General features: G+C 35.7%; 10 protein-coding genes, 1 long non-coding RNA gene, 2 other non-coding genes and 1 pseudogene across 18 annotated transcripts; 5 read left to right on the top strand and 9 right to left on the bottom strand.

The window, feature by feature from the left end:
- Positions 1 to 14,562: 14,562 nt before the first annotated feature.
- Positions 14,563 to 15,918, bottom strand: LOC148933311 (uncharacterized). Its single transcript, XM_089059815.1, has 2 exons — positions 15,898 to 15,918; positions 14,563 to 15,502 (listed from the first exon to the last, which is right to left on the bottom strand). The coding sequence occupies exons 1-2, from the start codon at positions 15,916 to 15,918 to the stop codon at positions 14,858 to 14,860; spliced, it is 666 nt and encodes a 221-aa protein (XP_088915941.1). The 3' UTR covers positions 14,563 to 14,857.
- A 3,109-nt stretch (positions 15,919 to 19,027) lies between these two features.
- On the bottom strand, positions 19,028 to 19,134 carry LOC125198787 (small nucleolar RNA R71). The gene has a single exon (XR_007172473.1). It is a non-coding gene; the product is annotated as a small nucleolar RNA R71 (small nucleolar RNA).
- A 3,837-nt stretch (positions 19,135 to 22,971) lies between these two features.
- On the top strand, positions 22,972 to 23,078 carry LOC125198788 (small nucleolar RNA R71). The gene has a single exon (XR_007172474.1). It is a non-coding gene; the product is annotated as a small nucleolar RNA R71 (small nucleolar RNA).
- A 3,336-nt stretch (positions 23,079 to 26,414) lies between these two features.
- On the bottom strand, positions 26,415 to 29,038 carry LOC148933312 (uncharacterized). Its single transcript, XM_089059816.1, has 2 exons — positions 28,811 to 29,038; positions 26,415 to 27,354 (listed from the first exon to the last, which is right to left on the bottom strand). The coding sequence occupies exons 1-2, from the start codon at positions 29,036 to 29,038 to the stop codon at positions 26,710 to 26,712; spliced, it is 873 nt and encodes a 290-aa protein (XP_088915942.1). The 3' UTR covers positions 26,415 to 26,709.
- A 933-nt stretch (positions 29,039 to 29,971) lies between these two features.
- LOC125185140 (rop guanine nucleotide exchange factor 5-like) lies at positions 29,972 to 32,590 on the bottom strand. The gene is made up of 7 exons (XM_048081632.2): positions 32,114 to 32,590; positions 31,917 to 32,033; positions 31,640 to 31,794; positions 31,483 to 31,557; positions 31,098 to 31,391; positions 30,665 to 31,024; positions 29,972 to 30,597 (listed from the first exon to the last, which is right to left on the bottom strand). The coding sequence occupies exons 1-7, from the start codon at positions 32,349 to 32,351 to the stop codon at positions 30,115 to 30,117; spliced, it is 1,722 nt and encodes a 573-aa protein (XP_047937589.1). The 5' UTR covers positions 32,352 to 32,590; the 3' UTR covers positions 29,972 to 30,114.
- A 13,676-nt stretch (positions 32,591 to 46,266) lies between these two features.
- On the top strand, positions 46,267 to 48,072 carry UGT76B1 (UDP-Glycosyltransferase superfamily protein). Its single transcript, XM_048120871.2, has 2 exons — positions 46,267 to 46,778; positions 47,064 to 48,072. Exons 1-2 carry the CDS (start codon positions 46,304 to 46,306, stop codon positions 47,936 to 47,938), a joined length of 1,350 nt encoding a protein of 449 aa, XP_047976828.1. The 5' UTR covers positions 46,267 to 46,303; the 3' UTR covers positions 47,939 to 48,072.
- On the bottom strand, positions 48,042 to 50,062 carry LOC125219029 (7-deoxyloganetic acid glucosyl transferase-like). The gene is made up of 2 exons (XM_048120870.2): positions 49,512 to 50,062; positions 48,042 to 49,062 (listed from the first exon to the last, which is right to left on the bottom strand). The coding sequence occupies exons 1-2, from the start codon at positions 49,978 to 49,980 to the stop codon at positions 48,104 to 48,106; spliced, it is 1,428 nt and encodes a 475-aa protein (XP_047976827.1). The 5' UTR covers positions 49,981 to 50,062; the 3' UTR covers positions 48,042 to 48,103.
- Positions 50,063 to 52,304: 2,242 nt separating this feature from the next.
- Positions 52,305 to 54,192, bottom strand: LOC125219919 (7-deoxyloganetic acid glucosyltransferase-like; annotated as a pseudogene). The gene is made up of 2 exons (XR_016134473.1): positions 53,601 to 54,192; positions 52,305 to 53,421 (listed from the first exon to the last, which is right to left on the bottom strand). The product of XR_016134473.1 is annotated as a 7-deoxyloganetic acid glucosyltransferase-like (transcript).
- Positions 54,193 to 57,785: 3,593 nt separating this feature from the next.
- LOC125219451 (7-deoxyloganetic acid glucosyltransferase-like) lies at positions 57,786 to 60,115 on the bottom strand. 2 transcript variants are annotated; one of them, XM_048121425.2, is made up of 2 exons: positions 59,538 to 60,115; positions 57,786 to 58,851 (listed from the first exon to the last, which is right to left on the bottom strand). In XM_048121425.2, exons 1-2 carry the CDS (start codon positions 60,043 to 60,045, stop codon positions 57,932 to 57,934), a joined length of 1,428 nt encoding a protein of 475 aa, XP_047977382.1. In that variant the 5' UTR covers positions 60,046 to 60,115; the 3' UTR covers positions 57,786 to 57,931. The 2 variants fall into 2 exon arrangements, with proteins under 2 accessions (XP_047977382.1, XP_047977384.1); XM_048121427.2 differs by having other exon boundaries at positions 59,646 to 60,112.
- Positions 60,116 to 62,649: 2,534 nt separating this feature from the next.
- Positions 62,650 to 64,838, bottom strand: LOC125220028 (uncharacterized). Its single transcript, XM_048122140.2, has 3 exons — positions 64,506 to 64,838; positions 63,980 to 64,291; positions 62,650 to 63,606 (listed from the first exon to the last, which is right to left on the bottom strand). Exons 1-3 carry the CDS (start codon positions 64,773 to 64,775, stop codon positions 63,013 to 63,015), a joined length of 1,176 nt encoding a protein of 391 aa, XP_047978097.1. The 5' UTR covers positions 64,776 to 64,838; the 3' UTR covers positions 62,650 to 63,012.
- Positions 64,839 to 68,223: 3,385 nt separating this feature from the next.
- Positions 68,224 to 70,907, bottom strand: LOC125224372 (uncharacterized). Of its 2 annotated transcripts, none has more exons than XM_048127764.2 (2): positions 70,117 to 70,907; positions 68,224 to 68,691 (listed from the first exon to the last, which is right to left on the bottom strand). In XM_048127764.2, exons 1-2 carry the CDS (start codon positions 70,473 to 70,475, stop codon positions 68,472 to 68,474), a joined length of 579 nt encoding a protein of 192 aa, XP_047983721.1. In that variant the 5' UTR covers positions 70,476 to 70,907; the 3' UTR covers positions 68,224 to 68,471. The 2 variants fall into 2 exon arrangements, 1 of the variants encoding a protein (XP_047983721.1); XR_016129551.1 differs by lacking the exon at positions 70,117 to 70,907 and adding an exon at positions 69,257 to 70,100 and having other exon boundaries at positions 68,552 to 68,691.
- Positions 70,908 to 80,649: 9,742 nt separating this feature from the next.
- On the top strand, positions 80,650 to 83,849 carry LOC125218713 (putative disease resistance RPP8-like protein 2). Of its 3 annotated transcripts, none has more exons than XM_048120457.2 (3): positions 80,650 to 81,029; positions 81,219 to 81,587; positions 81,666 to 83,849. In XM_048120457.2, the coding sequence occupies exons 1-3, from the start codon at positions 80,828 to 80,830 to the stop codon at positions 81,707 to 81,709; spliced, it is 615 nt and encodes a 204-aa protein (XP_047976414.1). In that variant the 5' UTR covers positions 80,650 to 80,827; the 3' UTR covers positions 81,710 to 83,849. The 3 variants fall into 3 exon arrangements, with proteins under 3 accessions (XP_047976414.1, XP_047976413.1, XP_047976412.1); XM_048120456.2 differs by having other exon boundaries at positions 83,136 to 83,849; XM_048120455.2 differs by having other exon boundaries at positions 80,652 to 81,029; positions 81,219 to 83,849.
- A 45,847-nt stretch (positions 83,850 to 129,696) lies between these two features.
- Positions 129,697 to 132,878, top strand: LOC125185604 (uncharacterized). The gene is made up of 2 exons (XR_007170194.2): positions 129,697 to 130,070; positions 132,399 to 132,878. It is a non-coding gene; the product is annotated as an uncharacterized LOC125185604 (long non-coding RNA).
- A 4,493-nt stretch (positions 132,879 to 137,371) lies between these two features.
- LOC125218466 (proline transporter 2-like) lies at positions 137,372 to 140,255 on the top strand. The gene is made up of 7 exons (XM_048120136.2): positions 137,372 to 137,770; positions 138,183 to 138,407; positions 138,502 to 138,596; positions 138,806 to 138,995; positions 139,144 to 139,268; positions 139,418 to 139,633; positions 139,708 to 140,255. The coding sequence occupies exons 1-7, from the start codon at positions 137,587 to 137,589 to the stop codon at positions 140,083 to 140,085; spliced, it is 1,413 nt and encodes a 470-aa protein (XP_047976093.1). The 5' UTR covers positions 137,372 to 137,586; the 3' UTR covers positions 140,086 to 140,255.
- Positions 140,256 to 144,179: the final 3,924 nt, after the last annotated feature.

The raw sequence follows: 144,179 nt of genomic DNA on the forward strand, positions 1-144,179 counted from the left end.
ATTGAAGATGACCCACTTTCCTTTTTAGTTTGTCCCAACCAAGATAACCCATTACTTAAAATGGAAACACCTTTATCTCTACTTTATCCACTCTCTCTTACTTTACTCTCTCCTCTCTATACACAAAATAAAGTTGCATAAAATCTCGTGCCGCCCAAGGAAGGAGTCATCTTCCTTGGGACGGAGGGAGTACTCCCCCACAATTGTTAACACAACCTTTAGTCACTGAGTCCTTATCCACACTCTGTGTGGGCGCACAAGCGCGTGCACATCGTGTATTGTGTGTGTTTTGTGCAAAGTGTGTGCACAACGTGTGCGTGTGTGTATATGCATTGTGTAGTGTTTGTATTGTGTGAGTGTAAGCGTGCTATGTGTGTGCGTGCAACGTGCGTGTTGTGTGCGCGCGCTATTTGGTGTCAAATTTAAGAATTATTCGGAATGCCAAATATTTACTTTGAATATGAAATTCAAATCGCAGAGCTGAGAGAATTTGGATATTCAATCTAAATCAAAATTTTTTTATGGTACCAAATATTAAAGTTTAAATTAAATGCTCCAATTGCCGTTCTACTCGTTTAATTTTATTATGTTACATTGTTACCCAACGAAGCATCATATAATTATAAAACCGTTCAATTAGTACTATTACACGTGAATTATTTTTTTGAATAACTTTTTGTAAAGATATATTGGTACATTTCCAAATAAATAGCTAATCTAATTTTTTTTTTTTAAAATTTTTGTGACTGAACATATTACTCCCTCCTCCGTCCCACAAGAATATGCACTCTTTCCTTTTTAGTCTTTTCCACAAGAATATGTATTTTCTAATTTTAGAAAGTCTTTTCTTTCTAATGAGGTGAGACTCATTCTCCACTAATAATACTTTAATTACTTTTTCTATCTACATTTCTCTTATTTTACCAATTTTATATTAAAACTCGTGCCGAACCCAAAGTGTATATTCTTTGGAGACGGAGGGAGTATTTGCTATAGGTGATGGGCTATACAGTGTCAACCGTCTCTTAGTAGTTTATAAAGTATTTGATGACAAGAAAACCATTAGGTTTTCAAATTTCAAATGAATCTATAATCCTATACAAATAGGAATTGATGAGATATATGCGCAGCAGCGCATGTATGTTTTAGTTCCCTGAACATTTTAAACAACCTATTGTGTTTTTGCCTTTTTTAGTGGTAGTGCTGCATAATGATTTTGTGGTGTTGATGGATACCATATTTAATGTATAGGGTAATTTGGCCTAGTTGTTTGGTAGGACAATTCATATCTTAATTTGTTTCCTTCTTATTTGTTTTATTTGGCGGGGTATCATCACACATTCACACTGTATGTATAGCGGCAATAGCAAAACCATTTTGCCATAGTTTGTTCTCCCTCGTCCTATAATAGATGTCACACTTTTATTTTTAGTTTGTTTCATAATAGATGCCATATTCTCTTTTATGAAAAAAGCTTCTCACATTAATATAAATGTATTATTTTCTTTTTCCACCTACAATATCTTCTAAAATCTCGTACTATTATCCAAATATGCCATCTTTTATGGGACATAAGGAGTATGTATATGCATCAATTATTTTACCAATATATCTCTAATCATTGTTCTTACTTAAATTTTCATGTTTCTAATTAATGAAAATCAAAATACTAGTGCGTTACCAACCTTAAGTAGTAAGTACTCCTATTAAGTATTAGCTGAATATATAAATAGTAATTCATTATATTTCTTTTTTCGTCTTTTCCATAATTTCCATAAAAATATGTTACTATATTTATTTTTTGCAACATTTTTGTCAATTCTCTTTTACTTTATCATTTATGAGTCACACCATCCAATATATATTTAATTTCAACTACTCCCTCCGTCCCAAGTTATTTGAGTCATATTCTCTTTTGGGTTGTCCCAAGTTATTTGAATCATTTCTCTTTTTGGCTAAGAACAAAACATCTAATCTCACCTACTTTATTCTTTCATTTACTTTACTCTTTCCTCTTTCTTTTATTTTATTCTCTTCTCTACTTTATTTAACTCACTAACACAATTTTCTTAAATCTCATGCTGAAAAGAAACGCCTCAAGTAACGTGGGACGGAAGGAGTACTTTTTATTTATTTCTTACCAATTACACATTAAAACTCGTATCAACTCTAAATATCCTATTTTTATAGGACGAAGGAGTATAAATAAAATAAAATGAGATAATAAAAAGGTATAGCTAGCTTACCTAATTTCTTTGGTGGTAAGGCACTATGAGTCCAAAAGGTAGAGAAATTGTAATAATTTCAGAAAGAATAATCATATTTCACCACACTAACACAAATTAATATGATACGAGATCATCATCTTGTTTATTTTTAATGTTAAAGACTTATGGCCATAAAATCAACACAACAATATTATACCACTAATTTGACTATTTTAATTACCCACTATCGTTATTGGAAGTATAAGGCATCCAGTAGTAGATAAAAACCCGACCCAAAATTTGCCAATCCAATTTTTCTCATGTCATATAAGTATTTTAAATTACAAAATCCAATACGTGCAATAGTGCCATCCCAAAATCAGCTAAAACTTTTTTCACCATTCTTCACTCTTTTTAAAATATTTAAGTAAGTAAAAAAGATAAAATAGAAAAATAACATCAATTTTAAAACACGCTATCAAAACACATACTCAAATGCAGAAAAAAGTATAACAAGAAACAACTGCTTCATCCGTTCCTGAAAATTTATCACTTATTTCCATTTTCGATCATCCCTAGGAATTTGTCATCTTTGACTTTTACCATTTTTTATAGTGGACCTCACATTCCACTAAGAGTGAATTGCACCAAATAACTCTAACTTTTGCACTTTTTGACCAATGACCCCTAACAAAAAAAATAGCATCAGAGGGGCCTAACAAAATAAATAATCACAAATAAAGTTGTTTTGGACGATCACACCCTTAGGCCCTAAAGGACATTTTTGTCAAATTACCCACAATGATGACGTCGCCCTATATGCAACCTGACACAACAACATATGATTTGACTTAAAGTTGAGTGCTATCATTTTCTTACTTTTTTACATTTCTTTACTAAATGTATAGATTTACATTTCATAATAATAATTAGGGGTGAGAATACGGATATCGGGTAATGGGTTTACTCGTACTCGACTCAATACCCGCCGGTATTGGGTATCCAATATCCACTTTTATGGATTGAGTATTGAAATTTAAGATAATTCGGGTATTGGGTAACCCTAATGGATATCGGGAATTACCCGAATACCCAATTTATTATTTTAAGTATTTTTATAAATTAGGTTTAGTCATTTTGGGCTTCAAGAGCCGGGCTAATTTATTTACTAATTATAACTTTCTCTAAACTTTATAGTATAAATAAATTAATCTTTCTTACTCTAGGTCACTGCTTCTACATTTTAATTTAATGAGTAACTTTTACTGTTTTACTTACATAACCAATCCTCATATGTATAATCGTGTACTTTAAAATAAAAGTAGCCCATTTTTTTTATAGTTTTATACTACAAAATAAATGCAATATTAAAGATATTAGTCTATTTAAATATTTTCTATAGTTATATAAATACAATTATAATTTGAATTTTTTATAAGTTATTAACACATGTAAAGAGTCGGGTATTTGGTACCCGATTCGTCGGGTTTGGACACCCGGGGTGGGTATTGGATTACCCAAAAATATATCGGGTCGGGTATCGGATGAACATTTTAGATGATTTTCGGATTGAATACCCGATTTTTTCGGATAGGGTATCCACAGATATCCATATTTCTACCCCTAATAATAATGGAATGCAAACATGAAGAATTATTGATGTACTTGGATTACAACAGCAAATTTTAAACAAAAACTCAATATAATAGTACATAGTTATATAAAACTTTTCCTATTCATTTGTAATGATAGTAATTTTCATACCATGCAGTATATTTTATATGGTCGAATAATTCCCATAGTTGAAAACTTTTCTAATTTAAATACTCAAAGATATTTTAAAATTCAATCTGATAATAAGTAAAAATATTTATAAATTCATAATACTATCAAATATTATAGTATAGTACTAGTATATGTTTTCTTTTTTGTTTTACACTTTTTTAATTTTTTTTTAATATTTTTCTTTTATTTTCTAATAAACTTTTTTCATTAAATACTCAAAGCTAATTATTCTATTCTATAACTAATATTTGATGTCATAATTACAATTTATAAGTATATTAATTTACATAATTATTTGAAACTTATACTATTCTTTGAAAGTAAAAAAGATATACTAGCAAATTTGTAAGGAAATTGAACTTTTTAGTTAAAAATTTGCGATGTCGCGAACTACATTAGCTGTTTTTTAATCTTAGTTGAAAATTCATACAACCTAAAATAGTTATCTATGCATTTATTTAATACTCCCTCCATCTCGCTTAAGATGACATATTTTCCTTTTTAATTTGTCCCAACTAAGATGACACATTTCTTTTTTGTAACTTTCTCTCTCCAATTAATACATTCAACCACTTTTTCTCACTCCTATTAAAATATACATCTATCTTCATCTCTCTACTTTAATACCTACACCCACCTTCTCTCTCTCCAATTAAACACTTTAACCAACAACTCCTAAAATCTTGTGCCGGCTAAGCAATGTGTCATTTTAGCCGGGATGGAAGGAGTAATACGTAATTAAATCTATACAACGAGTAAAGAAATGTAAAAAGTAAGAAAATGATGGCCTACTTTTTCATATCATGCGTTGCATTCAGTTTGAGCTGCGTTTTAAACACAACACGTTTTAAACACAGCACCTCATGTTGTGTTTTGTGAAACTACACAGGATCCATCCCCCTTAGGTAAATCGGAGGTCTGTAAAGCTGCAGAGTAGGTGTGTCGGCTTCAAGATGATCAGACAAAAATGCCCTTCAAGCCATTTGGGCATTTTCGTCCGAAAAATGGCTAAAAAACATCATTTGTGATTATATATTTTGTTAGGCCCCTTTGATGCTATTTTTTTGTTAGGGTTCCCTAGTGCAAGAAGTGCAAAAGTTAGGGTTATTTGGTGCAGTTCACTCTAAAACTAATATAAAAAAGTAGGACTCACATGCCACTAACTTTTTCAACTCACTTTCTATTACATTCTTAAAACTCGTGCCGGGTCAAATGCTGACAAATTATAAGGGACGAAGGGAGTAGAAAAATAGGTAAAAAACAAACTTGAATGCTTACGGGTCCAAATTATAGCCTGTTGACGAATAAAATCTTGGAATTAGGGCAGTGCACTGTGATGTTGGGGCTTGTGAGCTAAACTGGAGCTAGGTCCAGTGATAAGGCTAATTTCATGCATCGGTTAAGTGGTGAAAAACGCTATATTTTACTGGGTCTAACACAGTTTTTAAGCCAGGTGTGTGACAGAATCGCTAGATCCATGAGAAGCCAGAGGAAACGGACTAGCGAAGGAAATGAAGGAAAATGAGCAGAGGTGAAGGAAAAGGAATGGCTAGAAGAAGGGAGTTAATAGCTGAGGGCAACAAAGACTATCTATACCTCGCTGGGCCCCAATTCAACGCCTATAAATAAGGAGCATGCAGCACACGCCCGAGAGACGAATTTTGCTCTTAGCTCACACACAGCACACACACTTGGGAAATGGGAGTTCTGGGGTAGTTAGGGTTCTAAGGGTCTTATCTTCCGAGAAAGTCAGTCGTAACACCGTCCGCGTGAGGGCGAAGAAACAATCTACTTTCATTCTGTTTTTTTGCACTTTATCTCGTTCGAACTTCGCGTTTTAGAAGTCGATTTGGTTGTTGTTGTTACAGATTATCTATGCATTCAGTTTGTTTTGTTATATTGGTGTTGTCTTGTGTTGATATGCGTTGATTCTGTCTTGTTGAAGTTTTATTTCGGCAGTTGCATGTTAATCTCTGTTTTGGTCAATTTTGTGCTTGATCTGGGGAATTTAGCTGTGGATCTGTGGTGTTGTTGTTGATCGGAGGTTGTTTGGTGATTTCGTAGTTATGGAATGTTTTTGGCCGGAGTTTGTGTCGGATGCTTGGATCCGGAGTGGATTTAGCATTCGAGATTGGATCTGAACAGGGGATTCAAGTTGTGCATGGATTTTGGAGTTTTCTAATTCCTTTCTGTTTTACTTCGTCTAGTAGTCGTAGATCTGTTTAGTTCTTAATTGTTCTTCGTTAAATTGCTAAAATCCAGTCTGACTGTTTTCCGATTACGCTTCGTACCTGTTTCTTCTGAGTTTTTGTGCAATTTGAATTGAAGAAGATGATGTCTCTGTTAGTTAGTACTTTAGTTAGTTGTTTTTCTAGCTTTTCGTCCGTACTCTGCTTTTTCAGCCATGGTCCCCACCGTTAGTTTATTTCCCAGGTCTAGGTAATTTAGAATAGTTTCTTAGATCTAGTGATTGTCTCGATTTCAGTTTACATGCATGATTTCTGTTCTGCCTAGATCTAGCTGTTAGCGTAGCAGATTTCAATTCCAAGTTTAGTCTAATTTCCCCAACCCAAAAAATGCGTGGCAGCAGCCAAACCAAAAATAATTTCCAAATCCTTGAGCATATTTAAATTACGCATCCGTCTCTGTGGGATCGATCCCTACTTCCCTGTGCTAAATTTTAGTATAAGTGGTTGAGGGTTTTTGAGGAAGTATTCTGTGTGTCCGACGACCGAGATTTTCCAACGACCAGTGAGCTCCTAGACCTTGTGATCTAGTGGATTTGTTGGACCTAGGAAACTTGTTATTCTTTTCTGTGCACACAGTCTAAACAGCGATCTTCATCCAGCGTTCTCATCGATTATCATTCCTTTATCTTCATTATCGACTATCATGTTATGCATGCGTACATGATACCATAAACGCGTCGGGCCTTTCACTATTACTCAGCGTGATTAAAGCACGCAAAATGTTCACTCGACATCCTTCCGTGCAGCGTCTTTCCTTTGAGCAAGTAAAACTCTCTTATCGTCAGTTGGAAAAGTAATCGACTTCACAAATACAACCCTCAGGTATATGCCAGTTGCCAAGTGGTACTCCGTATAATACCGTCGGCTGTTAGCTGTGAATTTGAAGGCTTGGGCTCTACCAGGATATTGTTCATTGAAAAGACACGAATGGTTACATCAAAGTCGTTGTTAGACCCAGCCACAGTGAAGTAAGCATGACATAACCAAAGCCGCCCTAAAATCCGCCACAACTCATTTTTACCCTGCCACGTCATCATTTCAAATTCTAGTCTTAGCATCTGCAGTAGCATCAACCCCGAAATCCGCCCCAACTTATTTTAAAGTTTATATCTTTTTTTGTTGAATTTTGTGTTATCAAATAAGTGAAAATTAGGCCTGTCAAATCGGGTATCCGCGGATACCCGATCCAAAAATTTCGGGTATCCGATCCCGAATTTCCCAAAATCTAATATCCGATACCCGATCCGAAAATAATTTCGGTACCCAAATACCCGACTCGGGTATCCAGTCCCGATAAATCGAGTATCCAATCCCGATTTTGTATTTTATTATTTTATTATTTTTTAAGAAAATTAAAAATTCATAAGTTATAACATCCATTATTCATCCATAATAAACATCACAATTCAAATATTAATCCTAAATTTGACTTAAAAGTGAAGGATTTTGAGAGTATATTTAATTATTTAATTTTTTTAAAATAAAAGAATGAATATTTAATTTATTAAATTAATTAAAAATTAAAAAAATCGGGTAATTTGGGTATACCCGATCGGATATCGCGTAACCCGATACCCGATAATCCAAAATTCTTATACCCGAACCCGATCCCGAAACCCAAAAAATCGGATATCGGATATCCAATTACCCGATATTTCGGGTTTGGATATCGGGTATCCAATATCCGATATCCATTTTGACACCCCTAAGTGAAATATCAAAATAACATAAACGCAATACCAAAATATACTTAATTTTAGTCAGAAGTTACAAAGGTGAAAAAACACATAGGGAATTAAGAAACAAAGTAGATCAATTGAATCCCAATTGTCTTATGACATACTTGGATTTTACATGGTTTTAGAGGGTGGTAATGTATGAATTTAATCATATTTCGTCCATTACTGGGCATGTTTATATCTACTTCTCTATTATGTTGGTATGTTGACCATTTTGTTAAGAATGTGTAGAAAAAGGTACAAAATATGTGGATGTACAACAGCCCTAATACATATCAATCTCTTCATCTTTGAAAGAGCTTCGCGTGAGTATTTTACACATCTCAATTGGAGTCCCGTAGAAGAAGTTATGGCCGTTTTACGAACACTGCGCTGTCCAGAAAATTTCACGCGGCCGGATGAATTAAGCACCCGGCCGGGTACGGTGTTTCTGCGCTGAAACAGTCAGGAACTGGTCGAAAATGACCACCCGGCCGGGTGAATTTTACTCTTTATAATTCCACCAAAGAATAGCGTATTCTTTTGCCAAAAACGCGATTTTTTATGGGAGATTAAAGGGTAAAACGCCTAGGGTTCACTTTATTCTACACTTACCGCTTCCAACACTCACACACACCTCCAAGAACACCTTTGGAAGAGGGAATTGAAGATTGAAGTTGTCATTCCATAGAGTCATTCTCACAGGAGTATCTCTACATTTTCTCCATGTATTTCATAGAATCTTTTGTTTCAAGCATAGTTTTTATGAAGAACATGAGTAGATAAACCCTTTTTGTAGAATTCTTGGTGATGATGCACTAATTTCGTAGTTTTTATCCAATTAATTTTGTTCTTATCTTGTTCTTGTAGTTATTTGATTATTCTTGGGTTTATTCCTTTCAATTGCTTGATCACCACTTGATTGTGTAGAATTAATTAGATTAATCAGAAGATAAAATAATTAATCTGGAAAGAAGAATAATTCACACCTTAATACAATAAAACTCGGGACTAGAGTTGAGGATTTGAGTGAGTTCTTTGACCTAATCGAGCTTTTGAGAGTTAGGGGTTTAGGATTAGAAGGGGACTTCAATCCTAGCTCCTAATCTACAAGTTTCTCACCTCGGAAGGAGGTTTAATCTATAATTGTGGTCGACTTAGTAACTCTAGAGACACCAAAAGGTAAGACAATTTGATTGGATAAGAGCTTGGAATTGTGCATCGGATCTTTGAGTTCTACAATTTTCTCCATATTATCTTCTCACTCTGTGTTTACTTGCTTTTACTTATTTATTCATTTATTATATGTTTTTAGTAGTGTTAGAAAAAAACCAAACCTTTCCCGATTCTCTAGATAGTAGTCAACGTTTGTTCATGGTAGTTAAGTTGATACAAATTTGTCTCTGTGGGATACGATACTATTGCTTGCTAATTGCTACACTAGCCCCCGTACACTTGCGGGTATCACTTGTGTTAAAATAAGTCGAGTCAAGTTTTTGGCGTCGTTGTCGGGGACAATTTTGTGTCGTTATAGCTTAATATCGTGATAATAATTGAGATTACTACTCTAGATTTTATTCGCTTTATTTTTAATTTAATTTTTGTGTTCTCTTATCTTTGAGTTCTAATTGGTGCTATGTCCATGTTTGCGAGGTACACACCTAGAGGCCGACCCCGGAGAAGATAGATCTATTGAAGGAGCAGTTGGTTCGAACTCTGGAAATCATGAGCCAACACAGTGGGATACAAGTTACTGAACCTGAAGATGTTTATGAATATATGAATTATGTGCATCCAAAGGACCAAGGCTAGAGCTACAATGATTACCACCCTAGTCAAGGGGGTTACAATTACTATACCGAAGGCCACTTGATAAGGCTAATTTCATGCATCGGTTATGTGGTGAAAAAACTTTATTTTACTGGGTCTAACGCAGTTTTTAAGCCAGATGTGTGAAGGAATCGCTAGATCCAGGAAGAGCCGGAGGCAATGGACTAGCGAAGGAAAGTGAGCAGAGTTGAAGAGAAAAATGGTTAGACGAAGGGAGTCAAAAGCTGAGGGCAACAAAGACTATTCATACCTCGTTGGACCCACTTCCACGCCTATATATAGAGGAGCATGCAGCACACGCCAGATACATGATTTTGCTCTCAGCTCACACACTTACACACACTTGGGAAAAATGGGAATTTTGGGGTAATTAAGGGTTTCTAGAGGTTTCATCTTCGGAGAGAGTTAGTGGTAACACCGTCCTCACGGAGGGCGAAGATACAATCAGTTTACATTCAGTTTTTTGCACTTTATTTCGTCGAACTTCAACGTTTTGGAAGTCAATTTGGTTGCTGGCTACTTACCGATTATCTATGCATTTAGTTTATGTCATGATGGTGTTTATGTTGTGTTGATTTATGTTGATTCTGAGTTTTTGTTTGAGGTTTTATTTCGGCAGTTGAATGTTATTCTCTATTTTGGATGTTTTTGTGCTTGATTTGGGAAATAGGTTGTGGATCTGTATTGTTGTTGTTGATCGGTGGTTGTTTGGCGAATCTGAAGCTATGGATATACTTTGGGTCGGAGTTTGTCTCAGATGCTTGGATCCGGAGTGGATTTAGCATCCGAAGTTGGATCTGAACAGGGGAATCAAGTTGTGCATGGATTTCGAACTTTCTGCTTTCTTTTAATTTTACTTCGTCTAGTGGCCGTAGATCCGCCGTAGTTTTAATTGTTCTTCGTTTAATTGCTTTAAATTCAGTCTGCTTCATTTCGATCTACGTTCCATCTCTGTTTCTACTGAAATTTTATGCAAATTGTTGGAGAAGATGATGTCGCTGTTAGTTAGTACTTTAGTTAGTTGTTTTCCAGCTTTTCATCCGTACTTTACCTTTTCAGCAAATGGTTCCCACCGTCAGTTTATTTCCCAGGTCTAGGTAATTTAGAGAATAGTTTTCTTAGATCTAGTAATTGTCCCGCTTGTTCCAGTTAAATGCATGATTTCTGTTTCTGCCTAGATCTAGTTGTTAGCGTAGCAGATTTCAACTCCAAGTTTAGTTTAATTTCCTCAACCCAAATTGCGTGGCAGCAGCCAACCCAAAAATAGTCTCGAATCCTTGAACATGTTTAATTGCGCATTCATCTCTGTGGGATCGATCCCTACTTCCCTGTATTAATTTTAGTATACGTGGTTGAGGGTTTTTGAAGAGGTATTCTGTGTGTCCGACGACCGAGATCTTCCAACGATCCGTGAGTTCCTAGACCCTGTGATCTAGTGGATTCGCTGGACCTAGGAAGCTTGTTATTCCTTTCTGTGCACACAGTCTAAACACAAAAGTTCGAGCTTCTCTACTCCCCTTCCATCTTCTTGGACGAGCCGTTAGATGGAAATAAGAAGCCAACCCTAGAAGAGGCTCTCGCCACCTTTATGGAGCAAACTGAAGCATGTATGCGAAAACCTGAAGCATATAAGGATCCATCGCCCCAACTATTCAGAAGTGAACCAATAATGGAACCACAAGGGAAGGTTGAGTATGTTAATTATATTCAGCAAATGGACCAAGACAGAGCTATTGACGGATACTACCTCAATCAAACGGGTAGTGATGATTATAGTCTAACCAAGTCCACTCATAACTCATCTTTGGATATTCAGACCATGCTCAGCAACCCTCACATGATTTCATTGATGAGCCTAAGAAGAATTCTTCGGAGGAGTTGTTGATTGCCTTCATGGAAAAAACTGAAGCTCACATAGAGAGCGAGAGCTCATCCCAAAGATTAGACAAGCTAGAGAAAATCATGGAGGAGTTGAGCTCACATATGAAAAATATGACGACTCATATAAGTCAAATTGCTCATGTTGTTACCATTCAACAACAACTAATTCAATTTTCGGAGGAGGTGATTGTGCACCCGAAAGAGTGCAATGCCATTGGTCTGAAGAGTGGTATCAGTCAAGAAATTCTATCTATACCCGAGAAGCAATCCAAAGTAAATCATGGCGAGGATGACAAAGGCATGGTTGATGAAGAAAAGAAAGAAACTGACTCATGCTAAACTTGCAATCAAAATGTCACCCACAAGTGTATGGGGGTATGTAGCACGTGGCAAGTTAAATTATCGATCCTCAAAGACTAAGTGCCGGTTTGAGTACTACGAAGCAATTTAGAACACTATCTAGAAAATCCGGAGAGTTGGTTTTGATTTTGAGAAACAAATAAACATAAACAAGCTAAGAGCGCGCAACCAAGAAAAGTTCCAAATAAGAGAACACGGTAGAGCCTTGGATCCAACTACAACGAACACGATGCGAACAAATCAACAACTTCGATTACCCAATTAAAGTCTCTAGGATTACTAGGAAAGCCGCTAGTCTAGACTAAGCCCTCTCTCGAGTGCACTTAATCAGTTGATTAATCATTAATATTGAAGTCTCCTTCTAATACTCAACAATTAACTCCTTAAAACAAAAGGCTAAAGCCCTCACTCTAGAATTCCTTCTCTCGAATGCAAATTATCTAGGTGTTGTTCATTCTTTTATCAATCCTAATTAGGTATCTCTCGATTACTAAAAACTAGGTCAACAAACCCAATTGGTAGCTAAGCAATTGAATTGAAAAGGTACAAGAACGAAACAAAGAAATCACAAGAGCAAAGGTAATCAAAAGTCCTTGAATTAATCAAAAGCGTTCATTGTAGTCTTCACCAAAACTCTACGAAAGATTTAGCTACTCATATGCAATACAAATCCACAAGAAGAATCCATAGAAAGAGAATTGAACATAGTAAACTAATAAAAGTACTCCCAAGGGTGAATTGAATGGCAAATCGTCTTCGTCTTCAAACTTGTTGATGAATCGGACTCTTTGTCTCTTCAATCTGCTCTCAAAGGTGGAAAAACTGTTTCTGGGCGTGGGGAAAAGTTAGGGTTCTAAATTGAGTTAGAACCCCTTTTATACTCGGAGTGAAAATCAGGGCAATTAGCAAAACACCCGGTCGGGTGATTTGTAGGTAACAAAACACCCGACCGGGGTTTTCTTCCCGAAGCCCGCTGTTTTGCAAAACACCCGACCGGGTTTTCCGCGAGATGGAAAACACCCGGTCGGGTTTTCCTCCTGGAGTCCACAAGGCCACTTCAAAACACCCGACCGGGTGTTCCGAGAGATGGAAAACACCCGGTCGGGTTTTCCTTCTGGAGAACTCCTCGAATTTCAGCTTCGGCTCGTTTCAACTTGTTTTCATCACAAAACTACGATAAACCCATCAACTCACCTAATTAGTGTATATAAGGTGAAAAACTTGTATTTAACATCTTAAATCAATAAAAGCACTCTTTAATCACCCATAAAACAAGGCTAAAATATGAGTTTGTCAACTCCCCCAAACTTAAACACTTGTTTGTCCCTAAACAAGAAGAAGAAAATAAGAAGACAAACTCATGTAAGGATGTTGGAGTGTCATCATTGCCTCAGTAGAAATAAAGTTTTCAACAAGTATCAATGGCCTCATATACAAGTATAACGTTATAAAGTATTGCTTCAAGCTACTATCATGTACTCAACCTTGCCAATTCACCCTCACAAGGAGAAAATGCAATGTGCATTTTAGAAGTTTCACTCACTCTCAAGGTGTATAGGCTCATGACATAACTCTCAAATCATCAATTCATGCATAGTTTACCATATGCTTGCTCGAAATCTACACTCTCCTCTACTACGGTGTGATTAAAGATCTAAGGTCCGAAAGGTCTTTTCTATAGGTTGTAATGTAGGCTCTTTGGATAGGTGAGGTAATTTTTGGCTAAAGTGACTTTAATCCCCAAGACATGACCTATTCAACTTCACCAACTTTCTTCCCCAATCTTAGCTAGTACTAGGCTTTGCCTAGATTCTTCCCAACTACCAACATTCCACTTTTGTTCAATACCTCTTTTTCAACATTCAAGGCACACCTTTTTCACCAAATGTCAATTGCTCACCATTTTTCGCTTTCAACTTTTTTTTTTTCTTTTCTTTTTCTCTTTCTCTTCTTTTTTTTTTTTTCTCCATGCTTTGCATGGTATCATCACTATTTTTTTTTTTCTTTTTCTTTTTCTTTTCTATCTCAACAAACTTGTTTTTCATTTGCCAACACCACTTCCACATTTCTCTTTGATTTTTCAAAAGTACCACATGGCAATTCCAACCCCTCGGTTTGTCAATGAAAAGGTTTATAGGCTCAAAGTGGGCTAACAAGGATTATTAACATAGCGGGTGAAACTAGGATTTGGCTAATAAAAATGGCCTAACATCCTCCCTTATCTCTCTAGCCACTATGTAGACTCAAGGAGATCGCGAGCAAGTTCTAGAAACATATGACATGCTTGAGATAAAACACACATTTAGTGATAGTATAGGCTTAATTCTCACAAGGTCATTTTGGCAAAAGACAAGGCACCATGCGATTCACTTTAGGCAATTTGAAATGAAGATTACATGTTACTTAGCCATATCAACAAGATTTTCAAAAATTTTGGCACAAAATCATCATTGGCAACTCCTCCAACAAATCCTCACACTCGTTCAAACATCACTTTCTCTCACCCTACTATCATTCTACCCAAGGGAGATTATTAACACACTAAGAAAACAAGAAAAACATTCCTAAAAAGAAACAAAAACACAAAAACAATTGGAACAAAGAAACAAGGAAACACTCCCCAAAATCCACAATCAAGAATATCATGAATTAAGATTACATGCCCACATATCATCATCAAATAGCATCAAAAGAATAGGGGTACAGACGGGGTATCATCAAATAGAGAGAGATAGAGATAGAAGAGGGAATCCACTAGACACCCCCCCAAACTTATTCCACGCAAAGCTAGGATAAGTTTGAAAGAGAGTGGATCTCCCATGGACCTTCACTGTGGAGGCGGAGGTGGATACTGCCAAGGGCCGCGAAAGTCATCGAACCGAGCATTGAGGTTGGCCCATTGGGCGGTGTTGAACTCGGTAAATTGACTCCAGTTCTCCTCATACCGGTTCCATCGCGCATCATTCTGAGCTTCGAACTGGTTCCACCTCGCCTCATACTGGTTCAGCCGTGCATCGTTCCGGGCCCACTGTTCCTCATGCCGAAGCTCCATACGTGCCAACCTCTCGTTGATCGAGTAGTAGTCCTCTTCTTCTCTCTCTTGGCGGCTTCTTGTCCTCTGAGTGCTTGTCCCGGCTCCTTCATCACCATATGGCGGCATCTCTTCATCGGGTTCCTCGCGAACCTCATCTTCATCTTCACTTGCCTGCCCTATCCTCAAGTGCTCGGGGACCTCGGGAGCCTCAGGAAACGCCGCATGTTCAAATTCTTCATACTCATCAGGATCAACCTCTTCAAATCTTATGTTCGGGAATCGGGCTGCGATGGTTTGGTGGATTGGAGAATTCATTTTCCAATTTCTCCTCTCCACGGGCCCATTGATGTACGTGTTGATGGGATCCGGAAGAGGGAAGTGATCCTTCAACCTTTGCAAGAAAAAGGCCTGGCCTCCATCTACTCCAAGATCATGTGACTAATCATTTAAAACACAAAAGTAGGCATCACCTCCTAATAATTGCTTACATATCAACAAGCAAAGCATATAACAAAAGAAACTAAGCACAAAATCACAATTGAAGCTCAAGAGATGCACCAATTTATCCTATCCTTGTTCTAACATGTAAAGCTCAAAGATTTTACTTCATCATATCACAAAAACCATCACCAATCCTCATGCTTGTAGCCAAATTCTCCCCCAAGACCAATCAATCACAATTGTTAACAATTCAAACCTAAATTACTCACAACTACACCATCCTTTGATAGTATTATCATTCAACAACCCAACTCTTCATCAACATTAAACAAATGAACGACAATGTTCAACAAGGCAACATATCAACACATTCAACTTCACATTGTGCAAACAAGTTCTAAATTTTCACCCATTCTAGCAATTCTACAACAAATCCATTCTTAATCCTCAAAAACCCACAATTATGCACCAAAATCATCATAATCTTCCATAAATCACTCAATATTCAACAATGATACATGGGTAGAGAAGAATAGAGGGAGAAATCCATACCTTTAGGGCTTAATTAGAAGTAGAACTTGAAAATTAGCTCTTGCCTTGTTCTCACAAATTCCACCAATTAAGTGGTTTAAAATGTGTAAAAGAGAGAGTAGAAGAGTTAATAGAGTGTAGAAGTGAGATTGGAAGGGAGAAATTGAGAGGAAATCACCGAAATTTGAGAATTGGGGAGCTAGGGTTCGAGAATTGCGTCGAGTGTTTATGCCGGGTGATTCTGCGACGGCAGAATTATTTACGCGACAAAACACCCGACCGGGTGATTCGGAAATTCGAAAACACCCGGTCGGGTTTTCTTCCTGGAATCGTCGGTCTTTTCAAAACACCCGACCGGGTTTTCCGAGAGATGGAAAACACCCGGTCGGGTTTCTTCTCTGGACTCCCTTGTGCTTCGGGGAAAACACCCGGCCGGGTTTTCCGAGAGATGGAAAACACCCGGTCGGGTTTTTCCACTGGAATTCGACCCTTTTTTCCATTTTTCACTCTTTTGTTCCTATTTTCCTGTTCCACACACTAAAACAAAGAAAAATCCTACAAGTGAGAGAAAAACACATTGACATAAAATAAAATTATACCTACTAGGGGTTGCCTCCCCCATAGCGCAATTGTTTAACGTCGTTTGCCCGACGGTCTTCAAGCTCTCATCATTCGGTCAAGGTCAAGACGAAGACCTCATCTTGTTGCTCCCTTGTGTAGAACCTTTTAATGTTGTGGCCATTCGCCATGAAAGTACTTCCATCAGCCCCAATAAGTTCCATTGTCCCATTGGTCATCACATTTTTTATAGTGAATGGCCCCGACCATTTAGACTTGAGCTTGCCCGGGAAGAACCTCAATCTATGATTGTAGAGTAGTACCGCATCCCCCGGGGAGAACTCTCTCTTTTCAATCATCTTGTCGTGATAGGTCTTCAACCTTGCCTTGTAAATAGAGGAATTGACATAAGCCTCATTCCTAAATTCTTCTAGCAAATTGAGGTGAAGCATTCTTTCCTTTCCGGCCTTCAAGAAATCCAAGTTCAATTTCTTCACACCCCAATACGAGCGATGCTCCATCTCTACCGGAAGGTGGCACGACTTTCCAAATACCAATTGATATGGCGACATCCCAATGGGTGTCTTATAAGCCGTCCTATATGCCCACAATGCATCATCAAGTTTAAGTGACCAATCCTTTCGATTTGTGTTCACCGTCTTCTCTAGGACTTGCTTCACCTCCCGGTTGGCTAACTCGGTTTGACCATTAGCTTGAGGGTGGTAGGGTGTTGTTACTCTATGCTTCACTCCATATCTAGTAAGCACACTTGTCAACCATCGATTATTGAAATGGGAACCTCCATCACTAATTAGGGCTCGTGGGGTGCCAAATCTTGTGAAGATATTCTTTTGGACAAACTTAATCACAACCTTAGAATCATTGGTGTGGGTAGGAATAGCCTCTACCCATCTAGACACATAGTCCACCGCCAAGAGAATATATTGATAGCCACATGATGATGGAAAGGGGCCCAAGAAATCGATCCCCCAAATATCAAACAACTCAACTTCCACAATAGGGGTCATAGGCATTTCCTTCTTCTTTGACACCCCCCGGTCCTTTGGCACTCATTACATTGCATCACGAACTTTTGGCAATCTCCATAGATACTTGGCCAATAAAGGCCGCTTTGAAGCACCTTCATCGCAGTTCGGTTTGCTCCAAAATGTCCCCCACTTGGTGCGGAGTGACAATGCATAATAATGGATTCCCATTCCTCTTGAGGAGCACATCTTCTAATTACCATGTCGGCACATCTTCTAAAGAGGCAAGGCTCATCCCAAAAATAGAACTTCACATCATGGAAAAACTTCTTCTTTGCATAATCCGTGAGCCCATCCGGAACTACCTTAGCAACAAGATAATTCACTATGTTAGCATACCATGCCACCTTGCCTTGAGCCACATAGAACAAGTGTTCATCCGGGAATTCTTCATTTATTACCAATTTCAACTTCTCTTCTTCACTAGCATGCTCCAATCTTGATAGATGATCCGCCACTACGTTCTCACACCCTTTTCTATCTCGGATCTCAAAATCAAATTCTTGAAGAAGCAAGATCCATCTTATAAGTCTTGGTTTCGCATCTTGTTTTGCAAAAAGATGACGGATAGCGGCATGGTCGGTGAAGACAATAGTCTTGGCCCCAATGAGATAAGGGCGGAACTTGTCAAATGAGTAGACTAATTTGCTTTTGTGTTTGATATTGTGACAAAATTGAGAATACTAGTTTAGACATTTACTTGCTTTATTTAGTTTAGTTTTCTAGTTTGGCTCTAATTTTCCTTTGTTTTCTCTCTTGTGTTGTGTAGGTTTTTATGCTCACGCGCTCAAGGCATCTACCCCTTGAGCCGATCAATTTAGAGATAGAAGCCGCCAATAGAAGAAGAGGAGGACGAAGGAGGAGAGCACGAGCTCAACATTTAGTTGAGCCAATGGAAAATCCAAATTGGAACAACGGGGAGGTACCACCTCCACCTCCACCTCCCCTTAATCAAGATCAAATCATCCTCCAATTACAACAACAAATGGAGGAGATGAGAAGGGAAAGAGAGGAGGAAAGGAGAAGAGAGGCACCGGTTAGAAATGCATTTGGGAACGTCAATATCCCAATGCCACCCATTGATCCAAGAGTGAATGCCAACAATTTTGAGTTGAAGACGGCATTGATCCAATTTGTGGAGCAACGTGTTTTCTCGGGAAGGCCCACGGAGGATCCTAATATGCACTTAGCCAAATTCTTGGAGATTGCCAACACAACCAAGCTTAATGGGGTTCCCGAAGATACAATCAAGCTTAGGCTATTCCCATTCTCATTGACGGGATGTGCTAGAGATTGGTTTGATAACCTTGAGCCGGGCTCGGTTATAAGTTGGGACGACTTAGCCAAAAAATTCTTGGAGAGGTTCTTCCCTCTTAGCTCTACTCTCAACCTACAAGCGGAGATCTCCCACTTTAAAATGAAGAACCAAGAGTCTATGTTCGAAGCATGGGAGAGATTCAATGCTTTGTTGAAGAAGTGTCCTAACCATGGGTTATCTCCGGGCCATCAAGTGAGCCTTTTCTATAATGGATGCTCGGAGTTTATCAAAAGTCAACTAGACTTTGGTTCGGGGGGATCATTCTTAGACAAAGGGGTTGATGAGTGCAAGAAGATGCTTCAAAGGCTTGCATACACTAGCAAGAGTTGGAGCTCGGGTCGAGATGGCTCTATGCCGGTAGCTTCGGTTGTTGATTCGGATGCATTCAATCTCCTCAACCAACAAATGATGATGGGGGAACTCAATGGAATCTTCACAAGGGAGATCGTGTCCTACCATCGACTCACTCTTGAGTTCTTAACCACATTGGTGGTACAGATACGAGGAAGGAATATTGTGGCCATACGGTTCCGGCTGAGGAACAATGAATACGAGCTGTCTATGGAGGCGCTTAAGGAGATTTATGGGATCACTACGGATGAGTATGACATGCCGATGGAGTTCAAGAACAGTAGATTCTGGAACGACATCACTCTTGAGACAGACGGGTTCAAGGCTGCCCGGGCCAAGAGCTCCATGATCCGGAACCCAGTTCTCCGGATGATTCAGAAGGCCTGCAACAATCATCCCTTTGCACGTGCCGAAACAGGGAGTGTACAGAAAGATGAGCTATTTTTGCTATGGTGAAGACAATAGTCTTGGCCCCAATGAGATAAGGGCGGAACTTGTCAAATGAGTAGACCACCGCAAGCATTTCCTTCTCGGTAGTGGTGTAATTAACTTGAGCCGAGTCCAATGTACTACTAGCATAGTATATCACCCGGAATAACTTGTCTCTCTTTTGTCCCAAAGCCGAGCCTACCGCTACATCACTTGCATCACACATGATCTCAAAGGGTTGTGACCAATCGGGAAAGATCAATATTGGAGCGCTCACCAATGCCGCTTTGAGCTTCTCAAACGCCTGCACACATTCAAGAGTGAAATCAAATTTTACATCTTTAGCTAGTAAATGACAAAGAGGTCTAGCAATATGTGAAAAATCTTTGATGAAACGCCTATAGAACCCCGCATGGCCTAGGAAGCTCCTCACGGCCTTCTCACTAGAAGGAGGTGGCAATTGCTCAATGGCCGCTATCTTGGCTCTATCCACTTCAAGTCCCTCGGATGAAATTTTGTGCCCTAACACGATCCCATCTCTAACCATAAAATGGCACTTCTCCCAATTGAGAACTAGATTGGTCTCCTCACATCTCTGCAAAACCTTGGTTAGATTATCCAAGCACATATCATATGTCATGCCAAAAACAGAGAAGTCATCCATAAAAACCTCCATAATGTCCTCAACCATATCATGAAAAATAGACATCATGCATCTTTGAAAAGTAGCCGGGGCATTACAAAGCCCAAAAGACATTCTTCTATATGCATACACACCGTAGGGACACACAAAAGCGGACTTATGTTGATCCTCGGGGGCTATCAAAATTTGGTTATAACCCGAGTATCCATCAAGAAAACAATAATACTCATGTCCGGCTAATCTATCCAACATTTGATCAATAAAAGGGAGGGGAAAATGGTCTTTCCTAGTGGCCGAATTTAAAGTACGATAGTCGATGCAAACCCTCCATCCGGACACCACTCTCGTTGCTATCAACTCATCATTTTTCCCCTTTACCACGGTAGTACCCCCCTTTTTGGCTACCACTTGAGTAGGACTCACCCACTCACTATCGGATATAGCATAAATGATCCCGGCATCTAACCATTTCAACACTTCTTTTCTAACAACATCTTGCATAATAGGATTTAATCGCCTTTGGTTTTGTACCTTAGGCTTGTACCCCTCTTCTAAGTGAATCCTATGCATGCAAATGGTTGGGCTTATTCCCTTAATGTCCGATATGGACCACCCAATAGCACTCTTGTGCTTTCTAAGAACTCTCAACAACTTATCTAACTCGGAACTAGAGAGGGAAGATGATACAATTACCGGAAAGGTATCATTCTCTCCAAGGAAGGCATATTGCAAGTGTGATGGTAGTGGCTTCAACTCAATCTTCTTGCTTTCCACTTCTTTCTCGCTATCTTCACTTTCATCCCTAAGAGGTAGAAATTGTGGACGACGTGATCTAGGAACCTCCTTAGCCGAGTCCAAAGCACCTACAAATTCCAACAACTCAAGGTTAACATCTAAAATATCAAGAGAGTGAGAAGAATAAATAGAGTGAGAAATGCATCTCTCCAATTGATCATCCAAGTAAGAGGTCGGTGCCACTCTTCCAACACACTCATCCATCACGGTCACAACATTGCAATGTTGAAGACTTCCTCCCGGTTCCACATCATGCCTCTTCAAGGCCTCATAGATCGAAAATGTCACACTCTCATCATTAAGGCGGAGTGTAAGCTCTCCCTTTGAAACATCTATCATGGCCTTCCCGGTAGCAAGGAACGGTCTCCCCAATATAAGAGGTACAACTCTATCCTCTTCCATATCCAACACCACAAAGTCAACGGGGAATATGAAGTCATTCACCCTCACCAAAATATCTTCAACTATGCCCGAGGGATATGATATAGATCTATCGGCCATTTGTAAAGTAATGCTAGTGGACTTCAACTTGCCAATATTCAACTTGTTGAAGAAGGACAATGGCATAAGATTGATGCTAGCACCTAGATCGCACAAGGCATTCTCCACAAAGCAATTTCCAATAGTGCACTCAATAGTAAAGCTCCCCGGATCCGACTTCTTGGCCGGTAGCTTCTTTTGAATAATTGCACTACAACTCTCCGTTAAGTTGACCGTCTCATATTGCCCCCATTTCCTCTTTTGTGAGACAACATCCTTGAGGAACTTTGCATAGCTCGGCATTTGTTGAAGTGCTTCAACAAGAGGAATGTTGATTTGAACTTTCCTAAAGATATCCAAAAATCTTGAAAATTGTTCATCCTTCTTCTTCTTTTGTATCATTTGAGGGAAGGGAAGCTTAACTTCCATGGGTTTGGGAGGAACAATTATCTCGGGTTGAACTTTAGGCGAGCTCTCCGGTGGTGTTTCCATCTCTATTTCCTCTCCTTCTTCTTTTTCGGGTTGAACAATAGCTTCCTTTCCGGGCATAGTGGGACCCTCATAGCTTGTTCCACTCCTCAAATTAATTGCCTTGCAATCTTTTGGGTTAGGAATAGTGTTGCTTGGAAATTGCCCCGGTTGGTGAAGTTGACCCACAGTTTGAGCAATTTGACTCATTTGGTGCTCCAAAGCCCCCATTCTTGTAGCAACTTCTACCACCGCCGTCTCAACTTTATCAATTCTCTTGGTAGAGTGTTCCATAATCCCATCGGTCTTCTCCATCAAAGCTTTTAGAAGCTCATTGGTAACATCACTTGAAGACTTTGAAATGCTAGGTGAATTGTTAACCCCACTTGGTTGAATAGCATTATTAGGATTCCCATACGAAAGATTTGGATGTGTATTGAAGAACGGACGATAATTACCACCCCCATTGTTGGGGCGATAATTGTAGAAGTTCCGTTGATTTCCTCCTTGGTTTCCCCCTTGATGAACATAATTAACATCCTCTACGGTAGGTTGAGGCTCTACATTGGGAGCCATCCCCAAATTTATGCTATCCACCTTTTGATTGAGAATCATCATTTGTTGGTTGAGGAGATTGAATGCATCCGAATCAACAACCGAAGCTACCGGCATAGAGCCATCTCGACCCGAGCTCCAACTCTTGCTAGTGTATGCAAGCCTTTGAAGCATCTTCTTGCACTCATCAACCCCTTTGTCTAAGAATGATCCCCCCGAACCAAAGTCTAGTTGAATTTTGATAAACTCCGAGCATCCATTATAGAAAAGGCTCACTTGATGGCCCGGAGATAACCCATGGTTAGGACACTTCTTCAACAAAGCATTGAATCTCTCCCATGCTTCGAACATAGACTCTTGGTTCTTCATTTTAAAGTGGGAGATCTCCGCTTGTAGGTTGAGAGTAGAGCTAAGAGGGAAGAACCTCTCCAAGAATTTTTTGGCTAAGTCGTCCCAACTTATAACCGAGCCCGGCTCAAGGTTATCAAACCAATCTCTAGCACATCCCGTCAATGAGAATGGGAATAGCCTAAGCTTGATTGTATCTTCGGGAACCCCATTAAGCTTGGTTGTGTTGGCAATCTCCAAGAATTTGGCTAAGTGCATATTAGGATCCTCCGTGGGCCTTCCCGAGAAAACACGTTGCTCCACAAATTGGATCAATGCCGTCTTCAACTCAAAATTGTTGGCATTCACTCTTGGATCAATGGGTGGCATTGGGATATTGACGTTCCCAAATGCATTTCTAACCGGTGCCTCTCTTCTCCTTTCCTCCTCTCTTTCCCTTCTCATCTCCTCCATTTGTTGTTGTAATTGGAGGATGATTTGATCTTGATTAAGGGGAGGTGGAGGTGGAGGTGGTACCTCCCCGTTGTTCCAATTTGGATTTTCCATTGGCTCAACTAAATGTTGAGCTCGTGCTCTCCTCCTTCGTCCTCCTCTTCTTCTATTGGCGGCTTCTATCTCTAAATTGATCGGCTCAAGGGGTAGATGCCTTGAGCGCGTGAGCATAAAAACCTACACAACACAAGAGAGAAAATAAAGGAAAATTAGAGCCAAACTAGAAAACTAAACTAAATAAAGCAAGTAAATGTCTAAACTAGTATTCTCAATTTTATCACAATATCAAACACAAAAGCAAATTAGTCCCCGGCAACGGCGCCAAAAACTTGACTCATGCTAAACTTGCAATCAAAATGTCACCCACAAGTGTATGGGGGTATGTAGCACGTGGCAAGTTAAATTATCGATCCTCAAAGACTAAGTGCCGGTTTGAGTACTACGAAGCAATTTAGAACACTATCTAGAAAATCCGGAGAGTTGGTTTTGATTTTGAGAAACAAATAAACATAAACAAGCTAAGAGCGCGCAACCAAGAAAAGTTCCAAATAAGAGAACACGGTAGAGCCTTGGATCCAACTACAACGAACACGATGCGAACAAATCAACAACTTCGATTACCCAATTAAAGTCTCTAGGATTACTAGGAAAGCCGCTAGTCTAGACTAAGCCCTCTCTCGAGTGCACTTAATCAGTTGATTAATCATTAATATTGAAGTCTCCTTCTAATACTCAACAATTAACTCCTTAAAACAAAAGGCTAAAGCCCTCACTCTAGAATTCCTTCTCTCGAATGCAAATTATCTAGGTGTTGTTCATTCTTTTATCAATCCTAATTAGGTATCTCTCGATTACTAAAAACTAGGTCAACAAACCCAATTGGTAGCTAAGCAATTGAATTGAAAAGGTACAAGAACGAAACAAAGAAATCACAAGAGCAAAGGTAATCAAAAGTCCTTGAATTAATCAAAAGCGTTCATTGTAGTCTTCACCAAAACTCTACGAAAGATTTAGCTACTCATATGCAATACAAATCCACAAGAAGAATCCATAGAAAGAGAATTGAACATAGTAAACTAATAAAAGTACTCCCAAGGGTGAATTGAATGGCAAATCGTCTTCGTCTTCAAACTTGTTGATGAATCGGACTCTTTGTCTCTTCAATCTGCTCTCAAAGGTGGAAAAACTGTTTCTGGGCGTGGGGAAAAGTTAGGGTTCTAAATTGAGTTAGAACCCCTTTTATACTCGGAGTGAAAATCAGGGCAATTAGCAAAACACCCGGTCGGGTGATTTGTAGGTAACAAAACACCCGACCGGGGTTTTCTTCCCGAAGCCCGCTGTTTTGCAAAACACCCGACCGGGTTTTCTGCGAGATGGAAAACACCCGGTCGGGTTTTCCTCCTGGAGTCCACAAGGCCACTTCAAAACACCCGACCGGGTGTTCCGAGAGATGGAAAACACCCGGTCGGGTTTTCCTTCTGGAGAACTCCTCGAATTTCAGCTTCGGCTCGTTTCAACTTGTTTTCATCACAAAACTACGATAAACCCATCAACTCACCTAATTAGTGTATATAAGGTGAAAAACTTGTATTTAACATCTTAAATCAATAAAAGCACTCTTTAATCACCCATAAAACAAGGCTAAAATATGAGTTTGTCAACTCCCCCAAACTTAAACACTTGTTTGTCCCTAAACAAGAAGAAGAAAATAAGAAGACAAACTCATGTAAGGATGTTGGAGTGTCATCATTGCCTCAGTAGAAATAAAGTTTTCAACAAGTATCAATGGCCTCATATACAAGTATAACGTTATAAAGTATTGCTTCAAGCTACTATCATGTACTCAACCTTGCCAATTCACCCTCACAAGGAGAAAATGCAATGTGCATTTTAGAAGTTTCACTCACTCTCAAGGTGTATAGGCTCATGACATAACTCTCAAATCATCAATTCATGCATAGTTTACCATATGCTTGCTCGAAATCTACACTCTCCTCTACTACGGTGTGATTAAAGATCTAAGGTCCGAAAGGTCTTTTCTATAGGTTGTAATGTAGGCTCTTTGGATAGGTGAGGTAATTTTTGGCTAAAGTGACTTTAATCCCCAAGACATGACCTATTCAACTTCACCAACTTTCTTCCCCAATCTTAGCTAGTACTAGGCTTTGCCTAGATTCTTCCCAACTACCAACATTCCACTTTTGTTCAATACCTCTTTTTCAACATTCAAGGCACACCTTTTTCACCAAATGTCAATTGCTCACCATTTTTCGCTTTCAACTTTTTTTTTTCTTTTCTTTTTCTCTTTCTCTTCTTTTTTTTTTTTTCTCCATGCTTTGCATGGTATCATCACTATTTTTTTTTTTCTTTTTCTTTTTCTTTTCTATCTCAACAAACTTGTTTTTCATTTGCCAACACCACTTCCACATTTCTCTTTGATTTTTCAAAAGTACCACATGGCAATTCCAACTCCTCGGTTTGTCAATGAAAAGGTTTATAGGCTCAAAGTGGGCTAACAAGGATTATTAACATAGCGGGTGAAACTAGGATTTGGCTAATAAAAATGGCCTAACATCCTCCCTTATCTCTCTAGCCACTATGTAGACTCAAGGAGATCGCGAGCAAGTTCTAGAAACATATGACATGCTTGAGATAAAACACACATTTAGTGATAGTATAGGCTTAATTCTCACAAGGTCATTTTGGCAAAAGACAAGGCACCATGCGATTCACTTTAGGCAATTTGAAATGAAGATTACATGTTACTTAGCCATATCAACAAGATTTTCAAAAATTTTGGCACAAAATCATCATTGGCAACTCCTCCAACAAATCCTCACACTCGTTCAAACATCACTTTCTCTCACCCTACTATCATTCTACCCAAGGGAGATTATTAACACACTAAGAAAACAAGAAAAACATTCCTAAAAAGAAACAAAAACACAAAAACAATTGGAACAAAGAAACAAGGAAACACTCCCCAAAATCCACAATCAAGAATATCATGAATTAAGATTACATGCCCACATATCATCATCAAATAGCATCAAAAGAATAGGGGTACAGACGGGGTATCATCAAATAGAGAGAGATAGAGATAGAAGAGGGAATCCACTAGACACCCCCCCAAACTTATTCCACGCAAAGCTAGGATAAGTTTGAAAGAGAGTGGATCTCCCATGGACCTTCACTGTGGAGGCGGAGGTGGATACTGCCAAGGGCCGCGAAAGTCATCGAACCGAGCATTGAGGTTGGCCCATTGGGCGGTGTTGAACTCGGTAAATTGACTCCAGTTCTCCTCATACCGGTTCCATCGCGCATCATTCTGAGCTTCGAACTGGTTCCACCTCGCCTCATACTGGTTCAGCCGTGCATCGTTCCGGGCCCACTGTTCCTCATGCCGAAGCTCCATACGTGCCAACCTCTCGTTGATCGAGTAGTAGTCCTCTTCTTCTCTCTCTTGGCGGCTTCTTGTCCTCTGAGTGCTTGTCCCGGCTCCTTCATCACCATATGGCGGCATCTCTTCATCGGGTTCCTCGCGAACCTCATCTTCATCTTCACTTGCCTGCCCTATCCTCAAGTGCTCGGGGACCTCGGGAGCCTCAGGAAACGCCGCATGTTCAAATTCTTCATACTCATCAGGATCAACCTCTTCAAATCTTATGTTCGGGAATCGGGCTGCGATGGTTTGGTGGATTGGAGAATTCATTTTCCAATTTCTCCTCTCCACGGGCCCATTGATGTACGTGTTGATGGGATCCGGAAGAGGGAAGTGATCCTTCAACCTTTGCAAGAAAAAGGCCTGGCCTCCATCTACTCCAAGATCATGTGACTAATCATTTAAAACACAAAAGTAGGCATCACCTCCTAATAATTGCTTACATATCAAAAGTCCTTGAATTAATCAAAAGCGTTCATTGTAGTCTTCACCAAAACTCTACGAAAGATTTAGCTACTCATATTCAATACAAATCCACAAGAAGAATCCATAGAAAGAGAATTGAACATAGTAAACTAATAAAAGTACTCCCAAGGGTGAATTGAATGGCAAATCGTCTTCGTCTTCAAACTTGTTGATGAATCGGACTCTTTGTCTCTTCAATCTGCTCTCAAAGGTGGAAAAACTGTTTCTGGGCGTGGGGAAAAGTTAGGGTTCTAAATTGAGTTAGAACCCCTTTTATACTCGGAGTGAAAATCAGGGCAATTAGCAAAACACCCGGTCGGGTGATTTGTAGGTAACAAAACACCCGACCGGGTTTTCTTCCCGAAGCCCGCTGTTTTGCAAAACACCCGACCGGGTTTTCCGCGAGATGGAAAACACCCGGTCGGGTTTTCCTCCTGGAGTCCACAAGGCCACTTCAAAACACCCGACCGGGTGTTCCGAGAGATGGAAAACACCCGGTCGGGTTTTCCTTCTGGAGAACTCCTCGAATTTCAGCTTCGGCTCGTTTCAACCTGTTTTCATCACAAAACTACGATAAACCCATCAACTCACCTAATTAGTGTATATAAGGTGAAAAACTTGTATTTAACATCTTAAATCAATAAAAGCACTCTTTAATCACCCATAAAACAAGGCTAAAATATGAGTTTGTCAGAAACCGAGGAAGAAGTGACTGCAAGACTGAAAAAGAAAAGGCCTCAAAAGAAGAATAAAGTGGCCAAAATGAGTGGAGTTCTACTTTTTCAAAGCTCAATGGTGAGTCGGTGGATGAAGCAAATAGATACGCTTATTCATGCGATAGTGGCAAAGAGCAATGATGCGGATTCCATCATCCAGTTCAAAATAAATTGAGAGAGCGTGAAGACGTCGAGCGAACGACGATAACCAAAGACACTATAGAGGAAGTAACCCCTAGTAGGTAACTTCTAGATTGTTTCCGTTTGAGTTTCTCTATCATATAAATATCACTTCTCCACCAACTTTTCAAACTTATTTTATGCATAGCCTTGAATAAGTTTGGGGGGATGATATGGTGGATAGTGAGCCTTATGAGGTACTTTACTTGTTTTTGTTTCAAATTGATTTGTTGTCTTTTGTTGCTTTTATTTATGTTTTAGGGTATATTTGTTTTGCTTTAGACCTCCGTGAGTTGTTTTGGTTTTGGTTGTTGTGGAATTGAATTTGAACTTGTTTGAATTTTGATTTCTTAGGATAAAGACTAGTTGTTAATGATAAAAACATCATCCATCATTTTAGCTATCATGGTCTTTGACTCCATGTCCGAGATCGTACTCATCGGTATTGAAGTTCGGATCAGTGGTGGAACCATGCACTCCTGGGGTACCCAGATCTTGGCTGGTATCCATGACCGGCCAACACACTTCTCACCATAGATGGAATTAATTCCCATAACTTGACAAAAGTCGTAGTAGGCGGCTTGGATAGATGAAGTCTTGGGTCCTCTCAGTTGGGGAATGGCAGGGAACATTAGGGGACCGTCGGGAATTATTGAGAAACCGTCGGCGTACATCAATGTTTCGTCGGGATTTATTGGGGGACCACCGAGATTCATTTTTTTGTTTTCTTGAGAGTGATAAATGAGATGAGAAGAGAATGGAGCGCAGGGGTGATGAAATGGGGTATGAATAGGAGATTTATAGAATAAAAAATAATGAAAAATGAAAAAAATTAATCATGGCTGCAGAATCCTCGGCGGACCACGCTGCATTAGTGTCGTCGGCAGCCTCCCCCTGCAATAGGGCCGGAGAACTCGTCAGGCACGGCGGGAGAGTTTCACGGCCCTATTGCGAATGACCTAAAACTATGTACTTTGGCTAAATTTTGGTATTTCTCACGAACATTAAAATTGGTCTAAAATATTTCCGACTATGTACTTTGGTCCAAATTTTGATTGTTATCTCCCACGGCATGTCAATCACTATATCCGATTAACTTATATACGTTTTTTGTTCTACTTGACACTACCAAATCAACGTGATTTTCTACATGAATTTTTATCCTACTTGTCAATGATATTTTATTTGTACTAGGTTGGAAATAACAAACAGTATGTAAAGTTTGTGATATTTTGACCAATTAAAAATTTATAGTAAATACCAGAATTTGATCAAAATTTATGATTTTAAGAATCAATATTCCTTATTTTTTAGTATTAGTTTCTTTTTATCTATAAACTCCCTCATTTGATACGACGAAAATTCGTTTGATAAGTTTGTGGTATTACGATGAACCAAATACTTACAATGATACGAGATTCATAATACCAAAACTCAAAGAAAAATTCTCTTGAATGAGATAGTATAATAATTTTTCTAAAGGTTAGCGAATTAAGAAAATATTCCAAAATTTCTCCTAAATTCCATATTCAATATGTTAATTTATTGTAGAATCAGATTAGAAGTGTATCCGTTGTTGCTATTCTTTTGTTCTTAACGACTTCAAGGCAGATTGATTGGATAACTTGTGGAATTATAGGCTCTTCAACTACAAAACAATCAAGAGTTATATAACACAACCATGGATTGACAAATAAATCAATGAACAAATATTAGAGAGTGGATACACATCCTATGCTTGCTCTAAAAGAAGCTACACACATCTTCTCTATTCCTGTCTAAGCCAAACATTTCACCGATCCATCGAAGACTCGGTTTCCTTCCCTTCAATGCTCAGACGGGACACCGATGAAGTTGTGCCTTCAGCGATTCTGTTGGATACAGAACCAAGGCCTTGTCGTACATTGCTGCAGTTCTTCACTTTAGACTCTCCCCCAAGATAGTTTGTTAGGACTCGTCTAACACCTAAGCCACGTCGTGGAGGCTTGTTGCAGTTGACCCCGATGAACGGTGTCCTCTCCCCTCTTGCAGGGCTGATCAGCGGAGCTGGGGAGAAGCTAGGCGTGCTATATGCTGACCGGTAGGGAGTGCCTGAGACGGGCACACTGAATGGCATCGACAGCTTCTTCTGAGAAACCACACTCATTGTTGAAAGTTTCTCAGACTGCTTGTTTATGTTGTCAACGTAGAGTAGATCCTCTATCCGCGCTACAATGTTGAATGCGAGGCTCTCCAACACGCGCGAGTAGCTCTCCAAGATGGCCTTCCCGACATCCTACAACAATTCATAAACACATTAATACATCAATCCACATCACAAAAGAGGGTGTGTTTAGTTTTACCTTGTTGCATTGTATCTTGGTGCTATCCAGTGTGGTTTGTGTTAAACCCGGGAATCGCTGCTTCAAGCATTGCAAGAGGGTTTCAGCTCGTTCAGCGAGGAGCTGCTCCCTCTTGTCCCCATCCATCATGAGATCCTTAACGATCTCCCAAGATGACTTGTTGGTCGAACGGTTTGGATGAGTTTGTGGCCTTGGATGCTGCCTTCTCCGCCACACGTAGATTGCTGCCTCCACCCGGTTTGCTATCTCCAGAGCAACAAGCTCCGTTGACAAGTCAAGGCAATCAAGCAAGCACTCGGAGGAGAAGTGACATGATGTTATGTAGCGGTAGATGACATCCCCAAGGCATGCTCTCCCGTTCTACAATTCAAAAAAACACAGAATCAGAAACTTCCGCTTTTTAATTCTAGTATTGAAAATCCTAATAATAAACCTTTGGGAGTGTTTCCAAGTATGACTCAGGAACATCCATCTCAGCCAAAGCAATGCTGTTGATTGCCATAGCAGCCTTGAGTATCTGGCTTGCAAAATCGCGTTTATTGATCAGCTGCTTCTTCGAGGCCTCAGGTAGACCGCCAGGAGGGACACGGGGCACAGGCAGCCACCATTTGCCCTCTTGTCGTTGAGTAGCTTCCCGGAAGGAGGCTGATCCATCATCACTCTCCGGAGCTACCACGCCTTGATCAACGTACCAGAACTCAGTCTCCGTGAACCCTTCTAGTATCTCCTGCCACATTACAAGGACAATCACAGAGATCAATCAATACTCAAAGATGAGATAAAAACAATGTCGAAAGAGAAATCCGTGCAAGTCGCACCAGCAACATGTTGTCGAGTTTCTGAAGAGCCGGGAGATTGATAACAAGATCCAATCTTGGCCGAGACGACATAACCTGCACACAACAAAAACCAATCACAATTCAAGTTCTTCAACTAGTTTCCAACAGGAGATTAGTCCATCACTAGATGCTTCACCTCAAGCCTGGTTCCATCAGGAAAAGTTTGCCAAGAAGGTTTCAACTCCACAATGTAATCACTAACACAGAGAAGCCATTCCATTTCTCTCCTCCACATTGTTTTCTTCTCCAACTGCAATGGCTCCAATCTCCACAGCTGCCCAAACACAGTAGCTATGGACAAACAATTTGTCACATATCATCACCACAACATACAAATAAATATAGAATCTGATTTTCGATGCTAATTCAGGAACAAATACAGACACAATTGAGTTTAAAAACTGAATCTTTACCACACAAATTTGTAATTGCATTCGAAATCGCCAACGCTGGGCACACTCCCTTTCCACCTCCTGACATGTCCTCACCCAGCAATAACTTCCCAAACCGCTCTTTCATCATCTCCATTTCTTTATTAAAAAAAAAGAAAAAAAAAAGAATGAATATCAAATCCTTTCAAGATTATAATCAAGAGAGAGTCTTGACTAACCTGAAAGACTTGAGGTCTCCTTCGTCAGCACATTCTCACTGTCACAACACTCAGCATTCAATTGGGGGTTTTTGATTGACTGATTAGGGGCTTTCTTGATCGGCCAACCCAATTGAGCTGAGCAAGAATTGTCAGAACTCGATCTACTCTCAGAGCTGCTGCTCCCAGTCGGGCCACTCACTGAGTCATCACTCGCCAACTCGGACGGCTCTTTCTGCTTCCCAGTTGCGCTAGCCATTTTAACGGCAAATGGGAATTACCACAAAAGGGATTTGCTTCTATTCAAGAAAAGGGGTTAGCCGTTGCCTCAGGAAAGCCATAAAGATTCAATCTTGGCAACGGACAAAGGTCGAAATCTCGAAAATGAAAAAGGGAAAAAAGCGATCTTTAAACGGTTAGGCGTGGATTATCTGGATTTTATTACTACTACTGCGTGAAAGTGGTGGTTTTCACTGTGTGTGTTGAGTGGAGATTTGATTTCAAAATAGGTTGAAGGTAACTGCCAAGTCACAAGAGGGCCAACGTCTACTTCTTTGGAAGTCCCATTCAAAATAATGATTTACTACTCGATCTACGCAATTTACTATTTTGCCCTTTCTCTATAATAATAGTGATAGAGATGCGAAGCCGTAGGCGTGGGGCTGCTCGATCTACGCAATTTACTATTTTGCCCTTTCTTTACTTAATTATATGGTCATTATAAATTAATCAAGTGCTATACTTATAAACATCATCACCAGTTTTTGTTGATTGCCAACCTGGTTTACTAATTGATTTCTAGTTCTAGATTAACAAGGAATTTTCAACTGCTTTTTTTTTTTTTCTTTTTTATCATATACTTATATGTGAAATGCTTAACATTATTTGGGAATCGAAACCAGAGTGATATTACAAGATGTGGAGTAGATCTCATGGCCTAACATGACTAGTCATTAGTCAAGCTTGGATGTTTTTGTATAGTATATACTATATATGATGGCTATATTCTAATGGGCTAATTTTGAAATTGTGACATTAACTAGTAATGAAATAAATGAATATTTGTAATGTTGGTTATCAGTAATGTGATAATTGCATTATCTGAATGAATAAGCAATTTATGCACTTCAGCATTCTCTCAAGTAGTATTATTTTTTATATTTCCCTAGATGCTTTATAATAAAAGATTGATTTAAATCACATACATGTATATAACTTGAATTTGATGAACTTATGTTTTCTAGTAGCTAGTCATGGAATAATTTACATATTGATTTATCTATTTAGCTTATGTTAGAACTAGAGAAGAGACTTAATTTTAGTGAGGTTGAATTCGCATTAAATTAGAGCTGCAATTATAGCATGGGGAGCGTCAAGTTCATTAGTTTTCACCTCTCCAATCGTGATGAAAATGACATAACCATACATTTATAATTCCAGTGCTCTCTGTGTGTTTCTTTTCATTTTCATTCCTCTCTTTTTTTTTCTACTGGTATTTATTATTTTTTTTTTTGGGTTATTCACTTAATCAATTATTAATTGAAAATTTAAATTTCTATTTCTGTTTATAGTAAATTCTGTTGTTTATATTTCCATTCTCCTTAACTTGCGAAACAATATGAAATCTTACAACCAAAAGAATCCAAATTATGGATTTACCTTTTGTTGGAAATGTTCCATATTCATTAATTAAAACAAAAAACGACAATGATGTTCAGCCATAATAGGGCGGCTACTTTATTATTATTACATCGACCTTGATTAATTTATATAAATTGGTTGACAATGAATTAATTGTATTCATCGAGTTTGTAATCGTCCTACTTTTTGTTGCCTGAAAATAAGGTTTACGTGCATTTTTCAAATGCTTATGCATGGTAGTGTTTTCAATATTATTATGCCCTCGTTAATTGATCCACTCTCATTAATTAAATCTTATCATTGGTGGTAATTGTGAATTAGTGCCGCTTTAATAAATATTGACCAAAGTAAGCTACAAATACCGCATGATTACGAGAGTATTATGCATCGAGAAAGGAGAAGCTTTTGAAATTATGAGAGGGAAAACATTCTATTTAAATTTTCAAGAGAAAGAATGATATGTAAATACTACTATAATTATACACATTCTATATGCTTGTAATTATATACGGGATAGAAGTACTATTTTATTTCCATAAATTCAAGAGAGATTCTCTTTTTAATAGTCAAACGCATAAATTGTCAAAGTCATTCCGAAAATCAGTTTGAAAATTATATGTTGTCATCTGTCTCAAAATATCCAGAAAATATAGTCTAATTTTTAAAAATGAAACTTTTTTCCTTTTTATATTTTATCCATTTTTTCTCCTCCCTCATATTTTATCTATTTTTTTCATTTTGTTTCACTTTTTTTTATCAATTTTGTGATAAAATTCGTGCCGTTCATAAATCAGACTATTTTTTATTGACACAAAGAGTACAAATAAATACTCTCTGCATTTCATAGAAATAGATCATTTAGGGGGATAAATAATAAAGTAAAAGAAAAGAAGAAAAAATTTGTCATAAATAAATATAGATTATTTCTATAGGATGAGTGGAAAAAAAATATGGCATACTTCTGTGAGATGTGAGAATACTATAAAACTCTAATAAAATATAATTGGAAAATCAGCGTATATACGACGAAAGTACTCCACTGAAATAATGTTTCAAATACTTAGTTTATTCATGACAAATTTTTTTTCCTGTCAATCATTTAATATTAGAGATTTTAAATAGAATTGTGTTGGTATTTTAATCTATCTTACTTTATTTTCTCTACTTAATTAATATCTTATTTTCTTAAATTTTATGTCGAAAAGAAATGTTTTAGACTACCCAATATATAGATTAATTATTAACTAGTATTAATATTAGATTAAAATATTAAACTCAGAAAAATAAATAAAAATCTCAAAATGACGTGACATTGTTTCATTAGCGATGTGAATCATGTCTATTCCAAACTCAGATTTTAGCTGATATCGAAAGTGAAAGGCAACAAAATATTAGAGGGTTTATGGCCATCACCCAATTAATGGCAATCAAAATAATATGACTCCCTTAGGTTTCTTTGATTGTAGTTTATGTAATTTTCCTTCAACATATTATGTGAGTGGTGTATCTCGACAAGCAACTCGACTATTTCATCATGGACTAGATAAGCCACTCTACCGAGTGCGCGGCAATTTAATCCAGAATACACCACTAGTGAGAGTTGTGTCATGACAATCCATTCGGTAGAATGGCTTGTAGAAGTTACGCAAAATAAAATAAAATAGAGCCAAACAGTCTACTTAATGCAATACACAAAAATTCTGATATAGAGAATTTAGTAGAGTTGGCAATGTTTTACGTGGTATTATAATTCGACATAAATCCACACAAAATTATTTAATCTGTTTGGGTAGGACCTTATTAGGTTTGGGTCCTTATCGGGTCGACCCAATAAGAACCCGATGATTTCAGGTTGGGTTCATATTTAATTATGATATAACATGTTTTAACTGTATGAGTATCATATTTTATAGTGTTTTATCAAGTTTTTACTGTATAATATCATATTGGGGTCTTTATCGTGTTGAGTCAAACTAATTTGTATAGTAACTTAGTAACATTCACAATCGTCCTGACAATTTTGGATATGAACGATAATCCGCACGAACATATATGAAGTTAATGGATTGAGACCTGATAAGAACCCGACATTTTTGGTTGGATGTGGTCATATTGGATTGGATCAACACCGGGTTTACTTTATAACGATACAATCCACAAGATTTGTCATCCCTATAAACATACTCTACCTTAAACGAGATTTCAAAATATAAGTCTCAATTCGTTAATCTTTCGAGATTTGAGATTAAATTTGTCGACCTTTCAGAATATGAGACCGAGTCGTAACATTTTTTCAGAATAAGCTTTTTATATGTTTTTTTAAAATCTTTTTTATCTTCTTTTTTCTAATAATTTCTCTTTTAACACTGATTAATTAACCAAATTATCCACTCAAATTCGAACCCAAATTCTGAAAATTCAATCCAATTTCTGCCGCTCCACTCCACTCCACTCCTGACACGCCTCTTTCCCACCTCCTTTCACAGTTTCAGCCACTTCTCGTAATTGTTGAAAGAAATTACAAAGCGGCAGAATATATAAAGTGAAAATTAGTTAACACAAAGCTACCGCTTTTATAATTCTGAAATTAGTTAACGCAAAACTGTGAACCTCTTGTCGTGTTCCTTAATTGTGTTTCTATAATTTTTTCCCCTTTCCATTACGATTACTTTGCAATTTCTGCTCTTTTAAACTCCTATAAAAACTTTTCGACAAAGGTTTATTTACTTTTGGTTGAATTCTATTTTTGTATGTAAAGTGATAAAGAAATTGGCGAAGCGACAGAAATTGTTGAAAGAACCATAATAAGGGGAAAAAAAAGGGCCGGTGGGAAAGAGGTTGATCTGGAGTGGAGCAACAGAAATGTAATTGAATATTTTTCAGATTTTAGTTTCAAATTTAAATGGGTAGTTTTAGTAAATTGATAAATTTTGGGAAGGGAAATTATGTGGAAAAAGAAGAAGAATTTTTTTTTTTTTTTTTTTAATTCTGATAAGTTTGCGTGTCTCGCTTTCATATTCTTAAAGGTTAATAATCTGAAATTTTGAAATATCAGCAAATTGAGATCCATAATTGAAATCTTTGACTTTAAACATAGTTTCAAAATCTCAATTTTTATTAGATTAAATATTTTTCGCGTCCCATGGAATCGATTGAAAAGTACCATAAATAAAGTTGTACACTTGTCGTAATAAGTTTATGAACATTAATTAAAACTGTCGTGTAGCATCAATAATTCGGGTAATATTAGTATACGAGGTTATACTGCAAAATAATCAATCCTAACTTCCTAAGTGACTTGTAGTATTATATTGTGCAAAGAATTGTTGGATATGACAAAGTTCGAATTCGAACGTATCTACAGCAAATCCGTACATAGTGATCAAATATTCAAATTCCACTTCAAAAATAGTCAAACGGCTATTAAAGAATTTCATAATCCAATTACTATTATCGAAGTCATAATCCCAAAGCAAAAAGGTGAAACTTTTTTTGTATGCCGTTGTTAATAAAAGCAAAATTACTGTTGATTAAATTCTTAACCAATATTTTCACCTAAATTCAACCTAAAGAAGAATATATGTTAGTAAATTGAGAATGTATGCTGCAAAATAATTACGCTGCAATTTTGATTAACTACTTACAAATCGCGAATTCTTATAGTTTTATAAATCGTTTCATTAGCTACACTCCTATATACTGTATAGATTTTTGTGATAAACCACCCTTTCACAAAATTAAATGTTTCGTCACATTTATACTTGATCGAAGTCCTTTGACCGAGCACGATTCCAACAATATGTACCAAAATACATATGTTTTATGTTAAACAAATATATTGCCATTTAAAATCATCATCCTTATGAAAATCACAAACAAAAATTCTTCATTTTTAAGCTAGGGCTATAAGAAAAATGGAGGAGATCGTGTAAGCATAGGACATAATTTTCTAGCTATATGTTTTTGATGACTATGGCCATCTTTCTTTTGGGGAAGTTTTCTTCATTTTAAAAGGATGGTGACTTGAATCTCGAGTTATTTGTTGAAAATTAATCATGAATGGGGTTTCCTTGCAAGCTCATAAATTATATACATAAAAATGGGCCTTTCATTAATTTAGTGATAATATATTTTGCATTCCTTTAGTGTTTAGTTTGATCAATTGCCTTTTGATAGGGAGCTACCTAGTTTTTGGTTTATTTTGGGTTTGTAGGAAAAGCATTGATGAATGACGTATTTAACCATGACTTGCAATATCCATTCCAAATTTATGTGTAAGTAAAAATAACACTCCATCCAAGTGACGTGTGGAAAATACAATTTTTAAATGAAATTGATAAAATATAAAATAGAAAGAGATAAAATTAGGAGGAAAATAAAAGAAAATATGAATAAAATATGAGAGAATGATTAAAGTGAGTAATAAACTATAAGCCACTTTCCATTGCCACTCTGTTTATAAGCCACTTTCCATTGCCACTCACATAGTCACAATGGTGGCCAATCACGAGGGCCTAGCAATCAGTCACCCCATCGCCTCCAATCGGCTCCCATTGTGGAGAGGGAACCGATGATAAGCCTCAGCCGATCCGCCATTGGCTCTCAGTCGGCCCGAGATAGGCCCCCATTGCGGGGCGCCGGGGGCCGATATTCAATTTTAAAAAAAAAATAATTTGTCATATTTATTCTCCTATTATAAATACCTCACAATCTCATTCATTTCACGCACCCAATATATCTTTATCTTGGTTTTTTTATTTTAATGTATGATGTTTTATTATTTTTAATAAAAAATATTTGTTTTTATTATTTACGTTGTCTTTAATTTACACCAACAATGAAAAGTGAAATATATAAAAATAGTGCCGGTGTGGAAATGTGATGGGCTTTGAGACACACTCTGGGATGGGCTGTATTTGCAGGGTGATAGGCTCTGAGATGGGTTGCTAACGTGGCAGAAGAAAATGTAGATGGGCTCCGAATTTAAGGCTCCCATTGTGAATGCCCTTATGAGTATGTGATTGATTTTGGTGAACGGAAGAGAATTGAACCGTGAGATTATTTTTTATGGTCGGATGGAGCACATTTTTTGGTAATCCTAACATGAAAGCGATCTCTCAATTGTAGCCTTCTACTCATCCCATCACTACTGTAATTGAAATCACTGCAGAGAAGGTAGCAACATCTTTGTTGTGCTCCTCTTGAACTTTCCCCTTCTCGAGCTGCGAATAAACATACTTTACCATAAATTTTACCCAGGGAAAGAAATCATGTGAAGGAAACTCATAATCAACATTAGTCTATATTGGCTTTATATTTTGCCTACGTGAGCTACAGAGACAATACCAACAAATATGCACATGAGAAAATGCATAAGAATTACACTGGAGAATGCACGAGACAAAGACCAGTATTTGTTCAAAGTTGAAACAATGTCACGTTTCGCAAAAATAGTTATCATTATATAAAAATTAGACTCACATTTCATAAAAATCCTCAAGTTCAAAGACAAGAAACAATATATTACCAACACATCGCTGATCACTCAAATGAAAACAAAAACATTGATGCATTTCAAGAAACCATGGATGTATTTCAAAAAACTAGTGTTACCACTTGTACGATGCATGGGTCAAATAATTTTTTTAACATAAAAATAAGACTCACGCTTGTATTCCACCAATTTTTTCAACCCACTTTATTTTACAATTCTTAAAACTCGTCTTGAATCAAAGTTGGGGACAAAGAGAATACTGTAGGTGTTGAATATTATGGTCTACTTCTGTTTGGGCCTTTGTACTCCCTCCGTCCCACTTAAAATGAAATATTTGAAAATTGGCACGAGATTTTATGCAGTGTTATTTTGTGAGTTAATGAAGATAGAGTAAAGTAAGAGAGATGAAAAAGTAGAGATGGAGTTATTTCTATTTTAGGAAACGTTTCATTTTTTAATGGGACAACCAAAAAAGAAAAACGTTTCATTTTTAATGGGACAGAGGGAATATTTAATAAGTTTGGGCTAGCCCCAATTGATTAAATGCACCAGCCTAAATGTTGGTATATGGGAAGCCCATCTGGCTTGACCCGCTACTTATCTAGACCTTGCCGATTGCTGCCACATGGAGCCCTCACTCGGATTCTGAGTAGGGACCGTTGGATCCAGGGTTAGAGTGTTAAGTGAGAATCGCCTCACTTCACTCTATCATTCTAGACGTTTCTCTCTCTCTCTCTCTCGTTTCTAGAAATCTCTCTACCTTCTCTCTTCGTTCTCTCTCTTCTTCTCAGACAGTTTTTTGCCGGTGAACTCCTCAGATCTTTGGTTTCCACCGATTAATCCTTGTTTTAGTAGGATCTATCGTTTTTAGATCTTGAGTTTGGAGACTTTCTCGGTTTCCTTCAGAGTGTTTGATCTATTCTAACCTAGGGTTCGAATCAGACGAAGTTTGGTGTTGAAGAAGTGAGAACTAGCGAAGATCATTTGAGTTCTTGTGAGTTTCTGGTGGTTGTGAGTAGCATAGACGTTTGGTGGCAGTAGGTGTGACTAGGGTTTCTGACTTAGTGTTCGACGGTTTTCCATCTTGTGACTTGTGGGGAGGTCCTTGGCCTAGTGTAGTCACTGTTGTGACCTGAACCATATTCCTACTATTCTTTATTGGTTACTGGTGTCTACTGCTTTAGTTTTGATCCGAGAGGATCTTGTGTTGATTACTAACTTGTCTATCTAGTGTGCAGGCAGTGGCGGAGCCAGACTTTTAGCGATGGGGGGCCCAAACAACTACTCCCTTCGTCCATAAAAAATAATCACATTTATGGACGACACAGAGTTTTAATGAGAAAATGATAAAGTAAGAGAAATAATGTATAAAAATATGGATAAAGTAAGAGAGATGAGAGAAAAAGAGGTAAAGTATGAGAGGAAAATTTTCCATTTTTATAAATGGTACTCCCTTTGTCCCACAAAAGATGTCACACTTATGGGACGGCACGAGATTTTAGGAGATTTTGTTTTGTGTGTTAAATGGAGAGAGAAAATATATTTCTTATATTCACGTGAGAGAGAACTTTTTCCAAAAAGGAAAATGTGACATCTTTTGTGGAACAAACTAAAAAGGAAAGTGTGACATCTTTTGTGGGATGGAGGGAGTACTATGTTTTGTGGACATTCCAAAATGGCAAAATGGAACTTTTTTCTTGAATGGAGGGAGTATTAAAATTTATTGAGTATGTTCAATATTCGGAAATCACTCGAACATAAGCTATAGAAAAGTTGTGCGTAAGAAATAGATAATAAGAAAAATATGAATATATTTTTTAGGACATTGCATTGATATTAATATTAATAATATTATAATATAATATTATATATTTACATGTTTATAGAATTATGTTTATTCTTAGAGGAAATATCATTTTTTATGAATATAAATTTAAATCATTTATGCAAAATTACTAGAGAGAAAATCAATAAAAATAGTAGTGTGAGAAAATCAGTAAATAGTATAAATGAATATGATAAAATCATTACTACCGTAAATAATTATCTACCTTTTTTTTAGAAAATCTCAAAAAACACACACTTAATCATTACTACCGTAAACAATTATCTACCTTTTTTTTAGAAAATCTCAAAAAACACACACATCAGTTAAGAGAATGAAAGCAGCAACAGGATTCGATCTTGGGACCACGCAAATGAGAGGCTGGAACCCACGCCAACTCGGCTAACTACTGATATTGCTTATGTCGCATACATATAATATATATAGTAAATGTTCAAACGGCTGGGGGGTCCAAGGGCCCCCCTGGCCCCACCGTGGCTCCGCCACTGTGTGCAGGGTTCTCAATCGGTGCAAGCTTAGATTCCAGATATGTATTTGATCTGTATAGAGCTTAGATTAGAACATCCATTTGTAATAGTTAGTTAGTATCTGAGATTACTTGTAATCGTGTGTTTCTCTTTGTATCTTGGCTTGTACTTCTGAGATTAGCCATCTCAGATCAATTGTAATATAAGAGGCCCCGGTAATTAGTGAATCCCGAATGATCTGATCCCTACAGTAAGGACCTAAACTTTTACTTTATTTTAGAATTTAGTTGATACTAGATATCTAATTTTATCATTTTCACATTTCTCTCATTTTTCTTCAAAAAAGTCACGATGTCTCTCTTTTTTCTTGCTTTCTTCGAATAATATTTTAGATTGATACTCCCTCCATCCTTCATTTTCAGTCCACTTTATACTAGGGATGAATTTTATGAAATATAAAGAAAGTGAGTTGAAAGAGCTAGTAGAACGTGAATCCTACTTTTATATATTATTTGTAGAATAAAATCCACGTAAAATAAGTTAGTGGAATGTGAGGTCTACCTATCATTCATAGTAAAAAGTGAAAATGGACAATAAATAGAGACGACGAAATGGCAAAAGTAGACAAAAAATGAGGGACCTATGGAGTATTAGTTCATACTCTTTCGTCTTCAAAAAATAGATAAACTTATAAATATCACGAGTTTTAATATGCAATTAGTAAAGTAAGAGAGAGATAAAACAGGTACTCCCTCCGTCCTACAAAAGATGCCACAGTTGTGGGACGTCATAGGATTTTAGGAGGTTTTGTTTTGTGTGTTAAATGGAGAGATAAAATATAATTTTTATATTAATGTGATAGTGAGCTTTTTCCAAAAATGAAAATATAACATCTTTTATGGGACAAACTAAAAAGGAAAGTGTGACATCTATTATGGACCAGAGGGAGTACTACTTCAGAAAGAGAGAGGGAAAAGTAGTGGAACTAGTGTTAATGGATTGTGGGTTCCACATTTTAAGTGATGTGTAATTGGTTAAAATATTTTCATATTTAGACTTGGTCTAATTTTGGGGGATGGCCCAAAATGGTAAAATGAGTATTTTTTTAGGACAAAGGGAGGGAGTAATTAATACCTATAAGAGTGCGACACTTTTTTTTGATAAAATAAAAAATCTCAAACCATTCAAAAGTGGCTAGTAGAGTACAACACCATCAAAAGTACACAGACTAATAAAACGGAAGCAAAAATATCAACAAAGCTATCAGCACAACAAGTGCAAAACCAATAGAGATATAAGAGTACGACACTTAAGAGCATCCCATCCATGCTCTTTCCAAGAGCACGGATGTGGGCCCTGACCCACCTTTATTTATTTTTAATTCTCTGCTCTTCTGCAAGAGCACAACACTCACATCTGGGGGTGGCAAATCGTGCGTGTGGTGTCGTTATCGTGTCGACACGATAACGACACGACACGACAACAACAGACACGAACACGACCCGTTAAGAAAACTCCAAACACGAACACGACCCGCTACCCTCAGACACGAACACGACACGAACCCATTAACGACATGAACCACTTCAGGTCAACACGACACGATAACAACACTTATATGACACGACACGATAACGACAGTATAAAAAATGAAAAATCAATTTTTCACGCTAATATTAAGTTGCTCAATTAGACTAAACATAATTAAAATTTTAAAATAAATAAAAAATAATAATATTATAATATATTAATATTATTTCTTAATGTGTAACACGAACACGACACGAACACGACACGATTAACGTGTAACATGAACCCGGCACGAAATTTTTGTGTCGTTATTGTGTCGACACGATAAGGATATGAACCCAATAAGCTTTGACACATATCTATTAATTTCGTGTGGGTTCGTGTCGTGTTATCGTGTCGTGCCAAAAATTGCTAGCCCTACTCACATCCATGTTCTTCCGCAAGAACATGCTCTTACACTATTAAGGGTCTCACATTCTATTATTCAATTTAAATACTTTAATTACTAAAAACATTTCCACAATATTAAAATGCATTCAAAATATCCAAAATAATATTATAAATTACTAAAAAATTAAAAATTACATAATTGATGAATCTTGTTGCTTCCTAATTGAAGACACAAGAACATGCTTATATATATAGGCTACAAAATTGAGAATTGCAACCATAAAGATAAACCTATCTATCTTAAGTAAAAATTGGCAATCGATGAGAAAGATTGACTGATATTACTACTATTTGACGTAAAAAAAAAATTTTAAAAACGGTCAAAAAACGCCTATTTTTTTTGGAATCCGATTTTTTTTAATTATTTTTTGGTTTTTATGAGTTTTTAAAAAATAAATTTAATAAAATAAAAACACGCCAATCGCGCATGGGGTGATTGGGCATCTCTGCCCATTGGAACGCTGCCACATTGCCCTGCTCTTCGGCACGGCGTTGCTCTTGGGCAAGAGGCAGTCCGTGCCGACGGCAAGAGTGCAGCGACGAGCATAGCCGTGCTCTTGCCCAGGGGCGTAGCCACCTTATGGGTACATGGGGCAATTGCCCCTCCTCGTCCACTCATTTTCCTATATATTTATATATAAATTAGACTAAAGGTCCTTTTTGGTCCTTAACATATGACGATTTTTTTATTTTGGTCCATAACATTATCTTTTGAATTATTTGGTCCTTAACAAATAAAAATTGGTTACATTTGGTCCGAATTGGACGGAAAGGGTTAAATTTAACGGTCAACGAATATTAATTGGATTTTGACCGGATTAAGTTAATTATTAACTTAATTAATAATTTCTTATAAGCATAGCTTATGTATGATTTCGAAACACCAATCTCCGCCGCGTCACTTCCGCCTCGGCCCGTTGGAGTAGAGGACAGCGGCACCACCTCCTGCAGCGGCGTCTGGAGTGGCGAACTCTGGCACATGGGGCACGACGCGTTGAGTTTCAGCCACGCATCCACGCACATCACGTGGAAGCAGTGGCGGCAATCCGGCAGCATCCGCAGCATCTCCGATTTCCTGTACTCCGACAAACAAATCGAGCATATGCCGTCGTCCGCAGCGGCGCCGCTCTTATTCGTGAAGACAAATTTCGGATAGGAGTTGATGACGGCCTGAGATGTGTTCAAGATCTTGTGGCGGAGGTGTCGTGAATTAATTATATAATTTCTGATGGAGCAATGAGCTTCGCGATTAGGGCTGGTGCCGAATTGAGGATTCTGGTGTTTCAGTTGTGGACGGCCTTTGCTTGTGGTTCCATGGGGTACCTCTCTTACTGGGAACTCCAGAATCAAGGAATCATCCCCTTCCAAGGTTGCTGCGGATGCTGCTAGATTGCCGCCACTGCTTCCACGTGATGTGCGTGGATGCGTAGCTGAAACTCAACGCGTCGTGCCCCATGTGCCGGAGTTCGCCGCTCCCGACGCCACTGCAGGAGGTGGTGCCGCTGTCCTCTACTCCGACAGGCGGAGGCGGTAGTGACGCGGCGGAGATTGGTGTTTGAAATCATACATAAGCATTTTGTAAGAAATTATTAATTAAGTTAATAATTAACTTAATCCGGTCAAAACCCAATTAATATTCGTTGACCGTTATATTTAACCCTTTCCGTCCAATTTGGACCAAATGTGACCGATTTTTATTTGTTAAGGACCTAATAATTGAAAAGATAATGTTATGGACCAAAATAAAAAAATCACCATATGTTAAGGACCAAAAAGGACCTTTACTCTATAAATTTTTGATTATATACTTCAATCACACTAAATGTCCCTTCTCAAATATATAAAAGTTGCCTATGTATTATAATTTTGCCCCTTCTCCCATAAAATCCTGGCTCCGCCCCTGCTCTTGCCGACTGCAAGGGCGGTGCTCTTGCACCATGCTCTAAAGCTAAGAATTAAATTTCTGTAACGTAAGATTCAGGACTGGTGGACTCAGTGGCTGATCCAGACCCCAAAAATGGTGGGGGCGAAAATTTAATATTTAAATATTTAATATTTAATTTATTAATATTTTTAATAATTAAATAAATAATATTATATTAATATTTAAGTAGCACTAGCTTCGTTAATAAAATATAAACATGAATTAGCATGCAAATATATGCAAATTAGTAAAAGTTTAGATTTTATAAAGTATTTAACGGTATTATTTTGATGATAAGAAATAAATATGAATAGATTTTATAAAGTATTTAAATAAATATGAATAGATTTTATAAAGTATTTAAAGGTATTATTTTGATGATAAGAAAGAAATATGAATTGATAAACTAAAAGAGTAAAAAATGAAAAAAAATATGCTCTTGTTCAGGATTGATCCTTAGACCTCTTAGAAAAAAAATCAACACACAAACCATTAGACTACTCCATTTTATATGCCATTTATTGAAAACAAAGTATATTTCTACACTCCGCGGAGGGGGCGGATATACTATTTTCGGCTCGATTCAAGGGAAAGTTTAGGCTCTCCGAGCGACCGGGAAGGGGCGACCGCCCCCTCCTGCCCCCCCCTAAATCCGCCACTGGGTGGACTTGAAAACTCCACTCCATGTAGTTTCTCCATCACGCCTACAATTTTCTGGTAAATCATAAAAGAAATTGACTTGTGACTGCCTATGGTCGAGTCGGCCCCCCACACTCTTAAAATGACAGCTTTAATATATTCCATATATTAGAGAGCACATTAATAGAGCTCAACTTGTCCGAAAAGAAAGAAAAAAAGGATGGATTGTTCAAAGAAAAAGCAATGCAGATTAGTAGTATTCCCTCTTCCATTTCAAGGCCACATAAACCCTATGCTTCAGCTGGCAAGCATCCTCCACTCTCGTGGATTCCTCATCTCCGTCATCCACACCCGCTACAATTCCCCCAATCCATCCAATTACCCCCACTTCTCCTTCCACCCCATCTCCGACTCCTTGTCCGAATCCTCCTATTCCGCCCCCGACCCTGTCCGCATCATCAAACTCATCAACACCAGCTGTGTCCACCCTTTTCGCCATTGCCTCGAGGGCCTCGTCTCCGAGGGCGACGTCAAGTGCTTCATCTCCGATGCTAATTGGTATTTTACGCACTCTGTTGCCACCGCTCTCGGTCTTCCCAGGATTGTCATGAGGACTAGCAGCGTCGGCGCTTTCTTGGCCTTCGCCGCACTCTCTCGTCTTAGAGATGAGGGATATCTCCCCCTCTCCGACGGAGGTACAGTTGCATGCTCCTATTTACATTGATTGTATTTGTGAGAGTTCAGTGCAGACTCGAACTCCACATTAGTGTAATAATATATGCTTACATTGATTGTCTTAGACGTTGGATCCCCTGTTGTGCTTGTGCCTGCAAGCACAACATATATTTTAATACAAATAAATTATAATATTAAAATATTTATTTTTTTTATTTAAAATATGTGCTGTGTGGAATAGCAGTTTTTGCTGTACAGGGGATCGAAACCCGTTACCGGTCTAAGACTAGTATAATTTTTGGCAGATTCGAAAATGGAGGAAGAGGTGGAGGAGGTGCCGCCGCTGAAGGTGAAAGACATGCCGGTGATTGAAATGTACAACGCTGAAGATGCATATAACAACATTGCGAAAATGGTGGAAGAGACGAAGAAGGCTTCCGCCGTAATTTTCAACACGTTCCAAGAGCTCGAGCAACCCGAGATCGGGCGGCTCAACCAACAGCTTGAGTCCCCAACTTTCGCCATCCCGTTCCACAAATGCTTCTCGGCGGCATCGAGCAGCTTACTAGCCCAGGACATGAGCTCCATCTCCTGGCTGGATGAGCAGCCGCCGAAGTCCGTACTCTACGTGAGCTTCGGCAGCGTCGCGGCCATGGATGGCGCGAGGCTGCTCGAGGTGGCGTTGGGTTTAGCCAACAGCGGGAGCCGGTTCTTGTGGGCAGTCCGGCCCGGTCTGGTCCATGGCTCTGAGTGGCTCGAGATGCTGCCCAGTGGGTTCTCCGAGGCGACAAGTGGGAGAGGAATCATTATAAAGTGGGCCCCGCAGCAGGAGGTTCTGTCCCATCCCTCTGTCGGGGGATTCTGGACGCACTGTGGGTGGAACTCGACTCTGGAGAGCATATGCGAGGGTGTGCCAATGATATGCTCGCCTTTCTTTGGCGATCAGTTTGTGAATGCGAGGTATGTGAGTGATGTTTGGAGAGTTGGCATCAATTTACACAAGGGTTTGGAGAGGGGAGGGACTGAAAATGCTATTAGGAAATTAATGGTGGAGAGAGATGGGGAGGAGATGAGAAAGAGAGCTATGGTGTTGAAGGAGAAGATAGATGCTGGATTGAAGATGGGAGGTTCCACTAATAGGGCGCTTGATGAATTGATTAATGTCATTTCTTCATTCTAGTCACATTTAGTGATTTGTTATGTAGTGTCTGCAATTTGTGGTTAAGAAAATAAAATTGACAATCCACTGATTCCACTCAGAAAAAATTCATATTTTGCTATGGTGGAATATAATGAAGCTAGAATAGTAGAAAATGAATGACAATTTCCTTGCACATAGTTTTGGTCATAGAATTTCATTTCTAGATGAGTCATCTACCCTGCCACGCTTGCACTTAGTTTTAATGTCTTGAATCAGACGTTCCAAGTGAGTGTAAGACGATCCACCTTCACTCAGAGATCTCTTTGCTAGATTTGCCATGTGCTCAATGCTCTTCGATAACCCATCTTTTCTCGTCTCCATAACATTTCTAATCTTTTCCTCAATCACACTTCTATCACAAATATCTTTCATGTCGAAACCAAGCTTCCATTCCTCCTCGACCAACCTGCTATTGATCTGTTGGTCGACGAAATAAGGCCAGCAAATCATAGGCACCCCTTCATGTATGCTCTCGAGCGTGGAGTTCCACCCACCGTGCGTCAAGAACCCTCCAACAGCGGGATGAGCCAACACCTCTTCTTGAGGTGCCCAACCAACGATATATCCCCTCTCCTTAGTACCTTGTGATAGTTCCACCGGAATCTGACTCTCCCCAGCCTCAGAATCAGGCCTCATCACCCACAGGAATCTTTGACCACTATTCACCAAACCATGCCAAAACTCCATCAGTTGATCCTTGTTTACTATAGCCAGACTCCCGAAGCTCACATAGAGCACAGACTTGAGCGGTTGAGAGTCGAGCCATGTCAAGCAGGATCTATCTTCTTCCCATAAGTTATTGGAGAATGTAGGTAGGGGTGATGAAGCGGCAGCTAATTTGGCCTTGAGATGTGCGTGCAGTGGTCCAATAGTGTAAATATTGGGACAGATATTATGCATCACGGAAAGAATTGGGGCATCGAGTTCATCAAATGTGTTCAGTATGAGACCACAGGCTCGGGGATTTTGTATGGTTTCCGTCTGATAAAATCTAATGCTGGGATTATCCAAGTCACCGGAGCGACAAAAACTTGGAAGGTCTCGGCGCCTGAGATACCTTTCCATGCCGGGCACACCCTTCACCATTACATCCAAATCATCTCCTACCAAAAATGAAAAAGCAAAAAATTGTTGTGTTTATAAAGTAAGTCAGGGACAAAACTCAGTAACAAAGGTCCAATACTCCCTTCGTCCTATAAAAATGACACTTTCTTTTTTTGCCCGTCCCATAAAATTATTTCATTTCAAGTTTCTTCAGCTCATTATCCATATACATCAATTTATTTACAAGTTATACTACTAAGACTCTTCGTTAAACACTAATAGTAATGTGGGTCCACTATCTACTAACACTATTACTTTACCAATTATGCATTAATTCGGCGTCAAATGTCCTTATTTGGGAGTATGCTCTGGTAATAGGTAGAAAGCTCTGTCTTAAATCTAAAGAAATTGCACTAATGATTTAGAGTTATTTAGATGAGAATCAATTTACATATAAGAAAAACACAAAAAAAATCAACAATTGGGAAAAACAAATAGAAAAACATACCTTTGAAAGGAAGGTCTCGAGAATGAATAAGGTTAGGAAGGGAAAAGAAGATCCAAAGGCAAGCAGGGCTGAGAGTCCTGACATCAAAAATAGGGATTCCGATCTCATTAGCGACGTCGAAAGTGAATCCCAGCACCCCATCTGCAATAACGCACGAAATCGGAGTGCCGGTCTGCAGCAATTGCTTGAATAAAGGTGGAGTCTTGGTCCTCAAAGATTCGAACAGCTCCAAGTAATTGTCGGCGCCGCGGGGGTGGTTTTCCGGCAATCCGTCTGAGATGGTACGGATGCGGAAGGCGGGGTAGGATTGGATGTTGGAGTGGCGGAGGAGGCGGGCGTGGATGTGGTGGGTGAGAAGGAAGGTTATGTGGAGGCCACCGAGGCAGAGGAGGTGGGCGAGTTTGAGGGTGGCGTTTAGGGGGCCTTGCATTGGCAGTGGGAACATCAGTACGTGCGGCGGCTGGTCCATCGGAAAATGCTGGATTTTTACTTTTGAGTTGGTGATTGTTGTCTTCAGTCGTTGGAATGGTGGGTTTTTTTAGTTCTTTTTTTTTTTGCTAAAATTATTGGAGCATTAGAAAAAATAGTTCGAAATTGAATAGTAAATAATGAGATCTATATATAATAAAATAAAAAAGAAGAGAAAATATTGTTATAAATAAATATTTCATCGTTTTTATAGTAATAGAGTCATTTTGTTATTTTGGTACAATAGTAATATATTGATTTCCCTTTACAGTAAATAAACACATTTTCCACACTTACTTTGTTCTATCTTACTTTTCTCTCTCTTCATCTTTCTACCTTTTTCATTTTTCACTTTATTCTCTATTTATTTAACTCACCTAACACAATTTTCCTTAATCTCTGTGATAGGAGTAAAGACCGGATTCCAACTCAACCAATAGAACACAATGACTAAGGAAATAAGAACTCAATTTATTGATAAAAGGACAGAAAGAAAGAAGCACAATAGAAGAACAATCCTCACGTAGGAGGCCACGATAATCCTCCGCAGACCCTATTTCTGATCTCTCCAAAAGATGATATTAACTTATTTGTCGTCTACTTTGTATAGCAGATCTAATACAATAAAATAGGGAATACCTAACAACTCTAACAACCCATGAAAGTAGGAACTGACTTAACAAATATAACAACTAAAAGGAGACTGCCGAATTATTCTCTTTTAAACCAGCTAATCATCTGTATCAACTGCTCGAAACAGCCTTGCCCTCAAGGCTCAGTTAAAATTCGAAACACATCAATGTGTCCGGTGGAGGTTCAAACTCATGCTTTCGGGTAGTAGCCAGAGCATCGAACCATAGAAGATTGCCCACTATATATAGGAATCGCAGCATGACCAGATAGGAAAATGGAACGCCCGTTGATGAAAATAGGGAATCCGAATCTGCAGGAATCTGCAGAATATCGGGGCTGGCAGACAGCAGCGGTGCTGTCACCGTGGCTGGTGTAGGCAGTGTGGTAGAAAGGCATGCTGTACTGGAAGGGGCAGGGGCGCGCTATTGTCAGTAGTGGTGCCGAGATCGGGGGGGTTTGTAGACGTTTTAATAGCTGCTATCTCGTGACGGGCTGTTGTAGGTGGACTAGAGGACAACAATGGTGCTGTCACGGTGGGTAGGATAGCTGCAGTACTATTGTTGGATGTGGGTGGAATTTTTAGCTGGTTTTTGGCAACATGGACAGTAACAATATCGTCACTGTTGTACTTGGATGAATTGCTGGTAACGCGGCTTTCTGATGGCATGGTATCACCAAAACGTTTCAAGAGCTCTTGAACAAATCTGTCCCACGATAAAGAGAGGCAGCGATGAACGAGCAATTGCTTCCAAGGCTTGGCTGGTCCGTCTATGGCGGGCATGGCGAAGTCGGCTCGTCTATCCGAAGGTGTTTTGTTGAGGAGGAGATATTGATTTGCCCACGCGAGCCACACGAGAACCTCAGATCCATCAAACTGTGGAAATGTCATCAGTTGTGAAGCAAGAGAAGCTCGAAACTCCCATATGAAGTCATCTAACTTAGTACTCAATGCCCCGAGTTGATCTGCCGTCTTTTGGGACTGCAACGTCATCACTGCTACAGCCTTCTCCAACCGTTGAGAGTGTTCACCATGATTCTCCACGTTCACCGCACCAATTGATAGGAGTAAAGGCCGGATTCCAACTCAACCAATAGAACACAATGACTAAGGAAATAAGACTCAATTTATTGATAAAAGGACAGAAAGAAAGAAGCCTACGATAATCCTCCGCAGAGGCCTACGGCTACTGCCGTCCCTATTTCTGATCTCTCCAAAAGATGATATTAACTTATCTGTCGTCCACTTTATATAGCAGATATAATACAATAAAATAGGGAATACCTAACAACTCTAACAATCCATGAAAGTAGGAACGACTTAACAATTATAACAACTAAAAGGAGACTGCCGAATTATTCTCTTTTAAACCAGCTAATAGTGCTGAAAAGAAACGCTTCTGTTATTATGGTACGAAGGAGTATTAATTATATGTATGGGATAGGTGAAAAAGAAAATGTGTCTTAGTTCTTTGGGACCGTGCAAGTGGATTATTGTACTGGCGCTTATGTATAAATATATCAAGGTTTTCATAAATTCAAAATATGCTGAAAGGTATATTAGCTTTGATGATGTAGTGAATTTGTTAAGAAACTATTAAGACAAAATTAATCTTAAGCGCCGTGTGAAGTAGTACTAATGTTAATTGGCTAAATATAATTAAAGCTAAAGTGGCAATGTAAACAATTCATAAGTGAAAGAATTCCATCACACCCAACCATATAAAACGAAAGAACATGGAGAACCATCTGTCATCTGTGTAGATAACATAAAACAACAACATCCAACTACTCTAATTTATTTTAGCCGTATCCTCCCTCTGCTCTAATACAACAAGTAAAACAATCCAACTCCAATTCCACAATAAAATAAAAAGAAGCACATCACTTGTGCTTGGTGCTTAACCTCATATTCTTGATATCATCAATCAAGCGATCCAAATCCGCCACCGAAGAGCCGCCTTCCCCCACACTCGCCTCCGCCGCCTCCGACATCTCTCTGGCCCTTTCCAAGAACTCATCCTTCCTCACCTCCATAACCTCCCTCACCATCTTCTCCACCACAACTCTGTCGCAACTATCCTTCATATCCAATCCCACCTTCCACACCTCCCCAACAAACCTACTATTCACTTGTTGGTCCACATAATGCGGCCAACATATCATCGGTATCCCCGCCATCAAACTCTCCAGAGTCGAGTTCCATCCACTGTGCGTCAGAAAGCCCCCAACAGAAGGGTGTGCCAGCACCTCCTGCTGCGGGGCCCAGCTAACCGTGCACCCCCTCTCTTCCGTGGCTTGTGACAACTCAATAGGAATCTCCATGGGATCCAAACCCGCGACCGAGCCAGGCCTCCGGACCCACAAGAATCTGGAACCACTATTCACAATTCCATGCAGAATCTCAAAGAAGTTTTCCTTTGTCATGACACAGAGGCTCCCAATGCTGACATACAAGACGGACCGGGCAGGCTGGTTGTCGAGCCACGAAATGCAGCTCCTGTCTTCTTGCCAGATGCTGGTGGAGTTGATGTAGCTTGTGTGATTCTTCAGAAGGAGGGCGTGGAGGGGGCCGATGGCGTAGATGTTAGGGCAGAGTTTGCGTATTTGGGATAAGATTGGGGCGTCGAGGCGTTGAAAGTGTTGAAGATGAGACCCTGGGAAAGAGGCATGTGGTGCACCTGCTTAAGTACTAGATCTACCTGAGGATCTGTGAAATCTATGGCACCGCGACAAAAGCTTGGTAGGTCGCGTCGCCTCATAATGCCTTCTAATCCCGGGGCGTCTCTTATACACTCGTCTAGGTTGTCATCTGTTAGGTACAAAAGCTAATGTTGACAAATGAAACGAACCAATACAAAGAGAACTAAAATATGTATATAAGTCTCATGGGCCCTCCTTATATCAGCAATTGGTTTTAGGATGTAACCCATGGATTTCTATTAGTTTAATTCTCTAAAGACAAGGAAATGGAAATGGTGTTGGACAAACCTTTGAAAGGAAGGTCCCCAGCTTGAATGAGTTTAGGCAAGCACATGTATGTCCAAATAGCAGATGGACTAATAGTATCAAAATACAAGAGGGGGACTCGAGCCTGAGCTGCTATATCGGTAGCAAACGTTAGTAGGCCATCAGCGACGACGCAAGTGGGGGAGTGGTCATCGGTTGAGATGAGCATCTGGTGCAAGACAGGGGGGGCTGTGGCCCCCAGGGAGGTCATGAGCTCGGAGAACTCAAAGACGGTTCTGGGGTGGTCTTTGGGGAGGCCATCAGGGATGGGGTTGAAGCGAAAGGCGTCGCCATACTTGGTTGAGTAAGCTTGAGCATCGGAGGAATGGAAGAGGCGGAGGTGGATGTGTTGAGTGATGATGAAAGTGACCTTGATTTGGCGGAGGCATAAAAGCTCAGCGAGTTTGAGCATGGAGTTGATGGGGCCTTGGAGAGGTAGAGGGAATATCAGCACGTGGGCACCCATTGTTGGATTGGATTGGAGTAATGGGATATTCATATATAAGTGTCTCTTCCAGCAAATCGAAAGTTTTAGAATACAAAAATCGCAAATATCTAAGTCAGAGATGGTATGCTGATTATAATAGTCGTGTATGCAGTTTGTTCTGCAACATTGAATATATACAGATACTTGAATCCAAGATAAATGAAGTGGTGGTCCCCCGGATATTTTATATGTGCGGATAGGCAAGGGAGAACCATTACTCTCCATGGTAGATCATATAAATAGAAAGGTGCAGAGGTGTTTATATAAAAGAAAAACTATTATCGATGTATAGAGATTAAATTCGTGTCCAGCTAAAAATTGAAAATATAACTATTTAGACGGAGATAATATAATATTAATGTATTTATTTGGAATAATATTAATATTTTGAGGGAACATCTTTTTAGGTCCACGAACTTTGCAAAGTATCATTTTGGGTCCGTGAACTTTGAAAATATCATTTTAGGTCCGTCAACTACAAGTTAATATCATTTGAGGTATTTTAAACTTTTTTCGGTTGCCCTTAGGGCTTTCAAAGGGCAATTTGGACAATTCTTTTGCCACTCATCTTGCGTCAAAGACCTAGAGTCCAACAATTTCTTTTACTACTATTTAATTCAATTACTATTCAAATTGAATTTAAATATAATTAAAATTTGTTGTAAAAAAATACTCCCTCCGTCCCATAATATTTGCACTCTTCCATTTTTTCTCGTCACAAACTACTTACACTATTTATAGTTTAAGTTAGAATTAATGTATTTAATTAATATGTTAGATTAAGTTAAGAGCTCATTTATTAAGTGAACTCTAATCACACTTAAACTCTAATTTAATTACACTAAAAAATCAATCCCAAATATACGGCCTAAAATAATAAGTGAGAGTAACATGGGACGGAGAGAGTATGTGTTAATTTTTCAATTATTGGATGACCAATTATTTAGGGATAGTGAATTAGAAATTGATATCATTTTATTTTTTCAATCTAAACTGCATTTTAAGAACTTACTATAGGTGATTTGTGAATTATATTTAGTTTATTTGTTTTGAAATTAAATAGCTATTAATTTGGATTGTCCAAATTGCCCTTTGAAGGCCTTAAGGGCATTTTCATCCAAAAAAAGTTCAAAATACCTCAAATGATATCAACTTGTAGTTGACGGACCTAAAATGATATTTTTAAAGTTTACGGACCTAAAATGATACATTGACAAAGTTAATTGACCTAAAATGATGTTCCCTCTAACATTTTTAATAATTATTGTCTTGTTATGTGCTCGTACTTTTTCAATGTAAACTGACAGAATGAGTTCATATCAAACATTATAGAGCATCCGCAGCGGTGCTTTTTTTTTCGTCCGTCCGTTTGTTCCGCTGAGCAGGCGGCGTCCGTTCGTCCGTGCCAGCGGCACGGCGCTGCTCTTAGCTAAGAGCACATCCGTGCCGCTGAGCACCATTACGTCGCAGCTTCTGATTGACCAATGGCATAGCCGTTGCCCGTTGGCAAATTCGATTTTTTTATTTTTTTATTTTTTAAAATTCAAAATTTATTTAAAAAATGTTTAAAAAAAAAAAAATATTTTTCCACTTCCCAAAAAATTATATCCGTTTTCTACCCACTTTTAATTTATTTTTTAATTTTTTTTCCTCCAAAATTCATATTTTCATCTATAAATACCCTCACTTCAACACAAAAAAATCACATTCTCATCTATTCTATCATCTACATTCTCTCATCTTTTTTCTCATATTCTTTCATCTAAATTCCCACCACACTACACAATGTCCGGCTCCGACGATCACCCCTCCGGCAATCACGGTTAGAACCACGATTGGTTCGACTCCGACGAATTCCCTAGTCAGGAAACGCAATTTACGGCCCCTCCTCAAACCCAAGGTTCGCAATTTTCGGGTGGCTACCGTCCTTACCCGGTTCACGACCAAAACGCCTCCGGTTCAGGTGGGCACCCGAACCCAGATCGGGAGGGAGCAGCAGCTCTACTCCTACTCCTACTTCTATTCATACTCCTACTCCTCCTGTTCGTGGCACCCGCACCCCGTACACTCCAGGTGAGATGATGGCGATGTTCAAAGCCTACTTGGCAGTCTCCGAAGATCCGGACGTTCGCACGAACCAAACCGGGTATACGTATTGGTGGCGCATCACTCGCCTTTACAATGAAACCCGGTCGGGGGGAACCATCTATCGCAATGAGAGTATGGTGCGCAATTGCGTCTACAGATGCAACTTAGCAATCGGTAAGTTCCAGGGGTACTTCCAACAGGAAGAGCGGGCGGCGGGGAGCGGCACGAGCGAGCTCGACATCATCAGTGCCGCCTTGGCGACCTACCAAAGCTTGAAGATGATACCGTTCAAGTACCTCGATTGTTGGCAGGAGGGGCGCCGACATCCGAAGTATAGGGGCGGCGTAGTAGCATCCTCCTCCAGCTCCTCTAGCAAACGGTCGAGGTCGGTAGCCCTATCCGATGGCGCCTCCAATGATGTGGCTACCCAGCTTGCCGGAACTAACTTGGGTAGCCCCGACGCTGGCCCAAGCAGTTCCCACTGGCCCCAAGGAAGGAAGAAGGCGACGGCTACCTGCCGTCGCGCCCCGACTCCAGTCGCCCCCGCTCCCGCTCCCTTTGTGTCTCCTCCACCCCCGAACAACTCGTTGTGGACCCTCTTGGGTCAACTCTATTTGAACAATACGTGTAAGATGACTCCGGATCAACTTGCAACACATGAGCAAATGATCCGGGATCTCAAGAGGCAATTGGGGTTAGAGGACTAGTCTTCCATGTGTGTAATTTTTAATTTGTAGGATTTTAATTATGTATTTTTTTTATTTTCTAGGATTTTAATTATGTATTTTTATTTTTTATTATTTTAATTATGTAATTTTTATTTTTTAGGATTTTAATCATGTAATTTTTATTTTTTAATGTATTTGTATAATATAGAAATATTTTTAATAATTGGAGTATTTAAATTGAATAATAGAATGGTGGGACTTTTGAGTTTGTCCTTAGCTAAGAGCACGAGTGTGGGTGTTATACTCTTAGCTAAAGAAAAGGAGTAAAAGTGGATCCGGGTCTACTTCCATGCTATTAGCTAAGAGCACGGATGGGGATGCTCTAAATTTAAAAAAGGCTACATAATTTCGGTATCCACTTCATTTTGTTTGAATAGAGATACAATTTAGTTAGAGAAACCAAATCTCTTCATCCATCCCTGCATAGGAGAATCTGCTATAGTAGATCGTTTTTATCGTATCTAATCTTTGTGCTATCTTGAGTATCAAACATGTCTTCATCAGTATATGATATCTTGTTCGTAATCCAAGTCTTTGGCTAATCTAGTCATCGATATCAAAATAGTTAAATTTACGCTGAACCGCTAGAATTAGACCTCTATTAGATTTTCAACGCCTCTCCCAGTCCATTTCATTACTACTATAATGTGTTGGGAAATCGGAGTCTAACCAAAATGAGTGTAACGAGTTATATGAATGTTGGATCCATTTACTTATAATGAAAAAAGTTAAATGAGACTTTAAATCATGAACCTTAAAATGATAAAATAGTACTTCCTTTGTCCCAATAAATATGCAACATTTATTTTTTGGCACATAATTTTATGTAGTGGTATTTTGTGAGTTAATGAAGAGAGAGTAAAGTAAGAGAGAAGAAAAAGTAGAGAGAGTGTTATTTCCATTTTAGAAAACGTTTCATTTTTATTGAGACAACCTAAAAAGGAAAACGTTTCATTTCTAATGGGACATAGGGAGTATGACATTATTTCACGGATGGAGGGAGTACTCCATTAGTGGTGTTTGGGGAGCAATTTCATATTCTTGATATCATCAATCAAGCGATCCAAATCTTTGGCCGAAGACCCGCCTTCGCCAACACTTGACCTAGCCGCCTCCGACTGTTGTCGAGCCCTTTCCAAGAACTCATTCTTCCTCAACTCCATAACCTCTCTCACCATCTTCTCCACCACAACTCTATCACAACTATCCTTCATGTCCAATCCCACCTTCCAAACCTCTCCCACATACCTACTATTCACTTGTTGGTCAAAATGATGCGGCCAACAAATCATCGGCTTCCCTGCCACCACACTCTCCAGAATCGAGTTCCACCCACAGTGCGTCAAAAACCCCCCAACAGCCCGATGATCCAACACCTCCTGCTGCGGCGCCCAACTCACAACACACCCTCTCCCTCCCGCACCCTCCAACAACTCCTCAGGAATCCCATCATCCAATCCAGCCACCGAACCTGGCCTCTGAACCAATAAAAATCTCGACCCACTATTCACCAAACCATACCAAAACTCAAGAAACTGATCCTTTGTCATGAGAGCAAGGCTCCCAATGCTGACGTACACAACCGATTTCGAGGGCTGTTTGTCGAGCCAAGAAATGCAGCTCCTGTCTTCTGGCAAGATGCTGGAGGAGGTGTTCTGAGATGTTTGTGTTTGAAGGAGAGTGTGGAGGGGGCCGATGGCGTAGATGTTTGGGAAGAGTTTGAACATATGAGATAAAAGTGAAGAATCAAGTTGATGAAAAGTGTTCAAGATGATCCCTTGAGAAAGGGGCATCAAGTGTGCCTGCTTCAGAAGCAGCTTGATCTCAGGATCTTCCAAGTCGATGCCGCGGCAGAGGCTTGGAAGGTCGCGTCGGCGAATGATTCCTTCCATGCCGGGGGCGTTTCTGATAGTTTCGTCCAAGTTGTCATCTGTGTTTAGTTACAGCATGTCAACAATTTTTGTTTCTTAGTTAACGGGCAAAGCCAGAAATATAGAACAAATATAGAGCAGTGATATAGGGTGACCAATTCTTAAATACAGTACATAAGTAGAGAACGTGAATTTGGTTTACTATAAAATCGATTTAGTTCACAATAAAGGCATTTAGTTCATCACACGAATTTGAAAACCATAGTGAACCAAATTGTCATTATAAAGAACGAAATCCTTCACAAAAATAGAACCAAAATGCCATTATAATGAACTTAATCCTTCACAAAGTAAATCTTTCACTAAAAATTATACTCCAGTGAACTGAAATCTATCTTATCATAAACTAAAATTTGTGTTCTCTGGTGTTACGCATTTAAAATTAGTTAACAAATATAACAATAAAAATTACTCGTGCATTCAATTTTTTGGTAAAAGAACAGAGGAATTTCTTGAAATTTAATGATTTGATAGGCGATTAGAAAGCATATTCTTGTCTATGATACCTATTCTTTTTATGGTACATAATATATTGAGCTTAGGTCATTGGAAAGTGGTTGAATTAATATTGTTTACTACTTATAATTATCAAGCTTCATATTAATTTGGTTTTCCATACATTTATTTTATATACGTTGAGAATTGGAAAAACGAAAAATAGGAAGAAAATGTGATAAACAAAAACCTTTGAAGGGAAGTTCCCCAGCCTGAATGAGTTGAGGGAGACACATGTTAGCCCAAAGCGCACAAGCACTATAAGTATCAAAATAGAATAGTGGCACTCCAATCTCACCAGCTATATCACTCGCAAAGGAAAAAATCCCCTCAGCAACAATGCAACTGATCTCCCTCACCGACACCATCTGTTGCAAGATAGGCGGGGCCACCGCAGACAATGATGCCAACAATGCCGAGAACTCGCGAATTGTTCGGGGATGCTCTTCAGACAGGCCGTCGGGGATGGATTCGAAGCGAAAGGCGCCGCCATAGTTCGTTTCCATGTAAGTTTGGATGGCGGAGGAATCGAAGAGGCGGCGTTGGATGTGTTGAGTGATGACGACAGTGACATTGATTTGGCGGAGGCATAAAAGCTCAGCGAGTTTGAGCATGGAATTGATGGGGCCTTGGAGAGGGAGAGGGAAGATCAGGACATGGGCATCCATGACTGGATGGGTATTGTGCTTTTCTTTCATTAATTCTACGTATGGTTTTATATGTGACGGCTAACAAACAGATTTGGAATTCAAAGCTAACAAGTCAGAGTTGGTATACTGCCTATAAAATTAAATACTATTAGCCTAGTTGTGAAACATGGAGTTATAATAAAGTGGGGATTGTCGACCTATAATTAGCGGCCGACAAATGACCAACGAGATTTGCATCCAAATTGAACTTGGGTGTGTTTGTTCACATTAATATACGTGTGACCGGGGACCGGCCGTGGTGTGGCGGTTGCGGTTGCGGTGGCGGTGGAGAAGGATGGCAAATCTAGAGAGATAAGTTTCTTTTTATTTAATGGAGTACTTTTATGTCGCTTATTAATTACTCTCTCCGTCCGTCATTAGAAGTCTCATTTTTAGGCTGCACGAGTGTTAAGAAATGTTAAAAAAAGTGAATAGAAACAAGTTAATAGAGTATGAGTCTCACTTGTATATATTAGTTTTAAATGAAATAGGAGTGAAATGAATTAATGGAAGATGAGACCCTATTACCATTTATAGTAAAAGTGAACCAGGACTTTTATTCGCAGACGGACTAAAATGGAAAAACGAGACTTCTATTCACGGATGGATGGAGTGTTCCAATTCCAATTTATTACTCTGTTAGTGAATAATTAACTTATTTGTGTTTTTTTTTTTACTATGAACTCTATATTTATTAATGTTATTTCATTAATATTTTATTATATTATTAATACTTCTACTCCCTACGTCTCACAAAAGATGTCATACTTATGAGACGGTACGAGATCTTAGGAGGTTTGTTTTGTGTGTTAAATGGAAAGAGAAAATATAATTTTTATATTCATATGAGAGAGAATTTTTTTCAAAAAGGGAAATATAACATCTTCTATGGGATAAACTAAAACGAAAAGTGTGACATCTTTTGTAGAACAGAGGGAGTGCTATATAAAGATATAATCTACCTATCATTATGTTTTTTTTTCTATCCATTTTTTATTACTACTTGTATACACTAAAAATAAATATAATTGTATATGACACAAATTTTAATATACAATCAATAAAGTAAGAAAAAGTAGTGTTAGTGGATTGTAGGGTTCATAAAATTTTTATATTTAAAAATTGGTCTAATTTTGATGGATGATCCAAAATGATAAAAGTGATATATTTTTTGTGCACGGAGGTAGTATATTATTTTAAATATACGATGGGTCAAACTAATCTATTACTCCATTCGTCGACGATTAAGTGTCTTATTACTTTTACTATTTTTAGTAATAGACCTCATATTCTACTAACTAATAAGACTTATATTTTATAATGACTCACATTCTATTATTTTTTAACTTGTTTTCTATTATACTCTCTCCGTCTCATTAAATATGCAACATTTGCTTTTCGGTACGAGATTTTATGTAGTGTTGTTTTGTGAGTTAATGAAGAGAGAATAAAGTAAGAGAGAAACAAAAGTAGAAAGAGTATTGTTTCCATTTTTAGAAATGTTTCATTTTTAATGGGATAGACCAAAAAGGAAAACGTTTCATTTCTAATGGGATGGGACAGGGGAAGTATTTCTTAAAGTTTTCTGTGAGTTGACTTAGAACACTTATTTGGACAGAGTATTAGTGGAGGAAAAGAGATGGTCCATACTTCTTTCATTTTCCAAAAAAATCCAAAAAAATAAGTACTTTTGATTTGCTCTAGATTCTAATTCATAATTAAAAATTATGCATTAGAGAGTAAATAAATGATAATTAAAATATATTATTATTGGAGAATGAGTTTTACTTCGATAGAAAATTTTTTTTATAAATTTAAAAGTTTAAGAAGTGTATATTTTTTTTGGAAAGATTAAAAAGAGAAAAAAAAAAGGTTTATTTTCGTGGGACAGCGTACTCGCATAGAATAAAAGAAAAGCCATATAAGACACGCAATTGGATTTCAATGCCTACTTGTTCAAATTTTTAAATTGGTATGCTTAAAGAAGTCCAACAAAGAGGCATAATCAGTGTCTTTTAAAACAAGAATCAGAGAGACAGGCATAATTATGATCCGAAAATGAGAGTGTATGTTTTCAAACCAAAATTTAATTTTAAAAACCAAGGGGACCGAACCGGGTCGAGTTTATGGAGTGGATCGAATTTAGGGTTGCTAAGTGGGTTGTGGGCTAGGGTAGTAGGGTTCAAGCAGTGATTGGGCTTGATCACTGGGCCTCATCACAACGAAGCAGACAAAAACAAATTAAATTCCCTTGGAGTTAGTACTGACGCATCATGTTTAGTGTTTACTGATATACCCCATCCGTCCTCGATTAAGAGTCACACTTTTCCATTTTGGTTCGTCCTCAATTAAGAGTCACACTCCATTTCTATCATAAATAGTAAGTAGGTCTCACATTCTACTAACTCAATTCACTCACATTTTATTATAAAACCAATATAAAAAAATGAGTCCCACATTCCACTAACTTTTTCAACAACTTTTTTTACATTTCTTAAAACCCGTGCCCGATCAAAATGTGACTCCTAATCGGGGACGGAGGGAATAGATCATTAATCTACTAAGGTTGAAAATATATAGATATGAGTAAATTAATAATGTATACTCCATTCGTCCACAAACAATAGATCACTTTTGTCATTTTGGTACGTCCACAAAAAATAGATCACTTTTTTAAAATGGAAAGTTTATCTCTCATACTTTCCCACTTTTTCTTCCATCTCTCCTATTTTACTCACTTTTTCTCTCTATCTTTCTGACTTTACCTATTTTTTCTCCTCTTCTCTCTTACTTTATCAATTCTACATTAAAACCCGTGTCATACACAAAGTGATCTATTTTTTTGGACGGAGGGAGTACAAACTAACTATTCACGGACCACAATCTAAAATCAATGCCAAAAAAGCATAATTCTACGATCCAATTGTCATTTGCGAGTTAGTGAACTTATCCTCAATAAGTAAGACAGGGATCGAGTCATCTACGGTGATCATCTAAATCATAGTGTTCATCAATTGCAACCACCTTCTTCCTCCTCCCACTTCTCGAAGCACAACTTCTGCTATACTTATCCAAAGCCTTACACCTCAGCCGATCCTCATCGTCGCCACCATCGCAATCACCCAATTCCGCGGGAGGCAGGAAGCAATCCCTCGACAGCCCCTTGACGTTGAAGTCGATCTCCTCAACGCTCCAAATCTCCTCCATTCTGCTTCTGCTGTGGCTCTCGGGGATATTGTCATCAAAACTCGACAGCCACACCGTTGTCCGGCCCCCGTGAGCAATGTTGACGCCATTGATTGCTCTGTAGTCTTGGATCAACGACTCTGTTTTGGTCTCCCAGTGGATTTCTTTCATTCTCACTGAGTGAGAGTCTTGTAGTTGGATTAATAGCCCACTTTTCTGGCTAAAATACCCCCAAATTGTGTGTTTGATTATTTCTGCGTTGTTGCTGCTTCTTGTGGCCTCTGTTTCAAGCTTTAGCACGAAGCAATCCTCGCCGTTGATTTTTTTCTCGCCGATGCAGATGGAGTTGGAGAATAAGTCTGATGTTCCCTTTGGATCGAGCCCCTAATAGTGCACAACATTGATCACAATTACTCAATTAAACTAAAAAAATATATTACGACTATCTCACTTTGGTGTATAAAACAAAAGTTAAAAAAGTTGGTTTAGTTGTTTAATGATATGCGACATTTTTCCTCCATCTCAAGTCAAAAGGAAAAGATGACTTTTGAGGTTGTGTGTGACAAAATAACAATCACAAAGTGAAGACTAATTAAATATATATATGCGCGTTTTTGGACTATTGATGACTTGGTGATTTCATTCGATGTAAAAAGGTAATCAGTTGGAAAATTGAAGTATTTCTTTAGTCAAAACTAGCAAATCAAATTTGACAATTTAAACAAAAAACGAGTTGACTATTGAATTGAAACCGTACTTGCAAGGAGCGGCGCAGAGGGCGTGGGGGAGCACGGGAGGCGCGCCACGGAGTGTGGCGCCACGCGACCTTTCCATCGCAGCCGGCGCTTAATTTGAAAGCGGAAAGCATGAGCTCCAGACTCCACAGCGCGGGGCTCTGGTGCCACAGCACGAATCCGCCGAATTCCCCCGCGCCTTTATTCATCTTTCTACCATCAGCCGCCATCTTCACCTTCCCGACCGCACACATGTTTTCGATCGAGTCGAGGGCATGTGCGCCGCCACAAGCCGCTACATACTGTTGGACTATGTATGAAGCCATCGATTTTTCCTGCATACCAAAATACAGCACAATTAATTTCCAAAAAAAAAAACTTCATATGGATTTAATCAAATGCAAACTCTAAATATTGTACAAACTTCAAGTTATAATCTGGATCGTTAGAAAATATCAATAGATGATAAAATAGTAGCAACAAAAAATGTAACACAGTATGAACGGAGCTCCAAGGACAATATATATATGTGATAACATCAAGACTTACGATGGAGTGGGATTTGATGTCGTGATCAGAGGAGATCGGGAGGGGTAGCAACGGGGCTCCAACGACGCTGAGCAAGGACTGAATCTCCAAGGCGCGCGCCTCGTAGTCCGGGGAAGGGCGGGGGGCGCGGCCGCTCTTGAGCCAGGACTTGACAGCCCGCCACGGTTTGCTGGAGTTGGAGGCGGCTGCGAACATCTCGTCGGGGACGGGGACCTCCAGGACTGTCTCGAGGCCGTCATCCCCGTCGAGGTTGGGCCACAAGGTTCTCATCGAAAGGGGTTTGAGTTTGGGGTGTGTATGTAATAAAAGATGTGGACAACGCAAAAGAGTTTTTGTTTGAAATGGTAAATGGCAATGTTTATATAGTCCAATGTCCAAACCATATGAAAAGACAATGTCTTGTTATTTTATGCTTGGGGTATAATAGTCCAATTAGCTTTATCGGACATAGGGAATAATATCATTTCCCACCTAATTTTCTCATATATGTGTCGTCAGTATAGAATTACTATAATTTATACAGGTTCTCACATTCCTTTTACAAAAAATTAATTACAACTTTCGAGTTATGTGAGTGAATGAGTTGTAACTATGCTTGTAATTAAGAAAATGTATTTGTCATTTATTTTATTGCAGAATAAATACTTTATATTAGTGACTTTTGTTTATCTTTTCAATAGACTTGCTCCTTTGACGACTCACTAAGCCAATTAGCAAGACTGGAAGAAAGACTTAGATGGCAAATCAAATTACTAGTAGTATAATTTTGATTGAATTATAAAGAATTGATAACTATGAGGAAATTTGATCGATATACCACGTTGCAAAGGCGACCAAAAGCATCTTTCATAGACTCATAAATCTAAATGGAAGACCAATGGGACAAAAAATTAAATCTTAAAAATAATCAGCATATCAGATATGTGTCCGCAATTCCGTCAAATAAATAATTATGCATATACTTCTACATTTATTCCCAAATAATAGGTGTGACGCACTTCAGATTCAAGATTTAAAATAGGTTTAAACTTTAAATTATAATATAAATCTAAGTAAAAGATCCAGCCACATGTATCAGGAAAAATTTGATTATAGGTTGATTCAAAGAAAAAAGTTTCCTAAATGAGATTTTTTTAATAATCCGTTAAAGAGAACCACGTCTTACCTTACTTTAAAATATCCAAGTAAATATAACAAATACTTTTACGTAAATGAGAAAATCGAAATTACTATATAAATTTTAGAAAAAAAGATAAATGTACATAAATTGTACATGTTCATAATATCCTTAAAATTTTAAATTTAATTGAATTTAATTAAAAATTATTTTTGTTATTTGTTGGATTATTATGTAGCAATAAGAAAGAAGTGATACATATATTTAATATCAAATTTTAACATGATTTCAAGTTTGATTCGAATTAATTATACAATATTTAGTTAAAAAAATATATTTTTCCTTAACTATACAAATATGCTCTAAATTAAAATTAAAATTAAAATTTTAATTTTTTTGAAGTGTTGCAAAATGATTAGTATGATATTTATTTTTAACCAGTTAATGTTTGTGAATCCATTTTTAAGGTAAAATTTTAAAAGGGTTCGAATATGTTCGCACAATTATATACATTACACAATATAACAAATCTATGATTATTAATTGAAATTTAACTAACTCTATTAATATCTACATTAAAATAGATTGATCCAACAATATATCTGAATTAAATTTTTCCAATTAACTGAGGATTGGTGTAATCTGATCGGGGAAAAAAAATCTACCACTCCAAAATTAATCATGAAGTGTATTTGACGCAATTTTATCTGAATCTAGCTTGTTTGTTTACACACATGGTGGGGAATATTAAATCTTCACAATATAACAAAAAGAAAACAGAAAATCTCATGATATATTCTAGCTATTTAGCATCAATAGGAGAAATATACTGTGAAACCAAGATCTAAATTATGAGGAATTATAGTATGCTTGTAAGAATAAAATCACAATCTTTTACATAATTCAGTTTGTTTTCTTCGCGAATGATGATTGAGCATTACACAAGAAAGCCTGAATTAGAATTTAGAATTAAGGCTAGGATGACTGTATCTCTAACTACAAGTTACTTATTGTTATGTTGTACTAACATGCATCTTAACTTGACATTATTAATTTAATTCTGAAAACCTTTAATCGACATACAATTTGTCGGCTGGAGCCACCACATGTGACCCACATCTTAAGCCCACAATAACAAAGTTGGTTAATAATGACAACGCTCACACATGCATTTTGTTTTCTTAAACTCAAATAAGGCAATTTCCTCAACAGTCAACCCCATAGCCCAGCACCACAGTCCGACACGAGATTTTATTCAACTTTTTTTTATTAGGCGGTAAGATTAAAGTTAATAGAAAAATAAATATGTTTCTATTTTTAATAGTAGGTCATATAGACAATAAAAAAAATGAATCATATATTTGATGGGACAGAAGGAATAGTAAATATTAGTCTAGACATTTTTAAATTTCAAGTGAAGATCGCATTTAATTTAGACGAGGGAAGTTTAATTGAATATTGTTCTAAAGGTTATTCAATTTAGATGAGGGAAGTTTAATAGCATCCCCATCCGTGCTCTTAGCTAAGAGCACGGAAGTAGGCCCGGACCCACTTTTACTCCTTGTCCTTAGCTAAGAGCACAACACCCACATCCGTGCTCTTGGCTAAGGACAAGCTCAAGGGTCCCGTCATTCTATTATTCAATTTAAGTACTCCAATTATTATAAACATTTCTACATTATAAAAATACATTCAAAAGTAAAAATTACATAATTAAAATCTTAAAAAATAAAAATACATAATTAAAATCCTAGAAAATAAAAAAATCCTACAAAGATGAGAATATGAGAAAAAAGATGAGAGAATGTAGATGATAGAAAAAAGATGAGAGAATGTGATTTTTTTTGTGTTGAAGTGGGGGTATTTATAGATGAAAATGTGAATTTTGGGGGGAAAAAATTGAAAAATAAATTAAAAGTGGGTAGAAAACGGATATAATTTTTTGGGAAGTGGGAAAATATTTTTTTTTATTTAAAAACATTTTTTTAAATAAATTTCGAATTAAAAAAAAATAATAAAAAATCGAATTTGCCCACGCCTATGCCGTTGGCCAATCAGACGCTGCCACGTAAGGGTGCTCAGCGGCACGGACGGACGAGCTGCAGCGGCGGACGGACGACGGGTGCTCAGCGGCAAGGACGGACGGATGGCGGTAAGAGCACCGCTGTGGATGCTCTAATTGAATATTGTTCTAGAGGTTATTCATAGATGTTATGGGTGTTTTTTTTAAAGATTTGTTAGACAATCATAATTTAATGTAAAGGGTTGTGAGCCTCTTTAGCAACAAAGAAAGAGCTACTAATTCATAAGAGACTTTGTTCTAACATTTAGAAAAACTCAATTAATAAAAATTAAATATCTAACAAAGTTTAATGGTCTACACAGCACTCACTTGATCATGTATGATTGTCATGCAAGGGATAAGGATTCATCTTGTTCCCAACTTATTATATACTTAGTTCGTTTTTTTTGTCAAATGAATGATAACTAATGTTAATAGCTTGTCATCTAAGAAATTTGGACTTGCTTAGTTCGGTATCTAATTTTTTCCTTTTTAAACTCTTGTTTTACTATTAAGATACAATGAGTGGTAGCACAAAGTGAGGAACAGAGAATTAAGACAATTAAGTTTGTTTGTACATAACTGAAGCATGATTGGTATAATTAAATGAGATGGTCTCTTGTGCACGCGTGCACGAAGAGATCGTGCATTTTGCAGAAGAAGGCAGGGGAGGAGGCGCTAATGTACACAACGGTGTGGATAGGCGCTACGGAAAGGGAAAAGGGATACACCTCCAAAGAGTGGATATTTATCGGGTACTTACTGGTTCACGCAGTCTCCATGAGTTTCAAGATGGCACGTTGAAATGGAAAAGCCACGATATGACAAACGCAAACACCATGCAAGCTAACAAGAAGTTGAGAAAGCGCCGGCCTTGCCAGAAGTTCCGCGACTGGGATGCTGCACTTGCAGCAGCAGTATCACCGGTCTCGTTCCATGACTCTGTCAGCTCGGTCTCAGTTACCCCGACCACATTTTTTGCAAGGGATCCACATATCTCACAGGTTCTGTATATCACAACATACAGAAAAATCATGTCATTTTGCGTGCTCTTCACTTTTTCTTGACCGGAAATTAATACTCAGAACTCATTTCCAATCAGCAGGCTCTACGTTTCGAAGTAATTTACAGTGAATTGACCATAAGAAAAAGAACGAGAACATCCATACAGAGCTCTAGACTCCTATTCGTATTTAAGGACTACGCTCATTGTAACATCAACCAAAGCAATGAGTAACTAATACAAAGTGTATATGATCTCCAAGAAAATATGTACCCTCACCAAATCTAAAGACACAAGTATAGCAATACACTAGAATATCTGAAATTTCATTTGATATACTCGAAAGAATATAAAAGACTTTCAATGAAGAACACCTTTTCTTCACTTGAGATTCTCGAAAGAGTATGCATAATGAACCTAAAATCCTTCATAAAATCATGAATTTGTGCTAATGTAAAAAATATTTCCACAATATATCAAGAATAGTTTTAATCGATCACAGTAAGCAGGTAGCTTTAATTCATTGAATAAAATAACGCGGTAGAAGCATAACATCTGAGGCTCCATACATAGAAGTTTCTAAGTAATATTCAGCTAGCAGAGGATGCATAGTGTACAAGCTCTTTTCACTATAGCTTATATGCTTCTCGTTGGGTAACATCTTCATCTCCGATAACAAAAGTCTCAAGTCCTTAGTTAAATTTCAACTTTCTCATAATTTAAAACAGCTTTAAGATTTCTCTGACAAAGGACCAGAAAATGACTCCACTTGCAAAGTAATATTCTTAGAAAAAATTCTATGATAGGGATAAGAGATGCTGGATCGAACGAGTCATATTCTGTGACGAAAATAGATAGTCAACAAGGTTTAACATAGATTAGGATGAAAGGCAAATAGATCTATGTTTAAGGTTTTCATTGCCAAAATGATTCAGCAAACCATGTACTAAATGACTTGAAATTACTAAACAACCACAACAAGTAACCCAACTTTCCCTAACTGATTTAATTTCAATAGATCCAATTAATAACAATACCAAAACCGCCCATTGTAACAAGGCCAAGATTGAAAGAGAAGATTAGATTCTCACAATGTGAAACAAAAGTATTTCACTATCAAACCATTCCTAGTGCTCACATCTTTTTGTCCAATTACCATACTAGCATTCTTTTTTTCTCTTTATTATAAAGCTAAAGTTCATAAGATCCAAAGGAGAACATTCCAATTTATCTTCCTTATGGTGAACCTAATAGAAACACAAAACAATCAAGAACACAACACTTCATCATTCCCCAATTCAGCAACTTTAACAGCTAGCAATCAACTAAACAAACAGTTCACCACAAATCACATCAAGATTTGTTTTTTAATGTAGTAAAATGGAGATGAATGGTTTTGCAAGATGAAATTATTTGTGAATTTACTTACTTGTCTCCTTTAATCTTGAACCATGCCTCAGCACATTGGTTGTGGGCAGCAGCCAAATCCTCCTTACAAGAGCATCCCAGCTCAATGGCAAACCCTGAGTCCTGATCAGTTGCATCCATGCTGAGGTGGCATATCCTACAATCCCTCTCAATTTTAGCCAAATGCAGCTGAGCTCCACCTTCCAGATCCACAATCTCTACAGAGCACTCGGATACACTGGATTCTCTCCTCTCCTCCCCACCATTGCCGTTTTCTGCCACAACCACAATCTCGATTGCAACTTTCCTTAAACCACCGACATTATCAGAATCAGCTGCAGATTCCAAATCCGCATTACTGGGTTCTTGTAAAGTTTGCATCTTTGGATAAACCCAGGTGAAAAATCTTCATGTAAATGCTAAATACAATCAATATCATCAATAACCTCTCTCTCTCTCTCTTGGGGGTATATTATTGGATTGAGGTAGCTAATGTAGTGGCAGCATTTAGGTGTCAGGTGATGGGACAGAGAGAGACAGAGGCAAGGAACAAGACAGCCCCCAAAAGAAATCAGTGGAGCGAAAATCAGGTGTCTGTATAGAGAAACAGAGAAAAACACACAGTAGACGCTGTGAAACAGAAGCGTCGGTAGGGAGAAATACGGTCGTCATAAAAGGGGGGAGTTCGTTTTTGGACCATTCTTCTTCGCCGGAATTTAAAATAGGAGTAGTATCTAATTCTAAACCTATGATTTTCATTCGTTTTAGTCACATCCAAGTGATCAAAAAAACAAACACATACACGTACAAGTGTTGGCTTCTGATAAATAAACAGATTTATAGTTGCCCCACACGAAAAATACAACCTGGTGTTATTGCTCCTTTTTTTTGAATCGTGGGATACTTGCTCCTTCCTGAAAAGTACGTATAATACTCCCTCCAACCTCTAAATATTGTCCCACTTTGACTAGATACAAATTTTAAAAAATATAATAAAAAATAAGTTGAAAAAATTAGTGGAATGTGAGTCATACTTTTATACTCCCTCCGTCCCACAAAAGATGTCACACTTGTGGGACGACACGAGATTTTAGGAAGTTTTATTTTGTGTGTTAAATGGAGAGAGAATATATTACTTTTATATTCATGTGAGAAAAAACTTTTTCCAAAAATAGAAATGTGACATCTTTTTGGGACAAACTAAAAAGGAAAGTGTGACATCTTTTGTGAGACGAATGGAGTATATTAGTTTTATAATAAAATATGAATAGGAATGAGTTAGTAAAATATGAAGTCCACTATCAAAAATAATAAAAAATAAAATGAGACAAATTTTGTGCGACGGACAGAAATAGAAAAATAAGACAAACTTTCAGGGATAGAGCGAATATCTATTTACATCTGTCCCATGAAATATGATCATTTCTCCTTATACTACTTGAGCCACTTTAGTGGAAACCAGAAGGACGGCAGCTGTTGGATATTGTTCAGTGTTGTTATAACTTAACAACCAAAAAGCTCTGCGTCGAACTTCAGACCCTTCGAGTTGGCCATGCGGACCTCTGACGCCCCACACCATTGTGATAAAAAGTTGTTTATAACTTATTACTCATATTCATCAATTTATTTACGGCTTATACCATTATGATTCATCATTACAACTTATTAAACACTAATAATAATGTGGGTCTCACTATCCACTAATAGTATTTTCAATAGGAAAAGGTAAATTGAGAAGGTATATTTCTAGGGGTGAACCTCCGTAAAATCGAATTTATGTGAAAATTGAATCCGAAACCGGTCCGAAAAACTGAAAACTGAAAAATTGAAAAACCGAATTAAAAAACCAAACTAAACCGAAAAAATTGAAATTATAAGAGATTTCAGAAAAACCGAAAAACCAAAAACCGAAAACAAAAAAAAATAACATGATAAATATCTATCAACCAACACAAATAAGTATTTAGGCTACAATAACAATGTCAACTAAAATAAAGTTTTACTCCTCAACAAATTGTAGACATTCAAATCTTCAATGCTTCTAGCTTCTAAGTTTTAACAACTAATTGAGATTTCACTACAAGTCTTCAATCTCCAATAACTTGAAAGTTTCAATTACATTCTTGCACATATTTCCAAATATGAAGGGAGGAACTTTGGCCCAATCCTTTGTCCATAGTTAAATCTGAAAAAAACAAAATAATCTCGTAAGTTATTGATAATGAGACAGAGAATTCATGAATTTCCAAGAAAATATTAATAAAGACTAAAGGGCAGAGGGATTCAAAAAATTGAAATATCAAAAATTTTAAATATGGGGCATGGACGGCAGATCTGAATTGATTAGTACAATCATAATTCTCAATTTCACCATGCAGCTTCACTAATTGCAAATCTGATTAATATTTCTGATACTCATTTTCAAATATCAGTAGAGTTTAGCAAATTAAACAAATTCAACACTTAAATAATTTGTAAATAAATATTAACATACACATTAATGCATAAATACATGAACTTTGGACTTATTTTAAATTTGCACATAGTTGTGAAGAAATACACAAACTTAAATAAAAAATGCTAGTGCAATTTCTTAACAAATGAAATAGGAATTAAAGAGGTGAGTGGAGATTTTACCTTCTTATGGAAGCGATGTGGATGGTTGGAGGCGACAGACTTGAGCACGGGCTGCACGGCTGGAGGGCGGAGGCGGCAGGATGGGTAGAGATAGGTGATGGGTTAGAGGCTTGCTGGCTTGGAGAGAACGAGAATGGAGGCAGGTAGAAATCTTCTAGGGTTAGAGAGTGAAGAACGAGATAAAAAGAGGCTTGGGAGAAAAAGAGTGAAGAACGGCGGCTTGGAGAGTGAAGAAATCTTTTAGGGTTACAAATTTTGGAGTATATGTATTCAAATCCTTTTCATATCTTTTGTCATTTTTCCTTCTTAATCCTAGCCCCACGATTTTGTCATCTGACGGTTAGATTAATGCCACGTGTCATTTAATAATGCACATTTTCATTCTAATAATGCACAACGGCTAATAATGCAACATTATAGACTAATAATGCACATTTTCATTCTAATAATGCACAACGGCCAATAATGCAACATTATAGACTAATAATGCATTGATCACAACCATCCAATTCAAGGATTCAAAGGTTGAGATTAAGAAGGAAATAGGACACTTAGGGTGCAAAGGAGCCTAATGCACCCTATATATATATATATATATATATATATATATATATATATATATATAGGAAGATGATCAAAACAAGTATGTGTTTAAATCCAGAAATGCAGCCCAAATCTTGGCCCTAGGATTAGATGATCTAATGGTCAATAATTAACCCAAAACACGGAAGGTCATAATTAAGTAGTTTTAGGTCATATTATAAGATTTGGGTTTATGTCATGTTAAGATCATTTTAGGTCATGCTTTGTTAGCATGACCTAAAAATAAACTAACTATGACCTAAAAATGCCTTACGTATGACCGTGTTCTGCATTTCTGTATTTAAATCTGGTCTTCATAGATCAAAACCCTATATATATATATATATATATATATAGTTGTAATCAATGTCGAACCCTTCTTAAATACCGAACTAGAGACTAAATCTGGGCCATTAGATCTAGTTTTCTGATGAGATATGCTGTTGTGTAAGTTTTTTTCGCGCTTCATTACAAGCCAATTTTACTTCATTGTATAAATTTATTACTTCATTTCATACGTAATACTTTGAAACTACAATATGTTTTTACTTGCTTCAAGTAGGTTTTGAAATGATTCATCATATGCTTCATTGGAATTCATTGACCTGGGTTTTTACTTTATTCACATTTAAAAATGCAATTTATTCAAGTGGGTTTATTACTTCATTCAGAAACGTTATTACTTCATTGAATAAGGTTTTTACTTCATTCCTGTAGGACTTCAAATGCTTCTACACATAATTCATTCAAAAAATTTATTATATTATTCCATGTGTTTATTACACCATATCAGCTCCGTAACGGTGGTGATAGATATTGTAGAGAGAAAAAACGGCACGCGATGGAGAAACTGCATTTACGTATTGGAATGAAGTAATAATCCTATTGGAATGAAGTAAAAACCTACTAGAATGAAGCAATATATTCTGGAATGAAGTTAAATCTTCGTAACGTGTTAGTATGACTTATTTACCTTCGGATGAATTAAAATAGACTGGTGATGAAGGCGAAAATAATTTATAAATTTGTGCATCTCATCCATAAAAAACTAGATCTAAAAGCCTTAATTTGGTATGGTTCGGTGGTTCGGTCTTTAAGAGTGGATTTGTGGATAATGGAACTATATATATATATATATATAGAGAGAGAGAGAGAGAGAGAGAGAGTTGTGATCAATGTCGAACCAATTTTAAAGACCGAACCAGAGACCAAATCTGGGCCATTAGATCTAGTTTTTTTGATGAGATGTGCTGATATGAAAAAATTTTCGGCTTCATTACAAGCCCATTTTACTTCATTATATAGGTTTATTACTTCATTCTGTACTTCAAATGCTTCTATACATACTTCATTCTAACAATTTATTACATTATTCCATGTGCTTATTAAACCATATTAGCGCCATGGCGTTGGTGATAGATATTGTAGAGAGAAAGAACGACACGCGACGGCGAAACCACATTTACGTACTGGAATGAAGTAAAAACCTACTAGAATGAAGTAAAAACCTACTAGAATGAAGTAATATATTCTGGAACGAAGTTAAATCTTCGTAACATGTTAGTATGACTTATTTACCTTCAGATGAATTAAAATAGGCTCGTGATGAACGAAAATAATTTATAAATTTATGTATCTTATCCATAAAAAACTAGATCTAAAAGCCCTAATTTAGTAGGGTTCGGTGGTTCGGTCTTTAAGAGTGGATTTGTGGATAATAGGACTATATATATATATATATATATATATATATATATATATATATATATATATATAGGGATGTGATCATATCATAACCCCAAAATCACATAATAACTCTATAACCAAATCTGGACCACACATATTTGATAATCTTGTGGTTGAGATTCAAACTTAGATTTACTTCATAAAAAAGGCGCAGGGGGTAAAAATGTAATTTCCATATTTAATTTCTGAATTTTACTCCAAACTCGTTTCAAACTTTCATTCTGTTGGAACTCAATTCTCTCACCTTCTAACAGATCGATTCTCTCATCTTCATCTTCCATATTTCTCGCCTATTTTATTTCAACATCTCCAGATTTTCTTCGATTTGGTTCATTATTCCATAGTTTCCAGATTTTGTTTCCATATTTCTCGCATAATTGTGATCGGGAAGATGTTTTCAATTTTGCGTTCTTATTTTCATTGATTACCTCTTCAATTGCTGTCAGAATTTGCTTCGATGGAGTCTGTAGCAAATAACGAAGGTAACAATCATTATCTATGTACATTCCTGTTTGTGATGATGCTTTCAAGCCAATGATTGGTATGAAATTCAATACATTAGTAGAAGCAGTTGATTTCTATGAACATTATGCTCGTTCAGTTGGTTTTTGGCATTCCTCATGTATTGAATTTGATTTTAGATTAATATTAGTTGTCGATTGGTTTATGTTTCTGATGTACTGAAATTCTTATTTGATTATATTATGTATTGCCGATTATGTGCTAAGATTATACTTTTGGCTTATAAATGTTAGGTTTACTGCATAACATGATAGTTTTGTCGGATAAAATGATACTCTGATAAAATGATACTATGATAAAATGATACTCTGATAAAATGATACTATGATAAAATGATACTCTGATAAAATGATACTTTTACTGATTTGTAGGTATGTACATTCCTGTTTGTGATGATGCTTTGAAGCCAATGATTGGTATGAAATTCAATACATTAGTAGAAGCAGTTGATTTCTACGAACATTATGCTCGTTCAGTTGGTTTTGGCATTCGTAAAATGGGCAACAAATCAATTCAAGGTATTACTTAGTGGCAGTATTTGGCTTGCAGCTGACAAGGCTCTAAGAATTTTATACCTGGTCATGCATCCCAATCAACTGAAGTGTATGTTAAGAAGCGTAGGTGTCGGTCATTTAGGTGTGAATGTCTTGCTAAACTCAACTTGAGATATTTTTCAGATGGCATGAGGAGAGGATATGAGGTTTATCAGTTTGTTGAGTATCATAATCAGTTAATGGTTGTGGATGAGCATAGGCATTTTATGATGGCCAATCGCAATCTGGATCCTATTCATCGGAGGTTTATGGAGGATTGTGGCAGGTGTAATATTGGTCCCACTCTCACATTCAAACTTTTGAAGGAGATAATGGGTGGACCTGAAATTGTTGTATGTGATATTATTGATATTAGAAATGGTTATCGTGATATTATGTCCAATATTGATGGTTCAGATGCTCAAATGATTTTTGATTATATGCGTTCTCAAAAGGAATCATCTTATGCCTTCTATTATGAAATTGAGATAGGATCTCATGGAAAGTTAACTAGACTCTTCTGGGCTGATGCTATTTCAAGATGAAATTATCATATGTTTGGAGATGTAATTTCATTTGACTCAACATACAACACTAACAGGTATATTACTTTTGTTGCTAATAGACATAAAATGATACTTTTTGCTGATTAAATTATATTTCAGTTGATAAAATGATACTTTTGGCTGATAAAATGATACTTTTCTATATGCATGAAAATATAATTCGTTTTTATGTTATATTATGAAGGTATTGCATGATTTTTGCTCCATTCACTGGAAAAGATAACCATTCTTACATTTGGAGCTGGCTTGTTATCAAGTGAAGGTAGAGACTCCTATTCTTGGTTGTTTGGCTGTTTTGTTCGATGCATGGGGGTAGCACCCAAATTGATTATCACTGATCAAGATTGGGGGATCAAACTTGCTGTTCAACAAGTACTTTTACAAACAAGGCACTGATGGTGTATGTGGCATATCATGGTTAAGGTGTCAGATAAGTTGCCCAAATCTTTACTTGGTAATGAAGATTTCAAAAAAGAGTTGAATGCATGTGTTTGGTCTGATTTGTTAGAGCCTGATGAGTTTGATATAATATGGAATGATACAATGGAATGGTATGGATTAGAAGACGTGCACTAGTTGGGATCAATGTTTGAAGATAGAGAATTCTGGGTTCCTGCTTATTTTCGAGATTTTCCCATGGGGTCGCTTCTTAGGACTACATCGATGTCTGAATCGGAGAATAGGTTTTTTAAAAACTACACAAAGCCACGTGCAAATCTTGTACAGTTAATCAATTTCTTTAATTATGCTGTGGGAGATCAAAGGAATGCCAATTCACGATTGAACTACTTGGATTACTCAAGTATTCCTGATTTGTCAACCCAATAGCCTATTGAGAAGCATGCATCTACAATCTACACTGATTCTATTTTCAAACATGTACAACAAGAAATAAGTACGGTATGTGAGATTGTTTCTATAACTGTTGAGGATAACATCAAGATGCATCAGGTCAAGGAGCAATATGGTAGAATATGGGATGTTAAGTATGATTGTAAGCAAGACACATTCGACTGTAGTTGTAAGAAGTTTTCCAGAATTGGTTTGTTATGTTGTCATATATTTTGTTTGTTGAAGAATAAGTCTGCTAATCTCATTCTTGAGAAATATTTTGGTCGAAGGTGGTTGAAGAGCTCTTTACTTAAGGCAGCCCATGGCCTACCATCTGAGGAACAACAACCATTTGAACGTGTGCTCCATTTTTAACCTTATTTGTAAAAATTCTATTTTTTAGTCAGAGAAATGATAGTATTTATTGTAATAATGTTATCTTTTATCTTGCAGATTTGGATGAAAAGCAGGAAGTTAAGAAAAAGTTGTTCTCCAACTTTTATCGATTAGTCCAAAAGTCTGAGGGAAGTATGGATCATTTGTCTTTGTTAAGTGCTGGTCTTGATGATTTGGAAGAGCATATATTTGGAAATTGTGCAACACCTTCAGTCATTGAAAAGAAGAAGATGGTTGAGGATTTTTATGGAATGACAGTACCTGATGTAATTGATGTACATCCTCCAGACGTTGATCAGCTAGTGGCAGAGTAGCAAAGAGGGAGAGTGCAATAAGGAAAGCAAATAAGCCTCTACGACGGTGTGGTAAATGTCATGAGCTGGGTCGTCATGATTCAAGAAATTGTGGTAGAGTCAATGAGAAGACAGATTGAAGCCATTTGATATACATTAGGTATTTTTGGTGTATAAAATGACATTTTTGTTTAATAAAATGATACTTTGGGCTTATAAAATGACATTTTGGCTGATAACATGATACTTTTTTGTTACCAAAATGTTAGTTTCAGCGCATAAAATGATTCTTTTGTTTATAAACTGATAAAATGATACTTTAACCTGAAAAAATGATACTCGCAGCAAATAAAATGACAGTAACCTTATAAAATGATTTATAAGCTGATAAAATGATACTCTCAACGGATAAAATGATACTTTAACCTGACAAAATGATATATAAGCTGATAAAATGATACTTCTGACTGATAAAATTATAAAATGATATTCGCAGCAGATAAAATGATACTTCTGAATTATATAATCGTTTTATAATGAAATGAGTTAATGCAATAAAAGGTCAGTATATCATTATCATTTGTTGTAAAAATTAATGGAAACTTCTAATCATAGACATATCATAGACAGACTAAAATGACAAATTATGACTCTTAATAATAAATGGTAAGACACAAAATATTTATTAGGGACGAAGGTATAAAATATGTACTTTCCCAGCATGTACGCTACAAATAATCTCACAATCGTTTCATTGAATTTTACTTCTAATTCATAAAATCATTGCACCTTCGAACAAAAATAAAAAATCATTGCACACCTATTTAATCCTCTCTCCCTAGGTCTAGGCCCATAGCTTTAATCGGTTGTTGTGGTGTGAGTTTGTGGTGTCAAAGGCCCATTGCATTTACTAGAGCCCGTATTATAATACTTCCTCATTTATCTCTGTTGAGGTAAGACTCACTCTTTCTAACAATACTTTAATTACCTTTTTTATATTTATCTCTTCTTACTTTGTCAATTATGCACTAAAAACCATGCCCAACCCAAATTATATATTATTGTGGGACGGAGGGTGTAGTATTTACTATTTAGTACTCCCTATGTCCCCCATTATGTATTCTAATTTTTCATTTTGATCCATCCCATATTAATTGTTCAACTTCATTTTATCACTTTTTGTAGTGGACCACACATTCCAATAACTTATTTTTCCTCACATTTTATTATAAAACTAAGTATATAAAAGTAGAACTCATATTAACTTTTTCAACCACTTTCTATTATGTTTCTTAAAATTCGTGTCGTGTCAAAGTGGAAAACATACTAGGGGACGCCAGGAGTAATTTATAATACTCCCTCAATCTCAGTCTATATCCATTTATGACAACTTTTTACTTTTTCCATTTATGAAAAGTTAAACATTTTTTCTCATTTACATTATTTTCTATTACTTTATTTTTTGTCTTCATCTCTATACCTTTTTTTTCCCTTTATTATTTTTTACTTAACTCATTTAACACAACTTTTTAAAAACCGTGTGCTAAAAATAAATGTCTCCACAACCGCGAAACAGAGGAAGTACTTTATCATTTATGGGTGTCACCATCATTATAGAATTTCAATTACTTTTTCTCATTCTCTCTTACTTTACTAATTACTCCCCCTGTCCAATAATAAGAGTCACATTTTATCATTTCGGTTTGACACACAATAAGAGTCACATTTCACTTTTATCATAAATAATAAATAGGTCTCATATTCCACTAACTCACTTCACTCTCACTCTATTATAAAATTAATATTAAAAATTAGACCTCATATTTCTCTCACTTTTACAATACACTATTCTTTATATTTCTTAAAATCCGTGCTCATAACAAATGTGACTAATATTGTAAAACGGATGGAGTATTAATATACTCCCTCCGTTTTATAAAAATAGCAACTCTTTCCATTTAAAAATTGCAACTTTCAAACTTTCTATTTTAGGAAATTTTTATACCCTTATACATCAATTTATTTACCACTTATACTGAAGTGTGCACATAATCCACTAATATTAATTCCATTACTTTTTTCTCTACCTCTCTTTTATTTTACCAATTTTTCTCTCTCTCTTTCTTACTCTACCAACTTTCCTCTTCTTCTCTCTTACTTTACTAAATTGTACATTAAAACTCGTGTCGTTTGAAATGTTTCTATTTTTAAAAACGGAGGAAGTATTAACATCCTTGATAATCCTAAATGACTTTTATAGGAAAGAGTGAGTAAAAAATTTGATGACAACGTACTTTATTTTGTTTACTTAATTGTTATGCTATTGTTCACACTTAGTGGATTTGCAGAAGGCCCAACAACCAAATGAAAGTTGACGAATACAACAGTAATAAATTCGTGGTTCTAATAAAGTAGCTAGGCTACAGGATAATGATTGTAGTGCTCATAAAAATATCTTGCAGAAATCACATTCTACTTCATAATTGCCTTCCTTCCTTCATTTCTTTCTTTCTTTCTTTGTATTTCAAAAAAAGCTTCAAGTCTCAATCGTGGTGTCAAAATACCATATTCATCTGATCATTTCAATTCACATTGTGTTTAATTTGTGCATTATTCATAGAATTAAGATGGCTGCTTATGCAGCTCTAGTTTCTCTTATGCGTATCATAGTTGATATTGAAACTCATCCTTCCCCTCCGATTTCTTTCGACAAAAAACAAGTAGAATCTCTCAAACAAATAGTTACCTTCTTGCAGGAATTTCTCGAAAGCTACAAGTCACCCTACGAGTATAGCGACGAAGCAGATCCATTGGAGATTCGCAGTATGGGTGAGTAGATTTTTGCATAAATATTGCAAATTATTTATCTATTGCCATTGAATTAATATGTTATACGTATTTTACTAGGATTTTGTTAATTTTTGATTTAGATGAAATCAAATTTGATACATGTTGTATTTTTTTAATAAAATCTGATTAATTGCCATCTCTATAACATATCCCTAATTCACATTGCAGATGCAAGTGATACAGCTGCAGATGTGATTGAATCCTATATAATTGACACCATTCAGCTTTCTGCATCAGTAACTGATGATGGTGTTGATGAACAAATCCGTTGCATCCACTTCTATCAAGATCTACAAAATGTGATAGAAGAAATTGATTTGATCAAGAAAGAGGTGGCTGGGATTATGAGGGAGAAGGTAGTTCACCTTAGAAACTCAGGTTCTGATGATGCTGGTTTAAGATCCAGTTTCACTGAGAAGAACAATCTCATGGTAGGGTTTCTTGAGCTCTTGAATAGGCTTACTGATGGACGTTCCTCTCGCCAAATCATCCCTATTGTAGGGATGGGTGGCATTGGCAAAACCACTCTTGGAAAAGGTACGTTGGTACTCGATCTTATTAAGGAGCATTTTGATATCTGTGTGTGGGCTACCATTTCTCAACATTATATTATAGGACAACTCTTAGGCAATTACTCAATCAAGCTAGAGGGTACTTGAGCAATGAAAGTGAAAAAGACTTGGGAGAAATACTTTCCAAATATTTATCAGGTATGAGGTATCTCGTTGTAATGGATGATATTTGGAGCATAGAGGTCTGGGACAAGATGATGTTTCTCTTTCCTGAATACAATAATGAGAGTCGAATAATAGTGACAACTAGAATGTCAAACTTATTTTCCCACTTGACTGATAGCCACATTAAGATTGGATTTCTAGACGAGGTTAGTAGTTGGACTTTGTTCTCCAAAATTGTATTTGGGGAACAAAGCTTTCCTACTCAACTGGAGACTATTGGAAAGAAAATCGTAGAAAAGTGTGATGGACATCCTTTGTCTATTGCTATGATAGGGGGGTCTAATGGCTAAATCCGAACTTACACTAGAATATTGGGAGCGCATTGAGGAAAACGTAAGCTCTATAGTGAATTTGGAGGATGATGGTTATTGCTTGAGAATATTGAAATTGAGCTATAACCACTTGCCTATCTATCTAAAGCCATGTTTTCTATATATGGGAGTGTTTGAGGAAGACATGGAAATTCTTGCTTCAAGAGTCGTCCAACTATGGGTTTGTGAAGGATTTCTTAAACCAATAGACAATAAAAGCTTGAAAACAATCGCCGAACAGTATTTGAAAGAACTAGTGGATAGGAATCTAGAGTTCATAGGTTGGGGATACTTGGGAATGTAATATCCTACAAAATTCATGATTTACTAAGAGATCTATGTATGAAAGAAGCTCAAAAACAGAGGTTTTTTTATGTCTTGAGGAAGAAAGTCTTCAAGGAGTAATTAGCCAACAGTGTATTGTTATTCCTAAAAGCACTTCAAAAGAAAAAATCAAGGATGCCTTAGAATATATGACCCATGCTCGTTCTTATCTAGTACTATGTGGTCTTAAAGAACTTTGTCAATTCCCAAATTCTAGATTTTTGAGGATATCGCATACGTATGATATACTAAGTGAAGAGGAGTATTCACAAATGTTTGAGTTGATGAACTCACGATACCATGCTTTTGCAATTTATGAGAAGTTTGTAATTCCCTCTTCCATCAATCTGCTTTGAAATCTCGATACCCTAATTATACGTTGTTGGGAAGATTTGATTGCACCAATTGAAATCTGGAAAATGTATAAACTTCGGCATCTCGAGTATGAATTTTGGAGAATGCATCTCCCGGATCCTATTAGAGTGGACGACGATGATATTATCATCATGGAGAATCTAGAAGTGCTCATAGGAGTGAATAATTTTAATGTAAGTGAAGATGTTGTTAAAAGAATTCCCAATATCAAGACACTGAGTGTGAAATACGATGGGCAGCTAATTGATATAGTACAATATCTGAGCTGTCGACGTTGTCTTAGTAAACTGGAATCCTTGTCGTTGATTGTCTACTCCACTGATATTGGAATGCTGCAGATCAACTTCCCACCCTCCCTTATAAAGTTGATTATTCAACTACCACGTCGTTTTGAGTGGGAAGAACACATACTGCCAAGTATAGGTTCCTTACCACTTCTTGAGGAGCTCAGATTACGTAGAGATCGCTTCAGAACACGTGAGTGGGAAACAGTTGAAGACCAATTCCAGAGTCTCAAGTCACTAATATTGTTTGAATGTGATGATCTAGAAAAGTTGACAATGTCAGAGAGTTCCCACTTTCCACGTCTTATAAAGCTCCATCTTTTTTGTTTAAATGAATTGAAGGAGATTCCATCAGAAATCGGAGATATACCAACACTCAGGTCAATTGTATTGACATATTGCAAAGAATTAGTGGTGTTGTTAGCTAAAGAGATATTAGAGAAACAAGAGGATTTACATGGAGATCAACTAGACCTTCTTGTTCACGCTACAGTCCGGAAGGAAGATGAAGCACTGGAGAAGTTGGCAACTTCCAATTTTAAAGTTACAGAGATGCGTTGATGCATACTTTGATTTCACCCCTCTTCTTTTCTCTCTGTTTTTCCAGTCAAGTTTGCTCACTCTTTCGCTTCAAGTTGATATTTGCTTGTAATATGTTAAGCTCAATTTTGGGCTTAGTAAATGTGTAGAAGCCCTATTAATAGATTTTGAATGGAAGCTTATTACTTTCTTCCGTCCTTAAAAATAGAATATTTCTATTTTAGTTCATTTCTTAAAATTATCTATTTTCTCAGTCCCCAAAAAATATGCATTTTAGATTTAACACGAGTTTTAATGTAAAATTGGTAAAGTAAGAGAGGTATAGAGAAAAAACAATTAAAATATTGTTAGTGAGGAATGAAGTCCCACCTCATAAGAGACAAAAAAAGTTTCCAAAATTGGAAGTACATATTCTTGTGTGACGGACTAAAAAGGAAAGAATACGTATTCTTGTGAGACGGAGAGAGTGTTTTCTAATCTAGTAAGTACTCCCTCTGTCCCATTAGAAATGAAACATTTTCCTTTTTGGTTTGTCCCATTAAAAATGAAACGTTTTTCCTAAAATGGAAACATCTTTATCTCTGCTTTTTCATCTCTCTTACTTTACTATCTCTTAATTCACTCACAAAACAACACTACATAAAAACTTATGCCGATTCCCAAATGTTGCATATTTAATGGGACGGAGGGAGTATTTTACACTACTAATAATGTGGCTATCAATAGATCTCTCCGTCACCTTTAAATGTCTTATTTTTCATTTTTCGTCTGTCCACTAATAAATGTTCCATTTCACTTTTACAATATTTGGTAAGTGGACTCTACATTCTACTAACTCATTCCACTCACATTTTATTATAATATATAAAAGTAGGTCTCACATTCCACTAACTTTTTATCCATTTTACTTTATAAAGTCAAATAATTTCTTAAAATTCGTGTCAAGTTAAATATGAGATATTTAATTATGGACGCATGGAGTAACATTATTTCCACTTCTTTTTCTTTATTTCACTTACTTTACAAATTTATAATAAACACTTATGTGCATTCAAAAAGTTCTTATTTTAAAGGAATAGAGGGAGCACTATTGTGTGCATACTAAGGTTATGAGGTGATCTATGGGACAAATAAATACTTGATGTATATTGGACTAATATGAGCTTATTGACTTTTGTTATTATTATTTGTCTAATATAAATATTTATAATAATAGAATATATGTAGCTTATTGTTAATAACCAATAAATAAATTACTTTTTAATTTTATATAATATTACTCTCTCCGCCCGCCATTAAATATCACATTTTTTCTTTTCCGTCCGTCCGTTAATAAATATCTCATTTCACTTTACTATATTTGGTAAGTGGACTCTTATTAGTATGTTTTCCTTATTATCTATTTATATGCAAATTGTATTTTTATACAAATTAAAACTAAAAGAAATAACACATAATATTATATTTGAATTCATCAATAAAATTAGAAGAAGTATGTCCTCAAAGAGTCCAGAGGCAAAATGAAAAAAAAATACATGGAGAATGATATAAAATATGATTAATGAATTTTTAGGGTGATATTTTTTTAGTTTAAAGACTTAAAACGTGCAAACTCTATTTTCCGAAGACCAGAAGTTTCCTTTTTAAAAAAAATAGTGAAATATAATACCCTCTTTATCCCATAAAAATATATATTTTTGGTTGAATACAAGTTTTAATGCACAATTAAAAAGGTAAAAGAGATGTCAAAAGAAAAAGTAATTATAGTATTGTTACTGAAAAATAGATCCCACCTCATTAGATAGAAAAAAGTTTGCAAAATTAGAAAGTGTACATAGTCTAGTGGGACGAACTAAAAATGAAAGAGCGCATACTCTTATGGGACAAAGTGATACGGTCATATTATTATTATTATTATTATTATTATTATTATTATTATTATTATTATTATTATTACTATTATTATTATTATTATTATTATTATTATTATTATTATTATTATATCTCTATTATTTAGTCTTCTAATGATTTACCATATCTTCTATTTAGGTTATTATTAATTTATCATATCTCTATTTTATTTTCACGATTTTATTTCAATTTCGTATTGTTCTTGGTTTAATCGACGGGCAAAGCTCCTGTGACTACCTTTTATCCCTCCAACGATCGCAATCGCGATGCCGGAATCTTGTTAAGAGAAATAATCTCTTAACACAAAGAGAGTACTAATGTTAATGTGTACTATATGGTGTAATACAAGTAGGGATGTCAATTGGGCTAACCGGCTCGGGTTCGGGCCAATCTACTCGGGTTGTCGGCCTATTTGGGTGCGGGTTATTCGGGCTGCGAATTTTTCAGGTTATTAATTTTCGGCCCTAACCCTAAATCTCCGGGTTTCAAACTAATCCACGGGCTATTCGGGTCAATAGTAATCTTAATGTTATTTTCTATCCAATCCAATATTCTAAATTATAAAAATACAGATTATCGCAAATAGTAAAGTATTATCAAAGTGATCAGCAGAAAGAAAATAATAGAAAATGAAAATTGAAACAAAATAGATAAACATATCGTTTAATTAATATCAATGTTGTACTAATATTGGTATTACCAAATATTAGTATTACCATACGAATCTGACTACTGAAATCAAGTATTTCATATAACTCTAACTTTTAATTTGGGAGAGAAGACATAATTACTATATATTCTTCATATCAATGTTGTACTAATATTGGTATTACCAAATATACTTCATATAAGTATATAATCCAAAATATTAATTATTATTTTATATCAAATGCTCAACCCGTGGGCTAACCCGTAACCCACCTGGGCCAATCCGCATAACCCGCCGATCCGAACGGGTTAGTCCGTGTAGCCAGCTTCTGAATATAGGTTGGGATTTTTCGGCCCTAACCTATGATTTTACCGGGTAATTCGGGTCGACCCATAGGTTTCGGGCTATATTGACATCCAATGGCGGATCCAGAACATGAAATCTGTGGGGTCGAATATAATAAAAAAAATAATAAATATAATACTAAATAAATAATTATTTTAAATTAAATATTACTCCCGCCGTCCCACACTCTTTCTTTTTTAATTCGTCCCATAAGAATATGCACTTTCTAATTAGGAAAGTCTCTTCTCTCTAATTAGGTGAGACTCATTCTCCACTAACAATACTTTACTTACTTTTTTCTTTCTACATCTCCCTTATTTTACCAATTTTATATAAAAACTCGTATCGTTCCCAAAATGTATATTCTTTAGGGACGGAGGAATTATATTTTAAGCAGTCATTAAATATTTGTATATACCATAGCAATTCAAAATTCTTTAACACCAAATATTTAATACGTAATAGTTTTAAAAAATGATTAAGTAAAAATGACTTGTAGTTGATGAAACGAAAATTATAAAAATAATTAGGCTTAGTTAATTCACAAAATGACCAACCTATTTAATTAATTGCTACTAGTAATATTTTAGGTGGCCCAACAAATAAGTAAAATAGGCCCAAAAATTTCAATCATTTAACCTAACTAATAAGGGAATCATTATCGTCTTTTTCATCTACCGACTGCCACCATCAGATTCCCTTCTGCAACCTCTCCTTTGTATCTCTCCTCTGTGTTTATCCAGTACTCCCTCCATTTCTTCATAGTTGAGTCATTTTACTATTTCGAGAAGTTTCTTCATAATTGAGTCGTTTTCCTTATATGATAACTTTTTCCTCTCTTTTACTTTACCCTCTCTTACTTTATTCTCTCTACTTTATTCACTTTATACTTTATTCTCTCTACCTTTTCCTCTCTCTTACTTTTTTATCTATTTATTTAACACATCCAACATTCATTTCTAAAACTCCGTGTCGAAAAGTTCTGCCTCAACTATGAAAAAACGGAGGGAGTATTGTTCCTCTGTACTCTTATTATTTGGAAAAAGTAGAAGACTTATAGAGTTGAAGCTGCCGTGGAGTCGGAGGCAGAACTATGCTGTGTCAGAGGTCGAAGATGATGTTTTCCGGCAGCACTCAGGTGGACCGCCGGTGGGGTCGGCCAACCCCACGCAACCCCATTTGGATCCACCGCTGTTGACATCCCTAAATACAAGAGAAGTTTCAAATAAAGAAATTTAACCCAAATTTTAATTTGTAAAAACTGAACAATTCAATTATCTATATTAGTTTACTTATTCTCTATATATTATCTCTTACTTTACTTATTCTCCATTTTGATTTTTTATTAGTATTATTTTTCTAATCACGAAATATTTTATTTTTAATAGAATAAAAAGAGTATAATAATTTAGGAAAATAGTTTAAATAAACTGGTCTTATCATATTTAAAATTTAAATATATTACGTATGGGGTGCGTTAAAATGACAACACTCTTAAAATGACATTGTGACACCACGCTAGACTGCAATATTATACTCCCTCTGTCCCAATAGAAATGAAACGTTTTCCTTTTTGGTCTGTCCCATTAAAAATGAAACGTTTCTTAAAATGGAAACAATACTCTCTCTACTTTTTCTTCTCTCTTACTTTACTCTCTCTTCATTAACTCACAAAACAACACTACATAAAATCATGTGCCGAAAAGCAAATGTTGCATATTTAATGGGACGGAGGGAGTATATACTAGACTGCAATAGTTTAAAAGCTAGACAACAATCTACAACAATCTATAGATTGCAGTCTAGCGTATTGGATATTGCATGCCGCGTCAACTTGCAGTCTAGAGTATTGGATGTTGCAGTCCGTGCAAATTTACCCTTGTGAATTTTTTATGATTACCACATGGCAGCTGATTATTCGTCCACGTGTACAAATGATTGGCGAATGGTGGTATGGTGTTATGTTAAGATGAGTTGTCATTTTAACACATCCATATTATGTATAGTACAAATTTTGTACATTTATATTTATTCTACTCACAGTTACAAACATATAATCTCCTATGAGATTTAAGTCACGTTTGCCTACACTATGTACGGTCTCTTATGATTTTTCGGTGTTGTGCTCGTAAAAATAATTAGGATAAAATAAATTTATAATTGGGTAAAAATCTAAATTTATATTTGTATATTAAACGTTTTGAAAACGTTAAACTCTTTATTTATGGAGTACAATTTATTTGTTTTTTACTCTTTTTGCCTCGAAGTGGATATCATGTCTGGATGATGATGTGAAATATTTAGAAGATATTATTTTTATAGCTAAGTGTAGAGTAAAAATATATTTTTATATTAATATACTAGAGTATAATAATTTTGTTTAGATATCATTTAGAAATATTTATAAATTTATAATTTCAGCCCAATACCAACCCTTGATTTATTTGGGCTGAAAACCGTACTTTAAGCTAGGCTAAAATTTTAGTCAGACGCTGGTCTTGACACTTGAGTCTTCCTAACTTTGTATTATTAAACCTCACCATTTTTTTATTGGTATCGGGCTATCGAAATAATTGTATCCAAGGTTTTTAATCTTTTCTTAAAAGCATTATAATTTAGTAATTGTATCTTTAAAGACATTGATATTTTCTCGTGGGGTAGTACTTACTGGAGGGATAAAATTAAAGAAGAAGAAGAATTACTGTCCTCTCATTATAACCGCTCAAAGTGCACATACTAAAGTTTCTTCAAAACTTCAATTGAGAAGAAGTGACCAAGAATAAAACATCAAGAAAAACTTTATATGAAAAAGATAGAAAAGATGGAAACACAAAAATAGGCAGACATTAGGTCCCCACAAATCGTATGTTGATATGGTGATTACAATTTCATGGCGCACCTTATTTCCTCAGACGTGATATATTTGGGATTTAAAAAAATGGATGATGAGTGAGTGAAGTTATAGTTTGGAGAGAATCCAAGATCTTAACGTTGATCTTTCTTTTTGTGCTTGCTCGTGTCTTAATCATTGGAGCTTTCTCTTAGTAGCTTAAATCTCTGATAACATGCTTGGTATGATGGAATGGAATGAGGGTGGAATGGAATGGAGGTTGGAATGGAATGTCAATTTCCTTGGATTTCATTTGCATTTTCATCCATTCACTCATTCATTCCATCACACCAAGCAAATGAATAGAATGGAAGTAGGAATCACATTCCATTCCATCATACCAAGAAGCCCCTAAGTGTCTCTCATGTATGTTGTGCTCTCTCTGCTTGTTTTTCTCATTTTTTGTCTCGCAGGTTTTAGGGTTCAATGTCTCTGATGTTGGGGTAGTTCTTTGCTTTGGTTGTTTTTTTTTGTGCTTTTTTATTGGACATTTTGGTTGTCGAACAGTAGCGAGCGCTACTGATGCAAGCTAAGTATAAGTTGAGTCGAGAAAAATAATCTTTGTGCTCATGAGAAATTACCCATCAGCTAATGCTCTCAAACTGATGTATTATCCCTAGTGATAAAATGATTTCCTTTTAACGTGTAGAAGTACTTCAAACTCGCGAATCCGAGAATCGAGTAAAATAATGCTCCTAAAGAAATAAACGATGCACGAAAGACATAAGATGAGCTTTGAGAGAGAGAATGCATTTAGAGGTGTGGTGTTCTCTTCCAAAGCTCATGATGTATGCAGGTTTACAATGGGGTACTTGGAATGCATTTAAAGGCCAAAGGCCTCAACAGTCGAAATCCAAAGACCATGCCATCAATTTTCAATAATTTGAATTTCATTGGAGTCTTAGCTAACTCATAATTAAATGATTGGGTTGTGCCAAAATAATTCTCCTGAGATCTGTTATAATTCTCGATTTCGAGACTGAAATCTGCTAAACTCATATTTTTCATGTCGTCTTCAACATGTTTTTACATTTTCATTATAATATCGTTATTAATGCTTATAATCAACATATCGTCTACTGAGCATGCACTAACAAATGTGTTATCTGGTTTCTTGATGTAAACACACTTGTCAAGCTTGTTGATAGTGAAATTCACATTGTCAAACTTTGTGCGTCATTGCAACAATACGAACTTCAAATTATGTAGACCAATTTTTATATTTTCCTTTCTTGTCCATGTAAAAAAAAAACTCTTCTTGTTGCTCTATATATACATTTGAATATTTGATTCCAATTCACTATTTAGATATTCAGTTTTCACATAAGTACTCCCTCCGTTTCATAGTAATGGAGACATTTTTTTTTGATACGGAGATTAAGAAAAATTGTGTTGGTAAGTTAAGTAAAGGGAAAATAAAGTGGAAAATGAAAATGATAGAGAGATGAAGAGAGGAAAAAGTAAGAGAGAGTAAAAAAAGTGTGAAAATGTGTTGATTTTATTAAATAGAGAAATGACTATATTACTATGGAACGTACCAAAATGACAAAATGACTCTATTATTGTAAAAAGAAGAAGGATTATGACGTATCTCAATGTTGTGCAAAACAACCATTGAATAAAGCACCGAAATTAAAGTAAATCTTTGTAATTGGTGAATATAATAAAAAACTTCATACTCTTTTTATACTAAAATCATTCACAAATAGGGACGGAACACGGGGCCAAGCCACCGCTCCAGTGGGGGCTTGGCCGCCGTGGGACTCAGAACATCCCTATCCCTGCCACGGCCGTCCTCCGCCCCGGCACTCTAACTAGGTTGTTCAAACTAAATCTGAGCTATGACGTAGAAGCAACAATGGCGGTGTATTTTGAGGAAGAAGAAACGAAAAAATATATATATATACCTATATAGGGGTGTATTCAGATTAAAACCATAATTTATATTAAAACATCAAACCATGTAAAATAATGTACATTATACACACTAATAATGTACATTTTATTTATGTATAATGTACTGTCAGCATAATGTACAGAATTCATATAATGTAAATGTACATTATTAGTGTTTTACAATATTTAGAACAGTACATTATACATGAATAAAATATACATTATTAGTGTGTATAATGTACATTATTTACATGGTTTGATGTTTTAATATACATTATGGTTTTCATCTGAATACACCCATATATATATATATATATATATATATATAGGGGAGTGATCAATTGTTAACTCATCATTTAATTGCTAACTACAACTAATTTAAGGCCATAGGATTTTAGAAAACGTGTGGTCTACAATTTGCCACGTGTAATTTTTCGTTTTTATTAATAAAATAAAAAAAGATAAAAAAAAAATGCCAAATTAGGGTTTTAGATGAGAATGTCAATATAGTGTTTTGGAAATATCAACACAATGCTTTGAGAATGTCAACACGATGCTTTAAGAATGTTAACCCATTGCTTATGTTGACATTCTACATGTATTATATTGACATATTTTATATAGTATGTTGACATTTCTGCTTTACGAAAAAATTGAAAAAATTTCGATTTTTTTTTCAAATTTTGACGTCGGAACATATGCATATATGATATCGTTGGAATCCTTATAAAATTATCTTTAATTTGATATATGTTATATGAATTTAAAGTTTTGGGATTTCTTTTAAAAGTTAGTTATAACTAAACATGTAGTTAATTGACATTAATACCCCTATTGATATTTTATGGAATTAATCCTATGGCTTTATTGACGTTTTTTGTTGATCGTATTGATATTTCTTGGTTAATGATCTAGGCCCTTAATTTGAATATCTAATGGCTATTATTTAGTTGTAGTTAGCAATTAGGTATTGAGTTAGCAATATAACACTCCCATATATATATATATATATATATATATATATATATATATATATATATATATATATACAGGGGTGCGATCATATCATAACTCATATTTATGTGATAACCTAATAACCTTATCATTTTATGGGTCAAAAGTATCATTTTTACTAAAAATGATATTTATACACGATAAAATGATATTTTTTCAGCATGCATAAAATGATACTTTTATTCCATAAAATGATATTCTGTTCCATAAAATGATATTTTTCGTCCATAAAATGAGGGTTATTAGGTTATCACCATAAATATGGGTTATGATATGATCACATCCATATATATACATATATATATATATATATATATATATAGGGGCGCATTATGGTCAATAAGTGAAATTCTGTTAAAAATCAAAACAAATCTCAGCCCTTGGATCCTGAGATTGGATGGATGTGATAAGTTACATTATTAGCCCAAAATGCTACATTATCATTATTAGACTAAAATGCTACATTATTGTACTAAAATAGTACTCCCTCCGTCCCTGAGAAGTTGACACACTTTCCTTTTTAGTTTGTCCCACAAAAGATGTCACATTTCCCTTTTTGGAAAAAGTTCTCTCTCACATGAATATAAAAATTATATTTTCTCTCTCCATTTAACACACAAAACAAAACCTCCTAAAATCCCGTGCCATTTTCAAAGTATGTCAACTTCTCTGGGACGGAGGGAGTACATTATTAGCTAAGTTACATTATTTGACTAGTAATCTACATTACTAGATGACACGTGGCAATAATCTAACGGTTACATTACAAGATCCAATAACTGAGATTTGTTTTAATTTTTGACAGAATTTCACTTATTGATCTGAACACGTCCATATATATATATATATATATATATATATATATATAGGGGTGCGTTAAAATGACAACACTCTTAAAATGACACTGTGACACCACGCTAGACTGCAATAGTATAAACGCTAGACAACAATCTACATCAAATCTATAGATTGCAGTCTAGCGTATTGGATATTGCAGTCTGCATCACCTTGCAGTCTAGAGTATTGGATGTTGCAGTCCGCGTAAATTTACATGTGAAATTTTTATGACTGCCACATGGCAGCTGATATATATATATATAGGATTGTGATCAATTGAGATTTTTTATGCTAATTCAGAAATGAGACGCAATATCAGCCACTCATTTTTATTAAATGGGTGGTCCATATTTTTCTGCATGGAAAATATCTTTAGATTAATTAATTATGAAAGGGCAGAATGGTAATATCATGGTACATTTTATTCAATAAATATTCTTTTTAATTTTTAATTTTTAATTTTTTTATAATTTTTTAATTGTTTTTTTAATTGTTTTTTAAAATTTTTTTAGTTTTTAAATTTTTTTTTTATTTTTCAACTACATATACAATTCATGTTAACTACATTTCATGTCAACTATGTGTCCAGTCCATGTCAATTACATGCATATAATGTCAACTACATATACAATTCATGTTATAATGTCAACTATGTGTACAATCCACGTCAACCACACACACAATTCATGTCAACTACACACATATAAGGTCAACTATGTGTGCAATCCATGTCAACTACATATACAACTCATGTCAACTACACAATATAATGTCAACTACATATACAATTCATGTAAAAAAGTATTTATTGAATAAAGTTGTTGACATTTGACGTGTAGTTGACATGAATTGTATATGTAGTTGACAAATTAAAAAAAAAACAAAAAAAATAAAATAAAATAAAATAAAATAAAATAAAATAAATTAAGTTAAAATAAAATAAAATATTTATTGAATAAAGTTGTTGACATTTGATGTGCAGACTATTAACGATAATACCCCAAGTTGACATAAACTACATGCTGTTGACATTTCACAAATATTCTGGATGAGTGGCTGAGATTGCATCTCAATTCTCAATTAGATTAAAAAATCGCAACCTAACAAGACCATATATATATATATATATATATATATATATATATATATATATATATATATATATATATATATATATATATATATAGGGTTTTGATCTATGAAAACCATATTTAAATACAGAAACGCAGAACCATATCATGGTCATTTTTAGGTCATAGTTAGTTTATTTTTAGGTCATGTTAACAAAGCATGACCTAAAATGATCTTAACATGACATTAAACTCAAATATTATAATATGACCTAAAACAACTTAATTATGACCTTCCTTGTTTTTAGTTAATTATTGACCATTAGATCATCTAATCCTAGGGCTAAGATTTGGGCTGCATTTCTGGATTTAAACACATACTTATTTTGATCATCTCCCTATATATAGGGGTGCACTAGGGTGCCACCATGGATAGGATAACACCATACCACCAATATAGTCCGTTAGATCTCGTCTATGGACGCCTAGGATTAAGTTTCGTGAAAAAACACGGGTTTGCAGTCTACTGTATTAGATATTGCAGTCGTGGTAAACTGCAATATTGTTGTGGTAAGACTGCAATATTCAATTAACAGCACTGCAATCTGGTAATGTAAAATTAGAAATTTCCTATTTTACCCCTCCATGTTTTTACACGTGGCAGCATAACAAGCACACGATTTTCAGATCCAATGGCGTAAAATGGTGGTATGGTGTTACAATAAAGAGTGTTGTCATTTTAACACACCTCTCTCTCTCTCTCTCTATATATATATATATATATATAGGGATGTATTCAAATCTTTTTCATATCTTTTGTCCTTTTTCCTTCTTAATTCTAGCCCCACGATTTTGTCATCTGACGGTTAGATTAATGCCACGTGTCATTTAATAATGCACATTTTCATTCTAATAATGCACAGCGGCTAATAATGCAACATTATAGACTAATAATGCACATTTTCATTCTAATAATGCACAACGGCTAATAATGCAACATTATAGACTAATAATGCATTGATCACAACCATCCAATTCAAGGATCCAAGGGCTGAGATTAAGAAGGAAATAGGACACTTAGGGTGCAAAGGAGCCTAACGCACCCCCTATATATATATATATATATATATATAAGGTGCGATCATATCATAACTCATATTTATGTGATAACCTAATAACCCTATCATTTTATGGGTCAAAAGTATCATTTTTACTAAAAATGATATTTAGACACGATAAAATGATATTTTTTCAGCATGCATAAAATGATACTTTTATTCCATAAAATGATATTCTGTTCCATAAAATAATATTTTTCGTCCATAAAATGAGGGTTATTAGGTTATCACCATATATATGTGATGTGGATCCATGTATTTATGATCCATTTCCCAAGGATTACCCATTTAATGATGTTTGATCTAACTATTTTTGTGAGATTGATTTTCAATTTATCAACACAAGACACAAGATAATAAAGATCCAACCAACAAAAATTGAATCTAAACAACAATGGATGGAAGATTAGGAATGGAAAGCATGTGTATAAAGATGAGATAAGAGAGCTACAACCATAGGACCTTAACCAAAAAGATGGAGACAACCCTAGGCAACTTTCATTAGCTCTATCACCCCTTGGCTCCACTACTCAATGGATATACTCCATTGATGCATACCTCTACTTGAATCAATCAAAGATGGAAACAAGCAACCTTCAAGGAAGGAATTGGATACAATCCTCAAAGAGGAAACTCTCTAGGGTAGAAACTTTAATTCAGCAAAAACCTAAGGAAAAGAAATGACATCAAGAGGTATTTATACTATGGGTCCAAAAATAGAAAGTTGACCCACAAAATCTAAAAAATCGGCATAATCGCCCGGTCGGGCGTTTGTCACATGTCAAAATGCCCGGCCCGGGCGTTTTCCCTGTCCCCGGGCGATTTTCACAAGCAAAACGCCCGGTCGGACGTTTTTCCCGAAGCTCTCGGCCTTCTCTGCGCGACTTCCGTAAAACCGCCATAACTCCCTCATTCGGACTCCGATTGGGATGTGTAAGATACCCACGCGAAGCTGTTTCCAAGACGAAGACAATGGGGGTAGTTTCATAGCTTTCGGATGTCATCTCAATAGGACGATTTCCAGTTGAATCCAACTGTAGTTAAAATCCTTAACGCACGGCTTCCATGATCGTATCAATATGGGTTATGATATGATCACATCCTCTATATATATATATATAATATTACTTATATTTAAAATTTCTAAAAAGGTACTGAGGCGCGTCATAAAAAAGTTTTAATTCCCAATGCTCTATCATTATTAGGATATACTACTGAGATATAAAATACCTAGCATTTTGACGTGCATAATATTTCGTATTAAAAATTAAGAAATAAGTTATTCCTGGAAAAGTATAAAATATTACTATTAATATAAGCTAGTTTTTTTTTTTTAATAATACCCCTAGTTGACATAAACTACATGTTGTTGACATTTCACAAATATTCTAGATGAGTGGCTGAGATTGCATCTCAATTCTCAATTAGGTTCAAAAATCGCAACCTAACAAGACCCTTTATATATATATAATGGGTCATATTCTAATGCTTATAGCACCCTAATTCAAAATCAAGACCAAATCTGGTAATATCGTCATTATGCTATCATATGATTATTTTCGTGAATGTTTTTTTTATATCAACATAGTGTATTACAAATATCAACAATATGACATAAGAATATCAACACTAGTACAAGAAAATATTAATACATATTTATTGATATTTATAGTACATTATTTTATTGAGATTTTTTTATATATTTGTTGATAAAAATCTGGTTATCAACATTTACGAAAACTAAAATAAAAAGTATCAAATTTCATCATCCGAACGTCGTCAGAACATATGCAATTGGGATCTCGTTGGAATCCTTATAAAATTATCTTTAATTTGATATATTTTTGGCGAAAAAATAATTTAAATCGAGAGAGTTATGTAAATTTAAAGTTTTAAGATGATTTTAATGAGAGAGAATTAACATTAATACCCTCTAATTTTATTTATTAATTTTTTTAATTAAAAATATAATACATGTGACATTATTTCAATCACTGGATCTTTTAATTTAATGGCTAAGATTTAATCTTAGTTTGAGATTGCTAATTAGTTAGCAATTGATCACTCCTCTAGATCTAAACCCTTAGCAATTGATCATTCCCCTGTGTATAATATTACTTATATTTAAAATTTCTAAAAAGGTACTAAGGCGTGTCATAAAAAATTTTAATTCCAAAAGCTCTATCATTATTAGGATATACTACTGAGTTATAAAATACCTAGCATTTTGACGTGCATAATATTTCGTATTAAAAATTAAGAAATAAGTTACTCCTGGAAAAGTATAAAATACTACTATTAATATAAGTTGTTTTTTTTTTATTTAAGTATTTATTCGATGTAAAGTTCAATGAATTAAAATTCGTAGAATTTTATTACTAGTATCACTTTAGTACCCAAACTATACAAATGAATAACTATAAGTTTAATTTATACTCTGCTCCATCCCATAAAATATATATACTTTCTATTTTCGTCTATTCCATAAAAGTATGAATATTTCATTTATAGAAAACTATCCTAATACATTATTAGTCATATATATCAAGTTATTTATAATTTATACCACCATTAAAATATTAATAATAATATTGGTCTCAATATCCACTAACATACTTTAACTGCCCTTCTCATCCACCTCTCTTATTTTACCAATTTTATCTTAATTCACGTGGCATATCATCTGCCCATATTTTTATGGAACTGAAGGAAGGAGTAATTTTTATCATAGCAGTGGTATATACATTTAGAGAATATATTATCATAAATTTAATTTTAACGTTAGTGTGTACAAAGTCGCGATGGATAATTTTGTATTCATTTGAATTTATATATAGTGTTCTACTAATAATTTTCATGTATTTGCTCTTAAATATGACAATCAATCGTAAACAATTATCATCTATCATCTAGTAAAATTAAGAAAAATATTCTAATTAAAATTAAATATTTTAATAATATTATTCATTAATATTAATATATTAAAATTTTAACACCGGCTTATTTTAATTTCTAGTTCCGTCCCTGCTCACAAATTGACAAGTTTTGTCCACCAATATCAATGTGTCTGGGCTAAATAAAGTTACTCCCAATAAACTTTAATACACCATTTCTCCCTCACTAAAAATCAAATTTATAAAAAATAAATATATCATAATCATCTACTCCCTCCGTCCCACAAAAGACGTCTCATTTTCTTTGTTAGTTTGTCTCACTAAAGATGTCACATTTCTATTTTTAGAAAAAGTTCTCTCTCACAATAATATAAATATTACTCCATCCGTCTCACTTTAGAAGTCCCGATTTACCATTTTTGGATGTCCCACTTTAGGAGTCGCGGTTGGAATATTCCACAAATGGTATTAGGCCCCACATTCCACTAACCTTTTTCCACTCACATTTTATTATAAAACTAATATAAAAAGATAGGACCCACATTCCACTATCTTTTTTCACCAAATTTCCTTTATATTTCTTAATACCCGTGCCGAACTCAACCGAGACTCCTAAAGTGGGATGAAGGGAGTATATTTTTTCTTTCCACCTAACTCACAAAATAAAACCTCCTAAAATCCAATGTCTTCCCACAAGTATGACATCTTTTGCCGGACGGAGGTAGTACTTGATAATATTTACAGCTTGCTCGCTCAGACCGACCAGTTTAGTTCGGTATTTAAACACTGCACAAACATATTACTCTCTGTCCCTGCTAAGATGACATATTTCTTAGCCGGCACGGGATTTTAAGAGTTATTGGTTAATGTGTTTAATTAGATAGAGAAAAGGTGAGTGTAAGTGTTAAGATAGAGATAGAAAGAAAGATGAATATAATAGAAGTGAGTTTGATGTATTAATTGGAGAGAGAAAATTTTCAAAAAAAGAAATGTACCATCTTAGTTGGGACAAACCAAAAAGTAAAACATGTCATCTTAATTGGAATGGAAGGAATACGTCAATGTGAACATAACACGTCATTCTAGTACTACAAAAAAGTGTGCATTTCAAGAACATAGAGTGGTGTGGTGTCAATAAGTTATATACTCCCTTCCGTCCAGAATTGTAGCACTCCCATTGCTGTCCGCCATAAGTGAGACACTTTTATTGGTCATAAAATTTAAAGAATTGATATTTAAAAAGTTAAAATGGAGAGAGTAAAGTATGAGAGATAGAAAAGTAGATGAGTGAAAAGAATAAAGTAGCTGGAAAAATAAAGCAAAAAGGATAATTTTTTGCTTAAAAGGAAGATGACTTATTTATGGTGGGACATCACAAAAAGAAAAGTGATTCGTTTAGAACATCTCCATCAAGGAAAAGTATATAAAAGAGGTATATTTTCTATTTACCTTCTCAAAAAGTAAAATATATCCTTGCAAAAAATATCACATTCCAAAGGAAAAAGGTACTCCTTTCGTCCCATAAAAGTTGAGACAAAACTTTTGAAGACGAAAATTAAGAATTTATATTAAATAAATAGGAGAGATGAAAAAGTAGGAAAGATAAGAGAGAGTAAAGTAAATGATAGAATAAAGTAAGAGTGATGAGATGTTTTGTCTTTTATTAAAAAAGGAAATGACTAAACTTTATTGGGACGGACTAAAAAGGAATACGACTTAACTTTTATGGGATGGAGGGAGTATATAGAAAGGTAAATCATTTTTAAACAATAAAATAATAGTACAAAATGCATTAAAATACATAAAGTGTAATACCTTCTCAAATACCCTCTCCCTTGAAGAATGATTTTTCTTGAAAAGAAGGTAAATATGATAGTTATAATATTTTACCTCTCCATCAATGGAGAGGTAAATATACCTCTTCAAAATAGAAAAATATATAATACCTTCTCAAATATCTCTACTTTTGGAGAATGATTTTTTATGGAGAAAAGGTAAATATGGTAGTTATAAGACTTTATATCCTAATTTACCTCGCCGAGGTAAGAAAATCTTACAGGAGGGTATTCAGTTTTGTTAAGCACAAATTTTAATACTAGATACTTAAAAAACGTAAGTTCAAAAAATATAAATATATAAGTTATTTTTACATATTAATTTATAATAGATGAAAGTAAATGAGTTAGTAAAATATGAGGGCTACTTATTATTTACAGAAAAATGAAATGAGGTTTGTATTAATAGATGGATAGAAGTTTAAAAAATAGACTTATATTTAGGGCTGGGGAAAAGTACCGAAATACCGACCTTATCGTACCGAAAAAATACCGAAAATACCGAATTTTTGGCATATCGTGACTTTCGGTACGGTATTATACCTTACCGAAAGATTCCGGTAAGGTAATGGTATGAATGTTCAAATACCGCGGTATACCGCTACATACCGAAATTCGGTATATACCGTAAATTAAGGTATATACCGTAAACTAAGGTATATACCACAAAAATATAAACACAATTATATGTAAAATATATTTCATATATTTTTAAATATTAAAATCTATTGTGAAATATAAATAAAATTATGAATAAATTATATTTACTTTATTTTTAAAATTATAAAATATAAATAGTATTCTAAAAACTCTAATTTTCTATTTTAATTGATGTTTAAAGTCAGGTATACCGCAAAAGTAAGGTATACCGAACTTCGGTACGGTATATCGAAAATGAGGTACGGTATCGGTATGGAAATTCGTCATACCGAAAATAAGGTATACCGAAAACTTTGATAAGGTAAAGGTATGACTTTTTCGCATACCATATTTACGGTAAGGTATACGGTATGGTGGTTTCGGTAAGGTATACCGTACCTACCCACCCCTACTTCTATTGCTGAACGGATAATCGATGTATTGATGAACGTGGAATACGTTTGAAATAATAATATGAGTATATTGTATCAGAGTTGTGATCAATGTCGAACCAATTTTAAAGACCGAACTAGAGACCAAATCTGGGCCATTAGATCTAGTTTTTTTGATGAGATGTGCTGCTGTGAAATTTTTTTCGGCTTCATTACAAGCCCATTTTACTTCATTATATAGGTTTATTACTTCATTCTGTACTTCAAATGCTTCTACACATACTTCATTCCAATAATTTATTACATTATTCCATGTGTTTATTAAACCATATTAACGCCATGGCGTTGGTGATAGATATTGTAGAGAGAAAGAACGGCACGCGACGGCGAAACCACATTTACGTACTGGAATGAAGTAAAAACCTACTAGAATGAAGTAATATATTCTGGAACGAAGTTAAATCTTCGTAACATGTTAGTATGACTTATTTACCTTCAGATGAATTAAAATAGGCTCGTGATGAAGGCGAAAATAATTTATAAATTTCTGTATCTTATCCATAAAAAACTAGATCTAAAAGCCCTAATTTGGAAGGGTTCGGTGGTTCGATCTTTAAGAGTGGATTTATGGATAATGGGACTCTATTGTATCATATATATATATATATATATATATATATATATATATATATATATATATATGACATTAAATAAATAAATAACAGGCATTGATAGATATGTAAACAACAAACGAAAATTTGACAAGTCTTGTTAGGATTCGTTCGATTCCCACTAATGTATAGTCCATGCTTATTGTTATAGTATCTTGTTTGTTTATTGTTATAGTATCTTGTTTGTTTGTCTCTTCTCTTGAAAACTTCGTAGTCGTAACAATGTATTTCGGTCCACTTCCACCATAATGCTTAAATTACAAATTTTCTAATTATCCATCTCATCTTCACTGCCTATAAATAATTTAATTCTATACAAAGTTTAATTTGACTTTTTCCACCTTATATTTTGATATTATTTTCTCTAACATATAAATCGACATGTCACCTTAATGTATAATTTTATCCCCTGTTGTAGAGGAATCAGAGCAGGGATATTGTACATTCACATACCAATTTTTTTTTTAAAAATTAGTAATATTATATTTTAAAAATAAAATATTAGGGAGGGAGAGCACAAACCCCCTGCTGCAATTCCTCCACGACAGGGGATCCAAGCCCTAATCAAGCACAATATATAAGTGGATTTCTGAAAATTAACTTTGATATGGAAATGACTTTTGGTGTCAAAAACAACCAGAGATGACACACAACTATAAAAAGAAAAGGAGAGGTTCTTCTTTGTATGGTGAAATGGTACGTGATTCCTACTTACGTTTTATTCATTTGTTTGGTATGATTGAATGAAAAGGGAATGAAATGAAAATGCAAGAAAATGCAAATGAAATAAATGTAAAGGAATTGTCATTTCATTCCTAACTTCATTTCGTTCTCACCCTATTCAATTTTATTCTATCAAACTAAGAAGGGTCTCATGGTTCGAGAATAATACAAATATTTAGTACGATGCTTACAATTTTAACCAAATAAAAAATTATAAAACTATAACAATAATTTGTAAGCTAAAACTAACATAAAATCACACCTATGAAACAAAATTTGTGTGTTCACACAAAATGACATTTTGTCATCTATGTAGTAGGCAATATGCTAGAATTGAATCTAGCTGACCCTATTTTAGTTTGATAGGAGTATTTGATATTGAGGAGGTACAACAGTGGTAGTTAGAGGGAAGAGTAAATGTGGAAGGAGGGGGCCTACCACCATAGTGGTCCATAGATGTTTTATAAGTACGTATACTTTCTCCACTCCAAGGAAGATGACTCCTTCTTTGGACGGTACGACATGAGAATTTATGCAACTTTATTTTGTGTGTGAAGTGGAAATAGTAAAATGAGAAAGAGAAAGTAAAGCAAAAGGTGTTTCGATTTATAGTAATAGGTCATATTGGTTGAGACAAACTAAAAAAGGAAAGTCAGTGATTTTCAATGGAAGTGCGGGATTACAAAATTTAGGATTATGCATTATCATCACTATCACCATTGCCTTAATTTTATCATTCCCACTAACATAAGCTTGTCTCATATCCCTCCTTTAAGTTAATTTATCTAATTACATTTCTACATTTTAATTACAACTGAATTCTTTTAAAAGCAACTTATATTACTACGCGACTTAAATTTTGTTTTTCTACTTTATAAAAAGGATCGATAATAATTTTTCATTTACGATACAAAGTTTTTATACTCCCTCCGTCCCATAATAGATGTCACACTTTCCTTTTTAGTTTGTCTGACAAAAGATGTTACATTTCCTTTTCTGGAAAAAGCAATCTCTCACATTAATATAAATATATTATTTCTTTCTCCACTTAGCACACAAAATAACATCTCCTAAAATCTCATGTCAATTTCCAAGTGTGACATCTGTTATGGAACATTTACGTCACAAATGCACATTAAAACTAAAAGTGCCAATCTCATTCTCATCAAAATATAGGATGCATCTCACTATAATTATAGTGAAATTATGAGGTCATATATTCATAGAAGTGTTATGCTATATATTTTATTTGAGTACCATGAGTATCGTTCCCACCATCGTTTAATCCACGGTAATGTTAGTTGCTTTTGTTTATTATATTTATTTATAGTCTAATAGCATTTATGACCATTCGATAGATTAAGACCACGTTTGGTTGGCGGGAGAGTAAAGTTGGCAAGGAAAATGATTCCTGGGAAAATGAATCCCGGGAATATGATTTTTTGTAACTTTACTTTCATGTGTTTGGAAAATATCAAAATTTTAAATTTATACTACCTTCGTCCCCCAAATTTTGACACACTTTGACTCGGCACGAATTTTAAGAAATGTAATGGAAAGTGAGTTGAAAAAGTTGGTGGATGTGGGTCATACTTTTAAAGTATTAGTTTTATAATAAAATGTGAGTATGAATGAGTTAGTGGAATATGGGTCCACTACCAAAAATGGTAAAAGTGAAGTGTGTCAAATTTTCAGGGACGGACCGAAATGGTAAACTGTGTCAAAATTTGGGGGACGGAGGTAGTATTTAATTTAAACACCAAACTAAAAATATACTTATTATTTTTTTATTTAAAAATAATAATATTGTAAAATTTTTAATTAATTATTAATTATTAATTATAAATAATAATAATTATTATTATATTATTATAGTATTTATTATTACGATGAATAGTTTAAACATGGATCATCCGTCTTAATATATAATAATATACTAACTATTGTAATTATAGTTACATGGAGTATTATACTCATTTATTATAATAATAAATATAATAATTATTATATTATAATTATAATATTTACGGATATTATAATTGAATAAATTTTATAAATTATAATTACACTATGACTTTATTGATTAATTATTAATTTATAAAATATAATAATTAGTATTTATTATAAAATTTACTCCCTCCGTCCCGGATAATTCGGGTCACTTTGACCGGGCACGGGTTTTAAGAATTGTAATGAAAAGTGGGTTGAAAAAGTTAGTGGAATGTGGGTCCTACCTTTATATATTAGTTTTATAATAAAATGTGAGTAGGAATGAGTTAGTGGAATATGAGGTCCACTACCAAAAATTGTAAAAGTGAAGTGGGACAAATTGTATGGGACGGACCGAAATGGAAAACTGGGACGAATTATCTGGGACGGAGGGAGTATATTATATCATTATATTTGTAATTATTTAATAAATTATTAATTACTATTATGAATTATTGTAAAATATAGTTATAATTATTTATTATAGTGAAATTAAATATGATTTATAATTTTAAACCATTTTTAAAACATTGTAATTAATAATAATAATAATAATAATAATAATAAAACTATATTATATTGCTTAAATACGTAAGAATCCTAGAACAGGGAAAAAGAATACCTAAGAAATGTTAGGATTCAGAATACTGGAAAGTTGTACTAACTTTCCTTATTCTTGGATTCTGATTACTTTCACAGTTTGATTAAAAACCGAAACAAACAGGAATTTAAAGTTTAAGGAATCAGATTACTTTCCCAGACAGAATCATGACAACTAAACATGGCCTATAGGACTGGTTTAAAACGAAAGGCCAAGAGGTTTTTAGGCCATTTTCAATACCACCTTCTTTAACTAGAAAACAAAACACAAAATTTTAATTAATTAGAGATATACATTAATAGGGTGTATTATAATGCTAACTTTTCTTAAATTACTAACTTGTTAACTCATCAATGTAGTGTATTAAAAATATCGATACGATCACGTTAAAATATTAACACAAATTTATGTTGATATTTTAATATATTGTGTTTAACATTTTAAATATCAATATCAACATAGTGTATTAAAATATCAACTAAGTTTATGTTTACATTTTAATATCACTGTGTTGAAAATTTTAATACACTACATTGCATAGTCAACAGAGTTAGCAACGGATCACACCTCTACATTTCATATATGTCGCGCCCAAATAGCCCAATTAAATGTGTTGTATTTTAGGCTGCCTGGGTTGGAGGACTATATGCAAATATCAAATTCTCATACCATAACAACTTCCATGTAGAATGCGTCACCCATAACTTCTTGTTTATGTTGATTCCGTCTTTGCGTTGGAATCTGTTGTGAAAGTCTGCAGTGGTATTTACCAGACTTTTTCTGTTGTTTTATGTTTTGACATGTCATTGACTTATATTTGTTTTAAAATTTACAAATTGTGGCCAAATTAGCAGCTCGGGTCTTTGAAAACAACATAAAGGTACATCACAAACAAGTCATGTACTTTTTTGATACACACGACTGACTCACTTTCATTTCTTTGCGGAGTGCATGAAGCTATTAACAATCAAGATCTTGTGTTTACACATGAGGCAATCAATAAAATTTACGAGCGATGCTTACAGCTTTATCATACGATCGTGGATGCTCGAAAATAAATAAGTGGGGAGGTTGTTTGGTACAACAAACCGAAGGAGTAGCATTTGATAGCGAGTTTAGATTTTCCATAGTATGATTTGTACCTAACCCTTTTTCTATATGATGCTTTATTTTTTAAACTTCTTTACTTGTACAAAATAAGACAATTCACCTCTATATATAGGCACCAATTTCTTATTCTAGAATTCTATACTCTATTACTTAACATTTTATATATCTAGATGTTTCACAATAAAAATCTAGATAGTTTACTAGTATTACATTTTAGAGAATTTTTATCTACATAATTATATTAAATTATTTAGATATTTTAATACTCCCTCTGTTTCTTCATAGTTGAGGCGGAACTTTTCGGCACGGAGTTTTAGAAATGAATGTTGGGTGTGTTAAATAAATAGATAAAAAAGTAAGAGAGGGGAAAATGTAGAGAGAATAAAGTATAAAGTGAATAAAGTAGAGAGAATAAAGTAAGAGATAATAAAGTAAGAAAGAGGAAAAACTTACCATATAAGGAAACGACTCAACTATGAAGAAACTTCCCAAAATGGTAAAATGACTCAATTATGAAGAAACGGAGGGAGTTATTAATTTTAGAGAAGTCTATTACATAATATTACCTCATTCCAAAAAAAAAATACTAATTTTATCATTGTTAACCGTCCATCAAAACTAGACCGATTCTAAATATGGAAAGTTTTAAACAAATAAAATCCAACACATCATTCTAAATGTGGATTCTACAATCTACTAACATTACTTCCACCACCTTTACTCTTCGGGTGTGTTTAGGAACATGGGATTGGAGTTATGGAATTGGAATTGGAGGCTCCAATTCCAATTCCATTATTTGGTATCACAAAAATGTATAGAATTGGAATTGAATTATAATTCTAAAGTTTTCAATTCCATGATTTGAATTCATCTCAAAAGTAGAAAATTGAATTCCAAATAGTCATAAAATTAGATAGCTTCACTACCCACTACACGCATTTCACATACACTACACACACTTCACACATTTCACACACACTACACAAATTTCACACACTACACACATTTCACACACTACACAAATTTCACACATTTCACACACTACACACATTTCACACACTACACATATTTTACACATTTCACACAGTACACACACTACACGAATTTCACACACTACACGCACTACACAAATTTCACACGCTACACACATTACATACATTTCACACACTACACACACTACACAAATTTCACACATTTCACACACTACACATATTTCACACACTACACAACACTTCACATATTTCACACATTTCACACACTTCACACACTACACACACTACACAAATATGTGTAGTGTGTGAAATGTGTGAAATATGTGAAATATTTGGAGTGTGTGCACTGTGTGTATCTTTACCAAAGATGTCAATTAAATTTTATATCAATTCTTCATTTTACCAAACATAGGATTTGGAATTCAATTCCTTCCAATTCAATTCCATAGAATTCCAATTCCAATTCAATTCCAATTCAAATTCTGTGTACCAAACGAAGCCTTCATATCTTTTACTTTACCAATTGCGCATTAAAACATGTATCATTCACAACTTTGTCTATTTTTTGTGGACGTAGGTAGTACCATATAATATCTAGATATTTCGACTACAAAAATCAAGTTTTTTCTTTTATTTTAGCACCCCCTTAAACTTGATTTGTAATTCCAAGCATCCTTCTGATCTAGATAAAATCTTCGTATTTAAGTGTTTTTGTGAAAATATCGGCAACTTGATCTTGTGATTTCACGTGCTTGACTTGAACCTCCTTATTTGCAACGCATTCTCTAATGTAGTAGAAGTGGATGGTTGGTGTGAAACACTAGATTTTTAGATAAGAATATAGTTGACTAGCTACATAAAATCCCATGGCAAATAAAAAATATTTCACTTAGAAAGCACTTACTGTAGACACCTTGAATGCTTGTTTGATGATGTAACTCTTCCTCTCTCTTCTTTCCCCCCTCCTTTATAATTATACTAATTGACCATAAACATTACGTAATAATGTGTACGGACCATCCAATTTTTAATTAAACTAAGTAGATGTTGTAAGCCATATTTCATTTTTAATGATTTCGATAATGAAATCTAATTCTAGATTTAAATTAATTCAACCACAACATATAGACTATAAAGTGGAGATATATTACTAACCTCCATCCATGCTTTTCTTGTGTTGAAGAAGATTTTGAATCCACCTTTTGATGGTTCTCCTCTCCTTGACCTCGAGCCTTCTATTTGATTCCTTTAATGGATAAAGAATCAAGAGCACTTCTATATCTATATGTGTAACTATGTATGTGTGTATATGGTATTTATTGGTGTGTTATTTTCATGCATCAACATCCCTTTATATAGACATATACATGCCTCTTCGCGGATGGACCAACGGAGGTAAATTTTCATTTGGAAACCATGTTGCTATAATGAGGCAATCGACACACCGATTCGTTAAAATCAGTTTAGAAACTGATTCCTCACATTGCACACATGCACGTCCATATACATGCAATATTTACATAAATACAGTTAATGTATATGACTATTATCCACTTAATGCATGTACGGTCAGACAACACACATATAATCAATTTACACACACATATATATATACATATATATATATTTGAACTTTTTCGTATAATATAATATATGTATGTACCTATATATATTATATTATAACATTATAATTAGAGGTAGGATAGGAGGGTTATCAATACACCCGATTCTAATTCTTTAATCGAAACCGATCCATCAAGGTGTCGTCTTTAATATTAGAATCTCTTTTAACTTTTAATATTATGAACTTGAACTTTAATTTAAACCAATAAATACATAGATCACATAAGAATATAAATTTTCTTACATTCTCCCACTTGACCTTTGTATCATCTTAATAGTTTAATAACCACAATGCGCACTTTTATATCAAGTTCAAAATATCCTTTAAATACCATGACAAAATTAGAATTGATCGAATCATGGCGGTCACACATCATTAAGCGACATGATTCCTTCCATGTATCACAAATCAATTCCAACTTTACATTGTCCTTTCATTGAGATGAACTTTTATTCTCAATTTATCATATGTTATCCAATAACCATAATTGTATACAAACTATAATGATAACATATTCAATAAACAGAAACATAACTTTTATTGAATTCAAAGCGTCTTACACTTTACAAGCATAATACAACTAAAATAGCAAGGCTTTATCTATAATACCCATACGCTCTACATGGCCAATAAACATTTTGGGTGGTAGTCCTTTAGTTAATGGATCCGCTACCATCATATCCGTCCTAATATGCTCAAAGAACACTCTTTGTTTCTGCACTTCTTCTTTGACAGATAAGTATTTTAACTCCATGTGCTTAGCCCCTTTCGAGTACTTATCATTCTTTGAAAAGAAGACAGCTGCGGAATTTTCACAATAAATTTTTTCAGCGGCCTAGCTATAGAGTCGACAATTCTAAGCCCTGAAATAAAGTTCCGCAACCACAATCCATGAACAGTGGCCTCAAAGCATGCCACAAATTCGGCTTCCATAGTGGAAGTAGCAATGACAGACTGCTTTCCACTTTTCCATGATACTGCTCCCTCGGCTAAAAGGAACAAATAGTCAAACGTTGATTTTATACTATCAACGCACCCGGCATAGTCTGAATCTGAATATCCAATGACCTCTAGATTATCGGATCTTCTATACGTAAGCATGTGCTCTTTGGTGCCTTGCAAGTACCTGAGGACTTTCTTTGCAGCCTTCCAGTGATCTATTCCGGGATTACTTTGATATCGACCCAACATACCAACCGCAAAGGTGATATCTGGTCGTGTACATGTTTGAACATAGTTCAAACTCCCAACCACTGATGCATATGGAATTCTTTCCATTTCCTTACGCTCCAATTCATTTTTAGGACATTGCATTTTGCTAAACTTGTCTCCCTTCTGAATTGGAACAATCCCTACAGAGCACTTTTCCATTCTATATCTCTCTAAAATCTTATTGATATATCCTTTCTGAGATAAACTTAATAATTCTTGTGACCTATCTCGAAATATTTCTATTCCGATCACATAAGATGTATCTCCCATATCTTTCATTTCAAAGTTCTTAGAGAGATATTTCTTCACATCATGTAACATACCCATATCATTTGCAGCAAGCAAAATATCATCAACATATAAGACTAAAATTATAAACTTACTCCCACTAATTTTTACATAGATACATCGATCAACAATGATCTCTACAAAACCATATGATACAATGATATCATTAAACTTTATATACCATTGTCTAAAAGCTTGTTTTAGTCCATATATTGACTTTCTCAGCTTACATACTAAGTGTTCTTGTCCTGTTGCCAAGAATCCTTCAGGTTGGTTCATATAAACTTCCTCTTCCAGTTCTCCATTTAGAAAGGCGGTTTTCACATCCATTTGGTGTAGCTCGAGATCATAATGAGCCACCAGAGCCAAAACAATTCTTAAAGAATCCTTCTTTGAAACTGGAGAGAAGGTTTCTTTATAGTCAATGTCATCCTTTTGGGTGAAACCTTTTGCAACAAGGCGAGCCTTATATCTTTCGATGTTACCTTTCAAATCACGTTTTGTTTTAAAAATCCATTTAGAACCGATGGTTTTAAAACCTTTAGGCAATTCTACTAAGTCCCAAACTTTGTTATCACCCATAGATTTTATTTCATCTTTTGCGGCAATCAACCATAGAAATATGACCTAATCTTTGATGCCACAAGTAAGCCGAACTTTCACTTGACACATTACGCTTAATGCCTCGACTTTCAACATTAAATAAGGATTCACGATACTTTGCATCAAGATTGAATCTATAAAGTGAATCATACAAAGTACCACTACCATAAAAGTAATCGTTTCGGTACAAAGAGAGTACACCATTTACAATCTTAACTTTAAAACCTAAATCATCCAATCTACTTACAGAAACAAGATTTCTAGCACATTCAGGTACATAAAGACAATCTTTAAGATCTACATGACCACCTGTGTCCAAGATCAATCTGTAGGTCCCAATGCCTTCAATCAGTGCTTTCATCCTATTTCCCATGAACAAATATTGTTTAACCCCTTTTATAGGTTGGATCGAACTGAATCCCTGTTTAATATGAGACACATGAGTAGTAGCACCAGAATCTAACCACCAAGTATTATTAGGCACTTCAATAAGATTCAATTCAAAGCAAACAAGAGTATTATGTTTACCTTTCTTATCAAACCAGGCCTTCCTTTTAGGACAATCTTTCTTGAAGTGTCCTGTTTCCCTGCAAAAGAAACACTTCCTCTCCTTTTGGATTTTCTTCTCCGGACCTTTCAGAAAAGATTTATCCTTCTTTTTGTCCTTTTTACTTGATTTTCCTTTACTGGAGCTAGCACCTCCATGACCTATGAGATTCGCAACTTGACCATTCATCTTCTTTAATCTCCCTTCCTCTTGAACCAACATAGCCTTTAATTCCTTAAAGTCCCATTTATCTTTGATGGTGTTATAATTCACCTGGAACTGGCTAAATTCAATAGGTAGGGAGTTCATGATAAATTGGACCACAAACTTTTTTGTCACATGATCGTGAATTGGCTGAGACCAGTCAAACTTTTTTGTAGTAAGTTCACTCATTAAGCTTCCTACAATTGACTTATCAGCCAATTCAGATTGTGAACACTCCTTAATTTTCTCAATGAATTCCCTTGCACTTTCTGTCTTGGGCATTGATGGCTTAAAATTTTCTGCCATCGTCATCCTCATAAGATTCAGGCTCAACCGGTTAGATCGCTCCCAAGTCTCATGTTGAGACTTTTCAGTTTCAGAGCTCTCATCTGTTATGGCTGAAGGTTCATCTTCTGTTAGTATGGCATGGTCCAACGCCATTACACCCAGTGAAAACAGGATCTGTTCAGACCACTTACCATAGTTTTGCCCATTGAATTTAATGACAGAGTTTGCAGATGCATACAAATTCGCTGAGGCTGCAACATTTATACATACTTATCTATTAGTGCTTGAGTCCTTAATACATATTCATAAACAGTATACCTTAAATAACATGCATTCAAGTAACCTTTGGGCAATACTTAAATACACATACTTTCAACAATGCTAAAATCACAGTACTTTAACAATTAATCAAAACATACATATATCAAATAAGCATGTTGCCTTTGGGTATACATACTAAATAAGACACATAGTATACATGATTAATCCCTTTCGTATTATTAAATATATACAATGATACACCTTTGGGTGATCTCCAAGCGTATAGATAATAATTTAATTGATCAATCAAACTTTTATGTCATTTATAGCATCTCTTTAATCATGATCAATTAACTAACATTTATCATTTTCAATAAATAAATGCAATATAACAAGACCACTTTGGTGATAAACAAGTTATATTTTATTTAAATTTTGAAATCTTTAATGGGTAGAATATCCTAATATTATTTTAATATTTCATAAAACAATTACCCAACACATAAGCGGAAGCATTTTAATCAAAATCGAAAAATCCAAGGCCATTCAAATTTCGATTTTGAAATCACATAAATGGTGAATTAACCAAATCTAGATTGGCTCTGATACCAACTGTAAGCCATATTTCATCTTTAATGATTTCGGTAATGAAATCTAATTCTAGATTTGAATTAATTCAACCACAACATATAGACTATAAAGTGGAGATAGATTACTAACCTCCATCCATGCTTTTCTTGTATTGAAGAAGATGTTGAATCCACCTTTTGATGATTCTCCTCTCCTTGACCTCAAGCCTTCTATTTGATTCCTTTAATGGATAAAGAATCAAGAGCACTTCTATATATATATGAGTAACTATGTATGTGTGTATACGGTATTTATTGGTGTGTTATTTTCATGCATCAACATCCCTTTATATAGACATATACATGCCTCTTCGCGGATGGACCAACGGAGGTAACTTTTTATTTGGAAACCATGCTGCTATAATGAGGCAATCGACACACCGATTCGTTAAAATCAGTTTAGAAACTGATTCCTCACATTGCACACATGCACGTCCATATACATGCAATATTTACATAAATACAGTTAATCTATAATTAACTGCAATGACTATTATCCACTTAATGCATGTACGGACGGACAACACACATATATAATCAATTAACACACACACACACACACACACATATATATATATATATATATATATATATATTTGAACTTTTCGTATAATATAATATATATATATATATATGTACCTATATATATTATATTATAACATTATAATTAGAGGTAGGATAGGAGGGTTATCAATACACCGATTCTAATTCTTTAATCGAAACTGTTCCATCAAGGTGTCGTCTTTGATATTAGAATCTCTTTTAACTTTTAATATTATGAACTTGAACTGTAATTTAAACCAATAAATACATAGATCACATAAGAATATAAATTTTCTTACAGATGTAACCATAAATTCCAAACGTGATAAAAAAACCCATAAGTATTTTTTTTATCTATCAATGTTATTATACCAATTACCTCTAGCAAGATTATGGTTCAATCTTGTATCAACATTATCTAATTATATACGTGTGCATAAATTTTACAATCACACACGCTTTAATTTGTCCTTTAACATGTCCTTTGCATTTAAAATCGTGCTAGACAGGTATCATGGTTGATAGATAATGAGCTTAAATACAAGACATTTCAACGACTAATTATGACAAAGCTGTTTTAAGTAATAAATTTTAATTACTCCATTATTTGCAAAACTAACAATATGGAGAAACCGACAAGGCCTAGTTAGGATTAAATCTAGTCGATCAACTCAACCTGATTTTATTTGATTTTATTTTATTTTAATCCCTAATTTTTTTGCATCAATATAGTGGCTTCTATCCTTTATACAAGAAAGATCACTATCGTAAGAACTATGGTTTCTACTCTGTAACAACAGTTAGTTCCATTCGCAAAGATAGTAATTTTTATTCATAAAATTCCATCGTTAGATAAATTATATCCTACCAAACATGCGCTATAAATGTTTCTTCGATTTGGATTTCAGTCCAATTCGGATAGGATTCCGCCTATACTTTTGGTTAGGTCGACCGCCTTAGTCGCACTAACAAGAGAATTAATTTCTTTCATGACATTCGATGTTAAGGGCAATTAAGAAGATCAGGACATTGCAGGTTAAAAGTTAAAACCTTAAAATTACAAATTATGAAAGTAATTACGTCTTTTTAGGGATCAGATTAGTCTAGATTCACTAATTACCTAGACCTCTTTGTTCTTGTACAAGAGAGCTCAGCCAAACTCTCACTCACGCAGCTGATGTTACACAAGTAATACATGTTGAATACAAGATTCAAAATCCTAGCTATTACAAGGTCTTGAAAGCTATAGAAACCAGCTTCCTTGTAAGCTCTTTAATCTGCACACTTAATACACAAGTTCATAATAACAAGAAAGATCCTCTCGGATCTAAACAAGATTACTAACTAAGAACAAAGACACAGAATAGATCGAAGAACTTTGGCTTAGAACCCGCCAAAAACCATACAGATCTATTCAACCAGAACAAGATCCAAGGAAGCACAAATGGATCGGTTAGAGTTCACCCTCGCACCACCAATACATCCACCAGAAAGTCCCCTCACATCAGATCAAGTCCCACCGAACACACCTCGAAGATGAACACTCAATCTCCACCAAACCCTAGTTTTCTCCATAACACAAGAAATCGAAGGGATTGCTTTCACAACACTCACAGAAGGTTAATCTCTCAAAGAAACCGAGAAGAACCATACCAAACAATCGGAGAACTCATCGGAGAAGAAGGGGAAATGAGAGAGCAACACATCGAGAGAGAGAGAACAGAAAGTGAACAGTGAGAAAGCCCAAGCGGCTCCCTCTCACTTAACAAGGGAACCCTACATCCAACGGTGCAGGAGCAGGATCCAGGTGAGGAGGACAAATGGCAGCATCTGGTGCAAGAAGGTAAGTAATTGGGCTCAGCCCAAATAATTCCATCTGGGCTTAAATAAAATTACAGCCTAAATAAAAGTCCACACAAATATCCAACATACTCCACCTTGGACTTTATTCTGAGAATCCAATCAAGTGTTATGGGCTAAGGTATAATCATCATAGCCTACAAGGTAGTTCCCTCAGCACCAAAGAACAAAGTTCACAAGCATTTTGGGAAGCTACCAGGTTACCTTTAGACACCAGAGGGGCTGACACCCATTAGTCTAAAGGACTTCATGCCTTTAGCCACCTACCACCCTTACCACAGCTGATAAGGGGGCTGAGGTCTTTCCCCCGGGACATGGAACCTATCCTAGATCAAAGTGCAAATTTTAATGCAAAAAAGAAGTTTTTCTAAAGGAAAGGGCTTGGTTCCCATGTCAACTGGATTTTGTCAGTATGCACTTTTTGAAGAAAAACTTCACCTTTTTCTACTATATCTCTAATGTAATGAAACCTTACATCTATATGCTTTGTCCTATCATGAAAAACATGATTTTTACATAATTGAATTGCAGACTGAGAATCAGAAAAAACAGTAGGAGAATCCTTCACAAACTTGAGTTCAGAAAGTACCCCCTTTAACCACACAACTTCTTTCATTGCTTCAGTGATAGCAATATATTCTGACTCAGTAGTGGACAGTGCCACTATATGCTTCAATTGAGACTTCCAACTAATACATGACCTGCAAACAGTAAACACATAGGAAGTGGTAGACTTCGTCTTATCCCTGTCATTAGCATAATTGGAGTCTACATAACCAGTTAGGGTAACACCCTCATCACATTTGGAGTAACACAACCCATACTTAGAAGTGTTCTTCAAATACCTCAGAAGCCATTTCAATGCTTCCAAATGCACAGGATCTGGATTGGACATGTATCTGCTCAGGCATGAGACAACATAGGCTATGTCTGGCCTAGTGCTCACCATCAAATACATCACAGAGCCAATAGCATTAGCATAGGAAATTCTCTTCATAGCATCAACTTTAGTCTGAGACTTAGGGCACAGATCTTTACTCAACATAAAATGAGCACCTAAAGGCACAGAAGCAGGTTTAGCATCAAACATGTTTTAAAAAAATTTCAGAATTTTGTACATGGTTCTTGATGCAGCACAAGCGCAGAAGCTTTCCTATCTCTATAGATACTTATCCCTAAGATTTTCTGAGCATCACCAAGATCCTTCATGTCAAAATTCTCACTCAAAGCAACTTGCACACCCTTTATGGTTTTCAAACAAGGACCCATGATAAGCATGTCATCAACATATAACAGCAAGAACATAAGTACAACATCAAGATTTTTAACATATAAGCATGCATCAAAGGTACTTCTAACAAAGCCTAACTTCTGCATACATGTGTTAAACTTGATATTCCACTGCCTAGGGGACTGTTTTAAATTATACAAGGCCTTTTTAAACAAGCAAACATGATTGGGAAACTTGGGATCAACAAAGTCTTCAGGTTGTTTCATGTAAATAGGCTTATCAAGATCACCATGCAAGAAAGCAGTTTTAACATCCATTTGCTTCAATTCCCAATCAAAATGAGCACATAAAGCAAGCATCATTCTAACAGTAGTAAATTTAACAACAGGAGCAAAAATTTCAGTGTAATCTACCCCCTCTTGTTGAGTAAAACCTTTGGCCACAAGTCTGGCCTTGTACCTAAGACCCTCCACCTCATTTTTCAGTTTATAAAGCCACCTGCAATCAACCACAGATGCACCAGGAGGCAAAGGTACAAGGATCCAAGTAAGATTGATTTTCAAAGAATGCATCTCCTCCAACATGGCTTTATGCCACTAACTCCAGAACTTAGACTTAGTAACCTGCTTATAAGTTTGAGCTCATCCCCATCAGATTCATACACATTGAAACCCAAATTTATAAGGCCAACTAAACCCACAAAGCCATCAAACTTAGAAGGTCTTTTCACATTGACCCTTGTAGTTCTATCTCTAGATAACACATAATCCTGTAGGTTAGTATCATCAATAGCATTTTGAATGCCACTAGGGCTATGTATCACATTCTGAGCAGGTACAGGAAGAGCATTTCTAACAGGACTATCATACATGTCAGGCACATTGTCATTAATATTTTGGGCAGGCACATCATGAACAATATTTGGATTTCCTTCACTAGGTGTCTCATTAGGTGTAAAGACTGGATAAGTATTCCCAAGTGGCTGCTCCACCTCTCTTGGAGTATCACTAGGATGCTCCACACCAGTGAGTATGTCAGTGGAATCCACCTCATTGAGGGGTTCATTTTCCACATCTATGGGATCTGGGTTACTTGTCAACCTTAAGCAGGGGAATTCATCTTCATTGAAGACAACATCCCTACTGATTATGACCTTGAATCCAGGTTCATCCCTTAGCCAGACTCTATAACCTTTAACACCTTCAGGATAACCTAGGAAAACACCTTTCCTAGACCTAGGCTCAAGTTTATCAGACTTGGTATGCACAAAAGTAGAACAACCAAAAATCCTTAGATGAGAAAAGTTAAGAGGCTTTCCAGTAAACACATATTCAGGACACTGACCAACCAGAGGCACAGAAGGAGATCTATTAACCAAATAAGTAGCAGTTAACAAAGCCTCACCCCAAAACGTTTTTGACAAACCAGACTTAGAAAGCATGCATCTCTCTTTATCAAGCAAAGTCCTATTCATTCTCTCAGCAACCCCATTTTGCTGAGGGGTATAAGGAACAATTTATGTCTTTTGATTCCAAAAGCATCACACAGTCATCAATTTATTTATTGCAAAACTCCAGACCATTATCAGTTCTAATAGCCTTAATTTTCTTGTCAGTCTGAGTTTCAATAAAAATTTTCCAAGTTTTTAGTTTTTCAAACACCTCAGACTTATGTCTCATAAGAAAACAACTTTCCTTGAAAAATCATCAATCACAGACAAGAAATAAACACAGTCGAGTGAGAAGACACAAAATCAGGCCCCCAAACATCCATATGCAAATATTCCAGAATACATTTACTCACATTTGCAGGCACATGACTAGGAAATGAGACCCTATGTTGTTTACTCAGCACACAAGAATCATAGAAAGGCAACTCACTATGAACATCATTATAAGACAAGATAACATGTTTTTTCAGAATACCCAGGCCTTTAGCACTCATGTGACCTAGCCTATTATGCCACAACATAGTTCTATCAGATTTCACAACATTGGCAAAGGCTTTTTCACATGTAAGAGGCACAACAGTACAAACATGTAAAGCACATTTCTGTTTGGCTTTAAACAACCACATAGATCCTTTGCAAATTTTCATACAACCTTCCCCCATTTTCCCCCATACCCTCATTCTCAAGAGCAGTACAAGACATCAAATTATAGCACAGATCAGGAACATATCTAACATCCTTCAAGTTGAGCACATAGCCATTATCAAACTTCAAACACACTGTGCCAATTCCAAGAATTTCACACTTCTTATCATTAGCCATTGACACAAAAGTTTTAGTTACAGGCTTCAACTCAGGAAACACTTTCTTGAAAGGACTCACATGATAACTACATCCAGAATCACATATCCAATCATTAGATGTAAAGGGGCAGACAGGAGAAGCATTCACAAATTGCAGATCATGCACCTTGAAAACAGATTCATTAACATTGTTATAAGTAGCCACATTGACAAGGGTTTCAACCTGGGTATTCTTGAGAAGCTTATTCTTCTTAGGTTTGGTACAATCTTTCTTATAATGCCCAACTTCTCCACAGTTAAAACACTTCCTATAGGTTTTAGGATCCTTACTTTTAGACCTAGACCTAAACTTCTTCCTAGAGTTAGAGCTGTTGCCAGAGCCCCCACTAGACTCATTGCCCCCTCTAGATTTAGATCTACCTCTGACATTTAAAACTTTGTTATAAGCATTCTTATCAGCAGCTCTCTCCCTAAGTTCAAGTTCCTTAGACTTCAGAGAGCTAATAATAAGGTCTAGAGGAGCAGAATCTCTACCATACTTAATGCCAGCCTTAACATCACTATAGGAATCAGGTATGGCATTCATAAGAGCTATACTAGTGTATTCATCTATAGTTTTATCACCTGATCTCTTAATGTCCTGAGCAAGCTTCAGAAACCCATTGTCATCAATATCTTTTGCAAGATCAAGCTTAAATTTAAACAACTTTTCAAACAAGTACATTCTTGAAGACATAGAGGTTTCAGTATACAGAGTATCAAGAAATTTTCACATTTCAGCAGCAGATCCTCATGATCAACTTTACTAATCACATAATCAGACAGATTTAACACAATAGTAGCCCTAGCCAACTCATTCATTTCATCCTTTCTATCCTGAGTAGTATCCTCAAGTAAAGAAGCATCAACAACATTGAAAACCTTTTGTTGAATCAAAACACATTTCATTTTCTGTTTCCAAATAGCAAAATCATTTTTACCATTATAAGGAATCAAACCAACAGGTTGGGCCATTTTTTGCAACAATTTTAGCAAGAAAATAGGAGGTAAGACAGAAATACAAAGCCTTACACACCTTAAAGCACAGAGACATACACAGCAGCACAAGAACTATCACACAACTTTCACACAACAGTTAACACCTCAAATCCTTGACTGTCATGAGCAAAACTGGCCAAGGCTATCCCAGCTCACAATCACTCACTTCTGGAGGGCGCAGGGGGTCACTTGGGCAGTACAAGATGCTTGGTGGTCAAGTAATAAGAGATCAAAAAAAGATCACAGAGAACAAGAACCAACGGAAGCAACACAAACAAAGAAAGCACAGAAAGTCCTAAGCCTTTGCCAGAGGCTGTCTACCAGAAAACAATATCCCAAGCCTATACGTGGCACTAAATAGAAAAGAAAAAACCAGGAGATTCAGCCAATTTACCAGAGCAAACCCCCACTCGAAGGAGGATTCCACTTGCCCACCTCCTTAAGCGACTCGGCGTGCTAGACTAATCCTCCCGTGGTTCTGATACCCCTATAGGGATCAGATTAGTCTAGATTCACTAATTACCGAGACCTCTTTGTTATTGTACAAGAGAGCTCAGCCAAACTCTCACCCACGCGGCTTATGTTACACATGTAATACAGATTGAATACAAGATTCAAAATCCTAGCTATTACAAGGTCTTGAAAACTATAGAAATTATGCACTTTTTATTAGCACTAAATAAACCTGCAAGTATACAATGTATATATAGTATAGCTAAAGGTCAATACCGGGATATCGAACACGAGGAAGGCAAACACAAAGTGTCTATCCTCTACTAGAACTCAATTACTATTTGGAAGAACAGAAGGTTTTGAAAACTTTTTGAAAACAGAAAATAATTAAAAACAATTAACAACTAAATGCGAATAAAACACGGAGACAATCGATAGAGATAAGGGAATCCTAGGGATATGCGTTCACAGTTATGGTTATACAAATTCCAAACTACAAATACCCTAGCATAGTTATTACTTTGATAGGACGAGTCGCCTAGCTTATGCTCATGCGATGCAAACATTGATTACAAAATTAGGGTTGTCAATCCTAACACGTAACTCCATAAAGCTCCTAAGACCCTTGAAAAGTCCCCACTCTCAATTAACAGTGCCGTTTTAAGGGAAGCTAACTGAAGCATCTACTTAGTGAATCTAACTCGCTAGAACTCTCTCACAGTTATGAAGCAAGCTATATTAAATCATGCAAGATTGTGTCACTCAATGATGCAGCATCAGAATTACTTAGAGAATAAATAAAGTAAAAACAAAACGGATATTAAATAGAAAATTGGAATTGTATAACCAAAGTCGTTACTAACACATCCCTAGAATCCTATGAGTTTAGTTACACATAATGAAATAAGCTAAACACATAGATTGAAGGGAAAACAATTTGAACATAAAACTAATGCAAATAAAACCCGTAGGTTGAATCCTTGTCGTACTTAAACTCCTTCTCCAACTCCTTGCACAATTGAAGTACTCTAGCTTTTGATTTATGTGAATTATTTTGCAAGTAGAAGCTCTCTCTTGTTTTGATGAAGCTTGAGGTCCTATTTTTAGGGAAAGACAATCCTTGTTGTAGAAGGAAAAGATCTTCAAAATATGGTAAATCTTGGAGAAAATCTAGGGCATCTCGGATTCGCTGTCATTCTCCGGCGGGCCGCCGCACCTTGGCCGGCGTTTGCCGCGTTGGAGTCCAGAGACTCTGTTCCTGCGGCGGCGGACCGCCGCACAACTTCCGGCGGTCGCCGTACAACTTCGCGCCGGTCGCCGTCTGACTCCAGATTTCCAGACTTTGCGTTTTGGTTCCCTTTTTTGGCTCAATTATACACATTTCTCACAAAACACGCCAAAATACCAAAATAGACAAAATATACAAATAATGGACGTGTAGAGTGACTTTGACATAAAAAACGGACCAAATAATGGCCTTAAAACAGTGCAAAATCCGAGCGTATCAAGAAACTAGCTTCCTTGTAAGCTCCTTAATTTGCATACTTAATACACAAGTTAGTAATAACAAGAAGGATCCTCTCGGATCTAAACAATATTACTAATAAAAAACAAAGAACACAAAATAGATTGAAAAACTTTGGCTCAGAACCCGCCAAAAACCACACAGATCTATTCAACCAGAAAGTCAATCCCCTTACACCAGATCAAGTCCCACCGAACACACCTCGAAGATGAACACTCAATCTCCACCAAACCCTAGTTTTCTCCAGAACACAAGCAATCGATGGGATTTCTTTCACAACACTCACAGAAGGTTAATCTCTCAAAGAAACCGAGAAGAACCATACCAAACAACCGGAGAACTCATCAAAGAAGAAGGGTAAAGGAAGAGCAACATAGCGAGAGAGAGAGAGAGAATAGAAAATGAACAGTGAGAAAGCCCAAGCGGTTCCCTCTCACTTAACAAGGGAACCCTACATCCAACGGTGCAGGAGCAGGATCCAGGTGAGGAGGACACATGGCAACATCTGGTGCAAGGAGGTAAGTAATTGAGCTCAGCCCAAATAATTTCATCTGGGCTTAAATAAAATTACAGCCCAAATAAAAAGTCCACACAAATATCCAACAGTCTTAAATGACCCGAAACTATCTTTATGTTATTGAGTGTAATTCTTTTCATTTTTCTTTAATATAAGTGGGTTTTCGAGTTTTGCATATGTCTGTGTCTATTGGAATGTTGGGCCACCCTTTAGTTTAATAATAGAAATTAATTACATCAAAATGGCAGACTGGCAGATGGCTACTTCTATTGGGCACCTTTGAATGAATATTAATAGCAACCCTAGATATTATATCCCGATTTATTATTGCAATAAAACGGATTATTAATTTTCATGAGAATTATATATAACCATAAAAACTAGAGCTGGGAAATTGGTTTGGTTCGACGGACCTATCAATTAACTGTCGCTCCAAGTTTCCGAAAACGAAGAACCGGAACTAAAATGGATTCGGTTTGGTTCGGTTCGATTCCTAACCGATATACACGGTTCGGTTCCGGTTACAGAAGAGAAACCAAAATGAAAAAAAATAAATAAATTAAAAGTGTAGTAGATAAAAAGTATTGGACAATGTTTTTGGTTAGCTACCACGCTTGGGTTGAGATTTTACCTAGGCAAGAAATAAAGGTGGTACTCTACTGACTAGTGGGTGTGAAAATAACAGCCATGTGGTGGTGTTCGTGGAAATAGGGGACAAGGTGTCTCAGAGGCATATGAAAAGTAGACAATTACTAAAAGAGGAAATTTAGACTACAAGGCATATCTGGTGGCTGGGTGGCTCTCTGACAGGTCTGGACAGTACAACTGAAAAGTAGGGAACAAAAGCAAAAGTAACTTAAAAGTAAAGTGGTCCAAACTAAAGTTGATTTTGACGTTTTCTTCTTCACCAAGCATTAACAAAAATCAGATGAACACAAACACCATAACTAAGCTCAGATTCATAACCTCAAACTCAAGATCCATTGATTAAAATGCTCAAACTTAAAATAAACGGTGAAACTGCAATTTTACTTCTACTGACTAACATGCAAGGCGGTGATTATAATGCAAAACGAAGACTCAAGTACGAAGATTAGACTAAAGCATAACTACAACTTCAGATCGACAACTCCAGATAAGAAAACACTCAGAAATTAAAAGCAACAACTAGATCTAACTTTCCTAGGCAGAATGAAGCAAACTCGAACCAAAGCGACATACGAAGAAACTTCATAATTTAAACGTTGGAACTTCACAAAGTACTTCAAAAGGCAACAACGATGAGTGTTTGCAACAAAACCAACGACGAAAACAGGTAAAGATTAAACTAGAAAGCAAAATAGCGATTGCTTTGCCACTCCGGGCGATGATACTGCTATACTACTACGGCAACTGGCTGGAACGGTGGATCGATGACTTCTCCGGCAGACTCTTGAACTTCAAGTGACCATAGTTGTGGCGATGAACGAGAGGTTGGACAATGCTGAAGGACTGATCTTCTAGAGAGAATTCTGCTAAGTGTGTTTTTGAACCGGGAACTTAGAGCTCCTAACCGAACTCTAAGGAACCAACTCTAAAGGTCAACTCCTTCTCTCTCTCCAAGTGGCTTCTTTTATAGGGAGGCTTGCCCTTGCTTTTAGGGTAGACTTCCTTCACGTTTTGACTTTTCTGCCCTTGTTAATGATCATCCCAGCTATCCTTCTTCTCCATCTCGAGCCTTTTCTCTGGCATGCATCCTGGTCAGTATTGCACCCTTCTAGCGCCCTTTTCACTTGTGTCACCTGAATCGTCTCCTACTGACTTGGATCCTTTAATCCTGCACACTTGAGCAACTGTTTTGCAGATAATACATGCATTTCACGACATACTGACCAGTAACCAAGGCTTAGAATACGACCTATCAGTGTTCTACTGCCCTATGATGAAATTGGTGTTCTTTGGCTGATTTTATTTGTGGCATTTTTTACTGGTTGGCTTATTTGTTCCTGCTAATGTGTTGTGGTGCTTGTGTTGTGATTTAGCCACCCCCATTTTGGGTTAGGAGGCTTAATGCACTGCCCTATGATGAATTTTTTGTTCTTTGTCAGATTAAATGGAATTTCTTGCTGAATTTGTCCTGTCATATGTTGATATTATTATCTGAGGGCTACTCTGATGTTGTATTGTTGATATTGATGTTGGTTTGGAGGCTTGTGTTGATATTATTGTGTTTGATGCTTGTCCTATGTTTATTAGCCACCCCTATTCAGGTTGGGAGGCTTGTGTTGCTGCCAAATGATGAAAGTTTTCTGAGGGCCTTCATGGTGATGTGTTGTGAAATCTGGCCATGGTTGATGTTGTTGGCTGTTTGATGTGGTGTTGGAAATTGTTTGTGGTGCTTATCATGTGTATTAGCCACCCTTTTTCAGGTTTGGAGGCTTGTGGCTCTGCCATACTGATGTTAAATGTATCTGTTGCCTCCATTACAGTGCTTGAGTAAGAACTGCAACACATTGTTCTTAATGTTGCTGCTCAAGTATAGAGTTGTCCTCTGCCCATTCTGTATCCCTATGATGAAATTTTTCTGAGGGATTTATAACTGCAGCTGTTTGGGATGTTTTTTTTTTGAGATTTTGAGTTTTGGAGTTGATAGAAGGTCTCTTGAATGTATAAAGTTGATGTATTTATAGCACTTTGAAACTTTCATTTTTTTAGTTCGAATTCTCCTCCAAAAATTATGTTAAGGGAGAGTAGAAATTTCCATTTCCCTCCATGTATTTTGAACTAATCTTGTTGAATTAGCAGTTTTTACATTTTGAGCAATCTTTTTCTTTTCAGTTTTTTATTTATGTGATTGAACATTTTAAAAATAGGAATATTAAAAATGTCATTGTAATTAATGACATTAAAATACGTTTAAGCAACATAAAAAAAAGAGGTTGGCAGCTTTGTTGTTTTACAATTAAGATGAAAGAAAAAATTGAACACAATTGACGTGGGTCCCAAATTCCACTATCACACCCCATTTATTACACACTCCAACTCGTATTAAAACTCGTGCCCATTAGAAATGGGACTGCTATTGTTGGACGGAGGGAGTAACTTGTACTTATACATTTCAATTTTCAACATTTGTATTTGTAATATCGACATATTGTTCAAATTTGTATCAATCAAATTCCAATTGTCCAATGTCCACTTCTACTCCATTTGACAATCGTCATTCTCGTTTTATTTATTCAATAGTACAAGACTACAAGGTGTAATTTGTAATTAGTACTATAAATGAATAAATTTTTTTAAAAAAATTGAAATAGTGAACCGGCAGTCCAAAACCGGAACCGGCCCTGGAACCGCCCGAAACCGGCTGGCAACCACCGGTCTTAAACCGTGCGTTGAACCGGGTTGTCCGGTTCAAGAACCGGAACCGCCAGAAGCTATGGCGGGCCGGTTCAGGTTCGGAACCGGCGGTTCTTAAACCGTGGTGACCTCTAAATCTCGTCCTCTAACATGGACTGGGACCGAATCGACTCTGACTAGATCGGTTATTTGGTTAAACGATAACCGACTTTTTTGGGACCATTTTCGGTTAACCGAATTACCGAGAACTGTATACCTAGCCATAGTAAAAACTGGTCAAGTATGAAGAAATATAGGACTCCCTTCTTCTGCTATTAAAACTTCAGGTTCATCATTTTAGTCCATCCACGATTAAAAGTCTCGGTCCATTTTTACTATAAATGGTAGGTAATCTCACATTCCACTCACATTTTATTAGAGCATCTCACATCTCCAAGAGGAGAGGTAAAGTTATATAACTACCATATTTAATTTTTTTTCATAAAAAATCATTCTCCAAGGGAAGAGGTATTTGAGAAAGTATTATACCTTTTCCCATTTTGAAGAGGTATCTTTACCTCTCCATCAGTGGAGAGGTAAAATTTTATAACTACCATATTTGCCTTCTTTTCATGAAAAATCATTCTCCAAGGGTGAAGGTATTTAAAAAGGTATCACACTTTATGTTTTTTTAATGCATTTTGTACTATTATTTTATGTTTAAAAAATCATTTACCTTTCTATATACCTTTTTCTTTTGGAGTATGTTTCTTTTAGGAAGGGTATATTTTACTTTTTGAGAAGGTATATGGATGATATACCTCTTTTATTTACCATTCCTGGTTGGAGATGCTCTTACTCCCTCCATCTCATTGAAATCGACTCAATTTCCTTTTTCGTCGGTCTCATAGAAATAGGTCATATCCATTTAGAGCATCTCCAAGGGAAGAGGTAAAGTTGGATAACTGCCATATTTGCATGAAAAAACATTCTCCAAAAGGAGAGGTAAAATCTTATAACTATCATATTTGCCTTCTTTTCATGAAAAATCATTCTCCAAGGGAGAAGGTATTTGAGAAGGTATCACACTTTATATTTTTTAATGCATTTTATAGTATTATTTTATTTTAAAAAAATCATCTACCTTTCTACATATCTTTTCCCTTTAGAATGTCTAACTTTTTGAAAGGGTATATATCACTTTTTGAGAAGGTAAATAGATAATATACCCCTTTTCATTACCTTTCTTTGTTGGAGATGCTCTTACGATAACGTTTTGTTATTTTCTGTTACTTTATCATTTATGTACCCACCATTCATTATGTTACTTTTCTCTTTTACTCTCTTACTTTACTAACTTCGCATTAAAACTCATGTCATCCCTTAATGACCTACTATGTGACAGAGGATATATAAAATTAATATTTTATTTGTCCCAGCCCCGTGGGACCTAGCGTAGTCTCTTTTTTTTTTAATATAAATGAAAACAAAATATTTTTTTTATGTTAATATATGAAATTTTAAATTTAAGTCTTCAATCCGATCTAGTCTATTCAGATTTTTCGCCTAAAGTTAAACTGAACAATTATTAAAAGGATGTGTTTGAATTTGAACAATCGAACCTATTAAATTTTACGAAAGTGTTTAGAAATTTTTAGGAAAAACTAAATAATTCCGTAAATAAATAACAAGAGAATGGGTACAACAAAATAAAGAAAATGAAAAAGCGTAACGAAACGGTGAAACAAACCAACAAATCAAGCATTCCTATATTTCGCCAAATGTTATCTAACTTTTTATCAAATTTTAATTTATTTATCAATCAAAATTTGAATGAAAAAATGTGAAGTTTTGAATTTCTCAATTGTTCCGTAATAATCTTTTTTGGCAAATAAGATGCTGAATCAATAGAATACACTTGTAATTTTTGACGATGTCAATGAATAGTGCCATAAACTTTATTAATGTAATGGCATATACGACGACTAAACACAATCATTTTGAAATCAAGAAACTAACAAACAAAAATTATTTAAAAAAAGCACATTTGATCAAATTAGAAAATTGAGAGTTATTAAAACTCTGTAATTTAACATTCAAATTTTGAAAAATGTGAGATGAAGAATTTGTTTAAATATTTGTGATTTTGTGGAAAATTAACTCTAAATAATTAATAATTCTCTGAATTGGTATTAGTGCTAAGAGAATTACAAAATACTAATCCTATCTGTGTATGGATTAAACATTAGCACTACTCTATAAAAAAGTAAATCCTACGAGAAAGAAAAATATTTTTAAAAATAAATCGACCAAAAGAATCTCTTAATAAATTATGTTGGACTTTTTTCCCCTTGAGTTGAAATTATGTTGGACTTTAAAAAAATAGAATATATTTTTAGTACATAAACGGAAGCAAATAACGCCGGCCAAATCATCACATGGAAACAAGATATAGCCACATAATTTTATGAATCTTTGACCACAAAAAGGGGGATTAATATAAACCCTAGGTCATATCTTTCGAGATCTCTCAATTGTATCCAATTGAGTTCAATCTATGATAATAACATCATTAACAAAACTACAAATTTAATCGTATATAATTTAATTGACACCTACAGCCCATACCCATTGAAAAAGACTATATCTCCGTTTTATAAAAAATGAAAAAAGAAAAGTTTGGTGTGGCTTTCAATTTTGGGAGAGGAACATAAACGTGGATGGGACCATTACCATCATTAAAGAAAATTAGTTTGTGTAAGAACAATCATTTACATTCATAATTTATGATAATAATATTTCCACCCAACTTGTTTAATTTGGGGATTTCTAACAAGGAAATGCTGACCCATGTTAATTAATTGTGGAGTAGTATATTTTTTCTTTTGTTTGAACAGGATATTTTATGGGTAACCATGATTTCACATATCAAAATTGTAAGTTTGTGAAAAACAGCTTCCTATAACTATATTAGTATAATAATTAAATAATACTCCCTCCGTCCCGGCTAAGATGACACATTGCTTAGCCAGCACGGGAATTTAGGAGTTATTGGTTAAAGTGTTTAATTGGAGAGAGAGAAGGTGAGTGTAGGTATTAAAATAGAAAGATGAAGATAGATGGATATTTTAATAGGAGTGAGAAAAAGTGGTTGAGTGTATTAATTGGAGAGAGAAAGTTACCAAAAAAGGAAATGTGTCATCTTAATTGGGACAAACTAAAAAGGAAAACGTGTCATCTTAAGCGAGACGGAGGGAGTACTATATATACGATACATCAGTACCTTCAATCATGAATAACTTTAAATTTAGTCGTCACCATCTCAATTCTCAACAGTCGACAGATCAAAGTAACACAATTTGATGCCATTCAATTCGAGTATATTATGTTAGTAAAAACTAAACATTCGCAGCATAATATTCTTTATTGGGAAAAATTGTTTATCCATATATGTACCAACATTTTATTAATTTGATGTAATATTTGTATAGACATGGTGCGAATCTAAAGCATGGGCTATAATCCAAAGAATTATTCACAATTTTTATCAAATAAAACTATAAAGAGATTAAAGTGTAATATTTATTCTCAACTATTTTACACATGTAAGATTTTATAATATTTTCTTCGATCTCAATTTCTTGTGTTTTAATTAAACTAATCTTTTTTTATGATGGATCACACCTAGTTTGACTAGTTTTATCATTTTTATTATTCCTCCGTCCCACTCAAGATGACCACATTCTTGAGTGGCATGGCATTTTAGGAAGTGTTGTTAGATGGAATAAAGTAGAAAGGAAAAAGGTTGTTGAATATTTTAATGAGGAGAGATGAGAGATGAGGTTATTTCCAAAATCGGAAAGTGACTCAAACAAAAAATGAACTGTGGTCATCTTGAATGGGACGGAGGGAGTATGTTACAACATTTCTAACTTGCATAACATATTTTATTAAATTAATAATCATTTCTTTTATTGTAAATAAACATGGTAAATCTACGATGCTGTTTTTGTCTCTGATTTCCACATAAAATTTGTTATAAAAGTGAGAATAAAGAATAGTGTAAAATAAATACAGTTTTGAACAGGAAAGATTAGTCGTTCCTAATTTCGTTGGAGCAGTGTCTTTTATATTGACGTAGTCTTGAGCCACTTTCTTCTGTCTTTTCCCACACACACAAATACACACACTTTGGAGATGAGATGTAACCTCCCTCCACCACCACCGCCGCCGCCGCCGCCGCCCGCCGCGGCATTTACAGCCACTAAAGGAGGCGTCCAAAGGGATCGCATTGATCCCAACTCTATTTCTCTATTCCTTTTCTTCACTACCATTTTCTTTATATATTTAATTGGAATTCATACATTTTGGATCATGCTATCTCTTTGGATTCATCCTTTGGTAGCTCCTAACGGTCAAGATCATGCATCATAACGACGTCGCTTGATTTATGTAAACAAGCCCACCAATATATGCCAAGTAAGTATATTATCTCCCTCTGTGAAAAACAGTTGATTTAATTTAAATTTTAAAAATGAATGAAATTGTTAACCAGGAGAAGTATAAGTGTGGAAGATCCAACAATTTTGTGAGAGAAATCACTCTCTTACAAACTGTTGGTTCTAATTTGTGTAAGCACTATTTGTTTGTGTTATTCGTTAGAGATAAGAACATTTTCTTTCTTCTTGTTAATAACTCAGTTAATTAAAATTAAATTAAAGTCAGATTTCTGAGGAAGACATTAAGGTTTCTTGGCTTTGTTCCTTTATCAATCTCTTTAGTATATATCAAAAATATTCTTAACTATATTGGATTTAGTAGTGCATAGAATGATTGCACATATAGTTGGCATGCTTCTCCAATTTCTGCAAAACTAAATATTATAAAACACTACAATAAAGAAAAGTGAAGGGATATATAATTATTACTATCTGGTTTTAACCTGGCTCTCTATATAGAGATGAAAAGAAAACAATGAATGAAAATGATTATGTATATACACAGCTGTCTGGAAGTAAATGAAAATGAAGATATTTAATTTTTCTTTAAAATCAGGTTGAAGCTAATTATAGTGTGCCTGCAGAAAAATTAAATTGCTCTTATATGTTCAATTCTTTTCCCCTTAGGGCGTGTTTGATAAATTAGTAATACCAAGATAGAGAATTATATATAGACATTTCTAATTGTTTGATATCATTGTTAAACTTAACTCAAAACCCAGTATAAGACAAGGGCCCTACCCAACCTTACCATAATTATAACTTTAACCATGTTTATGTAACCCACCAATTTGTCAAGTTAAGCCATGTTATATAATATACTATACAAATTTAGATAATTTCTTTTCAATCAAACAACAACGAAAAAATATCATATCTTTGCATATCTTGACATGAAGCCCGTATTTCTTATCTTATTTTACATATCTTCTCATATCCCATCTTTTTTATCAAACGAGTCCTTAAAATGTTTTAGATTGAACCATTTGTATAGCGAGATTATTTATGTTAGTTAAGTAAGTATTAATACGTAAAATCTTCAAAATCTAAATTAAATAAAATATATGAGTTACATTGGTATAGTTCTTGAATTACCTTATGATAAAGTACTGAAATGGTCACAGATTTGGCATATAAAATAGTTGAAACCACATGGTATAGAGGACTTTATTTAGAATCCAAGGCAAAGTAGAAAATAAAAATAATATTAATGATCTCTACTTTGAGTGTCCCAAAGGTAAGGGAATCATGTTACACATGGTGAGAACTTAAGGAAAAAAAGAAGTCCTTTTAACACTACCCTTTGTGTTGAAATAAAGCTCTCTTTTATTGTATAATACTAACATCTATCAACCTTCTCATCACATGACCCCAACTTCCCAACAAACGACTATTCAATATTTGAATTTTATACACCAATTAATAATTAATTAGAGGCAAGGATTTCCATTTAGTGTTGTAAAATAGTCAAGACTTATGTCATAGGTACAATGTTGATCTTAGTGTCAATTAATTAGGATGTTAATATCTCAACCTCTTTTATGGACAAAGGTAAGAAAAAGAATTATATTGATGATTGTCGAGATAAAGGATGATGGTTTTGTCAGTTGAAATGAAAGAATTTTGGACAAGAGACTACTCGTGAAACAATGGTTTCAAAATTGGAAAAAATGTAGGCCAAATGTCTGCCTCTTGCACTACACTTTATATTTGTAAAGGACATATTAAAACACTATGTGCAGCAAAATTATATGGCCTTATTCATTTTAGCAACAATTCAAACTCGTGTCGACCCCAGCTGCAACTCCCAACTTTATGTCTTTATCCAAATTTCTAATTTTCCATAATCTCCATAAAAATATGGCCATGGTTTATTTACACACACCAGTCACCAACTCTTGATAATTACATGTTTGAATGTATGTATGTTAAAGAGGATATATATCCAGAGTAGTGATATAGAGCAACCACTATTAGTTAAATGAATAACTAGAGAAAGCGAATTTAGTTCACTACCAGAGCGATTTAGTTCAGCATAAAGGTGTTTTAGTTCACAACACGAATTTGAAAACACGAAGTGAACTAAAATGTCATTATAATGAATTAAATTTTTCACGGAGTAAATCTTTCACTATAAAATTATAGTGAACTAAATCAGTCTTATAGGTGTTTTAGTTATGCATTTAAGAATAATTATACTTGATATATATCCAGCGTATAATAATAACTACGATGTGAATCAAATTTGCCTTACTTTTTACTACATATTTTGAGACAATATGGAAAGCTCATGGAAGCGTCAATTTAGCCTTCCTTGTAGGTCGTGGCTCGAGACATAAGAGAAAAAATGACGCGGACCATTAGGCTTGCTGAAACTGCACTATCCAAGCATAAGATACCCAGCGGACCACTAGATTCGCACCATGCGGAAACAGCGGACTGCCCAAAAAGCCACCTCAATACATGAAACACCATGCGGACCGTTGGATTTGCGTTATGCGAACCTAGTGGACCGCTGAAAAAGTCGTTGGAGTCCATAAGAGCCCAACGGACCGTTGGTCGTCTAGCGTAAATTTTTCGAAAAAGGCATGAATCAGTTTAAAGCCTAAACATCATCCTCCCAAGTATAAATAAAAGCTAAACTCAAATTTAAAAGAAAGCATAGGGCTTGAATGGTACCTATGGAGTTTGAAGAAATATCGAAACTTCCATCTTCCTAAGAACTTGTCCATGATGGTATTTCTAATATTTATTTCGTCTTTAACCACCATGAGTGGCTCGTTCTCCAGATTGCTTCTACTTTGTAATATCATTGTGCTTATTGAACTTGACTATCTAGCAATTGGCCTTACTTATGAATTATGATGTCTCTTTAATAAGGAGCAGACATAGTTAAGAAATCCTATGGCTAAAACTGATTAAAATTAGTCCAAGGTGAATTTTTGTGTTGAATGTAGTGGAAGTTAATCTAAAGCCTACTATGTGTACGTAGGGTTAATAGATAAGTGAGTAGAACAAATAGATAAGTGAGTAGAACAAAGGACACATGATTAGCTTATTATAGGTGTATGATATCCCCTACAAGCCATCAGTTGCGGGGAGCGTAAAACCAACACAATCCTTAGAGTATAGGAAAACTTTTATAGAAAAAAAGATACATGAAATTTGAAGCTCAAACCAAATTATGAGTGGTTTTCCTCTCTAATTAGTTAACTCAATTTGGTCCGTTGGCTTAAGTCAATCGCTCAAATCAATTTCTTATTAGTTTTTGCAGTACTAGTTTCTTTGCTGAATTCGATAACTTATAATTATTGTATACTAGTTTTTTCTTGTGATAATTCCAATATTTAACTTGTTCCATATCTCTTTTGGATTTGATAACCTAGATTTTGATCTTTCATGATTCTGTTTTCTATTCAATATGCCTCTTTGTTCCGTAGTCAGTGATACACTCGGATTTTGCATTGTTTTTAGGCATATATTTGGTTCGTTTTGAGTGTCTAACTTGCGAATTCATGTCCGTTTATTGCATATTTTATACATTTTGGTATTTTGACGTGTTTTGAGATAAATGTGGAAAATAGAGCTGAAAAAAAAAGACAAACAAAGGTCAAATTCTAGAAACCGAAGAAACAGCTCCACCCATCGGTCCGCCGACCCAAAGTCAGCGACCGCCGAGTCAGCCAGCGGCCTTCGAAGAGTCCAGCGGCCCACCTTGGAAATTGAGCCTGAAGTTGAACATGCCCAATGAACCGCTGAGACATGGTCAGCGATTCTATGACATTAGTGCCGAGAATCAAGAAGACTCTCAGCGGTACGTTGTGATCAATTCAGCGGTCCGTTGCATACCAGTTTGACCTACTTTCTCTCCAAGACTCACTATGTTGGGCCAGAAATCATACCATATGGAGGAAAACGTCCTTGAGCCTATAAATACCCACCATACTTTATCAAAAGGATTTTTTTTGCTACTCTCTACACTTGACTTGATCTTTTGACAATTCTTGTTCCATCAACCATCATAATTCTACCATCGTTCATACTTGAAGTTTGGAGCTTGGATTGAAGAGAAGATTTGTGTTATTTGTCTATGGATAACCAAATCTGTTGAATTCTAGGGATGTGATTGGATATCATAAATGTGTGTTTTATTAAACTGTTGCAGTGAAAGCACATATCTGGAAGTCCCTTGTCCCATCTATTTTTCTTAACTCAAGTTAATTGCGATTTGTTTACTCTACTTTCATTTAACACCCCAATCTTACGTGTCGATAGAAGCTTATTACTATTTGGTAACCAATCTGTAAACTTATTCCTTGTGTTCAATATTCATGTGCTTACCTTTAGCAGACTTGCAAGTAGTTGTAATGCTAAAATCTAGCGCATCACTCAACGTCGAGCCCGAAATATATTACCTTTATTCTCTCTTGCAAATTTTTTCGGCATCATCAAACCCTTACTTTGTGAATGCCTCTACAACACTTACCACTGTCACTCTGCCAGTCAACCTTTTGGGTAGGGACGATAGAAAAATTAAGGCACAAATTTGATCAGTAAATTTGATATTAATCAAGTTCAACTGGATGGTGATCATGTTGCACTCGTTTAGATATTGTTGCACCAGTTTTTCTTAAAACATTCTAAAATTAAACAATCGGCTAGTAGATGTACCTTGTTTCGTAGTGGGTGATATCTAATGCATCTCTTCCAAGGTCTTCATCATCTCATTCGCCAACGTTGTTGCGGTCTTGTGATAAGCCACATCCTTGAACAACGACAGCCAAATCGTGCTCATCATTTTTTCTGTCAAGCAACTCCCTCTACTCATGTTCCATATTTTTGGGGTTAGATTTTAGGGACTAATACATTTAACCGTACAGAACATTCTCGATCTGCATCTTCCAAAACCCAAAATTAGATTTGTCGAACTTCTTCACTCCAATCTTCCATCGATCCACACATGATTTCTATTTTTCTAATCCTAGGCTATTAATATCAATTGTTGGGAAATAAGCACAACTGATACAAAAATAAAATAGATAAACACAAAAATTGTTTACTCAGTTCTATACGATGTGTATCTATGTCTAGGGGCAATGAAAAGCCATGGATTTCACTTTATAATATTTGGATGCAATTGATAATGAGAGAGAAGCTCTATATTTATATAAATGTGAGAGATGATTTTTTTTTTCAAAAATGAAATATGACATCTTCTGTGGGATAAACTGAAAATGAAAGTATGACATTTATTATGCGACGAAGGGATTATGTCGTTTTTATGCGCACGAAGTATCATTTTTACCCGTAAAACTACCATTTCTCTCATTCAAATCATGGATTAAACACATAAGAAACGCTATATCATTTTGTAAACGTTATACATATCATTTTTATGTACTGAAAGTGTCATTTCTATCATTCAAAGTATCATTTCTCATTCAAATCAGGAAGATCATATTAGCTTTTAACCGACATTGATCATTTTCAATCAGTTTCTGATACTCGATATCATCATTTTATTTTGCAAAAATAACATTTTTAAGTTTTAACCATAAAAATATCATTTCTGTTTTAACCATATCATTTTTCATCTCTTATAGTCATATTATTTTTTTCAGCCTTTGATATAATACCATTCAATTAGGATTTCGTTGGAAACGTCATAAAATTATCTTTAATTTGATATATTTTTTTATAAATTAATAATTTAAATTAAAAAAATTTACTATAAGAAATTTAAAATTTTGAATTATTTAGGAGAGAGACATTGATCTTTATATAGAATGGAGAGGAATAACCCGCAAGGGGATTTGTTATATTCAATTGTCAAAATTGCGCCTTCTCATTTAAAAATTAAGAAAAAATATAAAGGATCAGACGTGTGATCCAGATTTAGTTATTATATTCAATTGTCAAAATTGCGCCTTCTCATTTAAAAATTAAGAAAAAATATAAAGGATCAGACGTGTGATCCAGATTTAGTTATTGAGTTGTAATTTGAAATATTGATTATCACGTAATCACATCCCTATATTATATATTCCATTGTATAAAAGATATGTGCAACATATTAAATAAAAATATAACAAAATACACATAATTTAAATTTCAAGTCACTAATTACTGCTCAATCGTTCATTGATCATCCGTTTGGAAAAATCTTTAAATACTCCCTCTGTCCCTTAAAAATAGATCACATTTGTCATTTTAGATTGTCCCTCTAAAATACACTAAATAGAAAGTTTCTCTAATGAGGTGGGTCTCACTCTCATTCTTTACCAATAATACTCTAATAATTTTTTCTTTCTAACTTTTTTACTTTATCAATTGTATATTTAAATTCGTGTCATTTCAAATGTTACTATTTTTTAGGGATGGAGGTAGTGTATTAGACTATTAGTAATATACCGGTTGGAGCTCCAATCGCATGTTTCATTCTTTTTAGGAGGATTTCTCAATTTAAACGCACATAGTGCGGGAACTACTGAGGCGCCACCCATTTTCTCCTGCCACAAATACTTCGCAATCATACTTTTTTCAACACAAACAGCTAAACTAATCCCATGACTGGGCCAATATCTTTAATAAATTCAGCAAACAATTCACTTATACGATACGTTATATTATCATGCTATATAAATATATATATATATATATATATATATATATATATATATATATATATATATATATATATATATTCGCAAGTTGTTGGTTAAATTAGTCAATTGGAATAGTAGTCTTATAGGAGTATATTATTCAACGAGCTTACCGGGTATATGCACAAATCAACTACAATCCTAATTTACTCTATCGTCGGGGCCTTCATTTTATTTTTAAAAATAACTAATAAAATGTGTACTTCATTTATCTATGTTTTATGGATTTTTTTATTTTTTTTTGTGTACTAAGCTTTTCAATGGAGGTTTAATAAATAAAAAATATTTGTGGTGTACTTTAAATTGATTAATCAGATGTGAAGACGTATTGCATTACCTTGAATTGTAGTAGTATAATTTACAATTATCAGAGCAAGAAAATTGAATCGAATTATATAAAATTTTAGAAAGAAAAACAGAGAATGAGTATCGGAGAAGTAAGGTAAGCCGAGGCAGCGTCAATTTTAGAGGTATACACGCAATTTACTACTTTTACTGGTTAATTACAACTCAGATAAATACGGATCTATTTTAAGCACCCAACACTACGTATATTAAAGTAGCAAGCAGCAGTAAAAATACACAAAACCATTTGTAGGTTATCTTAATCATGTTATAATTGTTGTAATCTATTTTCCTTTTTTTCTTTTTCAGTTTCAAAAAAAATCTAGAAATAAATACTCAAAAAGTAGTTATGAAATCAGCAAGTTGCGTGGATGAGATGACGAGCTCCATAAGTATATAAATTTGTAGCTGCATATCGAAACACAAGAGGGCCTCGATTCTTCCCTCTGTAAGCATTCCACTGTGTGATTTTGTCTTGGTTGTGTTAGTATGGTGTTTGATGTTGGTGGATTGCGCCTCAATTCAGACCTAGCCGACGGTGATTTAAGATCGGCGCTTTTGCGAATCGGAGAAATGGTTGTTGCTACTGAATCGAACGACGCCTCTGGCAAGTATTCTTCTAAGGATTCTGTGATTGTTGAGATTTCTGACACCGCTCATCAAATTAGCCAAGGTTCTTTTTTCACTTTAGTTTATTATTGTTTTCCCCCCTTTTTTGAGATTTGCCTCTTGTTTTCAGTTCCTTGCAGTGTAATATTATCTTCCGGTTCATGAATTTGCTCTGTGCAATTAGTGTTAATTCGCATTCCTAGCTTTGGGAATCTGTTTCTTATTTAGTTTTCTTTGAATTGAATAGTTGAATTCCTTGTGTGCAACTTTGATTTTTGGAATTTTGTTTCCTGAGATTGTTTACTTTATGCATCTTAGGGCAGTTTAATTTGGGGATGCCTAATTAGATCATCATCTAATGGAGTGATCCTTTGATATGTTTGAGGCTGAATATGATTTTTTGTTGCTCTAGTAGTAATGTGAAAGCTCAGTGACCTCTATTAACTACCGGTTTACCGTTCATGTTGCGCGTGTAGATTCATGGTTCCAGGTGGGGTTTGTGCTTACGACGGGGATAAATAGTGCGTATGTGTTGGGATACTCTGGCACTATTATGGTTCCACTGGGTTGGGTTGGTGGTGTGGTCGGACTAATTTTAGCAACAGCGATATCTTTGTATGCAAATATGTTGGTAGCCAAGCTTCATGAATACGGAGGAAAGAGGCATATCAGATACAGAGACCTTGCAGGATTTATCTATGGTAAGAGCAAATAATGATCAAGTTAGAGATGCAATGTGATATCCATTCTAGCTGAAGGCATTTTTTTACTGAGATAGAGGTTTCTGTGGTGTAGGTGACCAAGCCTATAGTATTACATGGGCGCTGCAGTATGTTAATCTCTTCATGATCAATGTCGGATACATCATTTTAGCTGGCAGTGCCCTTAAGGTAACTTTATTTGCTATATTGTTTCGTTTCTATTAGAAGACCAATAGAATTGATGAAGGAATAGCTGTCTATGTAGCTCTTTGTGAACTTGTGTCGAGGACCTGAGGTTTGAACTCTTGTATATACAAACTACATATCACATCAGCTTAGGTTACTGCTAAATACCAAGATTTCGGCTGATCCCTTGACTCCACTGATGTTATATGCAGGCTCTTTATGCGCTCCTCCAAGAAGATTCTGGCATGAAGCTTCCACACTGCATTGCAATTTCTGGCTTCGCATGTATCCTTTTTGCAATTGCCGTACCCCATTTATCAGCACTACAAGCATGGCTGGTATTTTCGACAATTTTAAGTCTGGTGTACATTCTAACAGCTTGTGTTCTGGCTCTAAAAGATGGTATAGCCATCTCTTTTCCTCGGCTGCTTCATCTTGTCCGTGTCCTTTTTATATAGTAAAGCTGGGTTCCAAGAAAGAACTGTTTCTTTGTGGATATTGTCATTTTGGAATATCGAATTCAGATGCTGAGTAAGTAATTTTTTTACAGGCATTGAAGCTCCTCCTCGAGACTACAGCATTCATGGAACAACTACAAACAAAATTTTCACCATAATCGGTGCATCAGCTAACCTCGTTTTTGCTTTCAATACTGGAATGCTTCCAGAAATACAGGTCCAACAGAAACCTTAAATTCTTGAGACGAGCTTTGTTCATCATGCTGTCTTCTTTTTTTTCAACAATTAGTGTGGTGGCGCAGTTGGTCTCATAGCTTTTAAGTCAAATCTTTGCTTGCTGATCAGATCAACTCACCTTCTTGACAGGCAACCGTGAGGCAGCCTGTTGTTGACAACATGTTGAAAGCTCTGTATTTCCAGTTCACAGCTGGAGTTATTCCGATGTATGCTGTCACTTTCATTGGTTACTGGGCGTATGGATCAGAGGCATCGGCCTACTTGCTGCACAATGTTCACGGCCCAGTCTGGTTGAAGGCCGCAGCAAATATCTCAGCTTTCCTGCACACTATCATTGCTTTGCACGTAATCCCTAATCCTCACATCCTCATGTATCCGCTGAGGTTCGTTTACTTTTGCCTGATTCATATTCCATACAGATCTTTGCAAGTCCAATGTACGAATATTTGGATACAAAGTATGAGCTGAAAGGAAGCGCCCTAGCAGCACGCAACCTGTCTTTCAGAATTGTGGTAAGAGGCGGCTACTTGGGAATAACGACCTTCGTCTCAGCACTGCTGCCATTCTTGGGCAATTTCATGAGCCTCACGGGGGCGCTGAGCACGTTCCCCCTCACGTTCATTCTGGCAAACCACATGTATCTGGTGGCCCGGAAACACAAGCTGACGTCGATGCAGAAGAATTGGCATTGGCTCAATGTTGTCTTCTTTGGATGCATGTCTCTTGTAGCCGCGATTGCTGCGATGAGGCTCATTATTGTTGATTCAAATAATTACCATTTCTTTGCTGATCTATAGGTGTTTTTATTTGTTCAAGGGTATTTTTTAGCCCCCTCCATTTTTTTCATTGCAATTCAAATGTCCATTTCATTTTTTTGCATGTAGTCAATTCATTGTAAATGCGGAGTACTATATTAATGGAGAAGCCATATATATATCATATAGAAAAACAGTGTCATTTGATTTAATTCTTGTCTTCGTCTTAATAACAATAATCGTATATTTGGATTTCGGAAGAGGCAATATAACTGTCAAGATTTTATCTTTAGTTATTAGTTTTAACTAGTATCTCACTAACTAATATCTCAACCGTATGATGCACTACCCATTATATTTCTTTCAAGTATGTTTCTTAGAACATACTGTATATAATATGTCACATTTTATTTCTTATCAAGTAACTTGAACTTCATTGTTAATTTAGTTGCATACTGAGGTTGGGCATCTCACTCTTTTAACACTTGGCAACGCTACCCCTATCTAAAATTCTTAATTTAAAATAGATAAGACTATAAGTAGATTTAATTACTAGTATAAGTACTAATACTATTTAATTACACTTGGGCCCTACTTGGTATGATATGGAATAATTTAATTATACTTGGGCCCTACTTGATATGATATGGAATGACATTCCTATCTCCATTCTATTCTTTTTCTTAGTAAATTTTTTTCTTAGGAATCACCATTCCATTTGAAATGATCATATCATTCCACATGGAAATAGTCATTTCATCCATTTAGCTAAGGAATGGTCATTCCATTGCAAAATTTTAATAAAATTATAAAAATATTATTTTATATTATATTTAAATTTAATATCATCACAATTTTATAATAAAATTATTAAAAATTGAAAAATCCACACACACAATTCACACACTAGACACACTTCACACATTTCACGCACTAGACACACTTCACACATTTCACACACTACACATACTACATGTATACACACATTTCATACACTACACACACTTCACACATTTCACACACTACACACACTTCGCACAGTTCACACACTACACACATTACACACATTTCAAACACTACACGCACTTCACACACTACACGCACTTTACACTCTACATACACTACACACATTTCACACAATACATACATTTCACACACTGCACACACTACACACACTACACACATTTAACACATTTCATACAGTTCACACACTGCACACATTTCACACACTATACACACTTCACACACTATACGCACTACACACATTTCACACACTTCACACACTACACACACTTCACACACATTTCACACACTACACGCACTTCACACATTTCACACACTTCACATACTACACGCACTTCACACACTACACACATTTCACACACTTCACATACTACACACACTATATACACACATTGCACACAAAATAAACACACCACATACACTATACACAAAATATACACATTGTCTACACATTACACACACTTACAAATTTTACACGAAATACATCCACTACACACACACTTCACACAAACTAAAATTTCAAATTTAGTTCAGTTTTTCAGTTTGATTCAGTTTAAACTTTTGAAAAATTTCAGTTTTTTGATTTGGTTAAGTTTGAATCAATAAAAAAAATCTAAAAAGCTGAAAAAAATTCAAAAATAGGATGGTTGAAATGTGTGAAATGTGAGTAGTGTTTGTAGTGTGTGAAATGTGTAGTGTGTAAAATGTGTAGTGTATGTAGTGTGTTAAATGTGTGGTGGGTGTAGTGTGTGAAATGTGTGTAGTGTGTGAACTGTGTGTAGTGTATGTAGTGTGTGAAATGTGTGTAGTGTGAAGTGTGTGTAGTGTGTGAAATGTGTGAAGTTCGTGTAGTGTGTAAACTGTGTGAAATGTGTGTAGTGTGTAGTGTGTGAAGAGTGTGTAGTGTGTGTAGTGTGTGAAATGTGTGTAGTATGTGTAGTGTGTATATAGTGAAATTTTATGACTATTTGGATTTTGGAATTACAATTTTCTACTTTTGATATGGAATTCAAAATGTACAATTGGAAGATTTGGAATTCAATTCCAAATCCAAATATTTTTGTGATATCGAACAACGAATTTGGAATTGGAGGCTCCAATTCCAATTCCAAGCCCTCAATTCCATGGTACCGAATGCACCCTTAAATAATTTTTTTTGGTAGAATCAACATATTTATTATTAATATTTCATTTCATTCCATTTCTATATTAATGTATAGTTATCAAATATAGGAATGAAATCAATCAAGGAATAACAATTTCATTCCTATTGCATTCCTTGTGCTTACCAAGCACAAGAATGGGATGGAATGACAATTCAATTCCAACCTTCATTTCATTCTCATCTTCATTCCATTCCCTCCTCATTCCATTCCATCATACAAAGAAGCCCCTTAGAAGTTTGAAGATAATTATCCCCCCCCCCCCCCTCCCGGCCCTTTTTAATCAAAGACCCATTGTGGGCGGGGGTTTAGGCAGACCCCAACCGGTAAATAGAATCAAAATATAACATTTCAAAACATGATCCAAACCCAAAAATGACTAGGATCCAAGGCAAGAACAAGAGCAAACGAACTGAAGGTCCCACAAGTCGGGTACCTCCATGCTATCGCAACTGAGCTAGAAACAAAATGTACAAGTGGAAGAAATAACTGCGAAATACCAAAAACTACCATAATAGCAAAATCAATCCACATCTGGTGTGTGAGTATTGAACCTACCGCTGAGAAGTCATGCTCGAATCAAAGCCAAATGATGTCTAAGATCCGCAGAGCCAAGCTGTCCAGACCCCTATTCAGATATGTGTAGAATACTCTATGGTCATCAAAAAACCTCTAATGATAACCAAAAGCTCGGCCTCGAAGCTCGACAATGCAGCAACAGGAGCACACAGAAGGCCCGCAAAAGACCTCCATCAGACCCACGAATCAAACCTTCACCACCTACCTCCAGTGTCGATGTAGAGAAGGCTCCATCAATGTTCAACTTCACCCCCAAGGGGCATCAGGAGGATGCCAAAAGATCAATAGGGAACGTAGAACACGCTGTCTGGGAGATGAAGGCATGAAGTCAACCGATGGCGAGCATCCTCTCCAGTGAATCAGGGTGAGCCTGTAGGCCAGCACAATGGTGTGCAAATGGTGAGTAACCTACGAAATAACATGAGAGTGATGGAAATGACGACCACCAAGCTTGCGGCGTTCCTCTCCTTCCAAAGAAACCAAACTATCAAACAAGGAACTATAAAACTAATATTGGAGACCCTAGTGAAGGACCTACGCCAGTGACCAAGTTTAAGTACAATATTAGTGCTCGTATGAATCGGTGTGTGCGAGGATGGAAACCAGGCATCGAAATGCTCCCACACGGGAATTATAGTACTCCATTCGTCCCATTGAAGATGACTCACTTTCCTTTTTGGTTTGTCTCAATCAAGATAACACATCATTAAAATTGAAAACACATTTATCTCTATTTTATTCTCTCTCTTACTTTACTCTCTCCACTTAACACACAAAATAAAGCTGAATAAAATCTCGTGCTACCTAAGGAATGGGTCATCTTCCTTGGGACAGAGGGAGTACCATTTTACTATTTTCGTCCATCCACCAATAAATATTTCATTTATTTTTTGTAACTTTTGGTTATGGAACCACACTCCACTCCACTAAGTTTATATCATTCACATTTTATTATAAAATTAAGGGTAAACTACCTCTAAAATCATGAACTTTCACAATAGTTAAGAATTTCCAGTGAACTTTAAAAGTTGCGTGAAAAATTATAAACTTTGCTCCCGTGTGCAAATTTCCCGAGTCGGGTATTCCGGCTAAGTAGAGTGCTGACGTGTGTAAGTGTCTGATGTGGATGATGTTGTGGACGTTGATGTGTGCAATAATATGGATTTAAATTTTATATTTTTAAAATCAGATTTTAATAGAAAAAACCCCCAAATTGAAGTCCATAAACGTCTAACCCTAACATAGAAATAAACACAAAAAATCTTAGCTCTTTCTTCTTCTCAGCAGCGGCATGCGACCTCGACCCCGACAGCTACAGCGACGGCGACTGCAACATCCGATGGCGCCGCCGACTCCGTAACCTCCGCTACT

The sequence above is a fragment of the Salvia hispanica genome, chromosome 1 (genome assembly GCF_029641045.1).
Source record: "Salvia hispanica isolate PSC_SH4W2 chromosome 1, Shi_PSC_v1, whole genome shotgun sequence".
Taxonomy (NCBI): Eukaryota; Viridiplantae; Streptophyta; class Magnoliopsida; order Lamiales; family Lamiaceae; genus Salvia; species Salvia hispanica.

Excerpts from the sequence above, each read along its gene's own strand:
- LOC148933311 (XM_089059815.1), bottom strand. The coding sequence starts at position 15,918 with ATGGGTGAAAATTTAGAACTT. Across the intron at positions 15,503-15,897 it reads TGGGTGAAAATTTAGAACTT|TCACATGATCTTGGAGTAGA; the intron begins GTTTGCACAATG and ends TTAAATGATTAG.
- LOC148933312 (XM_089059816.1), bottom strand. The coding sequence starts at position 29,038 with ATGAATCTCGGTGGTCCCCCAATAAATCCCGACGAAACATTGATGTAC. Across the intron at positions 27,355-28,810 it reads GGATACCAGCCAAGATCTGG|TCACATGATCTTGGAGTAGA; the intron begins GTACCCCAGGAG and ends TTAAATGATTAG.
- LOC125185140 (XM_048081632.2), bottom strand. The coding sequence starts at position 32,351 with ATGGCTAGCGCAACTGGGAAGCAGAAAGAGCCGTCCGAGTTGGCGAGT. Across the intron at positions 31,025-31,097 it reads ACTTGGAAACACTCCCAAAG|AACGGGAGAGCATGCCTTGG; the intron begins GTTTATTATTAG and ends TTTGAATTGTAG. Across the intron at positions 30,598-30,664 it reads CCAAGATACAATGCAACAAG|GATGTCGGGAAGGCCATCTT; the intron begins GTAAAACTAAAC and ends GAATTGTTGTAG.
- UGT76B1 (XM_048120871.2), top strand. The coding sequence starts at position 46,304 with ATGGATTGTTCAAAGAAAAAGCAATGCAGATTAGTAGTATTCCCTCTT. Across the intron at positions 46,779-47,063 it reads TCTCCCCCTCTCCGACGGAG|ATTCGAAAATGGAGGAAGAG; the intron begins GTACAGTTGCAT and ends AATTTTTGGCAG.
- LOC125219029 (XM_048120870.2), bottom strand. The coding sequence starts at position 49,980 with ATGGACCAGCCGCCGCACGTACTGATGTTCCCACTGCCAATGCAAGGC. Across the intron at positions 49,063-49,511 it reads TCGAGACCTTCCTTTCAAAG|GAGATGATTTGGATGTAATG; the intron begins GTATGTTTTTCT and ends CATTTTTGGTAG.
- LOC125219451 (XM_048121425.2), bottom strand. The coding sequence starts at position 60,045 with ATGAAAGAAAAGCACAATACCCATCCAGTCATGGATGCCCATGTCCTG. Across the intron at positions 58,852-59,537 it reads TGGGGAACTTCCCTTCAAAG|ATGACAACTTGGACGAAACT; the intron begins GTTTTTGTTTAT and ends AACTAAACACAG.
- LOC125220028 (XM_048122140.2), bottom strand. The coding sequence starts at position 64,775 with ATGAGAACCTTGTGGCCCAACCTCGACGGGGATGACGGCCTCGAGACA. Across the intron at positions 64,292-64,505 it reads ACATCAAATCCCACTCCATC|GAAAAATCGATGGCTTCATA; the intron begins GTAAGTCTTGAT and ends TTTGGTATGCAG. Across the intron at positions 63,607-63,979 it reads CTCTGCGCCGCTCCTTGCAA|GGGCTCGATCCAAAGGGAAC; the intron begins GTACGGTTTCAA and ends GTGCACTATTAG.
- LOC125224372 (XM_048127764.2), bottom strand. The coding sequence starts at position 70,475 with ATGCAAACTTTACAAGAACCCAGTAATGCGGATTTGGAATCTGCAGCT. Across the intron at positions 68,692-70,116 it reads TTCAAGATTAAAGGAGACAA|AACCTGTGAGATATGTGGAT; the intron begins GTAAGTAAATTC and ends TGTGATATACAG.
- LOC125218713 (XM_048120455.2), top strand. The coding sequence starts at position 80,828 with ATGGCTGCTTATGCAGCTCTAGTTTCTCTTATGCGTATCATAGTTGAT. Across the intron at positions 81,030-81,218 it reads ATTGGAGATTCGCAGTATGG|ATGCAAGTGATACAGCTGCA; the intron begins GTGAGTAGATTT and ends TTCACATTGCAG.
- LOC125218466 (XM_048120136.2), top strand. The coding sequence starts at position 137,587 with ATGGTGTTTGATGTTGGTGGATTGCGCCTCAATTCAGACCTAGCCGAC. Across the intron at positions 138,408-138,501 it reads CCTTGCAGGATTTATCTATG|GTGACCAAGCCTATAGTATT; the intron begins GTAAGAGCAAAT and ends TCTGTGGTGTAG. Across the intron at positions 138,597-138,805 it reads TAGCTGGCAGTGCCCTTAAG|GCTCTTTATGCGCTCCTCCA; the intron begins GTAACTTTATTT and ends TGTTATATGCAG.